This window comes from Symphalangus syndactylus, chromosome X (genome assembly GCF_028878055.3).
Source record: "Symphalangus syndactylus isolate Jambi chromosome X, NHGRI_mSymSyn1-v2.1_pri, whole genome shotgun sequence".
Taxonomy (NCBI): Eukaryota; Metazoa; Chordata; class Mammalia; order Primates; family Hylobatidae; genus Symphalangus; species Symphalangus syndactylus.
The window spans coordinates 105,892,799-106,036,977 of record NC_072447.2 but is presented as its reverse complement, the minus strand read 5'-3'; the positions used below and the strand labels follow the sequence as shown (position 1 = coordinate 106,036,977).

Here is a 144,179-nt window from a genome sequence, read left to right as displayed (position 1 = left end):
CCAACATCCATTCATGTTAAAAACCCTCAATAAACAAGGTATTTAAGGAACATACCTCAAAATAATTAGAGCCATCTATGACAAACCTATAGCCAATATCATACTTAATGGACAAAAGCTGGAAGCATTCCCCTTGAAAACTGGCACAAGACCAGAATGCCCTCTCTCGCCACTCCTATTCAACATAGTATCGAAAGCCCTGGCCAGAGAAACCAGGCAAGGGAAAGAAATAAAGGGCATACAAATAGGAAGAGAGGAAGTCAAACTATCCCTGTTTGTAGATGTCATGATTCTATATCTAGAAAACCCCATAGCTTCAGCCCAAAATCTCCTTGATCTGATAAACAACTTCAGCAAAATTTTAGGATACAAAATCAATGTGCAAAAATCAATAGCATTCGTATACACCAATAGCAGTCAAGCCAACAGCCAAATCAGGAATGAACTCCCATTCATAATTGCCATGAAAAGAATGAAATACCCAGGAATACAGCTAACTAGGGAGGTAAAAGATCTCTACAAGGAGAATGGAGAACTACAAACCACTGCTCAAAGAAATCAGAGATGACACAAACAAGTGGAAAACATTCCATGCTCATAAATAGGAAAAATCAATATTGTTAAAATGGCCATACTGCCCAAAGCAATTTATAGATTCAATGCCATCCCCATCAAGCTACCAATGACTTTCTTCACAGAATTGGAAAAAACTACTTTAAAGTTCATATGGAACCAAAAAAGAGCCTGCATCGCCAAGTCAATCCTAAGCCAAAAGAACAAAGCTGGAGGCATCACACTACCTGACTTCAAACTATACTACAAGGCTACAGTAACCAAAACAGCATGGTTCTGGTACAAAAACAGACACATAGACCAATGGAACAGAATAGAGAACCCATAAATAAGACCACACACCTACAATCATCTGATCTTTGACAAACCTGACAAGCAATGAAGAAAGGATTCCCTATCTGATAAGTGATGTTGGAATAACTGGCTAGCCATATGCAGAAGATTGAAACTGGATCCCTTCTTTACATCATATACAAAAGTTAATGCAAGATGCATTAAAGACTTAAATGTAAGACTAAAAACTACTAAAAACCCTGAAATACAACCTAGGCAATACCATTCAGGACATAGGCACGGGCAAAGATTTCATGACAAAGATGCCAAAAGCAATGACAACAAAAGCAAAAATTGACAAATGGGATCTAATTAAACTAAAGAGCTTCTGCACAGGAAAAGAAACTATCAACAGAGTAAACAGACAACCTACAGAATGGGAGAAAATTTTTGCAATCTATCGATCTGACAAAGTTCTAATAAACGGAGGCTACAAGGAACTTAAATTTACAATAACAACAAAATAACCCTGTAAAAAGTGGGCAAAGGACATGAACAGATACTTCTTAAAAGAAGGCATACATGAAGACAAGTATATGAAAAAAACTTCAACATCACTGATCATTAGAGAAATGCAAATTAAAACCACCATGAGATGCCATCTCACACCAGTCAGAATGGCTATTATTAAAAAGTCAAAAAATAACAGATACTAGCAATGCTGTGGAGAAAAACGAACACTTATACACTGTTGGTGGGAGTGTAAATTAGTTCAGCCACTGTGGAAAAGAGTGTGGTGATTTCTCAAAGACCTGAAGATAGAAATACCACCAATTCTGTTACTGTGTATATACCCAAAGGAATATAAATCATTATATTATAAAGACACATGCATGCAATAGTTTATTGCAGCACTATTCACAATAGCAAAGACATGGAGTCAGTCTAAATGCCCATCAATGGTAAACTGAATAAAGAAAATGTGGTATAACCAAATACCGCATGTTCTCACTTATAAGTGGAGCTAAATTATGAGAACCCATGGACACATGGGGGAACAACATACTGGGGACATTCGGAGGGTGGAGTGTCAGAAGAAGGAGAGGATCAGGAAAAATAACTAACTGGTTTTGGGATTAATACCTGGGTGATGAAATAATCTATACAACAAACCCCCATAACACAAGTTTACCTATGTAACAAATCTGTACTTGCACACCTAAACTTAAAATAAAAGTTACAAAAAGAAAGATAAATGAAAGATGAGTTAATGAAACCAATCCTCCTGATCTTCTAGGGAAGCTAGACAAAACATGTTTTTTAAAGGTTTTCTGAAGGCATTGGAGGACTAACAAGATAGTGAAGAATAACTGGTTCAGAATAGGAGTGAGTGGGGCAAGTTGAGCCTAATGTCAGGGCCACCTTTCCCAATAGAGCATATGCAGTTGTTAAGGGGACCGTTGAGAGGCTATACAGAAGTTTACATAGCCTCTAGAGGCTAGGGAAGTGGAGATTGGAATTGAAATCTTGCCAAGAAGTGTGCCTGGTGAACTTCAATGTCCCTGGGTTGTGACACTGAAAGAGCTGCACCTCAGAGTCAGGGTGAACCAAAGGTAGACAGACTCTCACAAGTACTTCAGTTCAACTTTGAATAATTTCAATCATGGAACATACTTCCAAAGTGCTAATGCTCCTACATGCCTAGCAGACACAAATACAAATCCTCTTTAGAGAGAGATAATATCAGCCTCAAATTATTTCTGAAGTTTTGCAAAATACAGTATCTAGCACACACCAAGTGCAAAAGAAGATAAGACAAAATTAACAAAAGTCATCAGAAATGACAGACCATAGAAAAAGAACCACTGGGGCCTCAGATATTAGACTTATCCAACATAGAGTTAAAATAAATATACTTACTCTGCCTAAGGAAATAAAACACAATATCAAGAATTTCTGCAGATAATGAAAACTATAAATAACATAAAATGAAAATGCTAGAACTGAAAAAATAGAATAATCTAAATTAATAACTAAATGAATGGATTTAACAGCAGAGTATACATAGATGAAGAGAAAAGTATTGAACAGGAAGGTAGATTAGAAGAAACTATCCAGAATGAATCACAGAATTACAAAAGGATGAAAGTTTAAGAGAATACAGAGAGAAGGTTTAAGAAATATGTGTTTTTGAACTTCAGGAAGACTTGAGAGAATGAATCAGGCAGATATAATACCTAAAGAAATAATGGTTGAGAACTTCCTGAACTGTCTAAAACATAAAGTCACAGATTGAAGAAACCCTTCAAACCTCAATCAAGATACATTTTTTAAATCACACTTACGCACATTATAGAAAAACTGCTAAAAAACAAAAACAAAGAGTGTATGTTAAAATCAGCCATAAAACAAAAACCTCAGATTACATTCCAAAGAGCAACAATTGGACTTCTCTTCTTTGAGAGATGACTTCTCAAACAAGAAAAAATGGAATCCATACAATGGAAGGATATCTTTAAAGAGGTGAAAGAAAATTACTGCCAACTTAGATTTATATGCTCATAGGCAATATCAACAGTGAATATAAAATAAAGACATTCTAAGGTAAAAAGCAAAAACAAAAAATTATCACTAGCAAACTCATGAAAGAAGAAATACTAAAGGTTGTTCTTCAGGCAGAATAAAAATTTATCTTCCTAGAAAATAGGAAGAAAAGAAGTGCAAAGGAAAGGTAAATATTTATGCAGATGTAAACAATTTTTGACTATATAAAACAATAATAAATTTAGATAAAACAGACATTAAATCAACAGCAGTCAAAAAGGACCAAAAAGGGCATTACATAATGATAGAGGGTTCAATTCAACAAGAAGACTTAACTATCCTAAATATATGCACATCCAACACTGACACACCCAGATTCATAAAACAAGTAATTCTAGACCAACAAAAAGACAGGCTGTCACACAATAATAGGAGAGACTTCAATACTCCACTGGCAGTGTTAGGCAGATCAAGACAGAAAACTAACAATGAAATCTTGGACTGAAATTTGACACTTGACCAAGTATATTTGATAGACATCCACAGAATACTCCACCCAACAATCACCAGATATACATTCTTCTCATCTGCATACAGAACATACTCTAAGATGTACCACCTGCTCCACCATAAAGCAAGTGTTAACAAATTCAAAAAAATAAAAATCATACCAACTGTACTCTCAGAACACATTGAAATAAAAATAGAAATCAATACTAGAAGATCTCTCAAAACCACACAATTACATGGAAAGTAAACAACTTGCTCCTGAATGATTTTTGGGTAAACAAGAAAATTAAGGCAGAAATCTAAAGTTTATTTAAAATTAATAAAAACAGAGACACAACATACCAAAATCTTGGGAATATAGCAAAAGCAGTGTTAAGAGAAAAGTGTATAACACTAAATATCTACATCAAAAAGCCAGAAACAATATCAAATTAATATTCTAACATCCCTCCTAGAGGAACTAGAAGAACAAGAACAAACCAACCCCAGAGCTAGCAGAGAAAATAAATAACTAAAATCCGAGCAGAACTGAATGAAATTGAGATCCAAAAATCCATACAAAATATCAATGAAATCAAAAGTTTTTTGAAAGGATAAACAAGATTGATAGACTGCTAGCTACATTAACAGAGAAAAAAGAGAAGAACTAAATAAGCACAATCAGAAATGACATTACAACCAATCCTACCAAAAAAACAAAAAGTCCTCAGAGACTATTATGAAAACGTCTATGCACACAAACTAGAAAATCTAGAGGAAATTGATACATTTCTGGAAACACAACCTATCAAGTTTGAACCAGGAAGAAATTGAAACCCTGAACATATCAATAATGAGTTCTGAAATTGAATCAGTCATTAAAAAAAAAAAACTACTGCCAAAAAAGTCCTGGACCAGATGGATTCACAGCCATATTCTATCAGATGTACAAGGAAGAGCTAGTATCAATCCCACTAAAACTATTCCTGAAAATCAAGGAGGAGGACTCTTCCATAACTCATTCTACAAAGCCAGTATCATCCTGGTACCAAAAGCTGGCAAAGACAGAATGAAAAAAGAAAATGACACACTAATATCCCTGATGAACATAGATGCAAAAATCCTCAGCAAAATACTAGCAAACTGAATCTAGTAACACATCAAAAAGAAAATTAACCAGGATCAAGTAGACTCAATTCCTGGGGTATAAGGTTTGTTCAACATACACAAATCAATAAATGTGATTCACCACATAAAGAGATTAAAAACAAAAACCATATGATCATCTCAGTAGATGTGGGAAAAGCTTTTAGTAAAATCCAACATCAATTTATGATACAAGCCCTCAACAAACTAGGCATCAAAGGAACATACCTCAAAATAATAAAGGCCATTTATGACAAACCCACAGCCAACATAATATTGAATAGGCAAAAGTTGAAAGCACTCACCTTGAGAACTCGAACAAGACAAGATGTCCACTCTCACCATTCCTATTTAACGTAGTACTAGAAGTTCTAGAAGAACAATCAGGCAAGGAAAAGAAATAGAAGACATCCAAATAGGAAAAAAAAGAAGTGAAACTCTTCACTAATGATATGATTCTATACCTAGAGCACTCTAAAGACTCTGCCAAGAAACTCCTAGAACTGAAAAAATGATGTCAGTAAAGTTTCAGCATATAAAAGCAATGTATGAAATACCATTTGACCCAGCCATCCCATTACTGGGTATATACCCAAAGGATTATACATCATGCTGCTATAAAGATACATGCACACGTATGTTTATTGCGGCACTATTCACAATAGCAAAGGCTTGGAACCAACCCAAATGTCCAAACAATGATAGACTGGATTAAGAAAATGTGGCACATATACACCATGGAATACTATGCAGCCATAAAAAATGATGAGTTCATGTGCTTTGTAGGGACATGGATGAAGCTGGAAACCATCATTCTGAGCAAACTATCACAAGGACAAAAAACCAAACACCGCATGTTCTCACTCATAGGTGGGAATTGAACAATGAGAACACATGGACACAGGAAGGGGAACATCACACACCGGGGCCTGTTGTGGGGTGGGGGGAGGGGGGAGGGATAGCATTAGAAGATACACCTAATATTAAATGACGAGTTAATGGTGCAGCACACCAACATGGCACATGTATACATATGTAACAAACCTGCAAGCTGTGCACATGTACCCTAAAACTTGAAGTATAATAAAAAATGAAAATAAATAAATAAATAAAAAAGGACATGATAAGAAACTATATTTTTTAAAAACCACAAAAAAATCAGTAACATTTCTATACAACAACATTCGAGCTAAGAACCAAAGCAAGAATGCATTACAATTTTCAATAGCCACAAAAAATAAAATACCTAGGGATACATCTAATCAAGGAGATGAAAGATCTCTACAAGGAGAACCACAAAAGACTATCAAAGGAAATCAGAAATGACACAAACAAATGAGGAAACATTCCACACTCATGAATTGAAACAATCAATATCGTTAAAATGGTCATACTGCCTAAAACAATCTATAAATTCAATGGTATTCCTAGGAAACTATGTCATTTTATCACAGAATTTAAAAAAAAACTATTCTAAATTTCATATAGAACCAGAAAAGAGGCCAAATAGCCAAAAGCAATTCTAAGCAAAAAGAATAAAGCCAGAGGTATCACATTACCTAACTTCAAACTATACTGTGATGCTACAGTAAGCAAACAGCATGGTATTGGTACACAAATAGACACATAGACTAATGGGACAGAATAGAGAACCCAGAAACAAAGCCGCACACCTACAGTCATCTGATCTTTGACAAAGTCAACAAAAGTAAGCAATGGAGAAAGGACTCCCTTTTCTATAAATAATGTTGAGATAGCTGGCTAGCCATATGCAGAAGAATGAAATTTGATCGCTACCTATTACAAAATAAAAAATTAACTCAAGACGGATTATGGACTTAAATGTAAGGCCTCCAACTATATATAAACATCCTAGGAGAAAATCTAAGAAATGCCCTTCTTGACATCAACCTTGGCAAAGAATTCATGGCTAAGTCCTCAAAAGCAATTACACCAAAAACAAAACTTGACAAGGAGGACCTAATTAAACTAAGGAGCTTCTTTACAGCGAGAAAAACTATCAACAGAATAAACAGACAATCTTCAGATTGGGAGAAAATATTTGCAAACTATGCTTCTGACAAAGGTCTAATATCCAGAATCTATAAGGAATTTAAATCATTAAGCAAAAAAAAAAAATTTAAAAAGTGGACAAAGGACATGTACAGACACTTCTCAAAAGAAGACATGCAAGTAGCCAGTAAACATATGAAAAATGTTCATCATCACTAATCATCAAAGAAATGTAAATTAAAACTACAATGAGATACCATCTCACATCCACCAGTCAGGATGGCTATTATTAAAAAGTAAAAAATAACAGATGTTGGCAGGGCTGTGGAGAAAAGGGAGTGCTTATATGCTGTTGATGGGATTGTAAATTAGTTCAGCCATTCTAGAAAGCAGTTCGGAGATTTCACAAAGAACTGAAGATAGAACTACCATTCAACCCAGCAATCCCAATCTTTTAGGTAAATACCCAAAAGAAAATAAATCATCCTACCAAAAAGACACATGCATTCATATGTTCATCACAGCACTATTCACAACAGCAAAGACAAGGAATCAACCCAGGTGCCCATTAACAGTGAATTGGATAAATAAAATGTGGCATGTATACACCATAGAATACTACACAGCCATGAAAAAGAATGAAATAATATTCTTTGCAGTAACATGGTTGCAGCTGGAGGCCATTATCCTAAGCAAACTAACACAGAACCAGAAAACCAAATACCACATGTTTTTACTTATAAGTGGTAGCTAATCTTTGGGTACACATGAACATAAAGATGGAAACAATAAACTCCACAGACTAAAAGAGGGGAGAAGTAGGGAGAGGGGAAGGGTTGAAAAACTATCTATTGGGTACTATACTCACTACTTGGGTGACAAGTTCAATCATATCCCAAACTTGAGCATCACACAATATACCTTTATAACAAACCTGCACATGTACCCCAAAATCTAAATTAAAACTTGAAAAACAAGTTTTATATAGAATTTTTTGCTTACTATGCAGCCTAATAACATTTTCTTTTTTCTTTTTTCTTTTTTCTTTTCGTTTGTTTTCTTTTTTGAGATACAGTCTCGTTCTGTCGCCCAGGCTGGAGTACAGTGGCATGATCTCGGCTCACTGCAACCCCCGCCTCCCGGGTTCCAGTGATTCTCCTGCCTCAGCCTCCCGAGTAGCTGAGACTACAGGCGTGTGCCACGATGCCGGGCTAATTTTTGTATATTTTAGTAAAGATGGGGTTTCACCATATTGGCCAGGCTTGTCTCAAACTCCTGACCTCGTGATCCGCCCACCTCGGCCTCCAAAGTGCTGGGATTACAGGCATGAGCCACTGCGCCCGGCAACATTTTCTTTTTAGCTTCTGAATTTTGTGTTTTGCCTGTAAAAACTCCTCCCAATCCAAAGTTATTTTTTTTAATGTTTTCTTCTTAAGCAGCAAAGCTAAAATAAATAAATAAGTAAATAAATAAATAACAACAAAAAGGAAAATCTACTTTCTACAGAAAATAGGCCTATAACAAAAAAAGAGATTGAATCAGTAATAATATTTTTAAAAAGACACCCTAATAAATGTCATCAGGCTGGCAGAATAAGCTTTTTCTATCCAACTATCCAAATGTGAAAATATTTTCACAAGCAATAAGGAAACCAGGTGAGAGATTATAGCACCTTGGTGTAGCACTGAAATAAAAAATGCACTAAAGTGGGTAGGAAGGATAGTTTTCAATTATTCATGCCACCTGTTTCCTAACCCCCAGGTAGCACAGCATGGAGACAGATACTCTTCATTTGGGCCTCAACACTGGGTCTTCTCTAGTAAAACTCAGCACCAGGCAGTCACCCACAGCCCATCTCCAGGCTTGCCTGACAGATTTGGTCTTTAGGCTGCCCCACCACCAGGCTAAACACAGTAGCCCTAGACTTTGGACCAGCCCCAGCTCCAGTTCAGCCTCAGAAGCCCTGGGCTTTGGGGCTGGCCCAGCGCAAAGCCAGCCCCCACAGACTCAGTCTCCATTCCTTCCCTAGGGCCATGCAAGCCCGAATGGCCCTATGTCCCAGGCTACCCCCAGCACTGGGCTGGCCCCCACGGTTCCAGGCTTCAGGCCCACCCCAGCCATCAGGCCAGCCCCTGCAGTCTTAGCCATCAAGCCAAACTTTCTGTGCTTCAGGATCCAGGGCAGCCCAGAACCAGATTGGCCCACATAGCCCAATTCAGGCATGCCCAAGACCAAGTCAGCACCCCTGGCCTCAGACAGTAGGCTGACGCTGGGAGACACACGCTCCAGACCTGCCAATGCCAGACCCTGTGACTACACCCCAGTAGACCCTGGTACCAGTTTGGTCCCATCAGACTAATAATCCAAGACCACTCCTGAAGACCAGCCCCAGTGGACCCAGGACTTAGGCTCACCTCTGCAGAAGCAGGCTCCAGAACTGCCAGAGCATGAGGTGAGCCTCTCTGAACCCAAGCTTCAGGCTGCATGGATACAGGTTTCTTGCCCACCACAAAGGACACAATCAACAAGTCAAGCCAGTGGATCCAGGCTCCAGACTCAACCCCATGGGTTCACGCAGGCCAGCCTGCCTAATGACTCCAGCAGCAAGTCTGCTTAGAATCTCTGAACAGGCAGACTGGTGAAGAGCTTTACCAGACAAAGCCAGTCTCCAAAGACTGGAATGACTCCCTATTTCTTTAAATGCACAGACACCAACACATGGTCATAAGGATCAAGAACAATCTTGACACCAAGAAAAAGCACTAGTAACTGAACCTAAAGAAATAGGAGTTTATGAACTGCCTGACAAAGAACTCAAAATAATTGTTTTAAGGAAGCTCAGTATTTCAAGAAATTACAAAGAAACAATTCAACAAATTCAGGAAAACACTAAACAACCAAAACAATAAATTTAACAAAGAGAACGAAATTATTTAAAAAAAAACCAGATTCTGGAGCTGGAAAAATACAATGAATGAAATGAAAAATGCAATGGTGAGCATTAACACAGGAATTGATTAAGGAAAACAATAAATCTGTGAACTTGAAGACAAGTTATTTGAAAATATACAGTCATAAGAGAAATAATCTCTTTAAATGATAAGAAATGAAGAAACCTTACAGGATTTATGAAACAGCATTGAAAAGATCATTCATGACCTTTGGGATTTATCCCAAGGTTGAAAAGATGATTTAACATACACCAATCAATCAATGTAATACACCACATTAACAAAATGAAGGACAGAAACCACATATCATCTCAATACGTGCAGAAAAATCATTTGACAAAACTTTGCATTCTTCCATGATAAAAGCTCTCAACAAATTAGGTATAGAAGGAATTACTTCAACATAACAAAGGTCACATATGACAAGCCCACAGCTAACATACTGAAGGATAAAAGTTGAAAGTTTGTCCTCTAAGATCGTGAACAACTCAAGCATGCCCACCCCAATATCTTTTTGACATAGTACTGGAAATCCTAGCCAGAGCAATTAGGTTACAGAAAGAAAGTTGATGTTGTAGTCTGGAGGCAGAACTCACTCTTCCTTGGAGGACCTCCGTTTATTTTCTCTTAAGGCCTTCAATTGATTGAATGAGGTCCAGCCACATTATGGAGAATCTCCTTTACTCAGCGTCTACTGATTTAAATTTTAAGCTCATCTAAAATTTAACTTCACAGCCAGGCACAGTGGCTCACGCCTGTAATCCTAGCACTTTGGGAGGCTGAGGCAGGTGGATCACTTGAGGTCAGGAGTTCGAGACGAGCCTGGCCAACATGGCAAAACCTCGTTTCTACCAAAAATACAAAAATTAGCCAGGCCTGGTGGCACACACTTGTAGTCCCAGCTACTCTGGAGGCTGAGGTAGGAGAATCATTTGAATCTGGGAGGCAGAGTTGCAGGGAGCCGAGATCACACCACTGTGCTGCAGCCTGGGTGACAATGAGACTCTGTCTCAAAAAAAAATTAAAATAAAAAAATACAATACAATACAACTTCACAGCAATATCCAGACAGGTATTTGACCAACTATATAGGTACCATGGACTAGCCAGATTGACACATAAAAGGAACCATCACACCACCCACCTTGTTTAATGATCCCAGCATAGATACGATAATATTGGGAGCTTTCCAGTTAAGATCAGTAATAAGGAAAGAATGGCCACTGTCGTCACTTTTATTCATCACCATACTGGAGATGTTAAACTGTGCAATAAGAGAAGAAAAAGAAATGAAAGGTATATGAATTGGGAAGGGAAGAAAATAAAATTGCAGGCCAATCTCTCTTATGACTATGGATACAAAAATTTCAAACAAAATAAGAGCAAATAAAATCATAGATAATATATGATGATCAAGTTGAGTTTTTGTATAAAGGCAAGATTGGATTAACATTTGAAAATCAATCAATGTAATTTGCCACATTAGCATAATAGAGGAAAGAACAAATATAATAATCTCAAGAAATGCAGAAAAGGTATGTGATAAAACTCAGTCTCCACTATGATTTAAAATTCTTAGCAAACCAGGAATAAAAGAGAGCTTCCTTGATATGATAAGCAATACAAAAACACTTATCATAGCTAATGTTGAAATACTGGGAGCTTTCCAGTTAAGATCAGTAATAAGGAAAGAATGGCCACTGTCATCACTTTTATTCATCACCGTACTGGAGATGTTAAACTGTGCAATAAGAGAAGAAAAAGAAATGAAAGGTATATGAATTGGGAAGGGAAGAAAATCATAATTCATGCACAAAGTGATTGCATATATAGAAAATCCAAAATAATCTATAAACTATTAAAATTAACAAATTACTTAAATGAGGTCATTTAATGCAATGTCAATATATATTTTTAAATTTTAATTTTTAATTTTTATTATGATTATTTGTTTTGGAGAGACAAAGTCTTGTTATGTTGCCCAGGCTGGTCTCAAACTCCTGGGCTCAAGCAATCCTCTAGCCTCAGCTTTCTAAACTGCTGGGAGGATAAGGCACTGGTGTCAGCCACTCTGCCCAGCCTGTTGTTTATTTATTTATTATATATTTATTTATATATATATATGAGTGTGTGTATATATATGTTGTGTGTGTGTGTGTGTATGTATATATATTAAGTTCTGGGGTACATGTGCAGACCATGTAGTTTTGTTGCATAGGTATACATGTGCCATAGTGCTTTGCTGCACCCATCAACCCGTGACCTACATTAGGTATTTCTCCTAATGCTATCCCTCCCCTAGCTCCCCAACCCCGACAGGCCCTGGTGTGTGATGTTCCCCTCCCTGGGTCCATGTGTTCTAATTGTTCAATTCCCACTTATGAGTGAGAACATGCGGTGTTTGGTTTTTGTTTCTTGTGTTAGTTTACTGAGAATGATGGTTCCTAGCTTCATTTTAGCACGAAGGGGTGTTGAATTTTGTCAAAGGCCTTTTCTGCATCTATTGAGATAATCATGTGGTTTTTGTCATTGGTTCTGTTTATGTGATGGATTACATTTATTGATTTGCATTTGTTGAACCAGGCTTGCATCCCAGGGATGAAGCCAACTTGATCGTGGTGGATAAGCTTTTTGATGTGCTGCTGGATTTGGTTTGCCAGTACTTTATTGAGGATTTTTGCATCAATGTTGATCAGGGATATTGGCCTGAAATTTTCTTTTTTTGTTTTGTCTTTGCCAGGCTTTGGTACCAGCATTATGCTGGCCTCATAAAATGAGTTAGGGAGGACTCCCTATTTTTCTATTGTTTGAAATAGTTTCAGAAGGAATGGTATCAGCTCCTCTTCGTACCTCTGATACAATTCGGGTGTAAATCCCTCTGGTCCTGTACTTTTTTTGGTTGGTAGGCTATTAATTACCACCAGAATTTCAGAACTTGTTATTGGTCTATTCAGGGAATTGACGTCTTTCTGGTTTAGTCTTGGGAGGGTGTATGTGTCCAGGAATTTATCCACTTCTTCTAGATTTTCTAGTTTATTTGCATAGAGGTGTTTATAGTATTCTTTGATGGTAGTTTGTATTTCTGTGGGATCAGTGGTGATGTCCCCTATATCATTTTTTATTGATTCTTCTCTCTTTTCTTCTTTATTAGTCTGACTAGTGGTCTATTTTGTTGATCTTTTCAAAAATCCAGCTCCTGGATTCATTGATTTTTTAAAGGGTTTTTCGTGTCTCTATCTCCTTCGGTTCTGTTTTGATCTTAGTTATTTCTTGTCTTCTGCTAGCTTTTGAATTTGTTTGCTCTTGCTTCTCTAGTTCTTTTAATTTCAATGTTAGGGTGTCAGTTTTAGATCTTTCCTGCTTTCTCTTGTGGGCATTTAGTGCTATAAATTTCCCTCTACACACTGCTTTAAATGTGTCCCAGAGATTGGGACACGTTGTGTCTTTGCTCTCATTGGTTTCAAAGAACATCTTTATTTCTGCCTTCATTTCGTTATTTACCCAGTAGTCATTCAGGAGCAGGTTGTTCAGTCTCCATGTAGTCGTGCAGTTTTTTGTGAGTTTCTTAATCCTGAGTTCTAATTTGCTTGCAGTGTGGTCTGGGAGACTGTTTGTTTTGATTTCCTTTCTTTTGCATTTGCTGAGGAGTGTTTTACTTCCAATTATGTGGTCAATTTTAGAATAAGTGTGATGAGGTGCTGGGAATAATGTATAGTCTGTTGATTTGGGGTGGAGAGTTCTGTAGATGTCTATTAGGTCTGCTTGGTCCAGAGCTGAGTTCAAGTCCTGAATATCCTAGTTAATTTTCTGTCTTGTTGGTCTGTCTAATATTGAGAGTGGGGTGTTAAAGTCTCCCACTATTATTGTGTGGGAGTCTAAGTCTCTTTGTAGGTCTCTAAGAACTTGCTTTCTGAATCTGGGTGCTCCTGTATTGAGTGCATATATATTTTAGACAGTTAGCTCTTCTTGTTGAATTGATCCTTTTACCATCATGTAATGCCCTTTTTCTCTCTTTCGATCTTTGTTTGTTTAAAGTCTGCTTTATCAGAGATTAGGATTGCAAGTCCTGCTTTTTTTTTCTTTCCATTTGCTTGGTAAATATTCCTCCATCCCTTTATTTTGAGCCTATGTGTGCCTTTGCACATGAGATAGGTCTGCTGAATACAGCACACTGATGGTTCTTGACTCTTTATCCAATTTGCCAGTCTGTGTCTTTTAATTGAGGCATTTAGCCTGTTTACATTTAAGTTTAATATTGTTATGTATGAATTTGATCCTGTCATTATGATGCTAGCTGGTTATTTTGCCCATTAGTTGATGCAATTTCTTCATAATGTAAATGGTCTTTACAATTTGGTATGTTTTTGCAGTGGCTGGTACTGGTTGCTCCTTTCCACGTTTAGTGCTTCCTTCAGGAGCTCTTGTAAGGCAGGCTTGGTGGTGAGAAAATCTCTCAGCATTTGCTTGTCTGTAAAGAATTTTATTTATCCTTTGCTTATGAAGCTTGGTTTGGCTGGATATGAAATTCTGGGTTGAAAATTCTTTTCTTTAAGAATGTTGAATATTGGCCCCCACTCTCTTCTGGCTTGTAGGGTTTCTGCAGAGAGATCCACTGTTAGTCTGATGGGCTTCCCTTTGTAGGTAACCTGGCCTTTCTCTCTGGCTGCCCTTAACATTTTTTCCTTCATTTCAACCTTGGTGAATCTGACAATTATGTGTCTTGGAGTTGCTCTTCTCAAGGAGTATCTTTATGGTGTTCTCTGTATTTCCTGAATTTGAATGTTGGCCTGTCGCTAGGTTGGGGAAGTTCCCCCAGATAATATCCTGAAGTATGTTTCCCAACTTGGTTCCATTTTCCCCGTCACTTTCAGGTACACCACCAATCAAACGCAGATTTGATCTTTTCACATAGTCCCATATTTCTTAGAGGCTTTGTTCGTTCCTTTTTATTCTCTTTTCTCTAATCTTGTCTTCTCACTTTATTTCATTAAGTTGATCTTCAATTTCTGATATCCTTTCCACTTGATTGATTCAGCTATTGGTACTTGTGTATACTTCACGAAGTTCTTGTGCTGTGTTTTTCAGCTCCATCAGGTCATTAATGTTCTTCTCTAAACTGTTTATTCTAGTTAGCAATTCATCTAACCTTTTTTCAAGGTTCTTAGCTTCCTTGCATTGGGTTAGAACATGCTCCTTTAGCTCGGAGGAGTTTGTTATTACCCACATTCTGAAGCCTACTTCTGTCAATTCATCAAACTCATTCTCCGTCCAGTTTTGTTCCCTTGCTGGCAAGGAGTTGTGATCCTTTGGAGGAAAAGAGGCGTTCTTGTTTTTGGAATTTTCAGCCTTTTTGCGCTGGTTTCTCCCCATTTTTGTGGATTTATCTACCTTTGGTCTTTGATGTTTGTGACCTATGGATGGGGTCTCTGAGTGGATGTGTTATTCCTTTCTGTTTGTTAGTTTTCCTTCTAACAATCAGGTCCCTCTGCTGCAGGTCTGCTGAAGTTTGCTGGAGGTCCACTGTAGACCCTGTTTGCCTGGGTATCACCAGCGGAGGCTGCAGAACAGCAAATTTTGCTGCCTGTTCTTTCCTCTGGAAGCTTCATCCCAGAGGGGCACCTGCCAGATGTCAGCCAGAGCTCTCCTGTATGAGGTCTGTCGGCCCCTACTGGGAGGTGTCTCCCAGTCAGGATACACGGAGGTCAGGGACCCACTTGAGGAAGCAGTCTTACTCTTAGCAGAGCTCTCGAACGCTGTGCTGCAAGGTCCACTGCTCTCTTTAGAGCTGTCAGACAGGGACGTTTAAGTCTGCTGAAGCTGCACCTACAGCTGCCCCTTCCCCCAGGTGCTCTGTCCCGGGCAGATGGGTTTTTTATCTATAAGTCCCTGACTGGGGCTGCTGCCTTTTATTTCAGAGATGCCCTGCCCAAAGAGGAGATATCTGTCAGTCTGGCCACAGCGGCCTTGCTGAGCTGCAGTGGGCTCCGCCAAGTTTGAACTTCCTGGCGGCTTTGTTTACACTTTGAGGGTAAAATCGTCTACTCAAGCCTCAGCAATGGCTGACGCCCCTCCCCCCACCAAGCTCAAGCAACCCAGGTCGATCTCAGACTGCTGCTGTGCTGGCAGCAAGAATTTCCAGCCAGTGGATCTTAGTTTGCTGGGCTCTATGGGGGTGGGACCCAACGAGCCAGACCATTTGGCTCCCTGGCTTCAGCCCCCTTTCCAGGGGAGTGGACAGTTCTGACTTGCTGGTGTTCCAGGTGCCACTGGGGTATGGAAAAAAAAAAACTCCTGCAGCTAGTTTGGTGTCTGCCCAAATGGCCGCCCAGTTTTGTGCTTGAAACCCAGGGCCCTGGTGGGGTAGGCACTGGAGGAAACCTCTTGGTCTGTGGGTTGCAAAGACCATGAGAAAGGCACAGTATCTGGGCCGGAGTGCACGGTTCCTCAGGCACAGTCCCTCACAGCTTCCCTTGGGTAAGGGAGAAAATTCCTTGACCCCTTGTGCTTCCCACGTGAGGCAACGCCCCACCCTGCTTCAGCTCGCCTTCCATGGGCTGCACCCACTGTCCAACCAGTCCCAGTGAGATGAACCGGGTACCTCAGTTGGAAATACAGAAATCACCCGCCTTCTGCATCGATCTTGCTGGAAGCTGCAGACCAGAACTGTTCCTATTCTGCCATCTTGCCAGCAATCCCTCATGTCAATCTATTTTTTAAAATCAGTTGTAGTCCTATATACCAGTAGCAAACAATAGGAAAATGAACTTTTAAAATCCAGGCCATTTAGAATAGCATTGAGAAGCCACAAAATCTTAAGAATTATCCTAACAAAGTATGTGCAAGTCTGAATCTGAAAACTACAATACATTATTGAAATAAATTAAAGAACAAAAAAAGAGTAGTAAACTATATTAATGGAATGAGAAACACAATATTGTAAATGTGAAATATGTTAATTCTCACCAAATTGGTCTGTAGATTCAGTGCAGTTCCAGATAAAATCCCAAGAGTGTGTGTGTGTGTGTGTCTGTGTAATTTGACAAGCTTATTTTTTAAATCTATATATAAATGTAGAAATACCAAGAATAACCAAAATAATGTTGGAAAATAACAATAAAGAGGATTTATATTAGCAAATATCAAGTTTTACAATAAAGCTACAGTAATTGTGACAAGGTACAAGAACACCAGTGCAAGGATAAAAAAAATAGACCAATTGAAAGAATAGAAAGTCCCAAGATAGATTCATACATATATAGCAACATAACTTATTACAAAGGTGACACTGTAGTGTAGTGGAGGAAAGAATGGTCTTCTTGAGAAATGGTGCTGGGTCGATTGGATATCCATATGTGGGGAAATTGAATCTTGACCCTTACCTCACATCACACACAAAAATAAATTCTAGGTGAATTATAAATCTAAATGTGAAAGGCAAAATTATAAAGCTTCTAGAAGATAACGTAGATAATCTTCATGACGTTATAGTAGGAGAAAGTTTCTCTAAAAGAATAAAATAAAATGAAGGAAAATATTGATAAATTTCTCTTTATCAAAAGACACCATTACATAGTGAAAAATGAAGCCATAAAACCATAATATCAAAACTTCATGATGAGAAAGATACTTGATGATGATACCTTAATCCCACCAATGAATGTACATGAAAAATTGTAAATATGATAACAAATATAATCCAGAAGTATGGCAAAAAAATACAAATTAATCAATTGCTACAATGAGAATTAAATCATCTAATTCCAATGTCCTTCTTACACTTGTTTAATTTTTTTTTTTTTTTGAAACGAGGTCTCACTCTGTTGCCCAGGCTGAAGTGCAGTGGTGCCATCATAGCAGCCCTGACCTCCCAAGTCTCAGGTGATCCTCCCACCTCAGTTTTTGTGGAGCTTTTTTGGTAGAGATGAGGTTTCACCATGTTCCCCAGGCTGGTCTCAAACTCCTGGGCTCAAGCAATTTACCTGCCTCAGACTCCCAAAGTACTGGGATTACAGGTGTGAGCCACCGTGCCCAGCCTCACTTATTTCATTTTATCCCTTGTGTTATTTTCTCTATTTGTACTCAATATCTTTTTTAAAGTTATATTTATATCTTACCCACTTTGTCAGGTGGAATGTCACTTTCTCTTGCAAGTGCCTGCAAAGATGTCTTGATTAGTATTGCTCATGTCTCTAAGATCTAATAGCATGTTTTGTGTTTCTGGGATGTCTCATCCTTTGGTTGCAAGGCACAGATAATATGTAACTTGAAGAACAAGATTAGCCAGCAGACTGAAAAATGCTCAAACACACTGATTAGCTCATTCATTGTCATGTACCCAGAGACAGAAGATATTATGAGTACTTTAATTGCTGACTCAGAATTTTTTTGGTCCAGACCACCTTTTACAAATTGCAAAACTGAAGAATTTTAATAGCCCAAAGTATATTGTAGCCTACTCAATAGTGTTTTAGGGTCTTTCATAATGGACTCGTGACACAATTAGTATCACAACCTTTCCTAACTTATGTGCCATCCTAGACTCACTTGGCCCCATTCCCTATCCTGAGCCCCGATCAACTTCCTTATTTCCTGACCAGAGGAAGCAGCAATGATTCATGCTGTTTCTACATTCTTAGAGCCTAGGCCACTGCCACTGCCACTGCCACTGGTGTTCCAGCCACAGCTTGAAGTCACCTAACATAGTGTCACCTAACAAGGAGAGAATATTACAGCTGCAAACTAGACAGACTAGACGCATAGAAATACAGGGGAATTAATGTCCCATGGAGCTAACTTTGATCAATGGAAATCTGGCTACTCAAAAGAGCTGACAGAAAAAATCTTTTTTATTTCTCCCGCTTAGATAGAATGTTCTTAGATGCAGTAATTTTGTATGTACTTACTGAAGACATCACATGAGGTAAAATAATCAGCTGTGTTTTTGTTGACAAATTATGTCCAGATGGGTAACTCACCCCCTCGTATCTGCTTTCTATCTTTCCTTGCCTCACTTCCCTTTTCCCCTCACTTGTATTGCACATCCCAGCAGTGTCACCAGGTAAACTTTTCCCCCAGGCTCTGTTTTCTAGTCCTGAGCTAAGAAACCACCTAAGCCATTAATTCTATTTTTAATAAAAAAAGCTCTGCAGTATAGGACTTCACCAATAGTAGCTAGTAGCTCTGTGCACCATGCCTCCAAACTAGCAACTATAAAAATAAAGATCCTATTTATAGAAAAGAATAATACTTTGTAAATAACTAAAGACTAATAGAATATAATATGTCTTCCAAGAAGTATGCTATCTATCTGGGAAAAGATAAGTGTTGAGAATAGATGTCTACTTGTAATATACATGATTGTGTATAATAGAAAAAAATTTTAAACAAAATGTTAAAGTGTGTGTATAAAATGCTTGAAGGGAATATGAGTCTATTTTTATAACCTAGAGGTTCCTCAGCATGACCAAAAACCTAGAAGCCATAAAGGGAAAATATGTAAGATTTGATCACAAGTAGGTAATCACCTATAAAGGAAAAAACATGAGCAAAGCTAAATGAATTAGAGAATCACAAGGTTCTCCAACTTTGACGGCAACCTCTAGTTAAGTTGGTTAAGTTTCCTGAGCATTAAATAAATAAATAAATGATAATGTGGTTTCTGATGTAGATTGATCTTAGGGAGAGAATGTTCTGAGCAGCAAACACTAAGGATCTGGTCTGCTTGATAATTATATTTTTTTACAGTAACGTAAATTATCATTCTGAATTTTTTTATTATTTTTATTTTCAAAAGGGAATTCCACTCCATTTGACAGTATGTTATGTCCTCTGCAAACTTAGAAATCCTCAATAAATGAAGAGGCTTTATGCCAAAACTAAGATGCTAGTATCACACCTACTCTTTCACTTTTTAAAATATTGATGGTCAACAGGGCCAGAGACTGACACTTAGCCCATTCTTAATGGTGAAGTGAATTACATTTTCATGACCCTATCAGGATAAAAGTACTCCTCTGATAAGGCTTTCTTCACTCCTTCCTCCCTTCTCCCTCCTGTCCTGTCTATCCCCAAACACACACATTGCCCAAGCCCTTAGTACAATGCCTGAGAGGGCCCCAATGGAGAGGTTAAAGCATGAAGCTATGCTACTCTGATAAGCAAATACTCCCTTTCCTGCTAATACCACAGCCTTAGGGCAGAGCAGACCAAGGCCCCCAGGATGGTGGTGAGACAGCTCTGGCTTAAAGGCACGGAATGAAACCCCCTTTGCAAAAATTATAACTGAGAAAATTATGACAGTGAAAGAGATCTGATCTAATCAACTCCATCTTGTTTCTAACCTCCAAACTGTCCTTGTTTATTCCTGGGTATAAGCTGAACTAACTTTGGGAGGAATTTAGTTTATAGCTTAACTTTGAAATAAAGATAATAACAGTCCTTTCCAAAAACAAACCCCCTTTCTTTATTTCAGGAAAGGGCTGAGGACCAGACTGCCTTTGTAGGACAAAGAAATTAGCCACAAGATTAGAAATTATGACTTAGGGCCAGGTGTGGTGGCTCACACATGTAATCCCAGCACTTTGGGAGGCTAAGGCAGGTGATCACGTGAGGTCAACAGTTCCAGACCAGCCTGGCCAACATGGCAAAACCCCATCTCTACTAAAAATACAAAATTTAGCTGGGCATGATTGCATGCGTCTGTAGTCCCAGCTACTCGGGAAACTGAGGAAGGAGAATTGCTTGAACCCGGGAGGCGGAGGTTACCGTGAGCCGAGATCACGCCATTGCACTCCAGCCTGGGTAACAGAGCAAGACACCGTCTAAAAGTATATATATATATATATATGGCTTAGGAGTCATGCAGCTAGAGGCCACAGGATTCTAAACCTCCCCAATTGTTCCTACAGATGACATCACTATTGTAAAACCTAGGATTGGTGCTCCAGATATTTTTCAAACCCTGCACTCAGTGGATCAGCTGACACCACCCAGATCAATAAACTGGCTCATCTGGTCTTGTGGCCCCCACCCAGGAACTGACTCAGCACAAGAGAACAGCTTTGACTCCAGTGATTTCATCTCCAACCCGACCGATCAACACTCCCCACTCCTTGACCTCTTATCCACCAACTTATCTTTTAAAAAACCCAGTCTCTGAATTTGGAGGGAGATTGATTTAAGTAATAACTCTGTCTCTGGAGTGGCATGGCTGGCCTCGTGTCAATTAAACTCTCTTTACTGCAATGCCATGGATTCATTTTATTTGTACAGCCAGCAGGAAGAACTTGTCAGGTAGTTGCAGGAAGAGCCATGGCTTAAAGAGAGAAACCAGAGAAAACCTTCATCCTAGGATGCAATGCAAAATTAATGTAAAAAGCTAGGATTGAAAATAGTATGAATCATTATTTAAAAAACCATTTTCAAGGGAACTTAGCAGAGAAGTTAATGACGACAGCCATAAACATAAATTTTGCCCGAACCACATCAATTTGTTAAACATACACTTGGAATGTCTTCTGAAACAAGACAAGTAAAATGTGAATTAAAGAAAAAACGCATTTCCTGAGCCTTGAAATATTATGTATATTGGTTGACAATTTATAACAAGACAAACCTTGAAATATTATGTATATTGGTTGACAATTTATAACAAGACAAACCTTGAAATATTATGTATATTGGTTGACAATTTATAACTGGACAAATCTCTCCTTTTTTTTTTTTTTTTTGAGACAGGGTCTTACTCTGTTGCCCAAGCTGGAGTGCAGTGGCATGATCACAGCCCAATGCAGGCTCAACCTTCCCAGGCACAAGTGATCCTCCCACCTCAGTCTCCCGGGGTGCTGGGACTACAGGCACATGCCAACACGCCCAGCTAATTTTTGTATTTTTTGTAGAGAGGGGGATTTCACCATGTTCCCCAGACTGGTCTTGACTCCTGGGCTCAAGCGATCTTCCCGTCTCAGACTCCCAAGGTGCTGGGATTACAAGCTTGAGCCACCAAGCCCTGCCAAAAACTTGACTTTTGTAAAATCACCTTTAATCACATTTTAACTGGGATAGAGTCACTTATAGTCCTAAAACTGTTAAATGAGAACAAAACCAAAATAGCAGGACATCCTCTGAGTTTCTAGTTTCCTTGGTTTCCCAGAAGCTGCCATCCTCTCTAAAGTAGAGGACACTGCCTCCTCCCTACCCCAATGGGCTGCCACAATTAGCCACAATCCTAGAACTCTGCCCTTCCCAAAAGGATTGAGAGTGACAGCCTCCCATGTGAAAACATTGGGACATCAACATGTGACCTGGCTGCCTATACCAGGCAGTCACACATCTATCTCATACCACCTTTCCCAGATTCTGGGTTATTCAGTCTAAGTAAGACCAAATGCAGGACATTAAAAATTCATGCAGTGCACATGTGGCCATGCCAAGCTAAGACTAGTTCCTTCTCGGTCTCTGTTCTGTTCAACGAAGGTTCCAAAAATTCCTGGCATCCAGTCACACCCAGGGTCACCTTATGACCAGAGCAACAACAGTTGTTATTCTGAATTGAATGCCCACTGGTACATGGCATGGTGTCATGGGAATTGAAGGGTCAGAGAAGCCCAGAAAGGCTAACACCAATGACCTCCCAGAAGGAGGAAATAAAGACAAGTAGGAGGGAGGAAGTGGAAAAAAGAATGAGAAGGAACAAGGGAAAGGGGAAAGGAGCAGATGGATGCTAGTCAGGCCTGTACCTGCCTCACTGGGGTTTTTTACTGCTCAAGTTAGCCTCATTTTCACTCCAGGTGTAAAAGTCACTCCGCATCTCAAGTTCAATGTATCAGTACAGAAATTATTATTTGCCCCATACCCAAACTGCTCATCCTGTCACACAGAAGCAGCAATATAAATAGTAGTTTATCTGTTCCTCATCCGAGTCTCACCTATTGGCAATTCCTGAGACTTTGCTCTTTCCTCTACATTTTGCTGTGTGGGTATCTATAAAGTTATGGGCTCAACAAGAAGAATCTCATATCCTTCTTCGTCTTCATCAAGAGGTGGTTTTCTGTTGAGTACCTAAAGAGGCATTATACAGGTGTTTGTCTCCATACAAAGTGATTTTAAAGCACCCAATTACTCACGTTTGGAAGGCCATTAGCCCTGCATTTTTTTTTTTTTTTTTTTTTTTTTTGAGACGGGTTCTCGCTCTTTCGCCCAGCCCGGAGTGCAGTGGCGCAATCTCGGCTCACTGCAAGCTCCGCCTCCCGGGTTCACGCCATTCTCCTGCCTCAGCCTCTCTGAGTAGCTGGGACTACAGGCACCCGCCACTGCGCCCGGCTAATTTTTTGTATTTTTAGTAGAGACGGGGTTTCACCGTGTTAACCAGGATGGTCTCGATCTCCTGACCTCGTGATCCGCCCGCCTCGGCCTCCCAAAGTGCTGGGATTACAGGTGTGAGCCACCGCGCCCGACCTAGCCCTGCATTTTACTAACTGAGTGATCTTGGAAATTTTACCTAACTGCTCCAAGTCTTATTTCTTCTGCAATAAAGGTATAATAGTACTTATTTGACAGGACTGTTGAAGGAATTGAGTGGAGAGAAAAATTATGTGAAGCGCCAAGCAGTGTCTGATAAATATTAGGTGCGACCCACCTCTTTTCTTCTATAATATGCATGTCTTTGACATAAGTGCGTTGCTTATAAAACTTGAGTAATATTATTCTAAAAAGGAGAAAACTCCACAAAGGCCCCTATCATTGTTTGAAATTATTTTTATTGTGATGTTACTTAAAAATTTACATACCTAAAACCAAAAACAAATGCTTCGAGAATTTTATGCACACATTTTAATGTTTTATTTAAAAATGTTTATATTATACACAACCATGTATATTACAAGTAGACATCTATTGTCAACACTTATCTTTTCCAGACAGATAGCATAGTTTTTGGAAGAAATTTTATATTCTATTAATCTTTGTTTATTTACAGCTTTCATACAAAGTATAAAACAAAGCAACCTCACAAATTAAAAATAAGCCAAGCTATAAAGCCAAAGAAATGTAAATAACATATAATTTCATGAGATTGATAATGTTGCTTTGGCAGCCCTAAATCACAATCTGTAACATGAACATGGTACTGATGACAACACGAACTCTCTTAATTTAAACATTCCTTCAGTAGGGAGAGCCCGATGATACAATCTCAACCCTCTGCCAGTTTCCTTACTCAAACTCCTGCAAAATCTCTGTAAGTACAAACTTATGCATTATAGAGCAAATACATCTGTTTCATATTAAGTACATCTTTACATTTTTCTCATTGACTAGAAAAAGATTTCATTAATCTATGATGCCTCTGATTAATAAATACATAATTTTTTATTTTAATTTTATGTATTATTTATTTATTTATTTATTTATTTTTGAGATGGACTCTTGCTCTGTCACCTAGGCTGGAGTACAGTAGCATGATCTCAGCTCACCACAACCTCCATCTCCCAGGTTGAAGCAATTCTCCTGCCTCAGCCTCCCAAGTAGCTGGGATTACAGGCGCATGCCACCACACCCAGCTAATTTTTGTATTTTTAGTAGAGACAGGGTTTCATCACGTTGGCCAGACTGGTCTCGAACTCCTGACCTCAGGTGATCTGCCCGCCTTTGCCTCCCAAAGTGCTGGGATTACAGGCGTGAGCCACTGTGCCTGGCCTACTTTTCCTTCTTAGTGGTATACAAAATAATTATGTAGGCCGGGTGCAGTGGCTCATGCCTGTAATCTCAGCACTTTGGGAGGCCGAGGTGGGCAGATCACCTCAGGTCAGGAGTTCAAGACCAGCCTGGCCAACGTGGTGAAATCCCATCTCTATTAAAAATACAAAAATTAGCTGGGCGTGGTGGCGGGTGCCTGTAATCCCAGCTACTCAGGAGGCTAAGGCAGGAGAATTGCTTGAACCCAGGAGGCAGAGGTTGCAGTGAGCCGAGATCGTGCCATTGCACTCCCGCCTGGGCAACAAGAGCAAAACGCTGTCTCAAAAATTAAATTAATTAATAAATTAAATTAAAATTAAGAAAAATACTTGTAATTAAACTATGACACAATGCTAAGGTGTCATCAATTGTAAGTGCATCATGATTTTGGAGATACTAAATAAGTCTATCTTATGATCAATGAATACAATAGTGCTGCTTAATACCATGACATTATTTAACATAAACCCAAAATTTGGCTCCAAAATCACTGGGTAACACATTAAAATACAGAATATATTTATAATGAATTTCTTTAAATTATCAGTGACTTGAAAACAACATTTAAAAGACATTTCAAGGGAACTTGTGAGACCTAAAAACATGTACATGCATTCCTGGTATTCCACCAATACTACTTTGAGAAACATTGACTTAAGCTTCATGTCTAAACCACAGTAACATCACTGAGACATCAGAAATGTTGTAGAAATTGACAAGATCACAACAAGGAAGCATTCTCAATTCTTAAAAGAGAACAAAGACCCTACTCCTAAGAAAAATTATTTTAACAGTTTATTTATCAAATGCCACTTGTGTATGGTAGAATGACACCTTAGAAAAAAAGGTAAACCAAAAATTTTCAACTCTGTCTTTTTGGAAACTAAGGGTGTTCACTTTCAGTAATTAACTGCTATGTTCCAACACTATTTTAGCATTTTACATACATTACCCCAATGTGACATTATCCACATCTTCACAATACATCTATCATTTTAATGCATCTCCCTTTTTGGTGTAAATATTTTCCACTCAGTATGTGTTCCAAAAATATCCATATAAACTCTGCCCATTCTATCATCTCCTTAATTTCCAACCTTACCTGAATTCAACATTTTTCTTTCCCAACAATTACACAACTCAGCATCTGTTATAGATAACAAAACATAGATGAGAAAAAAGGAATAAATATTAAATTAATACATTATCATTTTACCAATAAATAACTACTTTTCTCATTTGGGTATATAGCCTTTCAGAAGTTTCAGTGCATATAAAGCTTGGTACTTCTCAAAAATGGGATATACTGTGTTTATAGTCATGTAACCACCTTTTCCATTTAAGATTATATGCTGCATTTTTTCCATGTAAATAAATGTAGATGTCAATCAATATTTTCAATGGCTGCAGAATATTTAAATATGCATATATATCTTAATTTTATGAGTAAAAAGTAGATAAAATCACCCGTAGAGAACTAATAACATTCTAGGAGTATGCAGCAGAGTTTATGCAGAGATAATTTAGGTATGTTTTCTTCATAAAAAGTGTGGCATGTGATTTTACAGCCTACTTTTCCCACTGAAGATTATATGCTGATGTTCTCTCTTATTTGTGGGAGCTAAAAATTCAAACAATTGAACTCATAAGACAATAGAATGATGGTTACCAGAGGCTGGGAAGGGTAGTGGAGGACTGAGGGGAAGTGGGAATGCTTAATGGGTACAATAAATGGTTAGACTACAGAATGGGAGAAAATTTTTGCAACCTACTCATCTGACAATGGTCTAATATCCAAAATCTACAAGGAACTTACACAAATTTACAAGAAAAAAAACAAAGCACACCATCAAAAAGTGGGTAAAGTATATGAACAGACACTTCTCAAAAGGAGATATTTATGTGGCCAACAAACATGAAAAAAAGCTCAACATCACTGATCATTAGAGAAATGCAAATCAAAACCACAATGAGATACCACCTCACGCCAGTCAGAATGGCTGTTGTTAAAAAGTCAAGAAACAATAGATTCTGGCGAGGCTGTGGAGAAATAGGAACACTTTTACACTGTTGGTGATAATGTAAATTAGTTCAACCATTGTGGAACACAGTGTGGTGATTCCTCAAGGATTTAGAACCAGAAATACCTGGCAGGGCACGGTGGCTCACGCTTGTAATCCCAGCACTTTGGGAGGCCGAGGCGGGCGAATCACGAGGTCAGGAGATCAAGACCACGGTGAAACCCCGTCTCTACTAAAAAATATAAAAAATTAGCCGGGCGTGGTGGCGGGCGCCTGTAGTCCCAACTACTCGGAGAGGCTGAGGCAGGAGAATGGCGTGAACCCGGGAGGCGGAGCTTGCAGTGAGCTGAGATCGCGCCACTGAACTCCAGCCTGGGCGACAGAGCAAGACACTGTCTCAAAAAAAAAAAAAAAAAAAAAAATAGAACCAGAAATACCTTTTGACCCAGCAATCCTGTTACTGGGTATATACCCAAATGATTATAAATCATTCTACTATAAGGACACATGCATGCGTATGTTTATTGCAGCACTATTTACAATAGCAAAGACATGGAACCAATCCAAATGCCCATCAATGATAGACTGGATAAAGAAAATGTGGTACCTATACACCATGGAATACTGTGCAGCCATAAAAAGTGATGAGATCATGTCATTTGCAGGGACATGGATGAAGTTGGAATCCATCATCCTCAGCAAACTAACACAGGAACAAAAAACCAAACACCGTATGTTCTCACTCATAAGTGGGAGTTGAACAGTGAGAACAAATGAGAACAGAGAGGGGAACAACACATGCCAGGGCCTGTTGGGGGGTAGGGGGTGAGGAGAAGGAACCTAGATGACGGGTTAATAGGTGCAGCAAATCACCATGGCACACGTACACCTATGTAACAAACCTGCATGTTCTGCATATGTATCCCGGAACTTAAAGTAAAATAAAAATTAAAAATAAATAAATAAATAAAACTAAATAGTTAGAAATAATGAATAAGATGTAGTATTTGATAGCACAACAGGGTGACTATAGTCAATAATAATTTAATTGTACATTGTAAAAAAGCTAAAAGAGTATAACTGGATTGTTTGTAACACAAAGGATAAATGCTTGAGGTGATTGATACCCCATTAACCCTGATGTGATGATTACACATGGCATGCCTGTATCAGAATATCTTATGTAACTCATAAATATATACACCTATTATGTACCCACAAAAATTAAAAATTAATTTTTTAAAAAAAACTATATGCTGAATTTCTAATGTAGGTAAATGAAGATGTCCACCAACATTTTCAATAGCTGCATAATATTTAAACGTGTAGACATACATTAATTTATTTAGCTAACTGCCTATCTTGAGATACTTGGGTCATTTACAACTTTTCACCCTTCAAAACAGTTTGAAGATGCATAGCTTCCTACAAGCCAATTATGTGATTATTTCCTAAAGATACATTTCTATAAGTGGAATTACAGGGTTAAAGGATGTGCATATATTCCAATGGACCTTGTACCAGTGTATACTCCCACCAGCAGTTTGAGAGTTCTCCTCCCCCGACACGCTCACCCTCACTATGGGGTGGGAGAGAGGTAGATCTTCTATGTGTATCCCAACAACACTCTCTATGGTTCCATAAAGGCCCCACCTTAACCAACCTTATAAAGGAAATCTGATACAAGCACTAAAACTTATGCTTTCTTATTATTTCAAAGTTGTAACTGTTTACTTACATGGATACCAGAACTGGCTAAGAGGACATTTTTCTGTCAAATGTCCCAGGACCCAAAATAAAATTGGTCCTCTTTGTATGTCTCCAGAATACATCTCAGCACTTTTTGGCTCAAAAGATCTCTCATTTCCATCCTCTCTTTACCATTCCCAAGGCCACCAGAAAAATTTCACACCTTTATTATCTCATGCCTGGACTAACTTGTGGTAGCTTCCTGTTTTTCCAATCTCCAGTCACCACTCCTATCCCCACCCCAGCTTGGACTCCTGCTGCACATAAATCTACCATACTGTTTTCCTTTCATTTTGTCATTCCTCTGGTCACAAAAGGCCTTGATGTCTCCCAGGGGTGGATGCAATAATATTCAGACACCCCAGTTTAGCAGTTAGGGGTGCTCCACGAACAGGACTCACCTCTACTGCCTGACTCTCTCTCGTCACTACCCTCCCTACACTTTCCATTCCAGCAGGCCAGCACTTCTCTCTGGAGAAGGATTCCCATCTCCATGCCTTTCTTCTCATCCCTCCTCCCATCTTGAGTGCCCTTCTGACTTTTTGTATCCTATCCTTCAAACCCAGCTTACTTAAGAGTTCTCTGAAAAACTTTCCTTGAGCACTGTGGCCTGCAGCTGTTTCTGCTGCCTCTAAGCGCTGATGGTCTCCCGGTTTCGTTAATATCTCTTTGTTTTAGTTTCCATGTATCTTACCTTTCCAAACAGATCATAAACGCAAGGACAAGGACAATGTCTTTTTTTTCTGCTGCTTAAAACACAACTTTATTGATGAAACACAAGTCTTAGAATAACAAATATAAACTAATATAAAAGTGTAGCTTATTCATGATGTATAACTAATTCATTGTCAGTTTAGGTAGAGGAAAGATTAAAAAATCTCAATCTAGGTAATAAGATCAAATCAATCAATTCTTTCTGTGTACAAATACTAATATTCCACTTGGCATCCTTAAAATGGTCCATCCTAAACCCAACCGTTACAACCAACATCAGTCACTGTTATGATATATGATAATCATTATTCCAAAATAGCAGCTGCAAAGATCTCTTTACCATATATGCACAATGAAAAACAAAGAATTTACAAATCACATCGTACCAACTGCAAATACCTCAATATTGTTTGGGACAGACTCCAAATTAGAGTTTGGTTAATACTTTCAGGACTTTTACTTTCACCACCAGATCATTGTGATTTGCTAGTGCTTTGATTTTCTTAACACAAACTCCAGACTCTTTGAATAAGAAAAAAAGTGAACTTCTGCTGAATTCTTTCCTGGATGATGCAAGCCCTTCATTTTTTATGTTGTCATTTATATTCTCAAATAGGGTAAGGATATTAAGAAGAATCTCTCTATCCCATTCTTTATTAAAGAGGGAAATCAATTCTGATGGTACTTTACAACTGACCAGCTCTCTTGTCATGGCTGGATTTTCAGTAAAGTTTATAATTAGTTTCATAATCTGTATCTTGGTGAAGTGATTTCCCAGGAATAACAAAGCAAAAAAGTCTGGAAAAGAATAGGAAAGCAAATGTTGGTAATGATTAGTCACAGTCATGTTGGTTAACAGTCTTAGCCCAGCCATCTGCACAGCTGAGTCCAAGCGACAGACCATGGTGTCATCACACACTTGACTGATGTACGTCTTAATCTTGCCCTGATTTTCTGCGTTCACACTCAAGTTATTAAGGGCATTGTAAGTCTTTTCCCTAATTATGGGGTCTTTCGTTTTTATCAGTTTTGCAATAATTGGGACACCACCCAATTCACGTATGGCATTCTGGTTAAATGAATATGCTGCATTGTTACCCAGAGTGACCAAGGCTACTTCTTGAATAAAAGGATCGTTTGTTCGCTCCAGGATGTTGAGGACCTTTTGGAGGTCGGGAGCACTCAGAATATCATCAATTTTATAAGGAAAGTTGAACTTGCCTCTGCGGACAGGCCATGTTGTAGCTGGAGCCCTGGTGCTCTTACTTCGGGCCTTTCCCTTGGATTTTCCACTTGCCCTGCCCCTGGCCCTAGATCCACTCCTGGTGGGATGGCAGCCTCCACCCCTGCCTCCTGGGCAGGGTAAACTCGGTGCAAGGGTCCTGTTCCCAGAGATGGTACCCACCCTAGCCCCTTTGCCTGCCTTTGCACTTGCCTGTTCCTTCAGCGTGTTGAAAAGGGCCTTGGCCTTGGCCTCTAGGCCACCTCCGCTGTGGGATCCTGAATGGGCCTTCTCTTTTACACCCGAACAATCCTCGAGTCCCAAACTCACCTCAGGCTTGACCTTTGAATCACCCTGAAGTTTGGCCCCAGACCCTGCCCCAAGGTTAGTTTTAGCTCCTTTCACAGTCTCAACCCCAATCTCTGAGGTGTCCGTAGACTCCTCGTCTTCATCCCAGATTTTCTCATTCTCGTCTCTTCCCCAAGCCAGTCTGTATACACAGTAGCAGGCACCAGCCCCGATAACCACACCAGCGGCCACGCAGCCAGCTTCCCGAGTGCGGCCCATGGTATAGCTGGGACAAATCTCTTAACCCGAGCACAAAACAGGCTCGCTCTGGCCCAGAGAAGCGCGCACACGTCGCAGGCGGAGTCTGCAGCTACTGCTGGCCGGCTCTGAGGCAGCTTGACCTAGGAATAAAGGATGCATTTCAGATTTCAGGCTCCTCCTCCTTTTGTGTCTTTGCACGCAAACAGACTGAAACAACGACAAAACAAACAAACATACAAAAATACAGAGATACTGGCAGAGACTCAGGGCTTAATATCTAGATCACTGATTCCTTTCTTCCAGCCGGAAGCTAAGTTTGGAAATTTTCCCCGCTTCAAGACTCTCCAACCTCACGTTCCACCACCCCACCCCAGAACGTTAAAGTTCCCTGCCACCCCTGCCCTTCCAGATGTCCTGTGAACAGTGGCGCCCTCACATGCACCCACAGAGGTCCAGGCAGTTTTTTTTCCTTCTCTTTCTTGCTTCCAAGTGCACTGCTTCGTGCAAACCTGCAGACAAGGGCGCGGGGAGAGGGGTACTGAGAGCTCGGGGGACATATAGCTCTCACCCGGGACGGGACACACATCCCTCTTCTGAATTCCTAGCCCTTTACAGCTGCCTTGCCCAGTGTTTCCCGCCTTCGGTTACCCTCCTCTCCTCACAGAGCTGCGGCTTTGGAATTCATTATCTCCCTCCCTCTTCCTCCTTCGATGATTCCTCTAACCCTCCATTCCACCTCCACCCCTACTCCCATCATTGGCATCCTCCGAAGATGTCGCCACACATTTTCATCGTTAACATTTTCCTTGTAACAAAATGAAGTGAGAATATCTAAAAGCGGTACTGGCGTGAAATGCGTAAAGGTCTCCAACTCTGCCCTTGCCTCCGCCAACTCCTCCATCTCAAAGGTACCAGGACACCCCCACCCACCCCCACGTGTCGTTATACCAACTACCTCTGCTCTGGAGCAATTTCTTACCTCCCTCACCTTGGTTTCCGCTTCCACTAAACCTCCAAGACTGACAAACTTCAGAAGTGAGTGCTTGGTCGACGGACCAACACCAAGGACACTGTACCCCAAACAGTAATTTGGAGTAACGTCCTCCCAACCCCTGGACTCTCTTGACGCCCACCCCTTCTCAGCTACTTTCTCCCCTGTCTTGTACCTGCAGAGCAATTTCTTTTGCAAGCTCCGAAATGGTGTAGATAAGAAGGAAGGAGGGGGACATGGAAGGGGTCCACGGGCCTACTCGAGTTGCAGTCGCCACCATGCTCCATCCCCAAATAATGCCATCACCCTTATTATGACCTACTTGGTTCTTGAAAACTTTGCGTTTCTTCCTGCTCCAAGGGTTGGACTGGCCTCCGGCCCCTAGATCTGCAGACACAGGCAACAGGGCAGAAACTGATGGCTCAGCGGACAGAAAAGCACTTCGGGGAGTCCCAATATCCACTTTTCCTAATTCAGGGTCCTGGCTGTCAATGGATTTTACCTTTTTGTTTCTCACCCTACCCTCACTTCTCTGGACTCCGCTGACACCAGCCCTCTCGCTTGGTAGTGTGCCACCACCCCGGTCCCCGCCCCCGGCCCTCACTCGCTCCGGCAGCCCCAGCGGTCGGCCATTTTCCCAGCAAAACCACACCCCTTTCAAACCACTGGAAGCAGGGCGGGGCCAGGGGGGATGTGGAAAATCCGAGGAGAAAAACAAAACCAACCGATCTCTTCTATCCCTCTCCCCAACGCACCCTACCCGCAATGACAAGCACTTTTCCTGCAGGCACTGTTACATCCTCTTTTACTGAAGAAAAATAAATGGCAGGAAGATTGCTTGAGAGTCGGTAAAGGGCCCAAGTTAAGGCAAGGACCTCAGTCATCCCAGTCCTTCTGGGCGCCGCGGGACAGCCCCAGCTTTACACTGACCTGCAGGGATTCCAAGCAGACTATTCCTTTGTTCCCAAATGGCACAGCGTCCTACTGAAAGAAAAGGGGTATGACTGTCAGACAGACGCACAGCCCCAAGATTCTGGCTTGGTAGATGGACCAGCACACAGGACATGAATCCGAATATCTGCCCTCCCTGATTCAAGGCCCTGGATGTTAAAGGTCCCACGACGCCCGAGTCTGGGGTCGCCCCTGGAATCTGGCCCCAAGGTCCACCATTTTCGTTCTAGAAAGGGCCAGGGATACTGCAAGGGTTTGGAGAAAGCGAACTGTGCTCCCCCTTCGGCCTCCACCTTTCACTGCCCGCGCCACAGGGATCCCCTGGCAACGCCCATCCACACACAAACCTGCTGGGATCCAGGCAGTAATCTCGTCCTCCTTCCCCCAGGCCACAGGCCCTCTCGCCCTCTGGGTGATAGGGAGAGTGCAACCGGACCAAACGAAGACTAGAATTAGAAGAACGTCTGCACGCGTCGGCTCCAGCTCACGTGAGGGCCACGTCAACCGTGAGATCAGGACCCCAATTACCACTCCCATCAGCAGCGCCGCAGAAGCCGGCCCTCCCCTTCCTTCCCTGACACATCAGGTCCTGCCACTCATTTTCCTCTTTGCCAACCCCGGAGACCAGAAGTAGCTTCTCTTTGTGGTTGAAATTTGCCTTTCTTTGGTTTACAGAAAGAGGCTGTATCTGCTCCCGTGTCCGTTGGCCTTTTCTTCCTCTTCGAGGAATAATTTTTTATCTTCTCTAGTCCCAGTCCAACTGTCTCTCTCTATACCTCCCCCATCACCAGTCATGAATGTCCAATTTCTTCTGCCCCCCTGTAAAATGTGGAGCAAGATGTTAGAAAAGGAGATAGATCGTGGGAGTGTCTTATTTAAACTTTTCTGCTCATTTGTTTTTAAATCAGTAACGCATTACTTTTATATTAAGAAAATAAAATGATGCTATTTTCCTTTGAGTGGAGAGTTTAAACGGGAGAGAAAACCCAAAAGGCCTCATTAATTTCGTTATTTTATTTGTAACAGAAGGAAAATATTTCTACTGGTTACAGCCAATTAGTAGCTTTTAAAACAAAATAACTCATTTTGAAATTGAAAAGTGGGCTGAGGTGGGTGGATTGCTGGAGCCCAGGAGTTTAAGGCTGCAGTGAGCTATGATCTCACCACTGCACTCCAGCCTGGGTGACAGAGAGCAAGCCTCTCTCTCTTAAAAAAAAATGGATTTTTTTAACATGATCTATGAATTACTCCACAAAGAGACGACCAGTTGTCTAATCTTGGCCATTTTACACAAATAATTCCTTACTTTTTCTATTTTTGAATCAACTTGCAATTTGATAGGTTAAAGCAACACAACCCTGTCTTATTTAATTAAAGAAAAGCATGTATTTAACGTCCCAAAGTCTTGGCCGACTGTTACATGAACCTCTTGTGATTTGATGGCTACTCTGATCACCTGCCTCTGAATTGAATTCCAGTCTACCAAGGCTGAGGCACCTGAGGGTGTGAGGGATGCAGAGATGTTCTAATCCTCCCTGCCCTGTCAAGAGCAGAAGAAGGTGCTGCCCTCCCACCCTTCCACATTCCATAGCCTCTCATCCCCTGTATTCAGGCACCGATCTATTGTTCACTCCAAAAATACATATAGATAAGTGACCAAGGTGGTAAATGCCATGTTTACTCAGGTGACCAATCAGAGTAAATACCTTTGGCTCCTTCCCTTCCCTCCCCAAATTCCCACAGAGGTAACAGCAATGCATTGAAGGGCTTACTGTTCCTACCTACCCCTCTGCCCTTATTCATGGTGCCTGAGTGAGCATTGCTCCTAATACTGTGTGCTGCCACCACCTGACCTGAGAGGTGCAGCCCGCTGGGCTTCTTGCCTCTGGTTTCCTTAAAAAGAGAACCTAATCTTGTTGCAGAGTTACTGCCTGCCAGTCCATATCCACCTTGGTGCCCGCTCAGCCAAATGAATGCCCAAGGAACAATCCCCACGGATTAACCCAGAGTAGGCATTCTGACACGGACAACCTTGTGGACCACCTGCAATTGGGTGCATACGTATATTCATTTTTGTGGAGAAAGGAGCCATAGCTTTCATCAGATTCTCACAGGCATGTATGACTTTTAAAAAATAACTAAGAACTATTAATACTTTCCTGAAAAAAAAAAAAGCTATATATCCCCTCAATAGAAAATCTACTCCTCCCCAGCACTGTGGGAGGCTGAAGCTGGTGGATCACTTGAGGTCAGGAGTTCGAGACCAGCCTGGCCAGCATGGTAAAACCCCATTTTTATTAAAAGTACAAAAATTAGCCGGGAATGGTGGCACGCACCTGTAGTCCCAGCTACTTGGGAGGCTGAGGCAGGAGAATTGCCTGAACCCAGGAGGCAGAGGTTGCAGTGAGTTGAGATTGTGCCATTGCACTCCAGCCTGGGCAACAGAGCAAGACTCCATCTCAAAAAAAAAAAAGAAAAAGAAAAAGAAAGAAAGTCTATTCCTCTCCCCTCTTCTCTGTCTCTAGTTATATACTTATTTTTCTAAGTGCAGAAATCTGTAGAGTAGAATGCAAAACTGCCCCGCAATGCCTATTCTACCACCAAGCACTTTCAATGATATCGACCTTTCTTCCTGCAAATATACAGTATATGTATGTGGATGTGTCAAGTTCCGAGTTGAACAATATACAAAACAAAAAAATTGACATTTACTGCAGTACTTGCAATAAATCTGCACTTTAATTGGAGAATTTATATCTTTAAAAATGGAGTCTTTCTATCCATGCCAACTTTAGAGATTTTCAATAAATGTTATGTTTCTTTATACTCATTTCTTATTATGTTTGTGTTTTGTTTATATGAATGACATTCCCATTATGATTACACATTCTACCTGGTTATTGTTTGTCTCAGGTAAAGTAATTAATTATGATATATTTATCTTTAGTGACCATTCTTATTATTTCTAATAGTTTTTTCATTGATACTTTTGGTTTTTCTAGGTATGCATGCATAATATCTGCAAATGATGATTTTTCATTTCTTCTTTTCCAGTATTTATATTCCTTATTCTTTTATTTTCTGCATGTATTCCATTGACCAGAACCTCCAGAAGTAGTTTGAATGATAATGGTGATTGAGGGCCTCCGGATCTTATTCTTGAAGAAAATGGGAGTGCCCTTAGTATTTCATTGTTTAGTGCAACCTGACATTTGCTGTTTGTTTTTCATGTGTTCTTCTTCATCTGTGTATGGATGATTTGGGGGATGACTAAAGGTACACTTTTATAACCTTTATATAAGACTGAGGAAAATTAAATTGTCCACATCATAATACTGGGAAGGAGAGGAAATAGGGAGAGAAGCCGCAAGTGCTGAGCTTATGGGGAATGTATTGGTGAGCAAAAACAACACAGACTCTTCTCTTACGGTGGAAATAAGACCTTAATAAAATGAGCGCACACACAAACACACTCTGAGAACAATACTGTAAAGGAAAAAACCTCTGTTAATATAGTTTTTTAAAAAGTGGCATAGTCTGAGGATCAGGGAAAGTTTCCTTGCTGGGGCAGAGAGAGTAAAGTTTTCAGTTGAGATGAAGGAAAGCACGTGGTAACTAGGAAAAGAGGGGAACAGAAAATAAAAAATCTCAATTTCCCCACCCCTCTGATAACTACTGTGATAACCAATCTACTTCAATCCTAGGATAAATCCTATGAAAACCACTGTTAATTTTTCAGGTGACTCTTTCCAGGTTTTGTTGTAGTTTCATATATATCACCAAAAAATATATGTAGATACATTATGTGTGTGTACACATATATCTTTCTAAAATAATTTGGGATTATACTATGCATATTATTCTGCATAACTATTTTTTCACCTGATATATCGCGTGAATCTTTTTAGCAGACACACTAATATTCTGTAGCGTGGATTTACCAGAATTTCACCAATCTTTTACTGATTGATACTTAGCCTCTTCCTAATCTTTATCTATTACAAAAATGCCGCAGTGAAGACTTTTGTGTACATATATTTTGGCAACTATGATATTATTTCCTCAAGATAAATTCCTAGAAGTAAAATAATTGTGTCAAATTGGATGTTCATTTTAAATTTTACCCATGCTGTCAACTTTCACCTCTTAAATTTATATATATAGATAGATCGATCGATAGATACATATATATGCATTCTATGTTGTGCAACAAATAATTAATTTATTTAATTATAGGTGAGATTAAACACCTTCTCAGACGTTTGTTAAGCATCTGTATTTATCTTTCTGTGTACTGTCTTTCCTCATTTTTTTACTAAGTTGTTCATCTGTTTCTTACTAATACATAAGAACTTTCTGCAAATTAAGCAAATGAGTCTTTTGACTTCAATAAGTCTTATAAATATTTTCCCGATTTATAATTTTTGGACTTCTACTATATAGAATTTTTTATCTTTACAGTACAAAATTTACTAACTTTTTTTCTTTATTTTATTATACTTTAAGTTCTAGGGTACATGTGCACAATGTGCAGGTTTGTTACATATGTATACATGCGCCATGTTGGTGTGCTGCACCCATTAACTCGTTATTTACATTAGGTACATCTCCTAATGCTATCCCTCCCCCCTCCCCGCACCCGACGACAAGCCCTGGTGTGTGATGTTCCCTTTCCAGTGTCCAGGTGTTCTCATTGTTCAATTCCCACCTATGAGTGAGAACATGCGGTGTTTGGTTTTCTGTCCTTGCGATAGTTTGCTGAGAATGATGGTTTCCAGCTTCACCCATGTCCCTACAAAGGACATGAACTCATCATTTTTATGGCTGCATAGTATTCCGTGGTATATATGTGCCACATTTTCTTAATCCAGTCTATCATTGATGCACATTTGGGTTGGTTCCAAGTCTTTGCTATTGGGAATAGTGCCACAATAAACATACGTGTGCATGTGTCTTTATAGCAGCATAATTTATAATCCTTTGGGTATATACCCAGTAATGGGATGGCTGGGTCAAATGGTATTTCTAGTTCTGGATCCCTGAGGAATCGCCACACTGACTTCCACAATGGTTGAACTAGTTTACAGTCCCACCAACAGTGTAAAAGTGTTCCTATTTCTCCACATCCTCTCCAGCACTTGTTGTTTCCTGACTTTTTAATGATCGCCATTCTAACTGGTGTGAGATGATATCTCATTGTGGTTTTGATTTGCATTTCTCTGATGGCCAGTGATGATGAGCATTTTTTCATGGGTCTGTTGGCTGCATAAATATCGTCTTTTGAGAAGTGTCTGTTCATATCCTTTGCTCACTATTTGATTGGGTTGTTTGGTTTTTTCTTGTAAATTTGTTTAAGTTCCTTGCAGATTCTGGATATTAGCCCTTTGTCAGACGAGTAGGTTGCAAAAATTTTCTCCCATTCTATAGGTTGCCTGTTCACTCTGATGGTAGTTTCTTTTCCTGTGCAGAAGCTCTTTAGTTTAATTAGATCCCATTTGTCAATTTTGGCTTTTGTTGCCATTGCTTTTGGCATTTTAGACATGAAGTCCTTGCCCATGCCTATGTCCTGAATGGTATTTCCTAGGTTTTCTTCTAGGGTTTTTATGGTTTTAAGTCTAACATTTAAGTTTTTAATCCATCTTGAATTAATTTTTGTATAAGATGTAAGGAAGGGATCCAGTTTCAGCTTTCTACATATGGCTAGCCAGTTTTCCCAGCACCATTTATTAAATAGGGAATCCTTTCCCCATTTCTTTTTTTTTTTTTTTTTTTTTTTTTTGAGACGGAGTCTCGCTCTGTCACCCAGGCACCCAGGTTGGAGTGCAGTGGCGCGATCTCGGCTCACTGCAAGCTCCGCCTCCCGGGTTCACGCCATTCTCCTGCCTCAGCCCCTCCTAGTAGCTGGGACTACAGGCGCCCACCACCACGCCCGGCTAATTTTTTGTAATTTTAGTAGAGACGGGGTTTCACCGTGGTCTCGATCTCCTGACCTCCCAAAGTGCTGGGATTACAAACGTGAGCCACCGCGCCCGGCCTCCCATTTCTTTTTTTGTCAGGTTTGTCAAAGATCAGATGGTTGTAGATGTGTGGTATTATCTCTGAGGGCTCTGTTCTGTTCCATTGGCCTATATCTCTGTTGTGGTACCAGTACCATGCTGTTTTGGTTACTGTAGCCTTGTAGTACAGTTTGAAGTCAGGTAGCGTGATGCCTCTAGCTTTGTTCTTTTTGATTAGGATTGTCTTGGCAATACGGGCTCTTTTTTGGTTCCATATTAACTTTAAAGTATTTTTTTCCAGTTCTGTGAAGAAAGTCATTGGTAGCTTGGTGGGGATGGCATTGAATCTGTAAGTTACTTTGGGCAGTATGGCCATTTTCAGGATATTGATTCCTCCTATCCATGAGCTTGGAATGTACTTCCATTTGTTTGTGACCTCTTTTATCTCGTTGAGCAGTGGTCTGTCGTTCTCCTTGAAGAGGTCCTTCACAGCCCTTGTAAGTTGGATTCCTAGGTATTTTATCCTCTTTGAAGCAATTGTGAATGGGAGTTCACTCACTCATGATTTGGCTGTCTGTTATTGGTGTATAGGAATGCTTATGATTTTTGCACATTGATTTTGTATGCTGAGACTTTGCTGAAGTTGCTTATCAGCTTAAGGAGATTTTGGGCTGATATGATGGGGTTTTCTAAATATACAATCATGTCATCTGCAAACAGGGACAATTTGACTTCCTCTTTTCCTAATCAAATATCCTTTATATCTTTCTCCTGCTTGATTACCCTGGCCTTAATTTCCAACACTATGTTGAATAGGAGTGGTGAGAGAGGACATCCCTGTCTTGTGCCAGTTTTCAAAGGGAATGCTTCCAGTTTTTGCCCATTCAGTATGAAATTGGCTGTGGGTTTATCGTAAGTAGCTCTTATTATTTTGAGATATGTCCCATCAATACCTAGTTTATTGAGAGTTTTTAGCATGAAGGGATGTTGAATTTTATCGAAGGCCTTTTCTGCATCTATTAAGATAATCATGTGGTTTTTATCTTTGGTTCTGTTTATATGCTGGATTACATTTATTGATTTGCATATGTTGAACCAGGCTTGCATCCCAGGGATGAAGCCCACTTGATCATGGTGGATAAGCTTTTTGATGTGTTGCTGGATTCGGTTTGCCAGTATTTTATTGAGGATTTTTGCATCAATGTTCATCAAGGATATTGGTCTAAAATTCTCTTTTTTTGTTGTGTCTCTGCCAGGCTTTGGTATCAGGACGATGCCGGCCTCATAAACCAGTTAGGGAGGATTCCATCTTTTTCTGTTGATTGGAGTAGTTTCAGAAGGAATGGTACCAGCTCCTCTTCATAGCTCTGGTAGAATTCAGCTGTGTATCCATCTGGTCCTGGACTTTTCTTGGTTGGTAGGCTATTAATTATTGCCTCAATTTCAGAACCTGTTATTGGTCTATTCAGGGATTCAACTTCTTCCTGGTTTAGTCTTGGGAGGGTGTATGTGTCGAGGAATTTATCCATTTCTTCCAGATTTTCTAGTTTATTTGCGTAGAGGTGTTTATAGTATTCTCTGATGGTAGTTTGTATTTCTGTGGGATCAGTGGTGATATCCCCTTTATCATTTTTTATTGCATCTATTTGATCCTTCTCTCTTTTCTTCTTTATTAATCTTGCTAGCAGCCTATCAATTTTGTTGATCTTTTCGAAAATCCACCTCCTGGATTCATTGATTTTTTTGAAGTGTTTTTTGTGTCTCTATTTCCTTCAATTCTGCTCTGATCTTAGTTATTTCTTGCCTTCTGCTAGCTTTTGAATTTGTTTGCTCTTGCTTCTCTAGTTCTTTAATTGTGATGTTAGGGTGTCGATTTTAGATCTTTCCTGCTTTCTCTTGTGGGCATTTAGTGCTATAAATTTCCCTCTACACACTGCTTAAATGTGTCCCAGAGATTCTGGTATGTTGTGTCTTTGTTCTCACTGGTTTCAAAGAACATCTTTATTTCTGCCTTCATTTCGTTATGTACCCAGTAGTCATTCAGGAGCAGGTTGTTCAGTTTCCATGTAGTTGAGCGGTTTTGAGTGAGTTTCTTAATCCTGAGTTCTAGTTTGATTGCACTGTGGTCTGAGAGACATTGTGTTGTGATTTGTTCTTTTACATTTGCTGAGGAGTGCTTTACTTCCAACTACGTGGTCAATTTTGGAATAAGTGCGATGTGGTGCTGAGAAGAATGTATATTATGTTGATTTGGGATGGAGAGTTCTGTAGATGTCTATTAGGTCTGCTTGGTGCAGAGCTGAATTCAAGTCCTGGATATCCTTGTTAACCTTCTGTCTCATTGATCTATTTAATGTTGACAGTGGGGTGTTAAAATCTCCCATTATTATTGTGTGGGAGTCTAAGGCCTCTTTGTAGGTCTCTACGGACTTGCTTTATGAATCTGGGTGCTCCTGTATTGGGTGCATATATATTTAGGATAGTTAGCTCTTCTTGTTGAATTGATCCCTTCACCATTATGTAATGGCCTTCTTTGTCTTTTGATATTTGTTGGCTTAAAGTCTGTTTTATCAGAGACTAGGATTGCAACCCCTGCTTTTTCTGTTTTCCATTTGCTTGGTAGATCTTCATCCGTCCCTTTATTTTCAGCCTATGTGTGTCTCTGCACGTGCGATGGGTCTCCTGAATACAGCACACTGATGGTTCTTGACTCTATCCAATTTGCCAGTCTGTGTCTTTTAATTGGGGCATTTAGCCCATTTACATTTAAGGTTAATATTGTTATGTGTGAATTTGATCCCATCATTATGATGTTAGCTGGTTAGTTTGCTCATTAGTTGATGCAGTTCCTTCCTAGCATCAATGGTCTTTACAATTTGGCATGTTTTTGCAGTGGCTGGTGCCAGTTTTTCCTTTCTGTTTAGTGCTTCCTTCAGGAGCTCTTGTAAGGCAGGCCTGGTGGTGACAGAATCTCTCAGCATTTGCTTGTCTGTAAAGGATTTTATTTCTCCTTCACTTACGAAGCTTAGTTTGGCTGGATATGAAATGTGGGGTTGAAAATTCTTTTCTTAAGAATGTTGAATATTGGCCCCCACTGTCTTCTGGCTTGTAGAGTTTCTGCTGAGAGATCCCCTGTTAGTCTGATGAGCTTCCCTTTGTGGGTAACCCGACCTTTCTCTCTGGCTGCCCTTAACATTTTTTCCTTCATTTCAACCTTGGTGAATCTGACAATTACGTGTCTTGGGGTTGCTCTTCTTGAGGAGTATCTTCGTGGTGTTCTCTGCATTTCCTGAATTTGAATGTTGGCCTGCCTTGCTAGTTTGGGGAAATTCTCCTGGATAATATCCTGAAGAGTGTTTTTGAACTTGGTTCCATTCTCCCATCAATCAAACATAGATTTGGTCTTTTCACATAGTCCCATATTTCTTTGAGGCTTTTTTCATTTCTTTTTACTCTTTTTTCTCTGAACTTCTCTTCTTGCTTCATTTCATTCATTTGATCTTCAATCACTGATACCCTTTCTTCCACTTGATTGAATCGGCTACTGAAGCTTGTACATACATCATGTAGTTCTCGTGACATGGCTTTCAGCTCCATTAGGTCACCTAAGATCTTCTCTATGCCCTTTATTCTAGTTAGCCATTCATTTAATCTTTTTTCAAGGTTTTTAGCTTCCTTGCAATGGATTTGAACATCCTCCTTTAGCTCGGAGAAGTTTGTTATTACCAATCTTCTGAAGCCCACTTTTGTCAACTCGTCAAAGTCATTCTCCATCCTGCTTCGTTCCATTGCTGGTGAGGAGCTGCAATCCTTTGGAGGAGAAGAGGCACTCTGGTTTTTAGAATTTTCAGCTTTTCTGCTCTGGTTTCTCCCCATCTTTGCGGTTTTCTCTACCTTTGGTCTTTGATGATGGTGACCTACATTTGGGGTTTTGGTGTGGATGTCCTTTTTGTTGATATTGGTGCTATTCCTGTTTGTTAGTTTTCCTTCTAACTGTCAGGACCCTTAGCTGCAGGTCTGTTGGAGTTTGCTGGAGGTCCACTCCAGACCCTGTTTGCCTGAGTATCCCCAGCAGAGGCTGCAGAACAGCAAATATTGCAGAACAGCAAATGTTGTTGCCTGATCCTTCCTCTGGAAGTTTTGTCTCAGATAGGCATCTGGCTGTATGAGGTGTCAGTCGGCCTCTACTGGGAGATGTCTCCCAGTTAGGCTACATGGGGGTCAGGGACCCACTTGAGGAGGCAATCTGTCCATTCTCAGAGTTCAAACTACATGCTAGGAGAACCATGGTGCTCTTCAAAGCTGTCAGACAGGGATGTTTAAGTCTGCAGAAGTTTCTGCTGCCTTTTGTTCCACTATGCCCTGCCCCCAGAGGTGGAGTCTACAGAGTCAGGCAGGCCTTGTTGAGCTGTGGTGGGCTCCACCCAGTTCAAGCTTCCTGGCTGCTTTGTTTACCTACTCAAGCCTCAGCAATGGCAGACGCCCCTCCCCCAGTCTAGTTGATCTTGGACTGCTGCACTAGCAGTGAGCAAGGCTCCATGGGCATGGGACCTGCCAAGCCAGGTGTGAGATATAATCTCCTGGTGTGCCATTTGCTAAGACCATTGGAAAAGTGCAGTATTAGGGCAGGAGTGTCCCGATTTTCCAGGTACCATCTGTCATTGCTTCCCTTGGCTAGGAAAGGGAAATCCCCTGACCCCTTGCACTTCCCAGGTGAGGCGATGCCCTGCCCTGCTTCAGCTCACCCTCCATGGGCTGCACCCACTGTCCAACCACTCCCAGTGAGTTAAACCAGGTACCTCAGTTGGAAATGCAGAAATCACCCACCTTCTGCATCGATCACACTGGAAGCTGTAGACCGGAGCTGTTCCTATTCGGCCATCTTGGAACCATCAGTCCAAAATTTTTTTCTTTACTTTTCATTTTCAGCAGTTTAATAAGATGTGCCTAGAGGTGGTTTTCTTTGAGATTATCCCATTTGGAATGCATGAAACTTCTTGAATTTATAAATTTATGTCTTTCAACAAATCTGGAAAATTTTGACAATTATTTCCTCAAATATATTTTCTATTCCAAAATGGGCAATCCAAGAGGACCAGGAGCTGCCACCCCTTCCTAGAACTATCTCACAGAGCAGGGGCATCACTCAGATAAAAGCAGGTCCCTGGCTCCAGCTCTGGTGCAGTGGTTCAGGGATTCTTCCCAGGAGGAAAGGCAGGACATAAGGATAAAGGACTCTGCAGCTCTGCTTGAGGGTACTGACTTAACTTGGAAAAGGTAAAAAAAAAAAAAAAAAAAGCTATGCCTGCAGGCATTTTTGAAAACAGTGAAGATCTTGGTGGACAATAATTTATATTTATACATTGTATGAACATCAACACAAATTTATATATGTTGATTTATAAAGTCAAGTAAGTAGGAGAAAAAACAGAGTTATTACAAAATTCATTTATATTGTCTTGTATTTACCTGTGTAGTTGTTGTTGCATGTGTTGTAATTTTTTGTCGAAAGCTGGACATGTTAGATAATATATTATAGAAACCCCGAATACTGAACCACCTGACCACACCCTGGAGATTGTTGTTGTTTGCTTGGTCATGGGTTTGTTTGTTGGCTTGGCTGAACTAATTCTGTGAAGTCTATTTCCCCCACCATGTGCAACTCTGGTGTCCTTGCTCAGATTTTTCTTTATTTTTATCTTTTAGCCTGGCTACTTAGGTTTTGACCCTAGGTTGGCATAAGCTATTTATTGGTTAAAGGTTGTGCTTAAGCACCCTTTAGCAAATTAGATTTTTATCCTTTGCCATTGGATATGAGGATGGCTTGGAGATGGCTCTCATAGTTCAGTGAATTTACATATTTCCTTGTCCCCCCTCCACCACCTTATTCAGCTACTAGTACCTTGGAGGATCCTTCTGTGATTGCTCCTTCAAGGGCATAGCCTTGGTCATACACACATTCTTCTAGACTTCCAGGGATGATACTGATTTTATTTTTCATCCTGGGTTTCTAGGATTTGCCCCCGGGTCAGAGTAGCCTATGGTTCAGTCAGTGTTTGCTCAGAAGTTGTGTTTAAGTCCCTGTGCCACTGGTGCTTTTGCCCTATGTTTATAGGTCTGTGTATGGCTTGAGGAATTCTTTCAAGCCTGCTCCATCCTTCTCTGATTTCTCCTAAGTGAATGTAGCTTCATATATGTACATAGCCTTCCTAACTCCCCAAATTGTATGTGATCCCAGAAGGGTTGTTATTGATGGTCTCCTTCCCTGGCTGTTCTGCCAATACATGCAACAACAATGACATAGGTAAATATAAAAGACAATATAAATGAATTTTGTTATAATTCTGTCTTTTCTCCTATCTAACTTACAAGACTTTATAAAGCTATATGCATAAATCTGTGTTGATGTTCATACAATGTATAAAAATGTAATTTGTATGACAATAACAATGCAAAGGAGTAAGGAGGTTATGAAGTTATTAAGAGAAAAGATTTGAAATTAAGTTGACATTGATATGAACTTGATTTGTATGTTAAGATATTAATTGTAACCCCAAGGGCAACCTCTAAGAAAATAAATTCTAAAATATAGTAAATGGAATGGCAAAGGAATGAAAATGGTACACTAGGAAACTCCTATTTAACACAAAAGAAGCAGTAATAGAAGAATAGAGGAACAAAAAAGATATGAGACATATAGAAAACAAATAGTAAAATGGCATATGTGAATCCCAACCTATAAGTAATTGCATTAATATAAATGGATTAAACACTCTAATGTAAAGGCAGAGATTCACAGAATTAATTTAAAACGTGTGATCCAACCACATGGTGTCTATAAGAGACACACTTCAGATTCGAAGACACAAACAAGTTGAAAGTAGGACAGAAAAAGATATACCATGCAAACAGTTGCCAAAAGGGACCTGGAGGGCTTTACTAATACCAGAAAAATTATACCTTAAGACAAGCATTTTTATTAGAGGCAAAGAAGGATAATTTAAAATGATGAAAAGTTCGAAAAGATATAACAATTATAAACATATATGTACTTCATGACAAATCCCCAAAATACATAAAGCAAAAGTAGACAGAATTGGAAAAATAGACAATTCAATAATAATAATCGAAGAATTCAATACTCCACTTCTAACAATGGATAGAACAATTAGATAAAAGATCAACAAGGAAATATAAGACTTCAACACCACTTTAAATCAACAAGAAGTGGCAGACATCTATAGAACACTTCACTAAACAATAGAAAAATACATATTCTTCTCAAGGACACATGGAACATTCTTCAGGATAAAACACACATTAGATTTTAAGAGTCTCAATAAATTTAAAAGGATTGAAATATATGAAGAATGTTCTTTGACCATAATGAAATTAAATTAAGAATCAACAACAAAAAATAGGGGTAGATGCACACATATGTGCAAATTAAACACATGCCTATGTCACCAATGAGACAAACAAAATAAGTTAGAAAATATTTTCAACTGAATGAAAACAAAGATACAACATACCAAAACTTATGAGGTGCAGCTGAAACAGTGCTTACAGAGAAAAGTATAGCTATAAATACCAAAAGGTCTCAAATCAAGAACCTAACCTAAAGATACTGTGAAAAGAAGAGAAAAATAAACTTAAATCAAGCAGAAAGAAGTATTAGAGAGGAGATAAATGAAACAGAAGAAAAATAATAGAGAAAACCAATAGAACCAAAGTCTGGCTCTTTAAAAAGATCAACAAAATTGACAGACCTTAGGCTAGATTGACCAAGAAAAAGAGAGAGATCCCAAATTACTAGGATAAAGAATGAAACAGGGAAATTACTACCAGTGTTACAAAATGAAGTGTTATAAGGAATACTATGAAAAATTGTATGCCAACAAATTAGATATCATAGATGAAATTGGACAAATACCTAAAACTGAAAATTACCAAAACTGACTAAAGAAGAAATGCAAAATAAAAATTGACCAATTTAGTAAAGAGATTTAGGCTGGGCACAGTGGCTCACGCCTGTAATCCAAGCACTTTGAGAGGCTGAGATGGGCAGATCACCTGAGGTCAGCAGTTTGAGACTAGCCTGGCCAATATGGTGAAACCCTGTCTCTACTAAAAATATGAGAATTAGCCAGGCATGGTGGCAGGCATCTGTAATCCCAGCTACTCGGGAGGCTGAGGCAGGAGGATTGCTTCAACCCGGGAGGTGGAGATTGTGGTGAGCCGAGACTTCATCATTGCACTCCAATCAGCCTGGGCAACAAAAGTGAAACTCCGTCTCAAAAAAAAAAAAAAAAAAAAAAAAAGATAATTTAATTAGTAATAATTTTTTTTTTAAAAAACCTCATAAAGAAAATTCCAGGACCAAATGGCTTCACTGGTAAATGCTACCAAATGTTTAAAGAAAAATTAATATGAGTATTTCACAAATTCTTCCAAAAAATTAAAGAGAACACTTCAAAACTCATCCTATAAGGCCAGTATTACCCAGATACCAAAATCAGATAAAGGCATCACAGGAAAGGAAAACCACTCTAACCAATATAACTTATAAATACAGACGAAAACATTCTCAACACAATACTTGCACACATAAAAATAATTATACATCACAACCAAGAAGGATTTACCCCAGGAATGTAAAGTCAGGTTAACATCTGAAAATCAATCAATGTAATAGGCCAGATTTAAAACGTAAAGGAGAAATAACACATGATCATTTCAATAGACACAGAAAAAGCATCTGACAAAATTTAACACTCCTCATAATAAAAAATGCTTGATAAACTAGGAAGGGAAGAGAACTTCCTCCATTTGATAAAAGATGTCTATGAAAAACCCACAGATAACATATTCAATGGTGAAAATCAGGAACAAGACAAGTATGTCTGCTCTTACCACTTTTATTCACCATTTTAGTGGAGGTCCTAGCCAGGGTAATTGGGTAAGAAAAAGAAATAAAATGCATCCTGATTGGAAAGGAAAAAATATGATGTCTATTTGCAGATAACATAACCTTGTATATGAACAGTTTTAAAGAAAGGTTTCAGGATGCAAGATTAATTAATATACAAAAATCAGTTATAATTCTATACACTAGCAATCAAAAAATAAAATTAGGAAAATAATTATGTTTAAAATAGCATCATGCATATATCTGATAAGGGTTAATCTCCAAAATATATAAGTAACTTCTACAACTCAATAGAAGAAAATCAAACAACTTATTTTAAAATAAGCAAACGACTTGAATGGACATTTCTTCAAAAAAGACATACAAATGGCCAACAGGTATATAAAAAAAATGCTCAACATCACTAATCATTAGGGAAATGCAAATCAAAACCACAATGAGATATCGCTTCACACCTGTTAGAATGTCTATTATCAAAAAAAAAAAAAGATAACCAGTGTTGAGGATGCGGAGAAACTGGAACCCTTGCACACTGTTGATGGGAATGTAAAGTGGTGCAGCCATTATGAAAATCAGTATGGAGGTTCCTCAAAAAACTAAAATAGAACTACCATATGATCCAGCAATTCTACTTCTGTATATATATCTAAAAGTATTGAAATCAGAATCTTAGAGAGATATCTGCAGTCTCATGTTTATTGCAGCATTATTCACAGTAGTCAAGATAGAAAACAACCTAAATGTCCACCAGAAGATGAATGGAGAAAGAAAATGCGGAATATGCATACAATGGAGTGTTATTCGGTCTTTAAAAAGAAAGAAATTCTGCCCTTGTGCCTATGTGACAATATGGATGAAACTGAAAGACATGCTAAATGAAATAAGCCAGTCACAGAAGGGCAAATACTGTAGGATTCCACTTATATGAGGTATCTAAAAGAGTTAAACTCAGAAACAGAGAGTAGAATGGTGGTTGCTAGGAGCTGGGTGTAAGGGGAAATGGGGAGTTGCTGTTCAATGAATATAAAATTTTAGTGATACAAGATAAACAAGTTTTGGAGATTTGCTATAAAACATTGTACTTATAGTTAACAAAACTGAAAATTATAGCTGATACATCATGGATGTGGCTTATACAAGGAAAATGATGTGAAACTCTAACCAGAAGATTTATACTCAAAGTTAAGTTGTTGGTTCTATATCAAAGGCAGCCAAGTGAAAGAGAATTTGTGTATTTTAAGTTAAAATGCCTAATAAGTATTTTATTATTTTCTCCAATGTCTCAATTATTTTTCAATTAACCGATGAGCTACCAGTCCAAATTTCATTGGATAATAGGGCTTCTGCTGTATTTCTAATAATTTTAATTTATATATTTCAATGCTATGCTGTTTGATAAACAGTTTCTTGTATATTCTTGGTGGATCACACCATTTATAAATATAAAATAAAATAGATATAAAATATATAGATATAAAATAAGATAGTTATTTTAAGCTCTGATAAGCTCTGATATTCAAAGCTTACCAGCTAAGCTTTGAATTTAACTTACCTGATATTAATCTTAGCAATTCTGATTTTTTAACTCACATTTACCTGGGTTTTTTAAATCTTTTTATTTTCAATCTTTGTGTGTTTGTTTTTGATGTGTATCTTGAAAAGATTATATTATTGGCTTTTTAGTCCAATCTGGATATCTTTGTATTTTAATAAGGGAATTTAACCATCCATGTTAATTGTGACTACTTCTTTTTGGTTTTATTCCTGCCATCTTATATTTATGCTTTCTATTAATCATGATTCCTTATTGCTCCTTTTAGTTTTTCTTTTCTGACAAATTTTTCCCTTGAAAATTCTACATTTTAATGCTAGTCTACTATTGGCTACAAGTGAAAATTTTACCAAACGTATATAAATGTATTTTCTACTAATGTCACCATTTAACTATTATCTATAACTGCACTCAATCTCAAGTAAGATATGACTTTAATATGCTTTCAATTATATCTTAACTCCACTTCCAAATGTGTTCACATTACTTTGAACTTCAGTTTTATTTCTCTATTTTTTACTCTGTTATTATAAATTTTAGGAATTCTTTACAAACAATTGCATTAAACTTTACAGAATATTACTACTACAAATGATTAATTGATTGTGTACAGACTTCTAGGTTCGTGATCTTTTTCCTTCAGAATTTTAGAGACATTCCTCCATTACATTCTAACATAAACTTTTTTGGGTAAAAAAATCCAATTACATTTTAATTTTCTCTTTAAAAATTACCTTTTTTCTCCCTCTGGAAGCATGTAGGATTTTATATGTTTTATGTGATTGAGATGTATCTAACTATTCTTATGTGTGCTCTGAAATTTTTCTTACTCAGCATTTGGTGGGGCATTTAGATCTAGAAGACCCAGACTTTCAGGAAATTTCTTTCTATTATTTCTTTGTTTTTTTTACAAACCTTGAGTAGATATTAGATCTACTGGATTTAATTTCTATGTCACTCAATCTTTCTTTTATAATTTCCATCTCTTTTTAATTTAGGAAGAATTCCATGATTAAATCTCCCAAATAACAAATTCCACCTTCAGTCATATCCATTAGGTTCTTCTGTACTTCTGATGAGGTGTTTGTTTTTTGTTTCACATTTTTGATACTGTCTTAAAAGGTCTGTTACTTTTCAACTATGTCAGTGTACTTCAAAATACAAAAGTAAATGTAATAATCAGGCCAAGTATGGTGGCTCACCCTTGCAGTCCAGCACTTTGGGAGGCAGAAGTTCATGGATCGCTTGAGCCCAGGAGTTTGAGGCCAGCCTGAGCAACATGGCAAAACTCCATCTCTACAAAAACTGCAAAAAAAGAATTAGCCCAGCATAGTGGCATGCACCTGTAGTCCCAGCTACTCAGGAGGCTGAGGCAGGAGAATCACTTGAGACCAAGAGGTCAAGGCTGCAGTGAGCAGTGATCGCACCACTGCACTCCATCCCAGGTGACACAGTGAGACTCTATCTCAATAAGAAAAAGAAAAAGAAAGTAATAACTATTGTTGGTACAATTATTCTAAATCTAAATAGATAATTTCCACAGCAATATTATTTATTTAGCCCGTATTTTCCTTTCAAATATATGTAAAATTTCTAAATCAGAATACAACTCACTGAACAGAAGCCTCATTGTTTAAACCTCAACATTCAGTAAAATAAACACTACATATTAGGTTGCCTTTGAATATGAATCACTCATTTAGGTAAAGATATAATTTCTAACTTGTGTTAAAAGTGAAAGAAAATTGGCCAGGCGCGGTGGCTCAAGCCTGTAATCCCAGCACTTTGGGAGGTCGAGGCGGGCGGATCACAAGGTCAGGAGATCGAGACCATCCTGGCTAACACGGTGAAACCCCGTCTCTACTAAAAATACAAAAAATTAGCCCGGCGTGTTGGCGGGCGCCTGTAGTCCCAGCTACTTGGGAGGCTGAGGCAGGAGAATGGCGTGAACCTGGGAGGCGGAGCTTGCAGTGAGCCGAGATCATGCCACTGCACTCCAGCCTGGGGGACAGAGCGAGACTCCGTCACAAAAAAAAAAAAGAAAAAAAAAAGTGAAAGAAAATTAAGCGAAGAAATAATTTTTTATGTGAAGCCTTGACCAAAACCAATTAGTCAAATACAAGATTACTGCCACGGTTATCAACTATCCAGGCTGGTGGCATGAGCAGTAAAAAGAATTTATCAAGACAGTTGTAGGTAAATAAAGCTAAATTTATTAGAGAAAGTGTGAAAATACGCTGCAAGAAAGCAACAAGCAAATCAGGAGGAGAGGAGCTGACTGCAAAAGGACAAAGGCTTGCTGGCGATTTTTTAGGATGGTGCTTGTGCCGGAGAGGGCTGCATGCAGTACTGATAATGCCAAGGTTGCAGTGAGCTAACTTGCATTTTTCTATCAGACGAAGGTTTGGTAATAGCTGCACATAAGAAGATTGTGAGTTATCTGCGCAGGAGGGGTATGTGTCCTGGACCATGAAGAAAGACAGACTTATAGATTATCTGCTTTCTCTTCTTGCTTTCTCCTGCTCCCGCCAGCCTGACTCCTTTTCCTTTATTAGGACTCCAAAATTACCGTATTATAATACAACTGAAACTCTAATAACACGACATATTTGTTAGAGATTTGGATGCAGATATAACTAAGTTGAGGAATTGAATGTTCTTTAGCTAGGGGGTAATAAGAGAAAAAGACATTTTGTGGATCAGGCCCCAATTTTTATTATTTTATTGATAACAATGTCTTACTTTGTTTATTGAAGAGTGTTTCTTCCAATTAAGATACACTTACAATTTTATAATGTTAGTGGGGAGAAAAGAGGGGCCCACATTTTAGAAATCCGCTGTTTGTAAAGTTATTAATTAGACATGGAATGACTTCATTTTCTGCTCTGATGACAACCAAATGTTTTTTCAAGTATTGACTTGCCAATTTATCCTTGACAAGTGATTCAGAAAGATAAATGAGCTTTCTGATTTTGCAAATAAGAATATGGATATATTTTTTTCTGAGAAACTATGTCCCATCATCTGGCCCATACTTCTAATTTAAAATATAACTGTTATTTCAACAAACAGCATTAATTTAAAATTTTAAACTTAAATCATCCTTAGTGCACTGTTCTAATTCTCTGTACTTTTTATTTTTATATTATTTCTATAAAGAATCTTAAATGTGAATTCTGTGGTTTTAGAATTAGTTCTCTAATCTGATTAGATTTAAAGATACTAGTAACTCTGTTTCCAGTGGTAAAGAGAACACAGATAGTCAATGGCATGATGAGGCAGTAGAAATACACAAAACACGGCCGTGCACAGTGGCTCACGCCTGTAATCCCAACACTCTGGGAGGCTAAGGCGGGAGAATCACTTGAGGCCAGGAGTTCAAGACCAAATTGGCCAACATAGCAAAACCCCATCTCTACTAAAAATACCAAAAAAATTAGCTGGGTGTGGTGTCAGCTGGCTGTAATCCCAGCTGCTCAGGAAGCTGAGGCACGAGAATCGCTTGAACCTAGGAGGCGGAGGTTGCAGTGAGCCAAGATTGCACCACTACACTCCACCCTGGGCAACAGAGTGAGACTTTGTCAAAGAAAGAAAGAGAGAAAGAGAGAAATAGGGAAAGAGAGAGAGAGAAAGAGAGAGAGAGAAAGAGAGAGAGAGAAAGAGAAAGAGAGAGAGAGGGCAGGAGGGAGGGAGGGAGGGAGGGAGGAAGGAAGGAAGGAAGGAAGGAAGGAAGGAAGGAAGGAAGGAAGGAAGGAAAAGAAAGAAAGAGAGAGAGAGAGACGAAAGAAAGAAAGAAAGAGAAAGAAAGAAAAGAAAGAAAGAAAGAAAAGAAAGAAAGAAGAAAGAAAGAAAGAAGAAAGAAAGAAAGAAAGAAAGAAAGAAAGAAAGAAAGAAAGAAAGAAAGAAAGAAAGAAAAAGGAAGGAAGGAAGGAAGGAAGGAAGGAAGGAAGGAAGGAAGGAAGGAAGAAAGGAAGAAAGGAAGGAAGGAGAAAAGAAAAAAGAAAAGAAAAGAAAAGAAATACACAAAATATCATCACTGGATACTCCTAATCACATACTTGGAAGAGTCAAGGTTCTAAGTAACCAAACATGTATTTTATACCTGAGAACATTGTCAAACTACCAAGTAAGATGAGATTAGTTGGTTGCCGTTAATCGTACTGGATAAAGTTGCAGAAGAAAGGGATGAGCTCAGGGCTTCAAATTCCCAACACAAGTACTGTATAAATGTCTGCAAGTGGCTGAATTCTATCTCTGCAAGTGGCTGAATTACAATGTAAATTGAATTCCCAACTCTCGGGGTGTCTGATGTTAAAGTGAGAGCATTGATTAGGAGGGAATTGGATTCTGAAAGTTTAAATGAGGACATATGGGTAGATCCTGATGAAGCTGGGGACCTTCGTTAAGGAATTTAAACCTCTAAATTCAACTGAGTCTTCTTTGCCAGTAAAGACAGCCTTTCCATCCCTGTCTAAGGAGATTAACCCTGCCAGCATTAAAGACCAAAACTGAGTCCTCCATATGGAAACATTCCCCAGGGAAATTAACTAGCTACCTGGAGGCAGGTTGATTACGTTGGACCGCTACCATCATGGAAGGGGCATCATTTTTTTCTTATTGGAACAGACACTCTGGATATGGATTTGCCTTCCCTTGTTGCAATGCTTCTGCCAAAACTGTCATCCATGGATGTACAGAATACTTTATTCACCATTATGGTATTCCACACGGCATTGCTTCTCATAAGAAACTTACTTCACAGCAAGTGAAGTGCAACAATAGGTGCATGGTCATGGAATTACTGGTATTAAACCATGTTCCCTACTATCCTGAAGCAGCTGGCTTAACAGAATGGCCTTTTGAAGACTCAGTTACAGCATGAGGTAGGTAGCGATTTCTTACAGGCAACTCTATATAGGAGTAATGTTCTCCAGGAAGTTGTATGTGATCTACATCAGCAATCCAATATATGGTGCTATTTTTTTCATAGCCAGGTTTCATAGGCCCAGGAATCAAGGGGTGGAAATGGAAGTGGCATCACTCTCTATCACCCCTAGTGTTCCACTACCAAAATTTTTGCTTCCTGCCTCCATGATCTTATGCTCTGCTAGTCTGAAGATCTTAGTTCCAAAGGGAGAAATGCTTCCAGTAGGAAACTCAACAATGATTCCACTGAAGTTAAGACTGCCACCAGGCCACTTTAGGCTTTTCATGCCTGTGAATAAACAGGCAATGAACAGATTTGCTGTACTAGCTGGGTTTATTGGTCTTGATCAACAAGGGGGAAATGTGAGTCTATTCCACAATGGAAGTAAGGAACAGTTTGTCTGGAATATAGGATATCCCTTAGGGCTTAGTGCTACCATGCACTAGTATCCCTTAGTACTAATACTAGTACTAATATCCACCCGTATTAGTACTAGTACTAATACTAGTACTAATATCCAGTGGTATTAGTACTAGTACTAATACTAGTACTAATATCCACTAGTACTAGTACTAGTATTCCTTACTGTTTCCATGCCCTGTGATTAAAGTCAATGGAAAGCTACAATAACTCAATTCAAGCAGGACTAATAAAGACCGAAACTCTTCAGGAATGAAGGTGTAGGTCACCTGACCTAGCAAAGAACCATGACTAGCTGGAGTACTTGCTGAGGGCAGAGGGAATATGGAATGGATAGTGAAAGAAGCTAGTTATAAAAACCAGCTATGACCACATAACCAATTGCAGAAATGAGGACTGTAATTGTCATGTGTATTTTTTCCTTATTTCATTATGATTATGTTTGTGTGTGTGTGTATATAGCAAATATATTTGTGTGTGTATATAGCAAATATCTTATTCCCTTTTCATATAATGAAATATGTATTAGCTTTACATCATATCATTTAAGTTACAGGATATCAAGGAAAAGTGTAAACATTGCCCAAGGACTTTGCGTCCTCTTCTGGGGAAAAGGTGCATTTTCAGTTGAACACAGGATATCTGTATCATGATAAGTGGAGGTATCGCTTTGTTATTGACTATATTTAGAGATTACGTATGGTTTAAGGAGACGTGTATGGGTGCCAAGGTGACAAAGGGTAGACTGTGATGGTTAATACTATGTGTAAAGTTGTCAAGGTTGTGATGTCCAGTTGTTTGTTTAAAAATTAGTCTAGATGTTGCTGTGAAGGCATTTTGTAGATGTGATTAACATTTATAATCTATTGACACAATGGATTGTTTTTCATTGTCTGGATGGGTCTCATCAAATCAGCTGAAGACCTTAAGAGCAAAACTTGAGGCTTCCTGGAGAAGCAGGAATTCTGCCCCAAGACATAGAAATCCTACTTGACTTTCTAGCCTGCAACATGCCCTACGGATTTCAGAATCAAGATCACAACATCAACTCTTACCTAACTTTTCAGCCTGCCAGCTTGCCCTAAAAATTTCAGGCTTGAAAATTTCACCCTTCAGTTCCCATCATGTGAGCCAACTCCTGAAGAATGAATCTCTCTCTCTCTCTCTCTCTCTCTATATATATATATATATATATATACACATATATTCCCCTATTGGTTCTATTTCTCTAGAGAGTCCTAATACAGAATACAACATATGCATTTATCTCAAGTCCATCTTGAAATCTCATTAAAATAATCAGAAATATAAACAGAAATGGAGAAGAAATAACAGTTCATGGAATATATTAACTAAATTTTGGAAGATCAGTGGATAAACATTGAATGACCTAGAAAAACAGGAAAAGCTGAAACTCCAATCTCCCGTTAATGATGATGATGAGTTAGGAGTATGTGATTCACTCCACAGAGCAATACGGAAGCTCAGGAATTTGAGGCACCAGTTAACTGCTGAAGGGTCCTCATTGGACTAAGAACAAAAGGATTAGTTGAAATTTTTGTTTTCTTTTTTTCTTGAGATAGAGTCTTGCTCTGTCACCCAGGCCGGAGTGCAGTGGCGTAATCACAGCTCACTGCAACCTCTGCCTCCCGGGTTCAAGCCAGTCTCCTGCCTCAGCCTGGGATTACAGGCGCCTGCCACCACACCAGCCTAATTTTTGTATTTTTAGTAGAGACGAGGTTTCGTCATGCTGGCCAGGCTGGTCTCGAACTCCTGACCTCAAGTGATCAATCCACCTCAGCCTCCCAAAGTGCTGGGATTACAGACATGAGCGGCCGTGCCCAGCCCATTAGTTGAAATTTTTAATAAGGGGCAGTTAGACCCCAAGATCTTCTCCTCCAGCCCCTATACTAGGTGAGTTCTCTCAGAAAACAGATGGTTTACTTTCTGGAGAAGTTAAACCAGAAAAGGTCTGAACTTATCAGTGCAGCTGAAGGTGGGTATAACAAGTTGTACTAAAAATAAAAGGAATAATTAAGTGAGAGTTTGCATATTGAAAGGCGAGACATTCTCCCCACTCAAGGTCCTTTCCCTTGCTCAGCCTCCTGAGCACTGTCAACTGTGCTTATACGCCCAAGGAAGGAGATTGGAGGATTCCTCTCCCTGTAAACTAATTAGCCTAATAAAAAGTACCTACAGGGGTTGAGGTGGGAGGGTCACTTGAGTCCAAGATTTCAAAGTTACAGCAAATTACAATCACACCACTACACTCCAGTGTGGGCAACAGAATGCTCAGAAAAAAAAAAAAAGTATCTATGAAAACTGGCATTTGTGTGTGCCGCAATGATATAACTGGATCCCTCCTAACCCTACGGAGGAGCCCATTCTTAAAGATAAATATATGTTTGTTAGAGGACTAACATTGTTTTGGTGAGACCAAGACAAACAGCCATAAAAAGGAAGCCGAGAGTAAAATAGACAATACATGAAACAGAAGAAAGCCATAAAAATCTATAATATCCATAAATAGATAAGAATATATAATATCCATGAGACGTGCAGAATTCTATTTTAAAAGAAACAATCAGAGGTCAGGAAAAGCTCTATGTATCAATAGAAGATCAAAAGAGCAGGGGAAAAAAACCCCAAATGTAGAACACAATAAGAAAGAGATTTTTTAAAATAGGAAAAAGATAATAAAATTATCATATGGGAGGTAAAACATAGAAATAATACAAGTTCCATAACGAAAGAACAGAAAAATGGTAAGAAGAAACAATCAAAGTGCTAATACAAGAAATCAAAAAATCATTAAAGATCTAATGCAAAATATGTGTCACCAGATTGAAACAGCCCATTAAGTTCCTACCAAAATGAATAAAAATAGACTTACTTAAAATCATGATTTTTCTTTTCATAGCAACTTGCAAGATTAAAAAATCATATTATTGATAAGTTTCAAAATATTAAGGATGAAAAGAAGAACCTAAACATTTTCAGAGAGGAAAAAAATGTCATGTATAATGGACAAGAAATAGAAGAGCATTAGGCTTCTCAAACCACACACAACTAAATGATTTCAGGATAATTTCAAAATTCTAAGGCATGAACTCCCAATAAAATATTTGGGGATGAACTTAGCATTAGACTTTATTTCTTCCTAAAAATCCCATTAAAATTACAGTAAAGATATTTAAAGGTACAATAATAAAAAGAAAAGGATAGGAGACAACAGTAACACAATTTTAGAAGCTGGAGTACAGATGGGCACATTGCAATCAACTTATTAGATTTGAGATAGCTGCATCCTATCCCTAAAGTAGAGAAAGGTGAGAAGTAATCTAATTTACATCACAGAACCCCCAACCTCAGACAATAGTATTCTCTAATAAGCAAGGGTGAAAATAAGACCAAAAATAGGAGGCTTGGTTAAATGTTTCGAAAACAGACCCTCACCCTTCCACTCCAAGTACCTCAGTGACTATCCCTCCCCGGCCCTGGCAGAAGACTGGAGATTATTGATTGAAGCAATGTTTGTCATTGGAGTGACTGGAAATAATCAAAATATTCATTGGAAGAGAGCTTTCTAAATAAAATTGGTACATTCACACAAAGGGAGATTATGCAGCTGTAAAATGCGAGTAAATTATGTACTCATGTGGAAAGACTTCCATGATATATTAAGTAAAACAAGCAAATAACCTAAAAAAAGCAAAGTGCAGGACAGCAAGTGTGTGAATATATGCGTATATATATTCTATATTTTATCTTTTATAAAAGGGGTAAAATAAGAATATTTACATTTATGTTTCCTTACATATGCAAGATGAAATCCTGGAAGTATGAAAAAGAAACTAATAACAATAGTTATCTGTTTTCGGAAAAGGAGAACTGAGTAGAGGAAGAATGTTGGTTGGAGGAAGGTTTTTCACTGCATTTTTTATTATTAATTTGAACCATGTGAATGTATTACCTAGTGAAAAAGTAAATATATAAAAAAGAACTGGAATAACATCTGACTTCTCAACAACAACGCTGGAAGCTAAAATACAATGAAACAATGTCCTCAAAATTCTTAGAGAATTTCCAATTCAAAATTCCACCTCCAGCCAAGCTATCAATCAAGTGTTGGAGTAGAAAAATGACATTTTCAAGATAACCTGTCAATGTAGTAGGAAAACAGGAGGGGACAGTAACAGAAAAGCACAGGGGAAAAGATGGCAAGGTTAGTTAAAATAGAAAAGTGCTCAGTGCCTCATACCTGTAATCCCAGCACTTTGGGGGGCCAAGGCAGGTGGATCACTTGAGAACAGGAGTTCAAGGCCATCCTGGGCAATGTGGCAAAACCATCTACAAAAAAATACAAAAAGAGGAAGAAATGATATTTCACAAATTTGTATCATCTGTCATGATGTGATTCTTGAATATATTAAATCTTTTTCCTTTGAATACTGTATGCTGTTTGCTTACTTAAAATTTTTTTATTAAAAAAAAAGAAAAATGACTTTCAAACCTGAAAGATCTCAAAAGTGTGCTTTGCATATACACTTTCTCAGGAAGCTACTGGAAGATATGTTCTGTTCTGCCAAAAGAGAGCATAAACCAAGAAAGAGGGAGATATGAGATCCAGGAAACAGTGAATCTAACACAATAGTGAGCAAGGAAAGTCACCATGATTATTGTGAAAAGAGATCCCAAAATAAAAGTTGTGTTGCACACCTAGAGTGCAACCAGTCTAGTTTAAAGCAGGTCCAAAGATTCCCAAGAGAAACTTTGTCCAGAAAATGAAATTGTTGGAATACCTAATTTATTTAAACATAATGGAAGAATATTTACATAATTGGGAGTGTATTTTGGAAATAAATTGGTGATAAATACATAGAAAAAGAGAGGGGGGAAGAAATTAAATCTAGAGAAAACAAAAAGTTGTGCAAGACAGGAAAAATAATCCTAATGTACTATGTAACTCAACTGTCAATGACAAGTACATAGTCAACATAATACTGTCAATATAACTAAAATAAGAATAAAGCAATTGAGAGGGCAGGGTATAAGAAATGTAGAAATGTATGATTACAATAAGCAGGGGTGAGTATAAAAGAAGAGCTAAACTCATCTCCCATAGTGGGAAGTCAGTGACTTAAAACTCAAAAATCAAGAAACAATATAAGTATGTTATTTTGACATAGGTAGATAATACCAAAATAACACATTAAAAGAGTTGAAATTTATTGCTTCTGGGTGTGGAAAATAGTGTTGAGATACAAGGATATTGCTGTTTATCATAGTAAGCTGTTATATACTGAATCATGTCCCCCAAAATTTATATATTGAAGCCCTAAACCCTTAATGTGACTGTATTCAGAGATAGAGCCTTTAAGGAGGTAATTATGGTTAAATTGGGTACTAAGAATAGAGCCCTAATCTGATAGGATTGGTGTCCTTATAAGAAGAGACAACAAAGATCTCTATCTTCACACCCACACAGAGAAAAGGCCATGTGAAGACACAACAAGAAGGTGGCCATATACAAGCCAGGAAGAGAGGCTACACCAGAAGCTAACGCTGATTGCGTCTTGATCTTGGAATTCTAGCCCGCATAACTATGAGAAAATAAATTTTTGTTGTTTAATCCACCCGACCTGTGGAATTTTGTTATGGAAGCTCAAGCAGACTAATATATTAGCCTTGTATGATTATACTCATGCATTGCTTAACAATAAAGATATGTTCTGAGAAATGCATTGTTCAGTGATACAGTCATTGTGTGAACATTATAGAGTATATTCACACAAACCCAGATGATATAGCCTACTACATACCTGGGCTATATGGTATAAACTATTGCTCCTAGGCTATAGACCTGAACAGCATGTTACTGTCCTGAATACTGTTGGCAATTGTTACACAATGGTATTTACATATCTAAACATTTAAACATAGAAAAGGTAATGTGTTGTGCTGCGACATCACAATGGCTACGACATCACTAGCTGATAGGAATTTTTTAGCTTCATTATAATCTTATGGGACCACCATCGTATACGCTGTCCATCATTGATGTTGTTATGCAGTGCATGACTGTATTGGATTTTTTAAACTATGTGCATATACAGCTTTGATTTGAAAAGTAAATTTTTAAAATTCTGAGGGAAATGACCTAAACCTAGAATTTTATATCCAATAATTATCAGTCAAGTGTAAGGGTAGAATACAGGCATTTTCAGACAGGCAAAATCTCAAGGTATTTATATACTATACACTCTTTCTCATAAACCTAAATTTACTTTGTCAAAATGAGGTCATAAATCAAGAAAGATTAAGCCATGGGATGTAGGGAAAGCAAGATCCAACATGTAAAAGAGACTAAGAAAATTCCACTATGATGACAAGGGAGTTTCTAGGACAATAGCTGTACATTAGGCCTGAAGAGTAATCTTCCAAAATGGAGCAGGAATACAGAAGGATCCATGAATTCTCGGGAAAAAATTTATACAATGAACAACAATAATATATAATAGATGCCAATGACTATGTACCAATTATGACTCTGAGTGCTTAATCTTTTAATCCTCATAGAAATCTTATGAGATATGCCATTTCCCATTTTAAATATGGGAAAAGTGAGACAGAGAGTGGAAGAGATTTGTTCAAGATCATGTAGCTATTACACAACAAACTCAGGATTTGAAGCCAGGCTGTCTAGTGGCAGAGTCCATGCACTTATCTGCCTCTCCTTCTAATGTCTCAATTGTGAAAAATCCTTACATAGACATAATGTAAACACTGAATATTGATTTAACATAATATAGTGATACAACAACAACAATATATTGGGAGAATATGGGAGAAGTATGGTTGTGTATAGGATGGGAGGTATAAGACAACTGAATCCTTCCACTGTAGGAAGTCCTAGCTGATACATAAAATTTAAAAATCAAGAAATAAAATGGTTAATAAAAAATATAAAGGCAATATCAGAAGAAATAGTTAAGAGAATTGTTAAGTAATCTGGAATTAAAAGTAATTTTAAAAATAAATTGAAATTAATTTGGAAGCAGAAATCTGGGGTGGGGAAGGGTGAAGGAAGGTTCTGTAGGATTTCTGTAATTGTTATGGTACCTTATAACTATGAAAATTACATTTTAAAAACTAGGTTCTGAAATTGAACATAGGGTACTCCAATTCTGTGTAAAGAACTGGAAGCTTGAGAACCATTACGGACTGAATGGTTGTGTCCCCGCAAAATTCACATGTTAAAGCCCTAACTTCCAATGTGGCTGTATTTGGAAATAGGACCTCTAAGGAAGTAATTAAGGTTAAATGAAATCATAAGGGTGGGGTTCTGATTTTGTAAGATTAGTATCCTTATAAGAAGAGACATCAGAAAGTGTCTCTCTCTCTTTCTCTCTCTCTCTCAATGCACCAAGGAAAGGCCACATGAGGACACAGTGAGAAAGCAGCCATTGACAAGCCGTGAAAAAAGCCCTTACCAGAAACTTTTGGCATTTTGATCTTGGACTTCTTAGCCTCCAGCAAATAAGTTTCTGCTGTTTGTGAGCCACCCAGTCTGTGGTATTTTGTTGTAACGGCCCAAGTAGACTAATAGAAGAATATTATGCTAAGTCACAAAAGGACAAATCATATATAGTTCCACTAAAATGAGGCACCTTGAGTAGTTAAATTCATAGAAATAGAAAGTAGAATAGTGCTTTTCAGGGGCTGGGAGAGCAGTGGGGGGAGTTACTGTTTAATGGGTAAACATTTCAGTTTGGGAGATGAAAACAGTTCTGGGCGGGGCATGGTGGCTCTCGCCTGTAATCCCAGCACTTTGGGAGGCCAAGGTGGGTGGATCACCTGAGGTCAGGAGTTCGAGACCAGCCTGACCAATATGGTGAAACCCCGTCTCTATGAAAAATACAAAAAATTAGCCGGGAGTGATGGCACGCGCCTGTAATCCCAGCTACTTGGGAGGCTGAGGCAGGAGAATCGCTTGAACCCGGGAGGCAGGGGTTGCAGTGAGCCATGATCGTGCCATTGCACTTCAGCCTGGGCAATAAGAGTGAAAATCCGTCTCAAAAAATAAAAGAAAAGGAAACAGTTCTGGAGATGAATGGTGGTAATGGCTGCACAACAATGTGAATGCATTTAATGTCACTGAACTGTACGCCAAAAAATGGTGAAGATGGTAAATGTTATGTATCTTTTACCACAATTTTTTAAAGAAAAAAGAAGGACGTACAAGGACATGCATGATAACACTGATGGAAGGCTGTACTCTTGGTTTCAATTCTGCACTATTCTCTGCCAAAGCCCCACATGTACTAGGCTTCCTTAGTGTTCTGTACTCAGTTTTTCCATCTGTACTCCTCACTGAGGCTACCTGACTTACTCTTCTGTTATCATCCGTAATATGTATACTCAGCCCAGACATTTATTCTGAGCTCTAGACCCATACCTCTCAAATAAATACTGAGCTTCTCCACTTGGAAGTCCCACAGTGTCTTAGTTTGTTGTGTGTTACTATAAGAGAATGCCTAAGACTTAGACATTTATAAAGAAACGTTTTATTTAACTCAGTTTTGAGGGCTGGGAAGTTCAAGACTGGGCAGTCACATCTGACAACTTCTTTTGAGGGCATCAAAACATGGCAAAAAAACAAAAGGGGAAACAGGTACATGCAAAAGACACCAAGCACAAGAGGCAGACTCACTTTATAACAACCAACCTTCTCACAGTAACTAATCCACTCCCATGAGCACAAGAACTCTCTCACTCCAAAGAGACTGCATTCATACCCTCATCAGGACAGATTCCTCATGACACAAACACCTCTTAAGGGTACCACCTCCCAACACTGTCACATTGGGAACCCATCCTCAACATGAGTTTGGATGGGGATAAACCATATTCAAATCATAGTACATAAGCACTTCAAATTCGAAGAGTTCAAATCAGGATTAATCCTCTCCCTCTCCCAAATCTTCTCCTTTAAGTCTGAAAAATAAAAGGGGAAGAGAAATGTTAATATCCCTCCCCATTCATTCCTCACTCCAGATTATATTCTTTCCCCTACACTAAACTGTCTCAAGGACCAATCAGTTCATATGATTTTCAGAAATGGACCTTTTTGCCCAAGAAGAAGGATTGCATTTTCACCTTTGAAAAGTGGTGTTATATGATTCCTTATATGTGCATGACCCAGCAAAGCCACTGTACTCAAAATCTTAAACCAACCTCTAAGCCCTGAGTCTACTACTACAACAACACTAGAGTAAGAATCTGGGGACCCGGGGCCAGAGTCAGACCCAGAACTGACTATAAGACTACCTATCTCTCCAAAACATTTAGAAATATTGTCCACTGCTACCCTAGCCTCATAACTAGGCAGGAGGGCTCTTAGAACTGAGCCAGAAGGCCCCCCTAAGTCCCATGTTTTGAAGGGTCTTGGGTCTAGAATCTCTCTCTCCTTCTCTCTCTCTCTCTCTCTCTCTCTCTCACACACACACACACACACACACACACACAAACTTATTAAAGAACACTTGGGTAGGAAGAATCAATATCGTGAAAATGGCCATACTGCCCAAGGTAATTTATAGATTCAACGCCATCCCCATCAAGCTACCAATGACTTTCTTCACAGAATTGGGAAAAACTACTTTAAAGTTCATATGGAACCAAAAAAGAGCCCGCATTGCCAAGTCAGTCCTAAGCCAAAAGAACAAAGCTGGAGGAATCACGCTACCTGACTTCAAACTATACTACAAGGCTACAGTAACCAAAACAGTATGGTACTGGTACCAAAACAGAGATATAGACCAATGGAACACAACAGAGCCCTCAGAAATGATGCCACATATCTACAACCATCTGATCTTTGACAAACCTGACAAAAACAAGAAATGGGGAAAGGATTCCCTATTTAATAAATGGTGCTGGGAAAACTGGCTAGCCATATGTAGAAAGCTGCAACTGGATCCCTTCCTTACACCTTATACAAAAATTGATTCAAGATGGATTAAAGGCTTAAATGTTAGACCTAAAACCATAAAAACCCTAGAAGAAAACCTAGGCAATACCATTCAGGACATAGGCATGGGCAAGGACTTCATGTCTAAAACACCAAAAGCAAAGGCAACAAAAGCCAAAATTGACAAATGGGATCTAATTAAACTAAAGAGCTTCTGCACAGCAAAAGAAACCACCATCAGAGTGAACAGGCAACCTACAGAATGGGAGAATAGTTTTGCAATCTACTTATCTGACAAAGGGCTAATATCCAGAATCTACGATGAACTCAAACAAATTTAAAAGAAAAAAACAAACAGCCCCATCAAAAAGTGAGCAAAGGACATGAACAGACACTTTTCAAAAGAAAACATTTATGCAGCCAAAAGACCCATGAAGAAATGCTCATCATCACTGGCCATCAGAGAAATGCAAATCAAAACCACAGTGAGATACCATCTCACACCAGTCAGAATGGCCATCATTAAAAAATCAGGAAACAACAGGTGCTGGAGAGGATGTGGAGAAATAGGAACACTTTTATACTGTTGGTGGGACTGTAAACTAGTTCAACCATTGTGGAAGTCAGTGTGGCGATTCCTCAGGGATCTGGAACTAGAAATACCATTTGACCCAGCCATCCCATTACTGGGTATATACCCAAAGGACTATAAATCATGCTGCTATAAAGACACATGCACATGTATGTTTATTGTGGCACTATTCCCAATAGCAAAGACTTGGAACCAACCCAAATGTGCATCAATGATAGACTGGATTAAGAAAATGTGGCACATATACACCATGGAATACTATGCAGCCATAAAAAATGATGAGTACATGTCCTTTGTAGGGACATGGATGAAACCGGAAACCATCATTCTCAGTAAAGTATCGCAAGGAGAAAAAACCAAACACTGCATGTTCTCACTCATAGGTGGGAATTGAACAATGAGAACTCATGGACACAGGAAGGGGAACATCACACTCCAGGGACTGTTGTGGGGTTGGGGGAGGGGGGAGGGACAGCATTAGGAGATATACCTAATGCTAAATGACGAGTTAATGGGTGCAGCAAACCAACACGGCACATGGATACATATGTAACAAACCTGCACATTGTGCACATGTACCCTAAAACCTAAAGTATAATAAAAAAAAAAAAAAAGAAAAAAAAGACACATGCACACGTATGTTTATTGCAGCACTATTCACAATAGCAAAGACTTGGAACCAACCCAAATGTCCAACAACAATAGACTGGATTAAGAAAATGTGGCACATACACACCATGGAATACTATGCAGCCATAAAAAATGATGAGTTCATGTGCTTTGTAGGGACATGGATGAAGCTGGAAACCATCATTCTCAGCAAACTATCGCAAGGACAAAAAACCAAACACCGCATGTTGTCACTCATAGGTGGGAATTGAACAATGAGAACACATGGACACCGGAAGGGGAACATCACACAGCAGGGCCTGTTGTGGGGTGGGGGGAGGGGGGAAGGATAGCATTAGGAGATATACCTAATATTAAATGACGAGTTAATGGCTGCAGCACACCAACATGGCACATGTATACACATGTAACTAACCTGCACGTTGTGCACATGTACCCTAAAACTTAAAGTATAATAAAAAAAGAGAAAAAAAAATTCCAAGGCAATAAATTAAGCAAATTGTCCTAAAGAAGAAGAAAAAATAAAAAATTAAAAAATAAAGAACATTTGAATGCCTGTGTCACATGGGATCTGGTGAAAGGCCATAGCTGTAGGTAAGGAAAGGTACTAGTGCAACAGTGGTGGCTATCACAGAGGATCTGCTCTACCTGATTGTGCAACTGCTTATGCCCTCCAGTCCTGCTTGTGCTTGATCCCATATATAAAACTTCCATCTTGGCTGGACACAGTGGCTCATGCCTCTAATCCCAGCACTTTGGGAGGCCAAGGCAGGAAAGGCCCTCGAGCCCAGGAGTTTGAGACCAGCCTGAGCAACATAGTGGAGCCCAAGCTCTACAAAAAAATTAAAAGATTAGCGAGGTATGGTGGTGTATGCCTGTATTCCTACTACTCAGGAGGCTGAGGTGGGAGGATCACTTGAGCCAGGAGGTCAAGGCTGCAGTGAGCCATGATTGTGCCACTGCACTCCAGCCTTGGTGACAGAGCGGGACCCTGTCTCAAAAAAAGAAACAAAAAAGAAACTTCCATCTCATTGCTGGGGTTACTCAACCTTATACCTTGGTGGATCTGACAGAACTCAGCTCATGAAGCAGTTCTGGCTGCATGGCCACTAGATGTTCTATAGTCAGGCATTTCATCTCTACCAGGATGCAGTAGCATGTCAGGAGCTGTTCTTAAAAGGTATATAATTTTCCATTCATATGACATGGCTTTGCTCCACAATCCTAGCTAAGTTGTGATTTCCCCATAGGGGCTTCCCATAGGGCCTTTCCCATAGGGGCTTCCAAAAACTCCACATGGCATCTTTTTCCAACACAGATACCTCTAATACTGAGATAGGACATCAGCAGGACTTGTTTTCCCAGAACTGGTAATGGCCCTGCTCATCAAAAACAGGATGCAGTAAAGACACCAGGAGATGATGAAAAAAGCAACCTCTGGTTGTCCTCAGTGCTCATTATTAAAGACACTTCAACCAGTGCCATGACAGTTTACAAATGCCATGGCAATGTGCCATGGCAATGACCTAGAAGTTGCCTTATGTGGTTCCAGGAACTTTCCACTCCTTTTCTAGCAAATTCCAAAAACCTATTCCTTCATTAGCATATAATTATGAGTGGGTATAAATATAGCTAGCCAGCAGAACTGCTGCTCCTGCTCCCTCTGCTGCTCCAGAATGCTACTGTTGCTATATATTGCTGCTGCTGCTGCTGCTGCTGCTGCTGCTGCCGCTGCTCCTGGCTGCTTTGCCTGTGGAGCAGCAACTTTGCTGTACACTGCTACTCAAGGCTCCTCTGCCTATGAGACAGCCTTGGTCTGTCTATGGAGCAGCCATTTTGCTATACACTGTTGCTCTAATAAACTTGCCTTCTTTTACCATCAGCTTGCTCTTGAATTCTTTCCTGAGTGAAGCCAAGAACCCCCCCGGGCTAAGCCCCAGTTTTGGAGTTCACCTGAATCAGTACCATAAGGACTGTCTCTTGTATGCATCAAGTGGCAGAACTGCCTAAAACTGCATCCTGGACCTGCTATAGGGCCTTGTTCTGCTATAGTTCACCTCAAAGCTGGCACTTTTTGTGCCACCCAGTATATGGGGTGAAACAGTAATTCCAGGTGTGAAATGTGATATTTCCAGAACCCAAAGAGGCCTACCAGGCAGTGCACTTCCAGAAAATTCTCTGTGAAGAAGGTAAAAAAATACCTTAATTTGTCCTTCCCTTTGAGAGGATATTCTAGCATTCCCCAGGCCATTCAACCCCTAAAAGTTATACTTAATGTGGCCAACCTCCTGGATCTTTGTAGGGTTCATCACCCATTCTCCATAGTGCGTGTGCCTTACTAAGGCCTCCAATGTGCTAGCCCCTTCCTACTTATTTTGGTCCAATTAGAATGATGTCGCAGACATTGTGGACTAGTACTATATTCTGAAGGATGTTCGAATGGTCCAGACCTCTTCAGAGTATATTGTGACAGAGGACATGAGAGTTAGTAGAGCACTGAGGAAAAACTGTGTATGCATACTGTTATCCATTCAGTGTGAATATGAACTTTCCATTATGATACAGACAGGGAAAAAACACATTTTCTAAATCAATAGCTGAAAACTAGGTACTTAAGGCCATGCTTTCTGCTGTAGCAAAGATATCATATCTGGTATGCCATTGCAAATGTCTTACTACTTGGCTGAGTTTTCAGTAGTCTAGTGTCATCTAGGCTCTGTCCACATTTTGCAGGGGATTAAACTGGTGAATTAAACGAAGATATGATGGAGACCACACCTCTTCATTCTCTAGGTCTTCAAAGGCAGCAATAATTTCTGCCATCCTCCACTCCACAGATGCCATATGTTTTCATTTACTATCTTGGCCAGGGAAGGTGAGGGCAGTTTCATAAGCTTCCACTTGGCCTTCTCATCTACAAATAGCTCTGACTCCACAGGCCAAAGAACTACTATAGGGCTTGTACCAACTAACCAACTATGTCTATTCTAATTATACATTCAGAGATCAAAAACATAACCACTGAGTGGGTCTGTGAACTCAGTGGGCCCACTATGAACCCTACCTAGGCCAGGATCCCCCTTAATACTTGGCTCCCATGTGCCCCCATTCTAATAGGGGGGCCAATTAGGGCACTTTAGGTCTCTGGGTGTCAATATCAACTCAGAACCAGTGTCCATCTGTTCTCAAAATGTTTGAGTATTTCTCTTTCCTTGGTAGACAGTTACCTGAGTAAATGGAAGGACTACAGAAATCATTACTACACATGCGTTGTAGGGTCCTTCTTCCTGGGCACTCAGCCTTTCCTTCAAACCATGTGTTGTGGATCAAAACCTGACTTGAGACTAGAAGCTGGATAAGTAATTATGACTTTTTATTGAGGCAACCTCCCTCAAACCTGTGAACACCTTTCATTTCTTTTGATTGTATAGAGTGCAGATTGTTGGCTGCCTATTTCCCCCCAGGACATTATGTTGTATTGACTGTCCATGTCCTATTAACTGTCTCTTAACCATCTACCCACTAGGGGTACTGTGTTCTATTAACCATCTCCATAGCTCTCTTCAGGTCAGGCCTCCCCACCTGCCACTCTGACCCTGCAGTGCATTGTGGTATTTACATCCACCTGACTTCTGACAGTTAAGTGCAGCCATCTTGCCTCTATTGTTTCAGAGACATCATCATTTCTATCAGTGATCCTTGTTCCATAAGATCCTTTCCTACTCTGAGCCCTGGCATGCAGAAGAGATCCACTACTGAACTTCTCAGTGATGCTGATGTCCCTCTCACCAGAATATTTCTTGTAGCTTTGGTAAATGGTTTGTCCTTTGGATCCTCCTGTAAAATATAATCTTCTAGAGGGTTTTCTGGCCTTACATAATAGGTTTATTATATAATTATCACCTCTCTGAGTCTTTGATCCCTTTTTCCACCATCTTCTATGGCAACTCTGGCATTTACACCTCACTTAATGTAGGCCATGGCTTTTTCCATACTTTGAGGAGCCATTGTAGTAATGAGTTTGTGTCATTTCCTGTGGTTTTCTCCAGGGTATTAAATCCTGTATTCTTGGAAAGCACTTTCAAATTGACTAATCCTCTCATATTCAAGTTTATATTCCAGCCCTCCTGATCAAGCTCCTCAGAATTTGATGCCATACTTACTCCCTCAGCACCTTCTAGTACATGCTGGCTAGGTTATGTCCTGAAACTCTTTGTTGGTGTATTCTCTTTCTTTCCTTATTACACCCAGCACATCACCAGCTAGATTATGCTGTGGCTTAACCCTAGTTATAGGCCCAGTGGCCAGGATAGGAGGTGAGGGCAGATTCTGAGGGAAACCCGGGTTATCTTACAGGGGAAAGGATTCCATATATTGAAGCAAGATGGAGTGCCAGCCCTTAATAGGGAGGAGTAGGACACTTCTCAAGGGGCTCAGGGGAATCTGGGGATATAAGATTTTTAGGGACATCAATCCAGATGTCCCCCATCCCAAGTGTCAGAGTCCCATTCCTTCTTAACCATGGCACTGAACTCGGCATAGAAGACTTGTCTTGGTTAGAATTTTAACTTTCTTTGAAGCTTGCTTTTAACAAATCCTGAGTCTACTCCTCAGATTTCTCCACCTTCTACCTGGAAAAGATGAGAGCCTCTTTATATGTTATGAATAAAGCCCTCTGACTTTCAAACATAGCTTTCAATTGTTGATTAATTTAATTCAGCTTTTTGTTATTCTTTTCTAGAGCTCAATCCGCTTAGCAACAGCCACCCAATTTTCTGGCCTTCCTTATATTTAATATATCCCATATTTCTCAAAGGTCTGATACATGGCACCAGTTAATGTGTCCCCTTTTACCAGTATGCCACCCCAGTTAACCACCATTGAAAGTTTTAACAATTCCTCTGCTACCTTGTTCCAGAGGCCTTATCTACTCCACCTACCACCAATGATGGAGTCTTCATTGACAGCTGGGTAGCAGGTGATTCATCTCCAAAATTTCATCACAGTGTTTGCTTTCTCGAACCACTTCTTGTACCAACTGTTGCAGGTTGGCTTCCCAGGAAGCAGACCCAGAGATAGAGTTCAGCATGAAGGGTTTTTACTAGGGAATGCTCTTGGGATCAACACCTGTGGAAGGGAAAAGAAGGAAGCAGGATTGGACAGAGGGAGGAGTTAAGCTGTCCCAATTTGGGGCAAGGAGGCCATATCCATCAGTAATTGGATGTGAAATACCCCCAGGTAGGGGGTGTAACCTTGCGGGAGGTGGCTTTCTTCAGCTGAGGAAATTCCTGAAGAGGGCTGACAGCTGAGGACTATCTACTTGCCGCACTCCTGACAATTAAAATAATAAGCTTTTCATTCCTGAAGGGGGATCAGGGCAGCAGATGGTAGAATCCACTACAAGTGTGATGTCATTTTTTTACAGTACAGTAAGTTGGTGGCCATCAAATGCTAGTATTGAGAATGGTTTTATTTTTAAAATACCTAATATGATTTAAATTTTAAAACACTTATTGCTTTACAAATAATATTTACTTTAAATTTTAAGTTATACTTTCCAAATATGTAGACATAAATACGTGAGCCTCCATTTATACTTTTGCTCCAGGTCCCTCAAATACTATTGACCAGGCCTGCCTGGTATGAATCCATCCTCTTCCTTGTTGGTAAATTATGCATAAAATTCCACTTATTATATAAATATCATAAATAGAGATGAGTAAAAAACAAATGAGGCCAGGCATGGTGGCTCACGCCTGTAATCCCAGCACGTTGGGAGGCCGAGGCGGGCAGATCACCTGAGGTCAGGGGTTCAAGACCAGTCTGGCCAACATGGTGAAACCCCGTCTCTACTAAAAATACAAAAAAAATAGCCAGGTGTGGTGGCAGGCGCCTGTAATCCCAGCTACTCGGGAGGCTGAGGCAGGAGAACCGCTTGAACCCAGGAGGCAGAGGTTGCAGTGAGCCCAGACCATGCCATTGCACTCCAGCCTGGGCAACAGGGTAAGACTCCGTCTTAAAAAAAAAAGAAAGAGAAAAGACAACAAATGAAATCACTCATCAGTCTACCCACAGAAAACTATTAATATTCTCAGAGTATGTAGCAAGATAATTTAGATATATACTTTTTCTTCATTAAATGTATGGCATGTGCTTTTACAGCCTATTTTTCCCACTTAAGATTATATGCTGAATTTTTAATGTAAGCACATGTAGATGTCCATCAACATTTTCAATAGTGGCATAATATTTAAATGTGTAGACATACATCAATTTGCTTAGCCGACTACCTATCTTGAGATACTTGGGTCATTTACAACTTTTCACCCTTCAAAACAGTTTGAAGATGCACAGCTTCCTACAAGCCAATTATGTGATTATTTCCTAAAGATACATTTCTACAAGTGGAATTACAGGGTTAAAGGATGTGCATATATTCCAATGGACCTTGTACCAGTGTATACTCCCACCAGCAGTTTGAGAGTTCTCCTCCCCCGACACGCTCACCCTCACTATGGGGTGGGAGAGAGGTAGATCTTCTATGTGTATCCCAACAACACTCTCTATGGTTCCATAAAGGCCCCACCTTAACCAACCTTATAAAGGAAATCTGATACAAGCACTAAAACTTCTTTCCTCTAGTATACTTTCTTATTATTTCAAAGTTGTAACTGTTTACTTACATGGATACCAGAATTGGCCAAGAGGACATTTTTCTGTCAAATGCCCCAAGGACCCTAAAATAAAATTGGTCCTCTCTGTATGTCTCCAGAATACATCTCAGCACTTATTGGTTCAAAGGGCCTCTCACGTCCATCATCTCCTTACCATTCCCATGGCCTCCAGTAAAATTTCACACCTTTATTATCTCATGCCTGGACTAACTTGTGGTAGCTTCCTGTTTTTCCAATCTCCAGTCACCACTCCTATCCCCGCCCCAGCTTGGACTCCTGCTGCACATAAATCTACCATATCGTTTTCCTTTCATCTTGTCATTCCTCTGGTCACAAAAGGCCTTGATGTCTCCCAGGGGTGGATGCAGTAATATTCAGACACCCCAATTTAGCAGTTAGGGGTGCTCCATGAACAGGACTCACCTCTACTGCCTCTCTCTCTCTCTCTCGTCACTACCCTCCCTACATTTTGCACTCCAAGCAGGCCAGCATTTCTCTCTGGAGAAGGATTCCCATCTCCATGCCTTTTTTCCCATCACTCCTTCCATCTTGAGTGCCCTTCTGATTCTTTTGTATCCTTGAAGCCCAGCTTACCTAAGGGTCCCCCTCCTTTGTAAAACTTTCCTTGAGCACTGTTGCCTGCAGCAGTTTCTGCCACCTCTAAACACTGATAGGAGGCATCTGGCCATGATTGGAAGCTCCCAGTTTTACTACTATCTTTTTGTTTCCATATATCTTGCCTTTCCAAACAGATCATAAACTCAAGGACAAGGACAATGACTTTTTTCTGCTGCTTAAAACACACAACTTTATTGATGACATAAAAATAAAGTCTTAAATGTATAAACATAAGTCCACACAAAGGACCAAAGATTACCTTACTTATGAAGAATCCATTCAGTTTCTGCTCATGAAGCATACTAAAAATATCTCAATCCAGACAAGATAAAAATCAACACATGTATTTTTCGTACAAGCTTGAATTCATTTGGTGTTCATAAAATGGTCCAGCTATAGACCATCATAAGTAACATCAGTTTCAAAGTTATAATGCAATTTACAATGTGCATTACCTCCAGAGTGCAAAACCAAAATATTACTCAAATTTGTTTGGGAATATACAGCCAATCAGAGTTTACTTATTAATAGCTCAACTCTCTCTTTCACCTCAGGGTCATTGCATTCTGCTGCTAAGGCTCGAAGTTTCTTGGCACATGCTTTAGGTCGTTGGAATAGGAAATAAAGGGAATTTTTACTGAATTTGTCCTGGGTAAATGCTTTTGCTCTTCTTTTAAAATGGTAATTTATATTTTCAAATAGTGAAAGAGCATTAAGAATATTCTCCTTTGTCTCTTTCTTGCTAAAAATGTTAATCAGTGATGTCGGTGCATTGGCAATGAGCAAGTCTTTTGTCATAGATGGATTTTTAGAGAAATTCAAAAGCATTCCCAAAACATGGTCTTTAGTTTCTCCACTTCCCACCGTTAACAAACGAAGAAATTCTGAAATATAATTTGTAACCATATGCTGATATTCACTGGTAATAGTCAGATGCCTTATCAACCTTAGTCCAGCCAACTGCACATTTGAATTCAAGGGATAGGTGACGGTGTCTTCACATACTTGGTTTAAGTAAGTTTTAACCTTCCTATGGTTTTCAGCAGCCACTGAGATATTATTCAGTGCATTTAAAGCCTTCTGCCTAACACTGGGGTAGGGATTATTCAGCAAGCTTTCGATAACTGAAATTCCACCTACATTACGAACAACTTCATGAGAATAAGGATAATCAGCACTGTTATATAAAGCATTATTGGCTATTTCATGAACAGAAGGATCTTCAGTCATCTCAATCATGCAAATGAGTTTTTCAAGATCTCGTGGATCCATATTAGCTTCATGTTTACAGCGGCAAGACCAGGGCCGAGTTTTATCCCCAGTCCTGGTTTGCTTTCTGGACTCATCTTCAACTGGGAAGCTGGCCTCACTTTGGTGTGCAAACTTAGTTTCCGACCAGATCATGGCTCCATCCCATGACCCCATTCCTGCCCCAGGGACCATGGACGGATATGTGCCTCTTGACTCAGATGACTTTTTGGCTTTAGCCTTAGGTGCAGATTTGTCCTCACTTGCGTTTTCATTACCAGCACAGAACCAAGACCCTATATCAACTCCACCAGCAGCCTCAAACTTATCCTTGATGCTGGCGTTATCCCCAGCTCCAGACTCAAAATTGGCATCTTTCCCACTCTTAGATCTGAACGTATTACTGTTCTCACTCTCAGCCCAAAACAAAGACCTTAAACTGATCTCCTCAATATCAGGGCTGGACTCTCTACTTAGCTCATCCTCTCCCAAATCCCTAGCCAAGGTCCAGGACTCTACACCAGCCTCTTCCCCAGCCCCAAGCCTAGACTCTACAGTGGTTGCATCTCCATCCCAGAACCAAACCCCAGCCCCAGCCTCAGCCCCAGCCCCAGCCCCAGCCCCAGCCCCAGCCCCAGCCTCAGCCCCAGCCCCAGCCTCAGCCTCAGCCCTAGCCCCAGCCTCAGCCCCAGCCCCAGCCTCAGCCTCAGCCCTAGCCCCAGCCTCAGCCTCAGCCTCAGCCTCAGCCTCAGCCCCAGCCTCAGCCTCAGCCCCAGCCCCAGCCCTAGCCTCAGTCTCAGCCCCAGCCCTAGCCTCAGTCTCAGCCCCAGCCCTAGCCTCAGCCCCAGCCCTAGCCCCAGCCTCAGTCCCAGCCCCAGCCTCAGGCCCAGCCCCGGTCCCAGCCCCAGCCTCAGGCCCAGCCCCAGTCCCAGCCCCAGCCTCAGCCCCAGCCCTAGCCCCAGCCTCAGCCTCAGCCTCAGCCTCAGCCCTAGCCTCAGCCCCAGCCCTAGCTCCAGCCTCAGTCCCAGCCCCAGCCTCAGCCCCAGCCTCAGCCTCAGCCCCAGCCTCACCCCCAGCCCCACCCTCACCCCCAGCCCTAGCCCCAGCCTCAGTCCCAGCCCCAGCCTCAGCCCCAGCCCTAGCCCCAGCCTCAGCCCCAGCCTCAGCCTCAGCCTCAGCCCCAGCCTCAGCCCCAGCCTCAGCCCCAGCCCTAGCCCCAGCCTCAGCCTCAGCCCCAGCCTCAGCCCCAGCCTCAGCCCCTACACAGGAGCCCATATAAGCCACCTCCTCAGATCTAATCCAGGAGCCACTACTAGCCTTGTTCTCAGCCTCAATCCTAGAACAAATGATGGCCTCTTCCCCAGCCCCTGATCTGGATGTAGTAGTGGCCTCATCTTTATCATCAGGCCTGGACACAATATCAGCTTTTTCCTCTGTCCAGCACCAAGACCCTATAACGGCCTCAGCCCCAGGCCCAAACCAGAATCCTTCGTTGGCCTCCACCTCAAAACTGACCTGGAACCTTCCACTGGCCTGGTCCTCAGATCTAGCCCAGGATCCTCCAGTGGCCTGGTCCTCAGATCCCATCCTAGACCCTCCAATGGCCTCATTCCCAGGCCTAGACCCAGCCCAGGATTCTCCACTGGCTTGGCTCCCAACACCAGCCCAGGAGCCTCCTCCACAAGCCTGATCCTCAAATTCAGGCTTGGAACAGTCACCAGCCTGATCCCCAGGCCCAATCCAGGACCTTCCACTGGACTGATTCCCAGTGCCAGCCCAGGACCCACCACTGGACTGGTCTGCAGGCCCCGGCCTAGCTCCCCCAAGGACCTGGCCACCAGCCACACCCCAGGAACCTATTCCACTGGACTGATCCTCAGACCCTGGCCTGGAGCCTCCACCAGTCTGGTCCCCAGCACCAGGCCAGAACCCTCCTCCAATGGCCTGATCCTCAAATCCAGGTTTGGAACAACCACCAGCCTGATCCACAGCCCCAGCCCCAGTCCAGCAGCTTCCACTGACCTGACTCCCAGTGCTATCCCAGGACCCAGAACTGGACTGGTTCGTGGGCCCTGGCCTAGACCCTCCAACATCCTGGCCACTAGCCCCACCCCAAGACCCTCCATTCGTCTGACTCCCAGGGCAAACACAGAACCATCCACTGGCCTGGTCCCCAGTGCCAGCCCAGGAATCTCCATTAGACTGGTCCCTAAGCCCCAGCCTAGAATCTCCAACAACCTGGTCCCTGGCATCAGCCCAGGACCCTCTGCCACTGGCCTGATCCTCAAATATAGGCTTTGGCCCAACACTAGCCGGATGCCCAGCCCCAGTCCAGGACCCTCCATTGGCCTGGTCCACAATCCCAACTAAGAATCCTCCACTGATTTGGTCCCCAGAGTTAGCCCATGACCTTCCACTGGACTGGTCTTCAGGCCCCACCTTGGACCCTCCACCAGCCTGGCCACCAGTCCCAGCCCAAGACCCTTCTTCAGTGGTCTGATTTTCAAATCTAGGCTTGGACCCACCACCAGACTGATCAAGTGTCCCAGCCCAGGCCCCACCACTGGACTGATCTACATGGCCCAGCCTAGACCCTCCACTGGCTTGGTCTGCAGTGTCAGCCCAAGACCTTCCACTGGACTGGTCCTCAGGCCCCAACATTGACCCTCCACTAGCCTGGCCACCAGCCCCAGCCCAGGACCCTTCTCCACTGGCTTGATCCTCAAATCTAGGCTTGGACCCACCACCAGATTGATCACTAGTCCCAGCCCAGGACCCTCCACCGGCCTGATCCACAACCCCAGCCCAGTATGAAACACTACTCATATTCCCAGCCCCAGCTCCAGCCCAAGATCCTCCACTGGCTTGGTTCTCAGCCCCAGTCCAGGACCCTCCAATGGCCTCTTGCCCAACCCAGGACACCCCACTGGCCTGTCCCCCAGGCCAGGACCCATCACTGGCCTGACCCGCAGCCCAAAGGTCTCCAATGGCCTGATCCCCAGTGAGAGCCCAAGACCCCGCACTGGCCTGGTTCTCAGCCCCAGTCCAGGCTCCTCCACTGGCCTTGTCCCCAGCCCAGGTCCCCTCACTAGTCTGACCCCCAGCCCAGAGCCCTCCACTGGCCTGCTCCCCAGCTCTAGCCCAAGTCCCAATACCAACCACATTCTCAGCCCTGGCCCCAGCCCAGGACTTAACACTGGTCTCATCACAAGCCACAGCCCAAGACCGAATAATCCCAGCCTTATCACTAGCCCCACTCCAAGACCCAATACTGGCTTCATTCTCATCATCAGCCCAGGACACGCTATTTTCCCAGTCTCCATCCATGGTCTGAAACCTAAATTTGATCCACCGCTCAGCAGCAATCCAATCTTCAACACCAATCCCATTCCAGTAGTAGTCATGGATGTTAGGCTGAGTCTTTCTGCAGGCTTGAGTGCCTGACCCACCCTCACTCTCAGAAGTGGGCATGGCCTCAGTCTCAGGCTTTGCATAGACCTCATCTTCTGCTGTGGCTTCTGCCCCAGAACTGGGCATAGCCTTGTCCCTTGCCCCAGGCAAGGTCTCACCCTGGGAACCGGCCACAATCTGAGGCTGGGCAGAGTGCCTTGTACCTGCCCCAGTCCCTGCTTTAGGCACAGCATTGGTATTGCCCTTGACCTTATTCCTGGCACCAAGCAAGGTCTCATTCTGGGAATTAGCAACAGCTTGGGGCTGGGCAGAGCCCACTGTATCTGCCCCAGCCTCTGCCTTAGGCACAGCATTGGAATTGCCCCTGACCTTATTTTTGGCCCCAGGCAAGACCTCACCCCGAGAACTGGCCACAACCTGGACCTGGACAGAGCCCATTATGCCTGCCCCAGCCTCTGCCTTAGAAATAGCATTGGAATTGCCCTTGACCTTATTCCTGGCACCAGGCAAGGTCTCACGCTGGGAGTTGGCCACAACCTGAGGCTGGGCACAGCCCATTGTGTCTTCTCTGGCCCCTGCCTTAGACACAACATTGGGATTGCCCTTGACCTTATTCTTGGCACCAGGCAAGACTTCACCCTGGGAATTGGCCACAGCCTGGGGCTGGGCAGAGCCCCTTATATCCATCCCAGCCCCTGCCTTAGACACAGCATTCCAATTTCCCCTGACCTTATTCTTGGCACCAGGCAAGGTCTCACAATGGGAATTAGCCACAGCCTGGGGCTGGACAGAGCCTGTTGCACCCATCCCAGCTTCTGCCTTAGACAGAACATTAAGATTGGCCTTGACCTTATTTTTGGCACCAGGCAAGACCTCACCCTGAGAATTGGCCACAGCCTGGGGCTGGGCAGAGTCTGTTGTATATGGCCCAACCCCTGAATTAGACACAGTAGTGGGATTGCCTCTGACCTTATTCTTGGCACCAGGCAAGACCTCACCCTGGGAATTGGCCACAATCTGGGGCTGGACAGAGCCTGTTGTATCTGTCCCAGCCCCTGCCTTAGACACAGCATTGGAATTACCTTTGACCTTATTCTTAGAATCAAGCAAGGCCTCACCCTTGGAACTGGCCACAATCTGAAGCTGGGCAGTGCCCACTGCACCTGCCCCAACTTCTGCCTTAAGCACAACATTGGGATTACCCTTAACTTTATTCTTGGTACCAAGCAAGGCCTCACCCTGGAAACTGACCACTGCCTCAGGCTGGGCAGAGTCTGTTGTACCTTCTCCAGCCCCCACCTTAAGCACAGCATGGGGATTGCCCTTGACTTTATTCTTGGCACCAGGCAAGACCTCACCCTGGGGATTGGCCACAACCAGGGGCTGACCACAGGCCCTCTGATCTGCCTTAGTCCCGGCTTTAGAAGTGGCATTAGGATTGCCCCTACTATCAACCCTGGAATCAAGCAAGGCCTCAGCTGGGGTCTTGACCCCAGCCTGAGGTTGTGTACAGGTTTTCATGTCCATCCCAGCCCCTGTCTTACACTTGGCTTTGGCTTTGCCCCTAGCCTTACCTCTAGTATTAGGTAAGGCTTCACCCTGGCTCTGGGCCATACCTTGAGCCTTCATATCTACCCCAGCTCCTTCCTTAGGCATGGTATTGACATTGCCCTTGACCTTAATTCTGCCATCAGACAAGGTATCAGCCTGAACACTGGCCACAAGCTGAGGCTGTGTACAGGACAACATGTCTGTCCCATCCCCCACCTTAGCCATAACATTGGGATTGCCTCTGCTCTTATCCCTGGCATCAGGCAAGGCCTCAACCTGGGAATTGGCCCTCAAGTTTGCCCTGGCCCCTGCTTTAGTCATGGCATTGGGATTGCCTCTGTTCTTAACCTTGGCATCAGACATGGCCTCAGCATGAGTACTGGCAACAGCTTGAGGCTGAGCAGCAGCTCTCATGTCAGCTCCAGTTATTGCCTTAGATATGACATTGGTATTTCCCCTACCATCAACCCTGGCACCAGACGTCACCTCAGCCTGTTTCTTGGCCACAGTCTGAGGTTGTATACAAGCTCTCACATCTGCCCCTGTCCCCACCCTACACATGGCATTGGTGTTACCCCCGGCATCAACCTTTGCCCCAGGAATGGCCTCGGTCTGGGTTTTGGCAACAATTTGAGGCTGAGCATAAGCCCTCGCGTCTGCCCCAGACTCTGCCCTAGACATGGTTTTACAATTCCCCATGTCCTCAACCCCAGTACCAGGCATGTCATCACCCTGGATCTTGGCCACAGCCTGAGACTGTGCACAGGACTTCATGTCCACTCCAGCCACCTCCCTGGACATGCCATTGGGATTTCCCCTAGCATCAACTGTGGCACCAGGCCTGGCCTCAGACTGAGTCTTAGCCACACTCACAGTCTCTTCCAGAGCTCTTGTCTTGGTTTCATCCACAATTCCAGTCTTGTTCGTGGCCCCCATCTTGGCCACTTCCCTGGGTACTGCCAAGGTCTCACTCTGTGTAACCATTACTCTGTTAATCTCTGTCTCTTTTTCAGCCAATATATGAGTTTCAGCTTTGGTCTGGGTCATTGCTTCTCTCTTGGCCTCTGTCTTGGCAACCACTGCCCAAGCTTTAGCCTTGGTCTGCGTCACTGCTTCTTTCTTAACTATTTTGCCAGCCTCAGCATCAGTTTGGGTCACTGCTTCTTTCATGGCCACTTCCCTGGCTTTGGCCTTGACCTCAGTCAGAGTCACTGCCTCTGTCATGACCAGTGTTCCAGCCACCACTTTGGACTCAGATTGAATCTCTGGCTCTGCCCCAACCATTGCCTTGGCCTGAGAGTTGGCTCTGTGTATGGCTATAGCAGTGGCCTTGGTCTCTACTTCAGCCCCAGGCCCACTTCTTGCTCCAATTTCTGCTCCAATCTTGGCTTGGGGTTTAGTCTTAATCTCTGCTTCACTTATGGCCAAGGTCTGGCTCTGTACCCCAACCACAGTCTCCATCTTAACTGTGGATCCATTTCTGGCAAGTGTCCTCACACTCTGGGCTCTTCCCTTGGTAAATTTGTAAATGTAGTAGCAGGTGCCAGCCCAGATCACCAGTCCTGCAGTCACCCAGCCCACTTCCTGAATGCGGCCCATGTAATCACCCCTGCTGAAAGCACGAACAAGGTATGGTAGAGCACACTCGGGCTGGGGTAAAGAGAGTGGTAGTTGTGGGTGTAGGCCTGTGAGGGTGCTGGTCTTCAGCCACTCAAAGGCCACTACAGCTGCCTCCGGAGGTGGACCTAGAAGTGGAAGAAGGAAATGGACTAAAATTTCTCTTCTGATTTTGTTGCATCATACAGATAGATACACAAAGGAACAGAAAAGGGTAGAACCATGTGCTTGGTGGAAGAGAGGATGATTAGCAGCCTCTCCATTCCTCTTATTTCATCCTCTCTCCACCTTCCCCAGTACCCAGTAATTTTCATCCAAGATACTTCTATACACATTTCCATACACCAAATGAACAGTGGAAAGGATGGTAGGAGGTCTGACGATAAATGGGAGCAACTAAGAAGCCCCAGACTTTGATTTCTACTGGACCTACTCTGGTCACCTGTCTACAGGGCCCCACCCTCATACCAACCTGTAATGATCCGAGACAGTTCCTTCCTCTCCTCTTGCTTCTCTTGGCAATACACCCTAAAGTAGATATATAAATTCATGAGATCTCTGGACCTAGAGACAGACAGACAGACGGAGGGACAGATGGGAGTAGAGAGTTTGTTCTTGATGGGACAGGCATATTATTAGCAAACTACCTTTCTACGCTTCTCAGTCCACCCCACTCCCCAAGACACTGTCACAGTCTTTTCCCTGTACCAGAATTAAGGTGAGGGTATGGAGTAAATGACAGGGATGGTGGGAAACGTGGCTGGAAAAGGAGAGACTGAGGATCCTCGTCCTCCAGACTGGTTACTGGTCCTTACTGGATGCACACTGGTCTCCATCAACCCACTCTAGAGGTCCACCCAGGCAGTCCCCACACTCTTACCAGTCTATACTGATCAGGAGCAATCTCCTCTTTGTTTCTTTGCTTCCAGTGATCTTAAGCCCTGCAGCAGACATGCAGGCAGATCTATGGACAAGTAAACAAAGAGTAGGTAATGGAAACCGAGTCCCTGGTAGAACAGACAAGCACCCTGATCCCTGACCCCAATGTCTGCCTCGCCAGAGCCCAGGTTCAATATACTAATGTGTACCATCTCATGGTCCCCCCATCAAGTCTTCCCCCAGTCATACTCCAGCCCACCCTTACCCCCATATTCCTATCATTTCCTGCACTGAAATCCATAGGAGGCATGGCAGCACTGTGGCAATCCAGCACTCCACTGAAACCCTCTTAAATCTCACCCACCTCCTATGCCCACCCTCTCTTGTCATCTCCAGAGACTACCCCCGCTTCACACCAACCTCCATGCTTCTAGACTGGTCTCCTCCTCTTTCCCTTGCTTCCAATGGTAAACAGCCCTACTGCAGGCCTATGGGAAGACCTTGGAACAGATGGAGAAAAAGAAGAGAGTGGATGTTAAGTACTTGTGACACTTACCATCTAAGACATAGGTCCCTGTACCTGCCTGCCTGGATTTAAAGACCCATTTGCTGGCAGAAAAAAAAAAAAAAAAAAAGCCTGGGGCTTCCCCAGCACTGAAATGGGAAGGATGGAAAAGGCAGGCAGGAAAAGTAAAAGGCAACAGACAGAGGCACATTATTTTATTTTATTTTATTTTTTATTTATTTTGAGACAGGGTCCCACTCTGTCACCCAGGCTGGAGTGCAGTGGCACGATCATGGCTCACTGCAGTCTCGACCTCCCAGGCTCAAAAGGTCATCCCACCTCAGACTCCCGAGTAGCAGGAACTACAGACTGTGCCAACATGCCCAGCTAATTTTTAAATTATATGTAGAGACGAAGTCTCGCTATGTTGCCCAGGCTGGTCTTGAACACCTGAGCTCAAGTGATCCTCTTGCTTGGGCCTCTCAAAGTGCTGGGATTACAGGCAAGAGCCACTGGGCCCGACAAGGCAAATTATTTTAAAACCACCTGTAGGGTTCTAGGGATTTCCCCAAAAGCCCACCATTTCCTTCACCAAGATGGTCAGGTAGGTAGAGGGATCTGGAAAACTGAAGGATGGCAGGACAGATGGGAGCCCCCAGATCCCATACTCTAGAACCACAACCTACTGCTGTCCACGTCCCTTTCAACCTATCTCTAGGAGTCTCCAGCAGAAGAGAAAAGCTATAGGGGAAGCCCTTTGCTTCTACAAAATCACTATCCTTCCCCGCCAAAGGCTATCTAAAAAAAAAAGTAATATTCTTTAATACAATTTATCTTTTTCTCAATATTACCTGAAATGCAAATAAAAGCATCTGTAGAAAAGTTTGCTGTCTTTATTGGTCTTCAACATACAATTTAAAAGTCCTAAGCTTGGTAAGTAAAATGCAGTTTAGGGAAAGTCCCCAAGTTAGCCCCACCCCACATCCCAATCAGACAGCCGCACCTAAGTTCCTGTCATAGAATTTATATAGAACTCCAATGGTTTAGATAGTGCCTGTACTCACACTAACCTCCTTGATCCAGTGCAGTTTTCTCCTCTCCTTCCTTTCTTGTCGCCGCAAACAGTGCCACACCGAACTACTGTCCGACAGACAGGAGAGAGTAAAACCACTTAGTGTTGGTCTAGAGCCCAGGACATAGATCCCAATACTCGCCTTTCTGGGTTCAGGAACCTGGTTATCAAACGTCCCTCCCCACAGTCTGAGACACTACCCTTACCAACCCCACCGTCCAGTCTCTAAGGCCCACCATTTTCTCTGCAAACGCCACCGTGGCGCATCCTTTCCACTAAATTGAGCACGAAGCGAGCGGGCATGTGTGGCCAGTGATTAGTGCGATGGGCATCTCAATCTCTGTATTTCCCTCTGGCGGAGACAATCTCCCCACAAATCAAAGCCCACGGTTCGCCTACACAGATGTAGGCGGGGGCAAGGGGGCTAGAGAGAATCAGAGGCAACGGCTCCTCGTACTTGAGGCAGCATAGACCACCGCCCCCTCAAGCCCCGTAACCGCTGCCGGGGTCAGTGAGCTTCTGCCGGCCTGGCCAGGGCGCGCGAGCCCCGGGGCCCTTACCTGCTCCGCTTTCCCCGGGCCCGATGCCAGCCCGCCGAGCGCAGGGCAGCGGGGAGCTGGTAGCCAGATGCGAGTGACGACTGCACCGAAGGCTGCGTAGCTCTGCAGCTCCGGGTCACGTGAGGACCGCGCGTCACCGCCGAGCTCGCCCTCCTCCCCACCACCCCCTACCACCCACCAAGGGCCGGCGGCCAGTCACCAGGAACTCCCCCCTCCTCCACTCCGCACGCACAGACATCCCCCTTCTCTGGTCTGTGCTCGGTGCCCCAGTGCGCACGCCGTTGTCACTCATCTCCGTCCTCTCCAATCTGAGGGCCCGCAAGTGGCATCATCGCCTTGTGGTTGGAGTTTACCCATCTTCAGTTACAGGGGAGGGTCTGCATCCCCCTACCCACTCCCGGCCCTTGGCTGTGGCCTTCTATGTTTCTTCTTTGAGTAATCATTTCTTTCTCTCTTAGGCTATGAGACCAGCACTCCCCACCCGCCCCCTACACGACCTGCCCTCTCTAAGTACAATGCTTGCACCAAATGGGCTGTGGAAGGGGGTATCAGGAAGGAAAGCAGAAGGTGCAAGTAGAGCTTTAATTTTCTTTTTTGTGTTCCTTTTTTTTCTTTTAATATGACATTCTTTTCTAATTTTGTAATCAGAAAATACAGTATAGCCATTTTCATTTGACACAAAAAATATTCAGGGTGTAAAAATAACAAAAGACTCATTCTTTGGTTTACATTATTTTGTGCCACAATTTAAAATGTCTTCTAGTTACTGTAAACTATTTTACAGTTTTCAAAACTGACTAGTAATTCTTGACATTTTAAATACAAAATTGTCCTAAACAAAACCAGCACGTTTTCAATATGATCTATAAGTTAATCTTTGGAAAAACCTTTCGTTTTCTAATCTTGACAATTTTACACACAGGATTTGTAACTTTTGAGGTTTTGGCTGAACTCAGCGTCTTTTTTCAGGTGTCTAAGACCTTCTTCAGAGAAGACTCCTAGAGGATATATTTAAGATCCAACTCCTGATGAGCCTAGTGCTTTACTAGTGACTTACCAAATTAACCTGCTTTACTAGTGACTTCCCAAATTAACCTGTTTTCCATTCAAGGGGCTTTATTTGGATTTTACATAAGTGTGTAATCAGATCAGCCTCACCACACCCATGGAACGACCAACTGCTAGAGCTTGGATGGAAAGGAGGCTTAACAGGTGGAATTTTCATCCATCATAACACTTGAGATCTCGCCAGTGTCTGCCATTCATGTTCTACACATTACCCTAGCAGTGGCGAGTGTTCAATATTTTCCAGTGGAGATAGTGGTGAGGGTCTGTGGATGACTGTGAATCACTGCAACACACCTGATGTCCGTGTCATTTTTTTTCCCTCACAAGTGGAAGGGCAATGTACAGGATCCCAAGCAATGGCCAAGAAAAAGAAGTTTTTTCATGTCCTGCCTTGTGTTACAACTTCACTGCACCTCCCATACAAGCCCCTCAGAATAATCCCAAAACTCAGGGACCAAATATTCAGAAGTTAGTCCCCATGCATCCACCTGTCCCCACTGAGGAGTCATACTCCAAATATAGACCCTCCAAGCAGCCTCTTTCTTAGAACATTGAAATATGACACCCCAGAGGGAGGGGCTCCACTGTGAGGGGCCCCTGTGTGGAGGAGGCCCTTTCAGGAGCCAAGAAAGGAAGTCCTAGTGTCTTACAATCTTACTAATGGCTTTTCAGAACTCAATTGCCAGTGACAAACTTACTTTCTCCACCAAAGGAAAATATTGATAAATTAATTGCATAAAAATTTTTAAACTTTGGTAAAGTAAGAAAAAAAACCATAAACATTGACTGTCAAAAGGCTGACTTGTAATAATCTAAAAGCTCTTACAGATCATTAGTAAAATGATAAACAACCCAATAGAAAATATGCCAAAAGACATGAACATATTTGTTCACAGAAAAGAAATACAGATTACTAATAAACATATGAAAAGATGCTCAAAGAAATGCAAATCAAAGCAACTATGCCTTACCATGTTTCAAGCATGATTTTCTCAAAGTTTAGAAACTTGATAACATTGTTGACTGGTTTGTCAGGAAATGGACACTCCTCCACTCTGTTGGAGGCAGATATTGATGCAACCTTTTTATATAGGGCAATTTGGCAAACTCTATTAAATGATAACTATAATATTTCACAAATTCTTTGACCCAATAATTCTATTCTTTGGAATTTAGCCAACCTATATACCTACACAGTTTCACAAAGATATATATACTAGAATTTTTTTTTTTTTGCAGTGCTTGTAAGATTTAAAAAAACTGACGCAGCCAGGTGCAGTGGCTCACACCTGTAATCCCAGCACTTTGGGAGGCCAAAGCAGGTGGATCACGAGGTCAGGAGTTCAAGACCAGCCTGGCCAAAATGGTGAAACCCCATCTCTACTAAAAATACAAAAATTAGCCAGGCACAGTGGCAGGTGCTTATAACCCCAGCTACTCGGAAGGCTGAGTCAGGAGAATCGCTTGAATCCAGGAGATGGAGGTTGCAGTGAGCCGAGATCACGCCACTGCACTCCAGCCTGGGTGACAGAGTGAGACTCTGTCAAAAAATAAATAAATAAATAAATAAACCTGACGCAACATAAAATGGCTATTGATAGGGGAGAGATTAAATAACTCATGTTATATTTACACAATGTGGCTGATGGAGTTAGGTCTGCGTATTCCAGTGGAAAGATAATTGGGGTGTTTTATTATTTGCTGTTTATTTTACATACAAATTCCACAAGAGTACAATTCTAGTATAAAATTCAAACCCAAGGCCAAGTGTGATGGCTTACGCCTATAATCCCAATACTTTGGGAGTCTGAGGCAAGAGCATTACTTGAGGCCAAGAGTTTGAGACCACCCTACATAGGTTTCCCGACATAGGGAAACCCTGTCTATTAAAAAAAAAAAATAGCTGGGCTTGGTGGTGCATGCCTGTGGTCCTAGCTACTTGGGAGGCTACTTGGCAAGAGGATTGTTTGAGCTCAGGAATTCAAGGTTACAGTGAACTATGATTGCACCACTGCTCTCCAGACCGGCAATGGCATGAAACCCTGTCTCTGAAAAGAAAAGAAAAGAAAATTCAAACCCAGAAAAAGCACTAGTACCACTTTAACTCCCCTGTCCTCACCCAAATCACAGTTACCTCTCCATTTTAAGTTTGGTGTGTTAACCTTTTGTATACATGATATACACATACATGTCTTATTAAAATATATAAATGAGATCTTTTTATATATGGAGTCTTGCTCTTTTACTCAGGCTGGAGTGCAGTGGTGCGATCTTGGCTCACTGCAACCTCCACCTCTCAGGTTCAAGCGATTCTCATGCCTCAGCCTCCCTAGTAGCTGGGATTACAGGTGCGCACCACCATGCCCAGCTGATGTTTGTATTTTTAATACAGACTGGGTTTCACCATGTTGGCCAGGCTGGTCTCGAACTCCTGGCCTCAAGTGATCCAACCACCTGGGCCTCTCAAAGTGCTGGGATTACAGGTGTGAGCCACCACGCCTGGCCAGGATCATAATTAACATACTGTTTTGCAACTTGCTTTTTTTTTATTTAAAATTATGTCTCAAAGAGCTCTACATACCAGTACATTTAAAGCTGCTTCATTCTTTTTAACTGCTGCATATTATGAGTTCTGGGTCTGGAGCTAATAAAGCAAGGTTACAACGAACAATCTGGCACATACAGCTTTGCCAACAGGTAGAAGAATTTCTTTAGGATATTCTACTATAAATATAATTATTTGCTTAAATGTATGAGATTTTATACATTTGATATTGCCAAAAGAAGGATGTGGGATTTTATATAGTTAATGGATATACCACCAAACTGTCCTCCGAAAAGGCTTGCCCAATCTATACCCCCATCAAACATAAGACAGGATCTATTTCCCCACACCCTCATGCACACTGTGTACAAATGTTTCTCAACTTATAATGGGGTCATGTCCAAATAAACTCATAGGTTGAAAGTACCATAAATCTAAAATGCATTTAATACATCCAACCTACCAAACATCATAGCCTAGCCTACCTTAAAAATGCTCGGAACACTCACACTAGCTGATAGTTCGGCAAAATCATCTAATGCAAAGCCTATTTTATAATAAAGTGTTGAATATCTCACATAATTTATTGAATACTATATTGAAAGAAAAGCAGGATGGTTGTATGAGTACTTGAAGTACAGATTTTACTGAATGTGTATTGCTTTTGCACCATCAATTAAAGTAAAAAAATCATAGGTTGAATTGTCATAAATTGGGGACCGTCTGTATTAGTAATTATTGCCAATATAAGAGTCAACAAAAGATTGTCCTTTTTTCGTTTTGTTTTGAGATAGGTTCTCACTCTGTAGCCCAGGCTGGAGTGCAGTGATGTAATCACAGCTCACTGCAGCCTCGACCTTCCTGAGCTCAGGTGATCCTCCCACCTCAGCTTCCCCAGTAGCTGGGACTACAGGCGCGTGCCACCACGCCCAGCTAATTTTTGTACTTTTGATATAGGCGGATTTTTGCCATGTTGCCCAGGTTGTTTTCAAACTCCTGAGCTCAAGCAATCCACCCGCCTTGGCCTCCCAAAATGCTGGGATCACACAGGTGTGAGCTACTGCACCTGGCCAAGATTGTCCTTTTAATTCACATTTTCCTAACTATTTATTATCTTGAGCATAATTTCACATGCTTAACATCCATTTGCATTTCTTCTCTGAGTATTAGTTAACATCCTTTGAGTATTTTCCTCTTCAGCTGTATTTTTTTCACTGGTTTGTAGTTCTTTACACATTTCTGTATATTAGTTATTTTTCTATTACATAGGTTGTACATATATTTTCTCAATCTATCTCTAACATCTTAATTTTATGGTATTTTTGATACTCAGAATTTTTACTTTTTTAGACAGGGTTTCACTGTGTCGCCCAGGTTGGACTGCAGTGGCGTGATCATAGCTCACTGCAGCCTTGAGCCCCTGGGCTTAAGCGATCTTCCTGCCTCAGTCTCCTGAGTAGCTAGGACTACAAATGCGTGGCACCACGCCCAGCTAATTTTTATTTTTTGTAGAGACAGGGTCTCACTATATTCCCCAGGCTGGTCTCAAACTCCTGGTCTCAAAAGATCCTCCCACCCAGACCTCCCAAAGTGCTGGGATTACAGGCATGGGCCAGGGCTATAATCCCAGCACTTTGGATTCTGGAGCCATGGCACCTAACTCCAGAATTTTTACATTATGATGTGGTCAAAACATTAACTTTTTCTTGTATGGCTTCTGGGCCACTGCACATATATATGTGTGTGTGTGTGTGTGTCTCCAAATCCTAGCACCATTCATATAATAGTCCATTATTCCCCAATAAATTTAAAGAGCTAACTTAACCATATGTTAAATTCTCATTTATACTCAGATCTGTTTCATCGATTGACTTTTCTGTTTCACTGATAATATATAGATATATAGTTATAAACTGCCTCAATATCACACTTTTACATGGTGTCGTTTTGTAGCAAGTTTTGGTGTCGGGGAAGACAAATCCTTCATTGCCCTGCTTTTTCCAACTATTTTTGGATATCCTTGGGCATTTCAAGTGAAGTTCCAAGTTTCATTTTTAAAAAATCTTGTTGGACTTTTCATTAGGATTGCATCCAATTTATAGATTAAGCTGGTGTAGTGGGTCATGCCTGTAATCCCAGCACTTTAGGAGGTCACGGCAGGTGGATCACTTGAGGTCAGGAGTTCAAGACCAGCCTGGCCAACATGGTGAAACCTCGTCTTTACTAAAAATACAAAAATTAGCCAGGAGTGGTGGCGCACACCTGTAGTCCAAGCTACTCGGGAGGCTGAGGCATGAAAATCACTTGAACCCTGGAGGTGGAGGTTGCAGTTAGCCCAGACTGTGCCACTGCACTCCAGCCTGGGCAACAGACTAAGACTCCGCCTCAAAAAAAAAAAAAAAAGAATTTATAGATCAACTTAAGGAATAATTAAAATCTTAGTAATAAACTATTTTCACCCAGGGTAATGTAGTATTTTTAAAATTTATTCACATCCTCTTTTGTGCTCTTCAGGAAAATTGTCATTTTTCGTGTGTGTGTGTGTGTGTGTGTGTGTGGTTTTCTTTATAGATTTTATACATTTCTTATTAGCTGTATTCCCCAATATTTCATAGTTTTGGTTAATATTGTGAATGTGGCTTTTTGTACAATATATTCTCTCTACATTTTTTAGAAAAATGATTTCACTATTTTTATAAAAATGATGCATGCTCATTATAAAGAAGCAATGCAATGCAATAAAGTACACAGAATAAGATAAAATATCATCTCAGATTCTAGCACTGTGAAATAACAAACTTTCAAATGACAATCAAACTTCCCAGGACATGTTATGCTCTTTAGATCTAAACATTTTATTCTTTCTTAAGAATATATATATATGTGTGTGTATGTATATACATATATAGTACATATAGTTATTTCCTTTAATTTCTTCTTTTTCATTTCCCGTCAATGTAATTATCTGAAGCCCTTCCTCTGTCCATAATTCAACTTTAAGCCACATGTTTCTATTTCACTCTATTTATAATTTATTCTATAATGTTGTTTTGTGCTAATGGGTTCTTTAGTTTGCAATCTTCCTTTTTGCCTAATTCTGCTGTTTTCACATCTCATCTTTGTATTCTTGTTTTATTAAGTTCATATTCTTATTAAGTTGTTCTATAGCTTAAAGTACTTGGAAATTTCCTTCTGTTCTTTGTGGTATGCTTTTTTCTTGTTTAGATTCTTTGTCTTGTGCTTGCTGTATCTTATATGGCTTCTGAGGAATGGAAGAGCCTGGTTACACTGCACCACAATGCCCAGTTCTGGAATCTCCTGTTTCTTTACTCGGCTGAGATATTTTGAAGTTTACGTCATTGGAATGTGCCCCTTTCTTTGGTTGCTGATGATCATCTCCACTCTTCTGCTGTTTTGTTTTTTCTGCATTTTGTTAAATATTAGGAGAGATCCAGTGAAATGGTATCTTCCCTCTATTCTAACATAGAAGCTTCTTATCCATTTTCCATTTGTGTATTGCTGGTGCAAAGCAAAGCTACAATTTCTGAATGTTGACCTTGTATCAGGCCACCCTAATTAATTTGTATTATTAGTTATAAAAGTTTGTCAGTTGATTTTCTCTGATTTTCTCAAAAGACATTTATATTGTCTGTTAATGACAGTTTAATATTTTTCCTTTCTGATATTTTATACTATTCTTGTTATCTTTTCATCTTATTATACGTAACAAGAAGTCCAGAGTAATGTTGAATAGTAAAGGTGATAACAGATATCCTTATAGTCAGAGTCTAGCTCCTGAATATAACAGGAATGCTTTTAATGTTTCATCATTAAGTACAATATTTCTATGCATCTCCTACACAAATCCTTTGCCAAGTTAAGGAAACTTCTATTCCTAGAATGCCAGGAGTTGTTATCAGGAATGGATGTTTAATTTCAACAAAAAATTTTATGGTTCCTATTGAGATAATCATATTTTAATGATTTTAATATAGTAGATTACAATAAAAATGTTTAAATATCGGACCACCTTTGAATTCTTGCAATAAACCTCACACAGTAGTGACAATTTTTTTTAATAAACTGCTGGATTTCAATTTGCTAATACCTGGTTTTACATTTTTGTAGATGAGATCAATTTATAGTTTTCTTTTTCTGTGTACCATCCTTTTTCAGTTTTTGGTATTATAATATAATTATACTAGCCTTATGAAATGCGTTAGAAAGTTTTCTGTGTTCTGGAATTAGTTTATATAACAAGAGAATTTTTCCATTCCTTAAAGGCTTGGGGAAGAACTTTTCTAAAAATAATAGTCTGAGCACGGTAATTGTCTTTCTTTCCTTTTGTCGTTTGTTTTTAAGCAGTAAGATTTTTTTTTTTTTTTTTTTTTTTTTTGAGACGGAGTCTCGCCCTGTCACCCAGGCTGGAGTACAGTGGCATGATTTTGGCTCACTGCAACCTCCGTTCAAGTGAATTTCATGCCTCGGCTACCCGAGTAGCTGGGACTACAGGTGCGTGCCACCATGTCGGGCTAATTTTTGTATTTTTAGTAGAGACGAGGTTTCACCATGTTGGCCAGGCTGGCCTCAAACTCTTGACCTCAAGTGATCCACCTGCCTCGGCCTCCCAAAGTGCTGGGATTACAGGCGTGAGCCACCATGCCCGGCCTGAAGTAAAATTTTTATCTCTTTATTGTTCTATTCAAGTTTTCTACTTCTTGAGCCAGTTTTGATTAGTTGTATTTTCTTAATATACGATCCATTTTGTCTGAAATTTCTATTTGAGTGTTATAAAATTCTGACTTGTATTTTCTTATATTTTTCCTATTGCCTTTTATATCCATAATTATAATTCCCAATGTTGTTTATTGTCTCTTTTTCCTTTGATCAGAATTGCCAAAAAAATTTTCTCAAATAACTTCAGTTTGCATCAGTCAATTGTATTGTGATTTTGTATTGTGATTTTTTTCTTCTTGTCTTTTCTTTCTTATCTTTATTTTTCCTTCTATTTCCTTAAGATTCAATTTACTGTTCTTTTTCTATATTCTTGAGCTAAATGTCTAGTTCATTTATCTTAAATCTTCCTTATTTTCAAATATGTATGTGAGTGTATAAATGACCCTCTTTAATAACTCTAACTTCATCCCAGGTTTCACATCTGGTGGGTTTATTTCCATTCTCATCTACATAATTTGAAGTCATGATTTTTATTTCCTCTTTAACCCAAGAGTCATTTAGAAGAGTCTTTTTGTTTTTTCTTAAATTTTGGATTCAGTGTGGGGACTGCATTAATGCCTAATTTTATTTCATTACATTGTGTCACCTTCTCTTCAAGGTATTTCTTAATTGTACAATTAAAAATATCCCTGCAGCTTCTATGGCATCATTGAGTTTGACTTTCTTTCCTTTTTTAAATTTTTTTTATTTTTAATTTTGTGGGTACATAGTAGATGTATATATTTATGGGGTACATGAAATGTTTTGATACAGGTATGCAATGTGAAATCATTACAGGACTTATCACTTATTCATTTACTTATGTATTATTTGATTCCTCTATCTAGGATGTAAGCTCCTTGGGAACTGAAACATTGCTTCTTATTTGCTACCACATTTCCAGTACCTGAAACAGGGCCTGGAACATAGTAAGCACTCAATAAATATTTGCTAAATAAATAAATTAATTATGAATAATAAATATGACCCCTATGAGTACTCTTTCTACTTTTTTAAAAAAGAAATTGGTGGGATTTAACTGTTGAATAAGCACGTTCCAATACCTGGGCACTTTTTAAAACCAAGTGCATTTGAAAAGAATGTTATTTTCTGTTGTGTAGAAAGTTGTTTATATTAGAGAGATTAGTTAAAGCTCATCGATTGTGAAATTTAAATCCTCTATCTTTTTGCTAATCTATGGATTATTGAAAAAGGTGTGCTAAGCCTCCCAACTATGATTGTAGATGTAACAATGTTTCCATATATATATATATCATATTTTGCATTGCATATTTTGAAGCTATAGTTAACTACATAAAAGATTGTGTTATATTTTCTAGGTAATAGAACCATACTTAATAATAAGCATCCTTCTGTGTCCTTTAGTCCTTTCAGTCTGAAATTCTACTCTGTCTTATATTGATAATGCAGCTTCTGCTTTCTTTTTATTAGTTTTTGCCTGGTTTATCTTTTTCCATCTTCTTATTTAATACAGTATAGAGGTATATTTTTATTTTTAACACAATCTGAGAGTCACTGTCTCTTTTTAAGTGAATGCAACCAATTCACATTGTTATTACAATATATTTGGATTTATTTATGCCATTTGTTTTTGCATTTTCTGTTTACCATGCTTTTTTGTTCCTTCCCCACACCCCCTCCCCCCCGCCCACCGCCGGCTTTGTGTAAGTCAATTTATTTTACCTATAGTGGTTTGGAGGTTATGCATTCTATATTTATTACACTCCCCACAACTTTTGTCAGCCCTGATAGCTTTTTTCTTTTGCAGATACCTAAAAAGAAGTCCTTTTATTTATTAATTTAGACAGGATCTTGCTTGTTGCCTAGGCTGGAGTGCAATGGTGCAATCACAGTTCACTGCAGCCTCCACCTCCCGGGGCTCAAGGATCCTCCCACCTCAGCCTCCTGAGTAGCTGGGACTACAGGCATGCGCCACCACAGACAGCTAATTTTTTTATTATTATTTTTCGTAGAGATGAGGTTTCACTATGCTGCACGGGCTGGTCTTGAACTCCTGAGCTCAAGATATCCTCCTGCCTGGGCCACCCAAAGTTCTCGGATTACAGGCATGAGCCACCGTGCCTGGCCCTACCAAGCAGTCCTAATTTCTATTCTCCATTCTCTCTAAATCTGATAGCCTGTTCCATAAAACCTGTTTCAGAGGGACAAATGCCTCTTCCATGTTCCTAGCATACTAGAAGTAGAAGCCAAAGCCATAGGTTTCTAGCATAAAAAATGGGGGAATAGCTTCATGACCTTGGGGAAGGCAAAGATGCCTTAGAGCATAAAAAGCATTAATAATAAAAGAGAAAATTGATAAATTGGGCTTTATCAAAATTTATATGTTTTGTTCATCCATAGACATTATTAACAAAATGTATAGGTAATGTACAGGCTTGGAAAAATACACGTATAGTACATGTAGCTGACAAAGGACTTACATCCAGAATATATAAAGAACTCCTACAAATCAACAATAAAAAGAAAAATCCATTGTAAAAGGGGGCACAAACTTGAATGGACACTTCACAATGGTAGATATCTAGTCCTCAACATCTTCAGTAATCAGAGAAATGCAAATAGAAAACACAATGACATTCCACCACACTTCTACTAGAATGGCTGAAATCAAAAGACTAATGGCACCAAATGTTGGTGAGAACATGGAGAAACCAGAATACTAATACATTATCATCAGGGGTGTAAAATGGTACAGCCACTTTGGAGAAATCTTTCTCAGGTTCTTATAAAGTTTAACATTCGCTTACCGTACAACCCAACAAGTTCACTTCTGAGTATTATTTAGCCAAGAAAAATGAAAACACGCCTACACAAAGACTTGTACATGAATGTTTATATCAGCTTTATTCATAATAGCTAAAACTCAGAAAACAATAAGACAATGGATAAATTGTTGTACCTATATACAGTAGAATACTATTCAGCAATAAAAAGTATTAAAGTACTGATATATGCAACAACATGAATAAATCTCAAAAACAGTATGCTGGCCCAGCACGGTGGCTCACACCTATAATCCCAGCACTTTGGGAGACTGAGGCAGGTAGATTGCTTGAGCTCAGGAGTTTGAGACCAGCCTGGCCAACGTGGCGATATCCCGTCTCTACTATTAATAAAATTACAAAAATTAGCCAGGTGTGGTGGCGCACACCTATAATCCCAGCTAATTGGGAGGCTGAGGCATAAGAACCACTTGAACCCAGGGGGTGAAGGTTGCAGTGAGCCCAGATTGTGCCACTGCACTCCAGCCTGGGTGACAGGGTGAGACTCTGTCTCAAAAAGGAGAAGTTAAAAAAAAAAAAAGCCAGTATGCTGAGTGAACAGAGCCAGACACAAAAGAGTATTGCAGGATTCCATTACGTGAAACGTAAAAACAAATGAAACTAATCCGTGGTGATAAAAATCAGAAAGTGGTGTTCAGGGAAATAGACGGGAATCTGACACTGGGCAGGCAAGCCCCAAAATTGAGGCTTAGCCCAGGAGGGTTCTTGGCTTCTCCCAGAAAAGAATTCAAGGGCCAGCAGGTGACATTAGACAGCAACTTTTATTGATGCGGCAGTGTACAGCAGCAGCAGAGGTACTGCTCCTTGCGGAACAGGGCTAACCCATAGGCAGTGTGCCCAGAGTAGCAGCTCTGGGGCAGTTCTGCAGCCATACCTATATCCACTTTTAATTATATGCAAATTAAGGGACAGGTTATTCAGAAATTTCTAGAAAAGGGGTGGTAACTTCCAGGTGTTGCCATGGCCATGGTAAATTGACATGGTGCACTGGTGGGCATGTCTTATGGAAAGCTGCTTCAGCCCAGTCCCTATTTTGGCTAGTCCTCAATTTGGTCTGGTGTCTGAGCTCCACTCCTGGAGTAGAGTCCCACCTCCTACCTCAAATTGACTAGAAACAGGCACAAAGGACCTTTCGGGATGATGAAAACATTCTACATCTTGTTTTGTGTGGTGGTAACATGGGATTATACAATTGTTAGAATTCTTCAAATTGAACATTTAAGATGTGTGTGATATATTGTATATAAATCATACTTCAATATACCTTAATTCCCTCTCCAGAGAAAGCCACTTTATTAGTTTGGTGTGTATCATGCCAGACCTTTTTCTATGAGTTTCATGCATATATATGTACCTATAGAAATATTGTTAGAGGGTATCAAATGGTACATATGTTTCACAACTTGATATTTTCATTCTACAATATATCTTGGGGCTCTTTTCTTGTCAATAAATGTTGATCCTTTTAACTGTTGTATTGTATTCCATAGTGTGGCTATAGTATGCTTTATTTAGCCATTCCTCTACTGATGGACATTTAGGTTTTCTTTCATTTTAAGCAATAAAAAACTGCAAAAATTATCTTTGCAAATTTTGACAACTGGATAACTGATAAGTGGTATAACAATGTTGCAGATTACATTTCTGTTAAGTAGTGAGGTTGTGCCTCTGTTCACGTGTTTATTGGTTACTTGTAGCTCTGTAAATTGCCTGTTCACATGCTTTGCCTGTTTTCCTGGCACAAAAGATATTATCTTTATCTTACTGATTTTGCAGAAGGGCTGTATTTAGTATAGATAGTACTTGTTTCTCTGTTTTATATGTTGCAAATATTTCCTCCTAGTCTGTAGCTTATTTTAATCTTGTTTATGTTGTCTTTCTACATACTGAAGTTTTTCCATTTTGATGTAGTTAAATGCATCAGTCTTTTTATTTATGGCTTTTTTCTTCCCCAACTGAAGCCTATGAAAAATACTCTCCTAGATCGAGAACATCTTGGCTAACACGGTGAAACCCTGTCTCTACTAAAAATACAAAAAATTAGCCAGGTGTGGTGGCGGACACCTGTAGTCCCAGCTACTCGAGAGGCTGAGGCAGGAGAATGGCGTGAACCCCAGAGGTTGAGCTTGCAGTGAGCCGAGATCGCACCACTGCACTCCAGCCTGGGCGACAGAGCGAGACTCTGTATCAAAAAAAAAGAAAAGAAAAATACTCTCCTAAGGACAGGCATGGTGCCTCACACCTGTAATCCCAGCACTTTGGGAGGCCAAGGCGGGTGGGTCGTTTGGGACTAGTTCGAGACTAGCCTGGGCAACATGGTGAAACCTCGTCTCCACAAAAAAATACAAAAATTAGCCAGGCATGGTGGTGCGTGCCTATAGTCCCAGCTACTTGAGAGGCTGAGGCTGGAGGATCACTTGGACCCAGGAAGGCCAAGGCTACAGTGAGCCATGATCACACCACTGCACTCCAGCCTGGGCGACAGAATGATACCCTGTCTCAAAAAAAAAAGGAAGAAAAGAAAAGAAAAGAAAAATACTTCCCTATACTGCTGTAGTACTGTTCTAAGTTCTAAAAATCTATTTGGAACTTAATAAGTGGCATAAGATAGGACTCTGATTTTTTTTTCATATGGATACCCAGATTCCCAGGAGCATCTGTTGAAGAGATCCTTTCCCCTATTAGAACTTAAAATGCAAACTTTACCATACACTTAACTAAATGCCATATACTTTACCCATATATGCCTGTATGAGAATATATAGGTTAAACACAAGGATCATATTGTACATACTATTCCGTATTATGTTCTTCCTCAAATTAATTATAAATTTAGCACTATCCAATCAAACCAATTCATCTTAACTAACACCCAAAGTAACAGTTTGAACTGGAACATAATTTCTTGTATTTTCTAAATCTGTTGGACTCAACAAAACAATGACTAAGTGGAGCAACGGTTTCATTAGAGGAGAAGAATTAGGCAGTTACCTGCCTTTCCAGCAGAAACCACGTTTTCGGTAACCAAAAAGCCCAGTTAATGAGGGAAAGTGCTTCCTTCTAGATTAGGAGAATGTTAACTAATACACATAGAAAAATGATAGAATTCAAAAATTATCATTTTATGACACTGTCCCCCACCACCATGAAATAATTGATTCAGAAAAGGATCATGCATGGATGGATGCTTGTATCATCAGGTGCTATAGCCATGAGGGAAAAACATAACTTTACAAAAAAGGAATTATATCATCATCACCAGCTTAACCCAGTTTGATTTGTTTGGTTGGGTTTTTTTTCTAGCTTCTTGAGATGGATGCTTTGATGGTTTCTTTCCAGCCTTTTTAAAATTCATAGGTTTTGGCTGGGTGTGATGGCTCATGCCTGTAATCCCAGCATTTTGGGAGGCCAAGGTGGGCAGATCACTTGAAGCCAGGAGTTTGAGACCATCCTGACCAACATGGTGAAACCCCATCTCTACTTAAAATACAAAAAATTAGCCGGGCATGGTGGCGCACGCCTGTAATCCCAGCTACTCAGGTGGCTGAGGCACAAGAATCACGTGAACCCAAGAGGTGAAGGTTGCAGTGAGCCGAGATCACACCACAGCACTCCAGTCTGGACAACAGAGCGAGACCCTGTCTCAAAAGAAAAATCATAGGCTTTTAAAAATCAATTGTATTTTTTAACTATATTCTTAATATTCGTGTATTTCTCTATATATAATTTTACCTAAATTTTTAAAAAGACAAAAATAAAAAGGATTCAACATGGAATAAGACAAGGCCACTACTATCTCATTTGTTGCCTTTGCATAAATGAGACAAAAGAGATTCTTCTAGGAAGATGCCACCCAGTTGGCACATGGCTTTGTGCAAATTAGCAAAAGAGATTAATTACAAATTAGCAAAAGGGATCACTTTAATCAGGTTTACTGGTGTATAATTTACACATAGTAAAGTTTGCTCTTCTAGGGTATAAAGTTCTATGAGTTCTGGCAAGTGCATGTAGTCATGTAACTACCACCATGATCAAGATACAGAATATTTTCATCACCCCACCAAGTGCCTTTGTACCATATAGTCAACCCTCTCTCTTCAGCCTCAGCACCCCTAAAAAACCACTGATCTGATTTCTGTCCTATAATTTTTGCTTTTCTCGGAATGTCATATAAATGAAACAAGACTTTTTATGTCTGAGATTCATTTAACATAGTGCTTTCGAGCTTCATTCATGTTGTTGCTTGTATTAATTGCTTGGTCCTTCTTATTGCTAAGTAGTATGCCATTGTATAGTACAATTTATTTATTCACTCACCAGGTGATGGACACTTGGGTTGTTTCTAGGTTAGGCCAATTACCAAGAAAGCTGCTATAAATATTTGCATGCAAGTCTTTGTGTGGACCTATGTTTTTATTTCTATTGGGTAAATACTGAGGAGTGGGATTGTTGAGTCACATGGGAAGTGTGTGTTTAACTCTATACAAAACTCTTTTCCAAAGTGGCTATACCATTTTACATTCCCACTAGAATCATATGAGAGTTCCAGTTGCTCCAATTCTGACATGCACTTGGTTTTGTCATTTTTAAAGCCACTCTAACAGATGCAGATATTCTAATCTTTTACCTGTATTTTTTAAATTCAGTTGTTGTTTTCTTAATATTGAATTGTGAGAGTTCTTTATATATTCTGGATAAAGTCCTTTATTAGCTTTGTTAAGTTACAAATATTTCATCCCTGTCTATAGTTCAGCTTTTCATTTTCTTAACAGCATCTTAGAAAGGGCAGTAGTCTTTATTTGGGTACATCCAGTTTATTTATTCACCATTTATGGTTTGTCCTATTTGTGTCCTACCAAAAAAAGTTTGCCAAACACAAGATCACAAATATTTTCTATTATATTTTCTTCTAGACATTTTATAATTTTAATAATTTTAATAATTGTTAATAATTTTAAAGTTGTAGCTTAATTTTGCAATAGCTAAAGGATATACGCTGTGTTATTTCAACCTTTGCTGTTTGTTGAGACTTACTTTATGCCTTTCATGTAGTGAAATTTTGTAGATGTTCCTTGTACCTAAAAATAAACTATATTCTGCAGTTTTAGAGTCCAGGGTTCTACATTTGTCAGTTAAGAATACTTGTGCAATTCAAATATTTGATATTCTTACTTATTTGTCTTATTTTACCAATACTGAGAAAAGTTTATACAATGAAACACCATGTGGCAATAATAATGAACAAACTACTGCCGCATGTAACCAAATGGATGAATCTCACAAACATAATGTTGAGTTATATTATTAAAAGCTGTATTATTAGATGCATGCAAATTTAGAATTATTTGATCTTCCTGCTGAATTGACTCTTTTATCATTATGAAATGTCCCTTTTTGCCTTTATTACCACTTCTTGCTTTAAAGTCTACTTTATCTGATATTAATACAACTACATCAGCTTTTTTGTTAATATTTGCATGGCATATCTTTTTCCATCTTTTAACTTTTAGCCTTCTGTGGCTTCATATTAAAAATGGATCTTTTATAGGCAATATATAGTTATTTTTTAATACATTCTGACAAGTTTTGTGTTTTAACTGGAATGTTTAGGCTGCTTACCTATAATATATATTTATAGATGGTATATTTGGTATATTGGGGCTTAAATCTACCATCTTACTATTTGCTTTGTATTTGTTCTTCCTGTTTTACATTGTTTTTTCTCTTTTCTCTTGCCCTCTTTTGAAATGCATAATGGTTTTTTATAATTCCATTTTCCCCATTATCTTGTTAATTATAGATTCTATTACTATTCATGTAGTGGTTACATTAGAATAAAAAATACATCCTAGACATTACTCAAGCCTAGTATAAATTTTACCACATTGTCTGACTATAGCACACTCCTAAATAAGTATTAGATCCTTTGCTTGCATTCCGCACTCCATCTGTGATTCCAAAGCCTGTGAGATTTTCTATATATATTACTGCCTTGGAGACCAAGTGATGTTGGTCATACACCTTGGCCCTTTAGCACAAAGAAAGGGATTTTATCTCCATCAAGAGAGATACATAAACTGGTACCCATATGTATGCATCATTTCATAATATATGTGTACCATTCCAAACAAATGTAACACAGCCATATCCTGAGCTCTAGAAATCTAGAAATCCATCATCTAAAAGGAGTAGATGATGTAAAATTGGAGTTGTGCGTATTGGAGTCAGAGTAAGATGGAACCTGGAAACGTTTTCACCCTCTCTTGACCTATCTTCATTTATTTTATAGGTATAACTTGACATTCTTGAACCTACCACTTGATGTTAGCAAATCCTAGAAAGGGATGGGCTGTTCTAGTTGTGGTATTGTGGGTGTTCATTCCCATTCTCTCTGTTTTAATATATTTTCTAAATGTTCTACAATGAACACATTTTATTTATTTATTTACTTATTTGAGATGGAGTTTCGCTCTTTTTGCCCAAGCTAGAATGCAATGGCGCTATCTCGGCTTGCTGCAACTTCCACCTCCCAGGTTCAAGTGATTCTCCTGCCCGAGGCTCCCAAGTAGCTGGTATTACAGGTACCCGCCACCACGCCTGGCTAATTTTTTCTGTATTTTTCATCGAGACGGGGCTTCACCATGTTGGCAAAGCTGGTCTCAAACTCCTGACCTCAGGTGATCCACCCGCCTCTGCCTCCCAAACTGCTGGGATTACAGGCGTGAGCCACCGCACCCAGCCTGAACACATATTATTTAAATCTTAGAAAAAATAGGCTGGGTGCGGTGGCTCACGCCTATAATCCCAGCACTTTGGAAGGCCGAGGCAGGTGGATCGCTCGAGCTCAGGAGTTGGAGACCAGCCAGGGCAACATGGCGAAACCTTACCTCTACCAAAAATACCAAAAAAAATTAGCCAGGCATGGTGGTGCACACCTGTGGTCCCAGCTACTTGGGAGGCTGAGGTGGGAGGATCCATCACGTGAGCCTGGGAGGCGGAGGTTGCAGTGAAGCAAGATCACACCACTGCACTTCAGCCTAGGTGACAGAGTGAGACCTCCTCTCAATAAATAAATAAATAAATAAAATAATAAAATTAACACTACACATAGTAGGCACTTAATTGTAGCGAGCACTTTATCCATTCCTCTTTGTTATAGAGCAAAATAATACTGTTCGTTATCACTACCAAGCTACCACTGGGTCTCTTACTTCTATAACCCCAGTGTCTTTCCCGAAGACAAGACTGGTTCTCACTTTCCCTGAGGTTCAGTTTCCACTTCTTTAAAATGAGGATAACAATCCCTCCTCAAAGGATTGATCTAAATATTTAACGTTATCATGTGTGGGCAGGGGCCAAAGTCTATGCAAATTGACCCCTAACCTAATGGAGAGGCACACAAAAAATACAAGAGTCCCTTGAAAGAGCAGCCGTGGTACAGTTTGCCAAGAGCACTTGCAAGAGAGTGCTGGAAATGTAGTCTGGACCCATGGGGTGAGGAGCCTTGCATGCCAGCTGGGAAAGAGTGCATAGTTCTCTTGGGTGGGTACTGGATTGCCTCTGAGGGTGTTTGTGTGACAGCATTAGAGCTAACTTCAGGGAAACCATTCTGAGCAGCTGTATGTAAAGTGGCCTGATTCGGGAAGTCATTATAGGCGTATGGTGTTTGAGGACTTGAACCACCTCCTCTCTCCAGGGAGTGCTCTACAGTGTGGACACAGGCAACCTTGATGGAGAAAGAGAGACAGAATGGAGACAGATGCCACCTGGTGATTAGAATCAGAGTTGCAATTATGAAAGTCAGGACAGAGGGCTTTGCAAGGAAAGAAGGCAAGGAGGGAAAGGCTTGGACTTATTGGCACCAGCCAGATCTTTCTGGAATGACCACCCACTGGCAGCAACCCTCTGAATATAGGACTTTCTGTGGTCTCTAAGCCCTAAAACTAGACATCCACTTCTAGCCTGAGCTGAAGGGAAAGCTGCGTGTGTGAGTGTGTGATTATTTGGAGTGAAGAAGTTTGAGACATAGCAATACACACATAAGTAGATACATCACCAAATCAGTTGCTTTAATCTGCTCTTTTCCCAAGAAACCAGTATATTGTACACATATTTCCAAAAATCTAATTTTTTAGATCTAATTTTTTTCAATTGGGGTTATATATTTTTGCTCTTTACAAATTTTTATCTTTTTTTTTTTTGAGACAGAGTCTCACTCTGTCGTCAGGCTGGAGTGCAGTGGTGCAATCTCGGCTCACTGCAACCTCGAACTCCCTGGTTCAAACGATTCTCCTGCTTCAGCCTCCGGAGTAGCTGGGATTACAGGCACGCATCACCACGCCCAGCTAATTTTTGTATTTTTAGTTGAAACAGAGTTTCACCATGTTGGCCAGGATGGTCTCCATCTCCTGACCTTGTGATCTGCCCGCTTCAGCCTCCCAAAGTACTGGAATTATAGGCGTGAGCCACTGCGCCGGCCTACAAATTTTTATCTTAATAAATGTTCCTGATTACAAAATTTCAAACAAGCCAAAAAGGTGTATGTATAAATTAAATTTATCCTGTCTATTTCATCTGCCTGACTCTCACTCCCTGACCCAAAGATTTTCACTGAAAGTAGGTGCATGTTCTCCAGATGTTTATGTACATGTAATTTACTACTGTATAGCTACATATAAAAAAAATATTTACATAAAATATATAAAATACACATATTCTTCAAAACTGTAGTCATACATATTCTTCTGCAATTTTCCTATTTCACTTAATATGATATCTCTGATTTTAACTGACATTTCATTAGCAATGTTTACTGACATAAATATTGCTCTTTCAGTGAATTTTTTTTTGACATCATTGACCCACTGTTGGTCAGTAAGTCTGCCTAACATATCACAAATATAAGCCCCATTAGTTTGCAAATATTCTCTCTACTTTTCACATAACTTTTACCTTTTTCTGCAATACACAGTTTTAAATTTTTCAATAATGTTAATTAAAATTATACAGCTTTATAAATTTAAAATTATTACAAAATAAAGTTTAGTTTTAAAAATAAATAATAAATCACACCCATTAGGATGGCTAATATTTAAAAAAAAAGAGAGAGAGAGAGAAAATAGTAAGTGTTGGTGAGGATGTGGAGAAATTGGAACTCTTGTGTATTGCTTGTAGGAATATAAAATGGTGCAGCCACTGTGGAAAATAGTATGGCAGTTCCTCAAAATATTAGGCATAGAATTACCATATGATCCAGAAATTCCACTTCTGGGTATATAGCCAAAGGAAATGAAACAGAGATTTGAACATATATTTGCACACTCATGCTGACAGCAGCATTACTCACAATAGCCAAAAGGTAGAAACCACCAAATGTCCATGAATGGATGAATGGATAAACAAAAGATAGTATATCCATACAATGGAATATTATTCAGCCTTAAAAAGGAAGGAAAGTCTGTTACATGCTGACTTTGAAAACATTATGCTAAGTGAAAGAAGCGAGACACAAAAGGGCAAAAGCTGTATGATTCCACTTATATGAGCTACCCAGAGTAGTCAAATTTATACAGACAGAGAAAAGGATGGTGGTTGCCAGAGTCTGAGGAAACAGAGAATAGGAAGTTATCATTTAATGGGTATAGAGTTTTATTCAAAATGAAGAGTTCTGGAGATGGACAGTGGTGATGGTTGCACAACAATGTGAGAGTACTTAATGCCACTGAGCTGTACACTTTAAAATGATTAAAACGGCCGGGCGCGGTGGCTCACTCCTGTAATCCCAGCACTTTGGGAGGCTGAGGCGGGTGGATCACGAGGTCAGGAGATCGAGACCATCCTGGCTAACACAGTGAAACCCCGTCTCTACTAAAAATACAAAAAAAAAAAAAAAAATATATATATATATATATATATATAATGATTAAAATGGTAAATATTGTTATACGGTACAAATAAATAAATAAAACAGTTCATTATAACAGAAATTGAGCAATACCCTGGAGAGCATCAAGTGCCAGCACCCAGGGAAATCAGAGCATTCAGAGCCCTGGAGGCTTCAAACAGAAAAGCTTTAGAGTAATTTCAGTTTTCACTATTTAAGCTTCTCCTAACTACCAGCCCACACTCAAGGATAGGGATTATGCAAGTGCATGAACACTAGGAGGCATGGCTCATTGAGATCACCATCTTAGAGGCTGCTTACTTCATTTGTCCATCTCTTTATATTGGCTACTGGGAAGGCTTCCTATATCATAAGAATTAGCCACATATATTAATAGTTTGCAAATATTTGCTGTCATCATTTTAGACAAACTTTACTGATTTTTTTGCCATATGCTGTGTTTTAAATTTTTCAGTAATAATATAATTTAAAAGTAATACAGTTCACTATTTTAAAAAATTAAGCCATACCCCGCCCAGCATCAGTTACCCAGACAGATTGGAGTACTTAGAACCCTGGTGGATTCCAGACACCATGGGGAAAGCTTTAGAGTAATTCCAGGTTTCACTACTAAGCAAGCATTTATAAGACAGTTTCCCTGATTTACTTAACATCTCCTAACTTCCTATACCCTGATCTGAATTACGGATTTAATAATAAGTAACTTGAATAGCTAAGATCAAGGGAGATCCCAGGAGCCTGGAGCTTAATCCCTCACCCACCAGGCTCCCCAGGGTAAGAGATGTGATGAAATCACCAATGACCACACGAGCTGTTCTAAGGACAAGTGACTGGTTCCCTTACACTTTAGGAGAATGATATAGTGTCACCCCCTGCCTGAGTGAATGGCCCAGGTCATGGGCCTAGGTACACTGCAAACACTGACCCCTTTGCTTTGACTCCAGGCCATGTACTTCCACCAATCCGCTCAGCTCAATGCAATTCTCTATGTACCTTGTAAAGAATAAATGCTGTTTTATTTGTTTGTCTATTAGCCAGACCAGTAGTTCTCAGACTGTGGTCCCTAGAGCAGTAGCATCAGCATTACCTGGGAACTTCTTAGAAATGCGTATCTTTGGGTCTCACCCAGATGGTCTGAATCAGAAACTCTAGGGGCAGGGCCCAGCAATTAGTGTTTATACACCTACAGATGATGCATGCTGAACTTTGAGAGCCTCTGCTCCACTCCATAAATGACTGATAGAGTTTTATATGTTATCACCTCTTGTGAGCCTCAGTCTCCTCAGTGGAGGTGACAGATCCCCCTGCTTTACCACAGTGGTGTGAGCAAAAAAATGGGAAAACCTGTGCAGATAGTATCTGGTGATACTTCTGCATCGTAAGAGTAATTACCTTCTGGGGCTGAGAAAAAAATAGAAAATCCCTATGCCATTTCTTTTTTTAAAAATTGTGTTTTCTTGTCCTCCTTATTTTACCTTTTACTTGACTCTTAAGAGAGAACATAAGGAGAAAATCAACAAAGAATGTCTGGCACATAAAAGGACTTCACCAAATGTTAGCCCTGGCCTACCCTGCTTTCTTTCTCACATAAAGAGAAGACTTTGATATAAACTGCATAGAGCTATTATAGCTATTATAGCTACATAGCTATTATAGATAGCATCTGGAAATGTAAGCAAGAAATGAAATATACAGGTAGGCCAGCTTCGTGAAGGCCCACAGGCACCCAGGCACCTAGGCACCTGCCCTCCCCACTGCAGCCATTGCCAAGATTTATAAGAAGAAAGTCAATTCAGCTAAAGAGTTGCTAAATAAAGAGCCCAAGAGAAGATCTGAAGGTAGTAGTTCAAACCCGCTCCTGCAGAAGTTAAAATTAAATCATAAACAAAAGGCAAAGTAAAAGGATAAACCTTCAGTAAAAAGTACAAATATAAGGGAAAGGAAGGGCAAAAGGGAAACTCACTGGAGTGGCTAAACAAGACACTAAAGACGGCAAGAAAGGGAAAACATAAAAGGTGAATCCAGCCTCTGATGCAGCAGGATGGAAACAAGCCAAGTCTGAATAGCATACTTATACCCAGTATTATCAGGGGTCCCAATACTTCCCTTCTTCTACAATATGGGGGAATGGTTTTTATCAAGGACTTTGAAAATCCAGTTTTTTAGTAGCTCCAGGAACACATTTTTAAAAAGGAAGAGATTCTACCCCATTCCACTTTTATTTTAATTTTATTTTATTTTATTTTATTTTATTTTATTTAGATAAGTATCAATGCTTTATTTAGAAGAGGAAATCATGCACTAGCTGCCTATTTTTCTGTAAAGCTAGAAATTAGTAGGATAGTGAGCCGGGCACGGTGGCTTACGCCTGTAATCCCAGCACTTTGGGAGGCCAAGGCGGGCAGATCACCTGAGGTCAGGAGTTCGAGACCAGCCTGGCCAACATTCTAAAATCCCGTCTCTACTAAAAACACAAAAATTAGCCGAGCGTGGGGGCGGGCGCCTGTAATCACAGCTACTCGGGAGGCTGAGACACGAGAATTGCTTGAACCCGGGAGGCAGAGGTTGCAGTGAGTCAAGATCACGCCATTGCACTCCATCTCAAAAAAAAAAGGTGGGGGGAGGGGGATATTGAATTAAAGGAAGCTTTGACTGTCTTACGTGTCAACTTAACATTCCATAGGTTGGATGCAAGGGTAGTTTTTATTTCCTTTTATATGAAGCATAACGAAATGGTAATTTAGAATCACAATTTTGCAGTTAACATGTCATAAATATTTCAAATGACTTATTTATGATATTTTACTAGTTACCAAGCCAGAAAGCTATCAAAGGCTAGTGGGGTTGTGTCAAAAGCATTCAGGAGCCAACTTGAAAATGATTGCACCAGCAAATTTGAGCATCATTAAAAATAACAACTGCAATGAACTGATGAGTCAAAACACATCAAATATGTTAAAACTCTAAGAATTCATAATAATACCGAAAAAAATCTTTATTGGCCACCTTCGAAGGATGATGCCCCTCACAGTGACCAGTTATTGAGAGAAATTTTCCATTTACAGAAGGTTTTTTAGGCCAGGCACAGTGGCTCATGCCTGTAATCCCAAAACTTTGGGAGGCCGAGGCTGGTAGATCACCTGAGGTCAGGAGTTCGATACCAGCCTGGCCAACGTGGTGAAACCCTGTCTCTACTAAAATACAAAAAATAGCCGGGCATGGTGGTGCACACCTGTAGTCCCAGCTACTCAGGAGGCTGAGGCAGGAGAATCACTTGAACCCAGAAGGCAGAGGTTTCAGTGAGCCAAGATGGTGCCACTGCACTTCAGCCTGGGCAACAGAGTGAGACTCCGTCTAAAAAAAGGGGGTTTTGGGGGGTTTTGTTTGTTTGTTTTTGAGACGCAGTCTCGCTTGGTCACCCAGGCTGGAGTGCAATGGTGCGATCTCGACTCACTGCAGCCTCCACCTCCCAGGTTCAAGTGATTCTCTGACTCGGCCTCCCGAGTAGCTGGGATTACAGGCATGCACCACCACACCCAGCTAACTTTGTATTTTTAGTAGAGATGGGGTTTCGCCATGTTGGCCAGGCTGGTCTCAAACTCCTGGCCTCAGGTGATCTGCCCACCTCTGCCTCCAAAAGTGTTGAGGATACAGGCATGAGCCACTGCACCAAGGCCATTTTTTTTTAACTAATAAATGAAGAAGGAATTACAGAAATTGAATATCACCATCTTACAAATCCCTAAGGAAATAATGAATCTAGGCTATGACCATTGATGGCCACTAACATCACAAAAAAAAAAAAAAGAGCTTCAGTCAGATAGTATGTACCTCTTGAAAGAAATACAAACAACACTTATGAAATATTCCTTCCATAAAATCAACCCTGAATCAGAACAAGCGTCTAGATCTCCCAGTTTACAGAAAAATAGGAAACAAAATAATACGTTAATCAATACCACAGGGATGCAGTCAGTAAATTCCAGAATGTGGAAAATTTTACAGGCTAAATAACCTGTTTTCTTCAACAAAGAAGTTGAAATAATTTTAAAATAAAGCTGGGTGTAGTAGCGTATGCCTGTAATCCCAGCTACTTGGGAGGCTGAGGCAGAAGGATCACTTGAGCCCAGAAGTTCAAGACCAGCCTGGACAACATGGCAAATCCCCACCTCAAAGTAAAATAAAATAATTTTAAAATAAAAATACACAGAGAATCAACAAATTAAGAGAAACTTTTAAAAAGTCAATAAAATACAATATATGGACTTTGAATCCTGTTTTAAACAAATTATAAAGGAAAAATTAGACAATTAAGAAAATTAGAACACTAAATGAAGATTTAATAATTTTAAGGAATATTGTTAATTGTTTGATGAATAGTAATAATACTGAAGTTATGGATGTTTAAGTCCAAACTCTTTAGAAGGATTAAATGAGATTAGTTATGAGTTTATAATTGTTGAAGTTGGTTGGTGAGAATATGGCAATTCATTACCATTCTATTTTTATGTATGTTTGAAAAAGCCCACAATAAAAAGAAGTACATATCTATAGTACTTTAAAATTCAACAATCAAAAAACAACACCATTAAAAATGGGCAAAGGACATGAACGATACTTCTCAAAAGAAGACGCCTATGAGGCCAGCAAATAGATGAAAAAGTGCTCATCATCACTAATCATCAGAGAAATGCAAATGAAAACCACAATAAAATACCATCTCATACCAGTCAAAATGGCTTTTGTTAAAAAGCAAAAAAAAGAAAAACAGGTGTTGATGAGGCTGCAGAGAAAAGGGAACACTTATATACTGTTGGTGGGAATGTAAATTAGTTCAGCCACTATGGAGAACACTTTAAAGATTTCTCAAAGAACTAGAGTTGAATGACCATTTAACTCAGCACCCCATTACTGAGTATATATCCAAAGGAAAATAAATTGTTCTACCAAAAAGACACACACACCCATGTGTTCATTGCAGCACTACTCACAATAGCAGACATGGAATCAACCCAGGTACCCACCCACCAACCGTGGATTGGATAAAGAAAATGTGGTACATATTCACAATGGAATGCTACACAGCCATTAAAAAAGAATGAGATCATGTTCTTTGCAGGAACACCAATGCAGCTGGAGGCCATAATCCTAAGCAAACTAATGCAGAAACAGAAACCATATGTCTTGTATTTTGACTTATAAGTGGGAGCTAAACATTGGGTGCACATGGACATAAAGATGAAAACAATAGACACTGGGGACTACTAGACGGGAGGCTGGAGGGGGGCGAGGGTTGAAAAACTACCTATCAAGTACTATGCTCACAATCTGGGTGGTGAGATGATTTATACACCAAACCTCAGCAACATACAATTACTCATGTGACAAATCTGCACATGTACCCCCTGAACCTAAAATAAAAGTTGAGAAAAAAGCATTTATACTCATATATCTTCTTTTTATACACAAAATCATAATAAACCATGGAGGAGCACTATCTTTTTGTGCTTTTGTTAACATGCACATTGTGATGGTTGTGTAATTCTTAAGTAGATTATAAATTATCTTTAAAAGAGTTTAGTGGTAATAATCTAAAATTGTGTCATTACTTACTACAAATATGCTCTTTGTGGAGTATCTAATAACATGCTTTGCTTAATAACTTGAAAAAAATACAAATAGATTCAATTAATGTCCTTACTAAGATTTAAGCTCATCACAGACATAAATGCAGCATTGGTCTAGTTTGATAGAAATGATTTGGCAAAAGCAATAATGGGATCAGAAAAGAGAGTATAATTAAATGTGTTCTGTAATTAAATGTTTGCCTACTTGGAGACTTAGGACTGTGCACTTCCACTCTAATTCATAACTTACTGCCAAAGCACCATGTTTCCTATTACCTTGGGTCATTTGTACCTGCCATCCTTCTACCTGGAATCCTCTCATTTGTCCTCTACATTTGATGGGCTAACTTCTGCTTATCCTTCAAATCTCTTCTTTCCCATTGCAATGGACTAAATGGGTCCCTCCTTCCCTCAAAAAATCCATATGTTGAAATCCCAATGCCCTGTGTGATAATATTAGGAGGTGGGGACTTTGAGAGGTAATTAGGTAATAAGCATGGAGCCCTCATGAATGGAATTAATGTCCTTATAAAAAGAGGCCAGAAAGCTAGTTTGCCCTCTTTCTACCATGTGAGAGTACAGTGAAAAGTTAGCAGTCTGCAACCCTGGGAAGAGGGCCCTCACCAGAGCCCAACCATGCTGGCACCCTGATCTTAGACTCCAGAAAGGTGAGGAATAAACTCTTGTTTACAAGCCATCCAGTCTATAGTACTTTGTTATGACAGCCCGAATTGACAAAGACATTTACTTTGGGAAGGATTCGCTACCTCAGTGGTGTGCTTAGAGTCAGCTTGGCCTGACTTACAAGAGCCAATTATGAACATCTCTTCCCAATTCTTTGTTCAGTGACATCAAGATAGTACCTTGAAATTGGCCATGATGAGCCAGGCGCAGTGGCTCATGCCTGTAATCCCAGCACTTTGGGAGGCCGAGGTGGGCGGATCACGAGGTCAGGAGATCGAGACCATCCTGGCTAACATGGTGAAACCCCGTCTCTACTAAAAAAAAAAAAAAAAAAAAAAAAAAAAAAAAAAAAATACAAAAAAAAATAGCCAGGCGTGATGGCGGGCACCTGTAGTCCCAGCTACTCGGGAGGCTGAGGCAGGAGAATGGTGTGAACCCAGGAGGCGGAGCTTGCAGTGAGCCAAGATCGCACCACTGCACTCCAGCCTGGGCGACAGAGCGAGACTCCATTTCAAAAAAAAATAAAAAATAAAAAATAAAAAGAAATTGGCCATGATGGAAGTATTTACACCATGTAAGTCAACAAACACTACAGATCAGAGCTTTTATTTTTTTCAGAGAACTGATTGTTAAACATTTTCCAACACACCACTGCCCTGCTCCTTCCCCACCCCATCCCAAGTGTGAGTTAAATGGCTCTGCTCTAGGCTCTGATAATGCCCTAAACTTACACCCATCACTATGTTCTGTAGGTTACTTGTCAGTCTTCCCCTCCAGGCTGAAATTTTCTTGAGGGTAATGACGCTATATCTCTAAAATCTTATTCAACATCTGGCTTACAGAGGTATATACGGAAGTTTAAACTTTCTAAAACTCTTCATGGTCCAGGCTCCCTCTCTCTCCTCCCTATCAAGCAGCAGATGCCTATTGTACTTGCCTCTCTGATTCACCCTCTTCTAGGCTGCCATTGCTCATCATCCTCTTATAATTAACATCAAGGGACTGCAATAGCATGCAGATCCAGTAATACCTGGCATAGCAGATTTCCAAATCCACTCATATACAGGAGATAGAAGTGGTACCACAAGCAGAGTTCTGGTGTAGAGGAGAACCCCTGTAAAACAGCTGTGACCAGAAGCCTCAGAGTTCTAGCACAGCTAGCCATCCTTGTCCACGACTACAAATTCTTAGACTGCTGGAAGCACCCCGGGAATTTCAAGAGTATTTAAGTGTTGCTATTCCACAGTCTTGCTACTCAAACTATGATATGAAGACAAGCAGTATCAGCACCACGTGAAAGCCTGTTAGACATGCAGCTTAGGCCCCACCCAGGACCTATTGGATAAGAGCCTGCATTTTAACCACATACCCCAGGTGATATGTTTACACATTTCAGTTTGAGAAGCATGGGTCTATAGAACATCAAATTTACTGAAACTGAGCAATTAGGGGCTTAGAGCCATGGAGTTCAGAGTATTAATGTTAGTGGCCCTTCATAATAACAAATACTATTTTTGTGTCATGAGAATATCATAAAGATTTATATTCATTTTGTCATTGAATCAAAAAAGAACTCTATGACTTAGCAAGCTCAAATCAGTGTAACCCTGAATCTTGAAAGTGCACCATCTCAAAATGAAGCACCATAATAAACACCACAGTTAAAGCCTGGATTTGAGTCCTTCCTGTTCCACTCACTAGTTGAGTGATCCTAAAAAAAACTAAGCTTTCTAACTGTTCATCTCCTCATCTGTAAAACGGTGATAATAGTACTTTATTTTCAGGGTGGTAATGAGAATTAAATAAGAAAACCTATATAAAGTAATCAGTGTGTTGTAATTACTCATTCAATATAAGTTCTCTCCCTCCCTACTACCTCCTTTCTGAAAAAAAAATAATAACAATAATAAAACAAACAGCCCAGCTGGGCGTGGTGGCTCATCCCTATAATCCCAGCACTTTGGGAGGCCGAGGTGGGTAGATCCCTTAAGGTCAGGAGTTCGAGACCAGCCTGGCCAACATAGCGAAACCCCATCTCTACTAAAAATACAAAAATTAGCTGGGTGTGGTGGTGTGCACCTGTAATCCCAGCTACTCGAGAGGCTGAGAGAGGAGAATCACTTGAACTCGGGAGACAGAGACTGTGGTGAGCTGAGACTGCATCACTGCACTCCAGCCTAGGCAACAGAGTGAAACCCTGTCTCAAAATAAACAAACAAACAAAAAAACCAGCCCAACCATGTCATGGAGAACCTCTGGAAATTTAACAGCAAAAAGGAAAATAAATAGTATTTTGTATTTCAGTATTTCTGCATGATATAATGAGTTGTTCTGATGGGACTAGGTGTGAAAATAAAATATAAAAGCAGTTGGAAGCCTCAAGACATTTAAAGACTTGAGAGAGATGTAACTGTGATCTGAGTCATGTAGCACGTATTTATAACTTCTGCTTCTTAGATTACAGATTAACTCTCTTCCTCATTGTTCTTGTTCTGCAAATAACTAGGAAAGATCAGAGACTAGACTTCCCCCTTCCAATCACTGATCTTTGTTATAGACCAACTGCCTCCTTTATTGTCCTGCGTCTAACTCAGATCAGATAACACCCCCAAATAGGTACCTCATGACAGTTATATATTCGGTGTGGAATGTTAAATATACCTTTCCTGAAAGAAAAAGACCACCTTGACCAATTGTATCATTGTAATTATACATTAAGGCTTCCATAGAAAGACACTGAAATTCTGTTAAACTTCCCTGAAACTTATCTATATAAACGATCTTGAACTTCTACTCTTTGGAACACTGACTTGCATTCTTTGAAATCTGTGCTTACTGGGCAGGCTGTCCTCAACCTTTTCACTTGAATAAACTCCCAAACTAGATTGTGATCTTTTTGGTTATTTTAGGTTGACATAGAGTTGAGAGAAAAAACATTACATTCTTTTTAAATGAATTGGTAGGATTTCCTTTCATTCTTTGGACTTTCTAGATCAGTGTCGAGTAAATATTGTATTCATTCATGCTCTCCGGGAAGCACATTTTGGTCTTGTGTCTTCACCTGTCAAAATACATACATGGAGAAGGACAGGGCAAGATGGCTGAATAGAAGTCTCCACTGATCATCTCCCCAACAGGAACACCAAATTTATCAACTATCTACACAAAAAAAGCACCTTCAAAAGAACTAAAAATCAGGTGAGTAGTCATAGTACCTGGTTTTAACTTCATATCCCTGAAAGAGGCACTGAAGAGGGTAGGAAAGACCATCATGAACTACTGATGGCACCTTTCCCCCATCCCCTGGCAGCAGCCACATGACATGGAGAAAAAATTCATGTGCTTTGGAGAAGGAGAATGCAGTGATCATGAGACTTGGCATTGAACTCAGTGATGCCCTGTTATAGCAGAAAGCAAAACCAGGCTGAACTCAGTTTATGCCTGCCCACAGAGGGAGCATTTAGACCATCCCTAGCCAGAGGGAAATTACCCATCCCAGTGGTCAGAACTTGAGTTCTGACAAGCCTTGTCACCACAGGCTAAAGTGTTCTGGGTCTCTAAATAAACTTGAAAGACAGTCTAGGCCAAAAGGACTGCAATTCCTAGGCATGTCCTAGTGCTGAACTGGGCCCAGAGCCAGAAGACTGAGGGTCACATGACCTATTGAGACACAAGCCAGGGAGGCTAAGTGAATGCTTATGCCACCCCACCTCCAACCCCAGGCAGGCAGCTCACAGCTTTAAAGGAGACTCTTCCTTCCGTTTCTGTAGAGGAGAGGGAAGAGTGAAGAAGACTGTCTTGCATCTTGGATACCAGCTCAGACACAGTAGGATAGGGCACTGGGCAGAGTTGTGAGGCCTCTGTTCCAGGCCTTAGCTCCCAAATGACATTTCTATACACACAGTGGGCCAGAAGGGACCCCACTCCCTTAAGGGGAAAGACTCTGTCCTGGCAGGACCCATCATCTGCTGACTGAAGAGCCCTGGATCCCCGAATAACCAGCAGCAATATCCAGAAAGTACACTATGGGCCTTGGGTTCTGAGATGTGCTGGTTTCAGGAGAGACCCAGCACATTCCCAGCTGTGGTGGCTATGGTGAAAAACTGCTTCTGTTTGAGAAAAGCAGAGGGAAAAGTAAAGAGAACTTTCTTTTGCACCTTAGGTATGAGCTTGGTCCTTGGAAGTAGAGCACAAAGTGGGTTCTTGGGGTCCCTGATTCCAGGCCTTGCCTCATGGACAGCATTTCTAGACCTGCCCTGGGCCAGAGGGAAGTTCACTGCCCTGAAGGATGAGTCTCAGGCATGGAAGCACTCACTACAAGCTGACTGAACAGCCCTTGGGCCTTAAGTGAACATTGATGGTAATCTGGAAGTACTTCCCCATGAGCCTGTGGTGGCAGTGACCATGCAGTGAGGCTTATCTGCCTGTGGGAAGGGGAGGGAAGAAAGACACAAGCCTAACTGGCTTTGCCACCTATTGATTGTAGAGCCCTAGGGCTTTGAGCAAACATAGGTGGTAGCCAGGTAGTGGTTATAGAGGGCCTTGGGCAAGACCCAGTGCTGTGCTGGCTTCAGGTCTGACCCAGAAAATTATCAGTGGTGCTGGCCACAGGTGTACTTTTCTCACTTAACCCCCAGCTCCAGGTTGGTCTTCAACTCCTGACCTCGTGATCCGCCTGCCTTGGCCTCCCACCAAAGTGCTGGGATTACAGGCGAGAGCCACCGTGCCTGGCCATTTTTTCTTTTTTTTTTTTTACAGAGTCTTGCTCTGTCACCCAGGCTGGAGTGCGGTGGTGTGATCTTGGCTCACTGCAACCTCCGCCTCCCAGGTTCAAGCAGCTGGGGTGAGGCACAAGAATTGCTTGAACCTGGGAGGCGGAGGTTGCAGTGAGCCAAGATCACACCACTGCACTCCAGCCTGGGTGACAGAGCAAGACTCTGTAAAAAAATAAAGGAAAGAAAAGAAAAGAAAAAACCTGGCCAACATAGTGAAACCCCTTCTCTCCTAAAAATACAAAATTAGCCGGGCATGGTGGCATGTGCCTGTAGTCCCAGCTACTTGAGAGGCTGAGGCAGGAGAATCGCTTGAACCGGGGAGGTGGAGGTTGCAGCGAGCCAAGATCGCTCCACTGCACTCCAGCTTGAGCAACAGAGTGGGGCTTCATCTCAAAAACAAAACAAAACAAAACAAACAAACAAAAAAACCTGCAATGAGATACCATCTTACCCAGTTATATACCCCAGTTAAACTGGCTTTTAACCAAAAGACAGGCAATAACAAATGCTAGCAAGGATGTGGAGAAAAGGGAACCCTTGTACACTGTTGGTGGGAATGTAAATTAGTACAACCACTGTGGAGAATAGTTTGGAGATTCCCTCACAAAAGTAAAAATAGAGCTACTCTGCGATCTAGCAATCCCACTTCTGGGCACATAATCAAAAGAAAGAAAATCAGTATATTGAACATATATCTGTACTCCCATGTTTATTGCAGTACTATTTACAATAGCTAAGATTTGGAAGCAACCTAAGTGTCCATCAACAGATGAGTGGATAAAGAAAATGTGGTACATATACACAATGGAGTACTGTTCAGCCATAAAAAAGAATGAGATCCTGTCTTTTGCAATGACATGGATGGACCTGGAGGTGATTATGTTAAATGAAATAAGCCAGGCACAGAAAAACAAATATTGCATGTTCTCACTTATTTGTGGGAGCTAAAAATTAAAACAATTAAGCTCATGGAGATAGAGTAGAAGGATGGTTACCAGACGCTGGGAAGGATAGTGTGTGGTGGGGAGGAAGCGGGAATGGTTAAGAGGTACAATAAAATAGTTCAAAAGAATGAATAAGACCTAGTATTTGCTAGCACAACAGGGTGACTATAGTCAAAAATAATTTAATTGTACATTTTAATAATAACTAAAAGAGTCTAACTGGACCGTTTGTAACACAAAGGATAAATGCTTGATGTGATGGGTACCCCATTCTCCATGATGTGATTATTACCTATTGCATGCCTGTATCAAAACATCTCATGTAACCCATAAGTATATTCACCTACTATGTATCCACAAAAACTAAGAATTAAAAAAAAAATTAAAACTTGAAAAAACCAGACACAAGCATAACAGACAGGAGGTAGCAGACACTGAATGCTAGGTGGGCAGCCGAGCTCCCAGACAGCCTTTTCCAATTCAGGGCCACCATCATCTAAGCGTCTTCTCTTCACATTTGTTTGTTTCATTATCAGATTGTTGTCTGACCACCTCTTCACCTCCCACTCTGCTCTGTAGACATCAAGAGAAACCTTGTCAGGGTTTAGTCGATGTTCTTACTGTTATTTCCTCACCACTGGATCCTTTGGATTTAGCATAGGCCTGAGCACTAAGTAGGCATGTTTAGAAAATATTTGTTGAATGAATAGGCAATAGGTAGATAAAATTAAGGGGACTGTGGTGATTTAAAAAGATGTCCACAATTATTTGATATTATTCCCTGTAAAAGTGTACACTAATTTCCTTCCCCTTAAGTGTAGGTTGGACTTAGTGACATGCTTCCAACTAATAGAATTTGGCAAAAACAACAGTGTGTGATTAGATCATAAAAGACATCACAGCTTTCTCCTTTATCTCTCTCTCTTTCAGATCATTCCCTCTGGAGGAAGCCAGCAGCCATATCATGAGTACACTCAAGCAGCCCTGTAAAGAGACGACATGGTGAGGAACTGAAGCAGCTCTGTGAGCTGTCTTGGAAGTGGATCCTTTAACCCCAAACCTTCAAATGACTTCAGTTTCAGCCGACCTCTTTTTTTTTTTGAGACGGAGTCTCACTCTGTCACCTAAGCTGGAGTGCAGTGGCGCGATCTTGGCTCACTGCAACCTCTGTCACCCGGGGTTCAAGCGATTCTTCCCCCTCAGCCTCCCGAGTAGCTGGGATTATAGGCGCCTGCCATCACGCCCGGCTAATTTTTGTAGTTTTAGTAGAGATGGGGTTTCACCATCTTGGCCAGGCTGGTCTTGAACTCCTGACCTCATGATCCACCCGCCTCAGCCTCCCAAAGTGCTGGGATTACAGGTGTGAGCCAGCACGACTGGCCTCAGCCGACCTCTTAATTGCAACCTCATGAGAGACCTGAAGCCCAAAACACCCAACTGAACCACTCCTAGATTCCTGACACTCAGAAATATGTGAGGTAATAAAAAATTATTATTTTAAGCAGCTAAGTTTGGGGGTAAGTTGTTATGCAACAGCAGATAACTCATAAGGGACTTTCAAACAAATTGCTCCCTTTAAAGGGCAGATATATATCACTACAGATACTAGTGGAAGCAATGTAGGAAGTTGTCATTCTATGCCCCCTTGTTTTATTCTGCCCACAGTACATACCACATGTCTATGTTTCTTCATGTATTACTCAATCAGCTTTTGTGAAGGCCCTAGCATAGTTTACAGGTAAAATTGAATGAGCAAAATGAACACACTTGCTATATGAGATCATCAAAAAGGGACTAAAAATCTGCTCAAAAAGAACCAAGAGACAAGAAATCAGGGTGGCTGAAGAAATAAAAAGTGGTTTCAAAGAGGAAGTAAAAATATTTTCAGTATATTCTGCAGGGAGTAAAACTGTTTTTCTAATCAACAACAAAAAAAAACTAATATCAATTGAGAAATACTAAATTGGAAACAAATGGAAGAGCCAACATTATATGTAGGAAATTTTCCTATCCAATTCATATAAGCTTCCATAAATTTGAAGATGGTGCTATCAGCAGTAAGGTCTTCTGCAACAGAAGGAAAAAATATAATCACAATCAATAAAGATAACTGTCAATTGGAAATAAACATGTGTTGTGTGCCTACTACGTGCCAAGCAAGGGACTCTGCATGGGGAAAGGTGGCTCACTTTAACTACATCCAACTTTGTAGCTACCACCCAAGTACAGAACTCTCCTCCCCAGGGTAGGCACCACATACCCACCCTCTCCTCTTTTCCCTCCTCACATCCTCCCTCCACAAAATAGATAGGGGTAGGGGAAAGGAATCTGGAAATAGAGCTGGAGGGGCAAATTTATGCCAATGCTACTAACGAGACTTCATAATAATAAACACCATTTATGTAACTTGAATATGTATTCAAGATTTATATTCATTTTGTCATTTAATACCAAAACAACTTTATTCCTCCACCCTTCTCTAATCTCCAGCAATCTGTTTCTTTAACAAAGACAAGGCTGGCAAGACACCCTCCTCAAGACTTGTCTTCTTCTCCTCTAAAAGTGGGTACCAATGCTCTTTCATGGGTTTGATCTGAGGATGTAGTGACATCATGTGTGTGCCAAGGCCAAGCCCTGTGAAAATTCAACCCTAGCATGCTAAAGGATTGTGGAAAAATGAAGGAGTCTTTTGAGGGAGCAGAAAATTGTGCCATTTGTCAAGAGCACAGAGTTCTTGGAAAACAGGACTGAAAATGTGGTCTTGATCCATAGTGGGGGGAGCTTTGACTGCCAGCCCAGTACTCTACAAATAATGTCAGAAAATCCAGGATAGCAAATATACCATTGGCTGGGGTTGGAGATACTTTGGCATGAGAATGCCAAGAATAGTAATATTTCAAATAATAATGATGTAGAAATGTTATCTTTTGTGTCCTTCCTCTTATTTCAAGACCTTACTTATTATGGTTAAAATACATCATGTCTTACTTTCTAAAATTTTAACTCCTAAATTTAATCTCAAATAAAGCTGTGTACATATAAACATCTGCATTTTACCCACAACTTTTTGACAGCAATGTTATTCCAAGAGCTTGGAGGATGGGGAAGGAGACAGCCAGGGCAAGCAGTATGTCCTTCTGTTGGTAGTCATAGTGATTATAGTCAATAATAATTATTGTATATTTGAAATTTGCTAAGAGAGTAGATCTTAAGTGCCTTTACCACACATACACACACAAAATGGCAACTACGTGAGGTGATGAGGTTGTAATTAACTTGATTCTGGTAAATATTTCACACTGTATACATATATCAAATCATCACAGTGTATACCTTGAATATACATAATATTTATTTGTCACTTATACCTTAATAAAGCTGCAGATAACAGAGAAATTATTCTGGCACTTATTGAAATGGTAAGGAAGACTTTATTCAAGACTATTACAAGAGGGGAGAGAGATTGCACTTACTGCAAATTCAGCAAAGATAGCTATAGATGTATTGCCAATGAGAAAAATGAAAAGGTCAGTGGATAGAGAATTAACAAAAGGAGATATCAAGGGTAGGGGGATTCTTGCTAAAATTGTCTAATAGGATTCTTGGTAAAGGGAAGCCAAGGACTTAGACATCGAGGGTGGGGAATAAGAAACTTGATCGGTTATCAAAGGTGATTAGATATAAAAGGTGGGGAGATTCTCCCTAAAATAACTTAGCAGGATTCTTGCCTAGTGGCAAACCAAAGTCATGCCCTGGTTAAGCAGAATGCTCAGATGAGCCCAATTAAAGTTTGGTCAAGGAAGTTGTCCTAGTCTGTATGTTCTGTTATAACAAAATACTTAGATTGGGCTGCTTTGCAGATGCCGCTGACACACAGAGACCTCTGCCACCAGTCACAGTCAAACTCACCATGTTCTTCAACATCGCCACCCATGGTGAGCCCTTGGGCTGCATCTTCTTCTGTTTGTAGACAAAGTTCCAAAGACAGTAGAAAATTTTCATGCTCTGAGCACTGGAGAGAAATAATTTGGTTATAAGGGTTCCTGCTTTCACAGAATTATCCCAGAGTTTATGTGTCCGGGTGGTGACTTCACATGCCATAGTAGCTGATGGCAAGTCCATCTATGGGGAGAAATTTGATGATGAGAACTTCATCCTGAAGCATATAGGTCCTGGCATCTTGTTTATGGAAAATGCTGGACCCAACGCAAATGGTTCCTAGTTTTTCATCTGCGCTGCCAAGATTGAGTGGTTGGATGGCAACCATGTGATCTTTGGCAAGGGGAAAGAAGACATGAATATCATGGAAGCCATGGAGCACTTTGGGAGCAGGAATGGCAAGACTGACAAGAACTATTGCTGACTGTAGATAACTCTAATAAATGTGACTTGTGTTTTAACCACCAGATCATTCCTTCTGTAGCTCGGGAGAGCACTCCACCTCATTTGCTCACAGTATCCTATAATCTTGGTACTCCCACTGCAGTTTTTTGGATTCCATATTTTCCTTATTCCTTCCATGTCTAGCTGTATTGCAGTTAAGTTTATGATTATGAAATAAAAACTAAATAACAAAAATACTTAGACTGCATAATTTATAAAGAATAAAGACTTATTTCTCATAGTTCTGGAGGCTGTGAAGTCCGAAATCATGGTGCTGGTAGGATTGGTGTCTGATGAGGGCCGCCCTCTGCTTCCAAGATGGCACCTTGTTGCTGCATCGTCCAGAGAGGAGGAGCACTGTGTCTTCACATGATGGAAGGAACAGAAGGGAAGTGCTCCCTTCAACCTTGAGCCTTGTTATAAGGGTGCTAATTCCATTTATGAGGGCAGAGCCCTCATGACTTAAAGATGTGGCCTCCCAAAGGCTGCACCTTTTAATACTGTTTAATTGGGGATTATATTTCTTTTTTTTTTTTTTTTGAGACGGAGTCTCACTCTGTCGCCCAGGCTGAAGTGCAGAGGCATGATCTCGGCTCACTGCAAGCTCCACCTCCCAGGTACATGCCATTCTCCTGCCTCAGCCTCCCAAGTAGCTAGGACTACAGGTGCCTGCCACCACGCTCTTCTAATTTTTTGTATTTTAATAGAGACGGGGTTTCACCGTGTTAGCCAGGATGGTCTCGATCTCCTGACCTCGTGATCCGCCCGCCTCAGCCTCCCAAAGTGCTGGGATTACAGGCATGAGCCACCGCACCCGGCCAATTGGGGATTATATTTCAAAACAAATTTTGGAGGGGTCACCATCATCCAAACCATAACAGTGTCTTTGCCAGGGGATAGTGGCCTGGAGACAGGATGATAGAGGTGGAGAGAGGTCTGGGAAGCCTTTACAGGGGTGGAAAACTGGGGGCAAGTATGGGTTGCTGTCTCTGATGGACCCTCCCAACAGGTAGACCTGCCTTTTGGTCAAGGTTGAGGCAAACCCTGCGTATTCTTAAAACATATCTCTTCTATCCTTGAGTTTCAGGAGCTTTACACAGCAGCTAAAGTCCCCCATGGTCAGGACCAAGGATGTTGGGTTTGGGTGTGCTCATGGATAAAAAAGGTGTATAAGAAAAGAGGAGGACATGTCTTGGGTATGGCTGAGAGTCTGACTCCCAGGGAGTCATTCATTTGCTGAATCCACCACGGTCTTTTCCAGTGGAGTCTTGTGCTGTATTAATCTGGTGACCCCTTGGACATGCCTGCTTTGCACTGACAAGGCTGAGTGTGGGAGCAAGTTGTGAAAAGGATCTTATAACACTCCCAGCCTGGTATCAGGCACAGCAAGCAGATTTTATTCCATCAGCAGCTGTTTCACAATAGCTCTCGAGGCCTATCTTGGAGAATTCTTCATTTTTCTGCTGACAATGCTAGGAATCCTCCCTGATGGGAAAAGAGCTTTATTGGTAAACACATTTGCAATGCATTTTCATATCACTTTGCTGGGTGAAGCAGAGAAGATATACCATGCTTACACATAGGATTGTTTCTGTTTTGGTTACCTCTTTTAGGGTTGGATGAAAAAATGCAGGAATAAATGAATGGGTGGATAACGGAATCCATGTATCCATCAGTCAGTAATTCCCTACAGCAGAACCACCCTGAGTACTTGTTAAAACACAACTTATTGGGCTTTACCCCTAGAGTTTCTGATTTAGTCTGGGATGCAGGGAGTTGGGAGAAGAGCAAAGAATTTGCATCTCTAACAAGGTCCAAGTACTGCTGATGTTCCTGGTCCAGGAACAATATGCTGAGAACCACTAGTACAAGCCATCAGTAAAGACCCTCTTAGGCCACGATTATTGTGGCTGCAGACTTTCTGACTGATCTTGCCAACTAGTTCACACACATAATTGAAAATGACTCAGTGTTTGGGGGGTTGTGGGTGGCCTGCCTACTCCACCTCCCAGCAAACTCTCCTGGATAGTAGTGTTAGATTTGAGAGTTAGACCACTGGTGGTGTGTGTGTGTGTGTGCGTGTGTGTGTGTGTATGTATATTAACATATGTGTGCATGTGTGTGTACACGCATGCACACATCTGTGCTGCTCTACTGACAGGTACTGCTGTCCTTAGGCACACCTCTAGTGCTGACCACTGACCTTCTCCAGGCTCTCTCCTCTTTGCCTTTCATGGAATCAGGGCTTTTTCAAGGTGAAGGAGATGGTAGGTTGGCTGCTTTGCTGAGCCATTCAACAAGCAGACCATCATGGTGAAGTAAGAGGATCGTGGGTTTGGAGCCAGGTACTCCTGGGATTTGCATGGAAATTCTGCCTCTTAGCAGTTATATGAACTTCTAAGACTTTCAGGGCCTGTCTGAGGCTCAGCATCATTATCAGTAAAGCTGGGATTATGTCTCTACCTCACAATATTGTTGAGAGCATTAAATTAGAAACCGTGGAGGAAGCACTTTACAGTGTCAGGCACATAGCAGGCATTCAAAAAATGTTAGTCCCAGGGGTGGAGCCAAGATGGCCAAATAGGAACAGCTCCAGTCTAGAGCTCCCAGCGTGAGCGACGCAGAAGACAGGTGATTTCTGCATTTCCAACTGAGGTACCGGGTTCATCTCACTGAGGAGTGTCAGAAAGTGGGTGCAGGACAGTGGGTGAAGCGCACCGAGCATGAGCCAAAGCAGGGCAAGGCATCGCCTCACCTGGGAAGCACAAGGGGTCAGGGAATACCCTTTTCTAGTCAAAGAAAGGGGTGACAGATGGCACCTGGAAAATCAGGTCACTACCACCCTAATACTGTGCTTTTCCAATGGTCTTAACAAATGGCACACCAGGAGATTATAACCCGTGCCTGGTTCGGAGGGTCCTACGCCCATGGAGCCTCGCTCATTGCTAGCACAGCAGTGAGATCAAACTGCAAGGTGGCAACAATGCTGGGGGAGGGGCACCCACCATTGCCGAGGCTTGAGAAGGTAAACAAAGTGGCCAGGAAGCTTGAACTAGGTGGAGCCCACAGCAGCTCAAGGAGGCCTGCCTGCCTCTGTAGACTCCACCTCTGGGGGCAGGACATAGCCAAACAAAAGGCAGCCAAAACCTCTGCAGACTTAAATGTCCCTGTCTGACAGCTTTGAAGAGAGTAGTGGTTCTCCCAGCACGCAGCTGGAGATCTGAGAACTGACAGACTGCCTCCTCAAGTGGGTCCCTGACCCCCAAGTAGCCTAACTGGGAGGCACCCTCCAGTAGGGGCAGACTGACACCTCACATGGCCGGGTACTCCTCTGAGACAAAACTTCCAGAGGAATGATCAGGCAGCAGCATTTGCTGCTCACCAATATCCACTGTTCTGCAGCCTCTGCTGCTGATATCCAGGCAAATAGGGTCTGGAGTGGACCTCCAGCAAACTCCAACAGACCTGCAGCTGAGGGTCCTGACTGTTAGAAGGAAAACTAACAAACAGAAAGGACACCCACACCAAAACCCCATCTGTACGTCACCATCATCAAAGACCAAAGGTAGATAAAACCACAAAGATGGGGAAAAAACAAAACAGAAAAACTGGAAACTCTAAAAATCAGAGCGCCTCTCCTCCTCCAAAGGAATACACCTCCTCACCAGCAACGGAACAAAGCTGGATGGAGAATGACTTTGACGAGTTGAGAGAAGAAGGCTTCAGACGATCAAACTTCTCCGAGCTAAAGGAGCAAGATCAAACCCATGGCAAAGAAGTTAAAAACCTTGAGAAAAAGTAGACAAATGGCTAACTAGAATAACCGATGCAGAGAAGTCTTTAAAGGACCTGAGGGAGCTGAAAACCATGGCACGAGAACTACGTGACGAATGCACAAGCCTCAGTAGCCGATTCAATCAACTGGAAGAAAGGGTATCAGTGATGGAAGATCAAATGAATGAAATGAAGTGAGAAGAGAAGTTTAGAAAAAAAAGAATACAAAGAAATGAACAAAGCCTCCAAGAAATATGGGACTATGTGAAAAGACCAAATCTACGTCTGATTGGTGTACATGAAAGTGACGGGGAGAATGGAACCAAGTTGGAAAACACTCTGCAGGATATTATCCAGGAGAACTTCCCCAATCTAGCAAGGCAGGCCAACATTCAAATTCAGGAAATACAGAGAATGCCACAAAGATACTCCTCAAGAAGAGCAACTCCAAGACACATAATTGTCAGATTCACCAAAGTTGAAATGAAGGAAAAAATGTTAAGGGCAGCCAGAGAGAAAGGTCGGGTTACCCACAAAGGGAAGCCCATCAGATTAACGGTGGATCTCTTGGCAGAAACTCTACAAGCCAGAAGACAGTGGGGGCCAATATTCAACATTCTTAAAGAAAAGAATCTTCAACCCAGAATTTCATATCCAGCCAAATTAAGCTTCATAAGTGAAGGAGAAATAAAATACTTTACAGACAAGCAAATGCTGAGAGATTTTGTCACCACCAGGCCTGCCCTCAAAGAGCTCCTGAAGGAAGCACTAAACATGGAAAGGAACAACCCGTACCAGCCACTGCAAAAACATGCCAAATTGTAAAGACTATCGAGGCTAGGAAGAAACTGCATCAACTAACGAGCAAAATAACCAACTAACATCATAATGACAGGATCAAATTCACACATAACAATATTAAACTTAAATGTAAATGGGCTAAATGCTCCAATTAAAAGACACAGACTGGCAAATTGGATAAAGAGTGAACACCCATCAGTGTGCTGTATTCAGGAAACCCACCTCACATGCAGAGACACACATAGACTCAAAATAAAGGGATGGAGGAAGATCTACCAAGCAAATGGAAAACAAAAAAAGCAGGGGTTGCAATCCTAGTCTCTGATAAAACAGACTTTAAACCATCAAAGATCAAAAGAGACAAAGAAGGCCACTGCATAATGGTAAAGGGATCAATTCAACAAAAAGAGCTAACTATCCTAAATACATATGCACCCAATACAGGAGCACCCGGATTCATAAAGCAAGTCCTTAGAGACCTACAAAGAGACTTAGACTCCCACACAATAATAATGGGAGACTTTAACACCCCACTGTCAACATTAGACAGATCAATGAGACAGAAAGTTAACAAGGATATCCAGGAATTGAACTCAGCTCTACACCAAGCGGACCTAACAGACATCTACAGAACCCTCCACCCCAAATCAACAGAATATACATTCTTTTCAGCACCACACCACACCTATTCCAAAATTGACCACATAGTTGGAAGTAAAGCTCTCCTCAGCAAATGTAAAAGAATAGAAATTATAACAAACTGTCTCTCAGATCACAGTGCAAACAAACTAGAACTCAGGATTAAAAAACTCACTCAAAACCGCTCAACTACTTGGAAACTGAACAACCTGCTCCTGAATGACTACTGGGTACATAACGAAATGAAGGCAGAAATAAAGATGTTCTTTGAAACCAACGAGAACAAAGATACAACATACCAGAATCTCTGGGACACATTTAAAGCAGTGTGTAGAGGGAAATTTATAGCACTAAATGCCCACAAGAGAAAGCAGGAAAGATCAAAAATTGACACCCTAACATCACAATTAAAAGAACTAGAAAAGCAAGAGCAAACACATTCAAAAGCTAGCAGAAGGCAAGAAATAACTAAGATCTGAGCAGAACTGAAGGAAATAGAGACATAAAAAACCCTTCAAAAAATCAATGAATCCAGGAGCTGGTTTTTTGAAAAGATCAACAAAATTGATAGACCACTAGCAAGACTAATAAAGAAGAAAAGAGAGAAGAAACAAATAGATGCAATAAAAAATGATAAAGGGGATATCACCACTGATCCTACAGAAATACAAACTACCATCAGAGAATACTATAAACACCTCTATGCAAATAAACTAGAAAATCTAGAAGAAATGGATAAATTCCTCGACACATACACCCTCCCAAGACTAAACTAGGAAGAAGTTGAATCTCTGAATAGACCAATAACAGGCTCTGAAATTGAGGCAATAATTAATAGCTTACCAACCAAAAAAGGTCCAGGACCAGATTGATTCACAGCCGAATTCTACCAGAGGTACAAGGAGGAGCTGGTACCATTCCTTCTGAAACTATTCCAATCAATAGAAAAAGAGGGAATCCTCCCTAACTCATTTTATGAGGCCAGCATCATCCTGATACCAGAGCCTGGCAGAGACACAACAAAAAAAGAGAATTTCAGACCAATATCCCTGATGAACATTGATGCAAAAATCCTCAATAAAATACTGGCAAACCGAACCCAGCAGCACATCAAAAAGCTTATCCACCATGATCAAGTGGGCTTCATCCCTGGGATGCAAGGCTGGTTAAACATACCCAAATCAATAAACGTAATCCAGCATATAAACAGAACCGAAGACAAAAACCACATGATTATCTCAATAGAGGCAGAAAAGGCCTTTGACAAAATTCAACAACGCTTCATGCTAAAAACTCTCAATAAATTAGGTATTGATGGGATGTATCTCAAAATAATAAGAGCTATCTATGACAAACCCACAGCCAATATCATCCTGAATGGGTAAAAACTGGAAGCATTCCCTTTGAAAACTGGCACAAGACAGGGATGCCCTCTCTCACCACTCTTATTCAACATAGTGTTGGAAGTTCTGGCCAGGGCAATCAGGCAGAAGAAGGAAATAAAGGGTATTCAATTAGGAAAAGAGGAAGTCAAATTGTCCCTGTTTGCAGATGACATGATTGTATATCTAGAAAACCCCATTGTCTCAGCCCAAAATCTCCTTAAGCTGATAGGCAACTGCAGCAAAGTCTCAGGATACAAAATCAATGTGCAAAAATCACAAGCATTCTTATACACCAATAACAGACAAACAGAGAGCCAAATCATGAGTGAACTCCCATTCACAATTGCTTCAAAGAGAATAAAATACCTAGGAATCCAACTTACAAGGGATGTGAAGGACCTCTTCAAGGAGAACTACAAACCACTGCTCAATGAAATAAAAGAGGATACAAACAAATGGAAGAACATTCCATGCTCATGGGTTGGAAGAATCAATATCGTGAAAATGGCCATACTGCCCAAGGTAATTTATAGATTCAACGCCATCCCCATCAAGCTACCAATGACTTTCTTCACAGAATTGGAAAAAACTACTTTAAAGTTCATATGGAACCAAAAAAGAGCCCGCATCGCCAAGTCAATCATAAGCCAAAAGAACAAAGCTGGAGGCATCATGCTACCTGACTTCAAACTATACTACAAGGCTACAGTAACCAAAACAGCATGGTACTGGTACCACAACAGAGACATAGATCAATGGAACAGAACAGAGCCCTCAGAAATAATGCTGCATATCTACAACCATCTGATCTTTGACAAACCTGACAAAAACAAGAAATGGGGAAAGGATTCCCTATTTAATAAATGGTGCTGGGAAAACTGGCTAGCCATATGTAGAAAGCTGAAACTGGATCCCTTCCTTACACCTTATACAAAAATTAATTCAAGATGGATTAAAGACTTACATGTTAGACCTAAAACCATTAAAATCCTACAAGAAAACCTACGCAATACCATTCAGGACATAGGCGTGGGCAAGGACTTCATGTCTAAAACACCAAAAGCAATGGCAACGAAAGCCAAAAGTGGCAAATGGGATCTAATTAAACTAAAGAGCTTCTGCACAGCAAAAGAAACTACCATCAGAGTGAACAGGCAACCTACAGAATGGGAGAAAATTTTTGCAATCTAGTCACCTGACAAAGGGCTAATATCCAGAATCTACAATGAACTCAAACAAATTTACAAGAAAAAATCAAACGACCCCATCAAAAAGTGGGCAAAGGATATAAATGGACACTTCTCAAAAGAAGACATTTATGCAGCCAAAAGACACATGAAAAAATGCTCATCATCACTGGCCATCAGAGAAATGCAAATCAAAACCACAATGAGATACCATCTCACACCAGTTAGAATGGCCATCATTAAAAAGTCAGGAAACAACAGGTGCTGGAGAGGATGTGGAGAAATAGGAACACTTTTACACTGTTGGTGGGACTGTAAACTAGTTCAACCATTGTGGAAATCGGTGTGGCGATTCCTCAAGGATCTAGAAGTAGAAATACCATTTGACCCAGCAATCCCATTACTGGGTATATACCCAAAGGATTATAAATCATGCTGCTATAAAGACACATGCACATGTATGTTTATTGCAGCACTATTCACAATAGCAAAGACTTGGATCCAACCCAAATGTCCAACAATGATAGACCGGATTAAGAAAATGTAGCACATATGTACCATGGAATACTATGCAACCATAAAAAATGATGAGTTCATGTCCTTTGTAGGGACGTGGATGAAGCTGGAAACCATCATTCTCAGCAAACTATCACAAGTCAAAAAAACAAACACCACATGTTCTCACTCATAGGTGGGAATTGAACAATGAGAACACATGGACACAGGAAGGGGAACATCACACACCGGGGCCTGCTGTGGGGTTGGGGGAGGAGGGAGGGATAGCATTAGGAGATATACCTAAGGTTAAATGACGAGTTAATGGGTGCAGCACACCAACATGGCACATGTATACATATGTAACTAACCTGCACGTTGTGCACATGTACCCTAAAACTTAAAGTATAATAAAAAATAAATAAATAAATTGAATAGAATAAAAAAAAATATTAGTCCCTTCCCACCCTATACTCATTTTGATGTCTTTTAAGAATACTCTGACCATGGCCGGGCGCGGTGGCTCATGCCTATAATTCTAGCACTTTGGGAGGCTGAGGCAGGCGGATCACGAGGTCAGGAGTTCAAGACCAGCCTGGCCAACAGGGGGAAACCCTGTCTCTACTAAAACTACAAAAAATTAGCCAGGCATGGTGGCGCATGCCCCTAATCCCAGCTACTCGGGAGGCTGAGGCAGGAGAATCGCTTGTGAGGTGGAGGTTGCAATGAGCAGAGATCATGCCACTGTACTCCAGCCTGGACGACAGTATGAGACTCCATATCAAAAAAAAAAAAAAGAATACTTTAACCAGGCACAGTGGCTCACACCTGTAATCCCAACAATTTGAGAGGCCAAGGTGGGCAGATCACTTGAGCTCAGCAGTTCAAGATCAGCGTTGGCAACATAGTGAGAACCACGTCTCTACTAAAAATACAAAAAACAGCCAGGCATGGTGGCACGTGCTTGTGGTCCCAGCTACTTGGGAGGCTGAGGTGGGAGGATTGCTTGAGCCCAGGGGACAGAGGTTGCAGTGAGCCAAGATCAAGGCACTGCACTCCAGCCTGGGCGACAGAGCCAGACTCCATCTCAGAAAAAAAAAAAAAAAAAAGTGGATAACCACCCAAGATATCTTCTTTTTAAAAATAAAAATAAAAAAGAATGCTCTAAGGCAAAATGTTTTCTGAGGTGGTTTCAAAGCCCATAGGCCCACCGTGGTCTCTGCCCCAATAGTCCAGATGTGCATAAAGCAAGCGGGTTTTGCAGGAGAATAATTTTTTTTACATCATGATTAATCACCACTTCTAAGCCCTGTCCTGTTTTCTGTACTCAATTGATACTTCTCCACACTATGTCATTTATCAGGGAATAGTAATAATGACTGACATTTATGGAGCACATTCTACGTGCCAAGCACTGGGATTCATTTATAGACATTTTCTCATTTAATCACCACAACAACCCAATGACTTGGTATACCTCTGATCCACATGGATCAGATGAGGAAACAGATGTGACAGATGAGGAAACTCAGACTCAGAGAAATTAAGTACTTTTCCCAAAAATGTTTTTATGAAGACCTTCCTATTGCACAACACTGTCCTAAGTACGTGTGTGTGTGTGTGTGTGTGTGTATGCTTTTTTTTTTTTTTTTTTTTTTTTTGAGACAGAGTCTCACTCTGTTGCCAGGCTGGAGTGCAGGGGCAGGATCTCGGCTCACTGCAACCTCCGCCTCCCAGATTCAAGCGATTCTCCTGCCTCAGCCTCCCGAGTAGCTGGGACTACAGGCGAGCGCCACCACACCTGGCTAATTTCTGTATTTCCAGTAGAGACGGGGTTTCACCATATTGGTCAGGCTAGACTTGAACTCCTGACCTCGTGATCTGCCTGCCTCAGCCTCCCAAAGTGCTGGGATTACAGGCATGAGCCACTGCACCCAGCCCTATATGGTAAATGTTTTAGAAGGCTGGTGTCTCGGAGGATGTGATTCACCCTATCCAGCAAAGCAGAACTCCCTCACATGAAACCACTATTAAGTGTTAGAGAACACGGGACTCATCTTCGCTTCAGTCCATTCCAGAGGCAGGACATATAGGGTCAAGAGTGGTCATAGAGGGCTTCAAGGCTAAGGTGTCATTCAGTGAACCTGCCTACAGTCATAAGAGGGAGAATATGCAAACATTGAAACAGATGTTTATGGGAATTTTTAAATGAAAACAGGAAAATGCATATGTTATAATGTCAATTTTTAAAAGAGTAATTCAAGATTATATATTCAAGATTTGTTGAAAAACTGGAGGAAAATATGCCAGAATGTCAACAGTAATTTCCTCTGGCTCATTTGTTTTCGTATATATCTTTTTGTACTTCCATAAATTTCTAAAGAAAACATTGTTACTACATAATCAGCAAAACATACACTATTAGCAAAACTAGAAAAGAAAACAATCACTATATATGCCTTTAAGAAACATGGTGCAGGCTGGGCGTGGTGGCTCACGCCTGTAATCCCAGCACTTTGGGAGGCTGACGCGGGCGGATCACGAGGTCAGGAGATCAAGACCATCCTGGCTAACACAATGAAACCCCGTCCCTACTAAAAATACAAAAAATCAGCTAGGCGTGGTGGCGGGCGCCTGTAGTCCCAGCTACTCGGAGGCTGAGGCAGAAGAATAGTGTGAACCCAGGAGGTGGAGCTTGCAGGGAGCCGAGATTGTGCCACTGCACTCCAGCCTGGGTGACAGAGCGAGACTCTGTCTCAAAAAAAAAAAAAGAAACGTGGTGCATAAACTTTTGTAATACCAAATGTGGGGCAATTTTTTAACTGCTTATCAGTGAATTAGGAAACTCTGTGAACTTCTGGGAAGGAAGTGTAGCATACAATAGAGCCAAAAAATGATGCTCAAGATGGAATGCAGAAAACATGTATTGAGAGCCACCTCTGTGCAAGGCGCAGTTAATCTTTAATCCACACCTAAGTCATAGTGATATGTGTCTGTTCTTGTTTTTGTTTGCCTTATCCTGGGGAGTGAGACCCAACTCTTTCACTCCCCCAGGTATACTATGTATCTTCACAGCCCCTCTGAAATGGCAAAGAGTTCCAGTTTGAAGTCTGACCTTCCCAAGTGAACAAGCTGTTCTTACAGCTTGGGAAGAAATAAACATGTGCCAAAAGTAGGTTTTGTATACAGAGACAAGTATGACCATCTAAGACCCAGGAGTGCAGGGAATGGAGGGCAGAAGCTGAAAGGGGAACATCTGAGCCTTAGACCCTTCGGAGTCCACCTTCAGAGAAGCCTTCCAAGATGCTGCTGCCTAGAGCTGAGAACTAGGAATCCTCCTGGCAGTTAATGAACTTCCCAGGATCCCATGAATTGGATACAATCCATATTCTGTAAATATTTATTTTCTTCCTTCTGAGACTCTATCCTCACTTCCTACCCTGACCTCAAAGCTGCTTGCTAGTAACACAGGTCCCTAGCAGGGCCATGCCTCATTTGTGGAAGATAAATAGTTCTACTCTAGCATCAACAACAACCCCTCACACAATGTCTAGCAAACAGTCAATGCTCAACAAATATCTGTTGAATGAATGAACAAATGGATAGATGGATAGACAGAGGTTTGGTTAAAGCCTTATCTGGAGATTATGGGCCGTCAGTGTTTGGTTTGCTTCTGTGGTTAAGCCGAGTTATTTTTGTTTCAAGAAGATAGTTGGTTAACAGAGACTGCAATGGGGCTAAGACAGAGAAAGGCTAGACTATTTGTCACATGCTCTTTAAATCTGAAGCAAAAAGAAATAAAATCAATGGATGGGGATAAGGGATATTGCTTCTGTCACATATTAGCTGAGTGGTGGTCTAGAAACTGGTTCTCTTTTCCAAAATCAAGTTTTCTCATTCTCCAAAATCCAATAGTGTTTATTACCTCAGAGTTGATTAGACCTCCTTAAAAACAACTAGCCCTATGTTTGACACAGAGCAATCATTCAACAAATATCAGTGTTCTTTCCACCGAAACTTCCCTACAGAAGATAACTTTGATATCAACTAAATAGCACAGCTAGCTAAAAAGCTCTCAAAAATGAGTCAGTAAGGAGAGAAATAAATAGGCATCTGTGTTATGGTTGACATTCACTGTTATTTCTATGTAGTAGGAATGAGTCATCTGGTAGAGTCTGGGGTAGGAAGAAAAACCATAGCCCTATTTTTATTTACTCAGATGTCTGTAATGTCTTATTACGTCTGCTCAAGGAAACATATAGAACATTTGTCAGTGCCAGACCTATCACCATACAAGATATAAGATCTTGGTGAAGTCAAGATGCCTCTCCTGCCTTCACCTCTATAACAGGATAGCAACAACTAGCTGTCTCAAACCAACCATCCAGGAATGTTGTGGAAGCCAATAAAAAAGCCTTCTCCATTCTTATATGGTAAGAAACATGTTATGTGAGCCCAAGGACAGATTTAAAAGTCATATTGCAAGTATAAGTCCTCCCCCTAGTTGTTATACTAGTAACAATAAAAAGAGTTATTTAATGTCTAATGGAGCAGGGCTAGATGTCATCCAAGAGTCAAAAGTCACAAGTTCACAATCTTGGGAAATAAGAAAGCCATCCGAAATTAAGTGGCCTCTCAGTGGCAGGCAGTGCTTTACCAATATTATCTCATTTAATTCTTAAGACAATTGGCTGGGCGCGGTGGCTTACGCCTGTAATCCCAACACTTTGGGAGGCCGAGGTGGGCAGATCACCTGAGGTCAGGAGTTTGAGACCAACCTGGCCAACATGGTGAACTCCCTTCTCTCTTTTTTTTTTTTTTTCCAGATGGAGTTTCGCTGTTGTCGCCCAGGCTGGAGTACAATGGCGCAATCTCGGCTCACTGCAAGCTCCGCCTCCCGGGTTCACACCATTCTCCTGCCTCAGCCTCCCGAGTAGCTGGGACTACAGGCGCCCGCCACCATGCCTGGCTAATTTTTGTATTTTTAGTAGAGACGGGGTTTCACTGTGTTACCCACGAAGGTCTCAATCTCCTGACCTCGTGATCCACCCGCCTTGGCCTCCCAAAGTGCTGGGATTACAGGCGTGAGCCACCGCGCCCGGCCTGGTGAACCCCCTTCTCTACTAAAAATACAAAAATTAGCCAGGCATGGTGGCGCATGCCTGTAGTCCCAGCTACTTGGGAGGCTGAGGTTGGAGAATCACTTGAACCCGGGAGACTGAGGTTGCAGTGAGCCAAGATCACGTCATTGCACTCCAGCCTGGACAACAAGAGTGAAACTCCATCTCAAAAAAAAAAAAAAGACAATCTAGGAGGGAGGCATTATTATACCCATGCTCTGGATGAGAAAACTGAGGATCATAGAAGATAAGTCATTGTATCAGGATCAAATAGCTAACAAGTGGTGCAGCAGGGATTCAAAGGCAAGTCTGTCTGACTCCTATGACGCCAGCTGTTAAAGAAATACCACAACAGAGCTGGGCACAGTGGCTCATGCCTGTAATCCCAGCAATTTGGGAGGCTGAGGCAGGAGGATTCCTTGAGCCCAGGGGTTCGAGACCAGTCTGGGCAACATAGGGAGACCCCCATCTCTACAAATAACTTAAAAAATTAGCCAGGCATGGTGGCACATGCCACTTGGGAGGCTGAGACAGGAGGATTGCCTGAGCCCGAAAGGTTGAGGCTGCAGTGAGCTGTGATCACACCACTGCACGCCAGCCTGGGTGACAAAGGCTCTGTCTCAAAAAAAAAAAAAAAAGGAAAAGAAATACCAAAACAGAAGTGAAGGCCCAAAGATACGTATCTAATTCAAGTACAAGGGAAAAGGAAGAAATGTTTACTCCTAAGAGCTATTCTTTAACCACAGACACAGACTTCTTCGATCCTACTTTCCTGAATAAACTGTACATTTGAAGGGATGTGAACATTTAATTGGCAGGGTTAAGTGTAGAGTCAGCATGAGTGCCTGATGTGGCATCAACTCTCTCTCAAATGGATACAAAAAGTAGAGAACAGAGAGAGATGGAGAGAAAAAGAAATATAGGAAAGGGTCAAAGGAAAGGGAAAGGAGACTGACAAAAGGAGCTAAACTTTGTCTTAACCTTTTTATTGAGATACAACATTCACAGAGTAACATGCATAAATCTCAAATACACAGCTTAATGAAATTGATATATGTATATACTGGTGTAACTAGACCAAGATATAAAACATCCCCATCACCTCATAAGATTCCTTCATGCCCCTTCCTAGTTAATCCTCACCTCCTGAGGTAACCACTGATCTGAGTACTGAAAATGTATATTAATTTGCATTTCCTATACTATATAAATGTAATAATACAGTATATACTCTCTTTTTTAATGACATCTTTCACCCAGCCTAATTATTTTGAGATTTGTCCATGTTGGTGCATATATGAAGGGTTTATTCCTTTTTATTGCTAAGTAGTATTCCCTTGTATGGATATACCAAAGTTTATCTACTCACTTGTTTATGCACATTTGTCTGTTTCCAGTTTGGGGCAATTATAAATAAAATTGGTAAGAACACTAGTGTACACGTCTTCATATACACATAAGCTTTAATTTCTCTTGAAATGAAATTCCTAGGAATGGAGTTGTTGAATTATAGAATGCTATACTTTGGATATAGTTTGTCCTCACCAAAACTCATGTTGAAATTTGATCCCTAATGTGGCATGTTGGGAGGTGGGGCCTAATGGAAGGTGTTTGGGTCATGGGAGCAGACACCTCATGATTGGCTTGGTGCCATTCTCACGGTGGTGAGTGAGATCTCCCTCTTTCAAAACTGGATTCATTCCCTTAGGAATAAATTAGTTCCCACAAGACTAGGATTTTATAAAGCCAGGATGCCCGTTGGGTTTTGCCTCTTCACATGTGTTCACTTCCCCTTTGACCTTCTCTGCCATGTTATGATATGTCAAGAAAGCTCTCAGCCAGGAACAGTGGCTCATGCCTGTAATCCCAGCACTTTAGGAGGCCAAGGCAGGCAGATCACCTGTGGTCAGGAGTTCAAGACCAGCCTGGCCAACATGGTGTAACCCCATCTCTACTAAAACGACAAAAAAAATTAGCCAGACATGGTGGCGCGCACCTGTAGTCCCAGCTACTTGGGAGGCTGAGGCAGGACAATTGCTTGAACCTGGGAGGTGGAGGTTGCAGTGAGCCAAGATTGCACCATTGCATTCCAGCCTGGGCAACAGAGCAAGACTCTGTCTTGAAAAAAAAAAGAGAGAGAGAGAAAGCTCTCACCAGAAGCTGAGGCCATGCCCTTGAACTTCCCAGCCTGCAAAACTAAATAAACCTCTAAATAAACCTCTTTTCTTTATAAATTACACAGTCTCAGATATTCTGTTATAGTAACACAAAATAAACTAAGACACAAAGTAAACATGTTTAGCTATAGTAGATTTTAAAAACACTGAGTCTTAGACCTCTATTCCCTTCCTAGCCTGGCTTTTTTATTTTAGAGATGTTAACTTTATTTTTCCCCACAAAATGAAAATTATATGTACTCTCTATAGAAAATTGGAAAATACAACAAACTAGAAGGAAAGGAAATCAAAACTCTTGTAACATAGGGTTCAAATAAGTGCTCTCCTTTCTGAGATTTGGCATTGACTCAAGAATGCAGCTAGAGAGTTTCTGGAAAAGTCACTGGACGGACCGTCAAGCATAAAACCAACTTACAAATCCACGGAGATGATCTCTGTGAAAGAGTCAGAGTCTAATATACTGAAAGGCTTGGTTTGAACAGAGCCTCTACTCAGGCCCAGAAAGGCAAACAACTCCATGTTCACTGCCAGCCTTCCTAAACATTCTTACTACATAGCCCAGTGGGCAAAGAAACACAAAGCACAGTTTATTCCTATTCTGGCAACTGAGCTTGTGCCTACTGAAGAAAAAAAATACTTAGATCACATTTTAACATGTACTACACCCATACAATGGAATACAATGTAGTCCTTAAATGTGATTATACAGATCTATGTTTATCAATGAAAAAGTATGATCAGGACCTATTTTTAGGATATATTTTAGAGTGATGGTTAAGATCATGGGCTTTGGAGTCAGACTACCTGGCTCCAAACCTAGCTCTTTGTCCTTAAACAAATGACACAACTTCGCTGTACCTCCATTTTACCATCTGTGACAAGGGGGTGATAATAATAATACCTACCTCATAGAGCTGCTTTGGGGATTAAATAAAACACCAGAACACTTAGAGAAGCACTTAGAAAAAAATAAAGCTTGGCTCATAGTAAATTTACCATCAACAACCAGAAGTGAGCCATCAACATTTCTCAGCAGTCCTTCTATTTTTCTCTGGTCAACCTACAACATGCTCTCACCCTTACAACTCATTGAACCTTCTCCATTCTCTTCAGCCTTCCAACTCCTCCTCCTTATTATCTCTACATGCAGATGACCACACCCTCATTTATAGAAAAAATAATGGGGTTGGGGGAGCCTTCAGAAGGAAGTTGTCTCTCATCTTCCTAACACCAAACATAAACCAACTATACCTGCACACTTCCTACCAGCAGTTAGTTCCTCAATTAAGACAGAGATGCTCTTGCCTTCTAGTGAACACTAATTCCTCCACCTATGCTTTCGATTCCAGATGCTCCTCTTTCTTAGCAAATGTACACTATGATTTATCCCATCTCTCTGCTGTATTTGTAATCACTCACTCCCTACAGACCCTTAATTGTAAACTTTACACATCCACAAAATTTCTCCATTAAAAAAAGTCCTCGGCTGGGTGCAGTAGCTCAAGACTGTAATCCCATGTGTCTCTATAAATCATGCTGCTATAAAGACACATGGGATTACAAGCGTGAGCCACCAAACCCAGGGCAAAAGATACTCTCATCACCTCAGAGATTCTAAGGGTTTTAAAAGCTGTAATTCGTGAAAATGAGGATGAAGACTACCATGGTTTGAATGTCTGTCTTCTCCAAAACTCATGTTAAAATTTAATTGCCCTATGGGCATGGTGACTCACGCCTGTAATCCCAGCACTTTGGGGGGCCGAGGCAGGTGGATCGCCTGAGGTCAGGAGTTCAAGACCAGCCTGGCCAACATGGTGAAACATTGTCTCTAGTAAAAATACAAAAATTAGCTGGGCATGATGATGGGCGCCTGTAATCCCAGCTACTCAGGAGGCTGAGGCAGGAGAATCGCTTGAGCCCAGGAGGTGGAGGTTGCAGTGAGCCAAGATTGTACCACTGCACTCCAGTCTGGGCAACACAGTGAGACTCCGTCTCAAAAAAACATATATAAATAAAATAAAAATGAAAAATTTAATTGCCATTGTAATGAAACCACCTTTGCAAAATTATAACTGAGGAAATAATGACAGTGAAAGAAATCAGACCTAACCGACTCCACCTTGCTTCTAACCTTTAAGCTGTCCTTGTTCATTCCTGGGCATAGGTCAAACTAACTTTGGGACGGAATTCAGTTTGTGGTTTGATTCTGAAACAAAATTGATCATAGGCCTTTCCCCAAGAAAAGACCCCCTTCTTTCCTGGGTACTAGTCTGCCTGTGCAGGACTAACAAATTACCTACAAGATTAGAAATTACAGTTTAGGGGTCACGCAGCCTGTGGCTCCAAGAGTCTGAACCTCCCCCAAATTGCTCCTGGGAATAACATCACTATTGTGAAACCTAAGATCAGTGCCTGAGATACTTTTCGGACCCTGCACTTGATGGAGCAGCTGACACCACCCAGACCTGTAATCTGGCTCAACCAGTTCTGCCATCTCACCCAGAACACAAAACTGCAAGAAAGAGTCACTTCGACCCCCTATGATTCCATCTCCAACCTGACTGATCAGCACTCTGTACTTCCCAAGCCCCTACCCGCCAAGTTATCTTTAAAAACTCTGATCCCAGCCAGGCACGGTGGCTCACGCCTGTAATCCCAGCACTTTGGGAGGCTGAGGTGGGTGGATCACCTGAGGTCAGGAGTTCGAGACCAGCCTGGCCAACATGGTGAAACCCCATCTCTACTAAAACATATAAAAATTAGCCTAGCATAGTGGCGGGCACCTGTAATCCCAGCTACTTGGGAGGCTGAGGCAGGAGAATCGCTTGAACCTGGGAGGCAGAGGTTGCAGTGAGCCGAAATCACATCATTACACTCCAGCCTGGGCAACAGAGCAAGACTCTGTCTCAAATAATAATAATAATAACTGATCCCCCAAATAATCTGGAAGACTGATTTAATAACAAAACTCTGGTCTCCCGCACAGCCGGCTGTGTGTGAGTTACTCTTTCTTCATTGCAACTCTCCTGTCTTGATAAATCGGCTCTGTCTAGGCAGCAGGCAAGGTGAACCCATTGGGCGGTTACAGTAACAGTATTAAGAGGTGAGACTTTTAAGAGTTGATTAAGCCATGAGGGCTCTACCCTCACAGGTGGGATTAATGCCATTATAAAAGGGCAAGATCAGTCTCCTCTTGCTCTATCTCTTGGCCCTTCTTTCTGTCTTCTGCCATGTCAGGATCTAGCCTTCCTCCCCTCTGGAGGACACAGTGTGTGCAAGGACCATCTTGGAAAAAGAGAATGGCCTCACCAGACACCAAACCTGCCCACACCTTAACCTTAGACTTCCTAGCTTCCAGAACTGTAAGGCAATAAATTTCTGTTTATAAATTACCCACTCTGGGGTATTGTTATAGCAGCACAAAACAAACTAAAATAAAGACTAAAAGTGTACTTCACAATATCACACTCCCTTCCTCCCAATTCCAATCCATTGCCAAGTCCTTCAGATTTTACCTCCTAAGAAACCCTAAAATATACCAATCCCCTCCATGTAAACCATGGCTACTGTAGTGCAAGCTACTATTACCTCTACTCTAGATTGTTGAAATGGCTCCTAATGAAACTCTCCATACATTCTGACTCCTTCCCAATCCTTTATCCACACTGTAGCCAGGGCAATATTTTCTTTTTCTTTTTTTTTTTGAGACAGAGTTTTGCTCTTGTTGCCCAGGCTGGTGTGCAATGGCATGATCTCGGCTCACCACAACCTCCGCCTCCCTGGTTCAAGCGATTCTCCTGCCTCACCCTCCCGAGTAGCTGGGATTACAGGCATGTGCCACCAGTCCCGGCTAACTTTTTGTATTTTTAGTAGAGACGGGGTTTCACCATGTTGGCCAGGCTGGTCTCGAACGCCCAACCTCAGGTGATCCACCCACCTCAGCCTCCCAAAGTGCTGGGATTACAGGCGTGAGCCACTGTGCCCAGCCCCCAGGGCAATATTTTCAAAGACAAATCTGATTCGTTCTCCCCATCCCACAGGGCTTCCAATGGCTCTTAGGATATAGACTGAATGGCTTAAGATGGCTTGTAAGGCCCTGCATGCCCTGACCCACCACACTGCTGTCCCAACTGCCTGCTGAACTCCAGCCACTTTCATTCAGTCTCTTTTACTCACCATGCCATCTCTGAACACATAGCCTCAAACCAGCTCCTCCAACTCTCACCTCCAATCTAATTAGCCACTATTCTTCCTTTAACTCTCAGCTCAATAATTGCTTCTTTGAAGCAATTCCTGACCACCTTGACTAGTCGAATTTTATAGGCTCTCATTGCACCATGTACCCTCTTTTTCATGATACTTGTCCTCATTGCAATTACACACTTGTATGGCTATTTGCTTGCTACTTGGCTCCCCACTGTCCTATGAGCTCCTTGAGGACAGGAACTTAATAGGTGTTTTTCCTCAAATTTCCTCAGCACCCAGTACAATGCCTGGCAATAAATTGGTGGTCTTTTTTTTTTTTTTTTTTGAGACGGAGGCCCACTCTGTCACTCAAGGAGTGCAGTGGCACAATCTTGGCTCATTGCAACCTCCGCCTCCTGTATTCAAGTGATTCTCCTGCCTCAGCCTCCCAAGTAGCTGGGATTACAGGCGCACACCACCATGCCCAGCTAATTTTTGTATTTTTAGTAGAGACGGGGGTTTCACCATGTTGGCCAGGCTGGTCTTGAACTCCTGACCTGATCCACCCACCTCAGCCTCCCAGAGTGCTGGGATTACAGGCGTGAGCCACTGCATCCAGCCAATTGGTGGTCTTTTTAAAAAGAATTGTACGCTGGCAGGTCAGGCTAATATATACTACTAGAAGCACTGTCTGAGAGTGCCTTCTGCCAATGGGAAACAGAGCCAGACACTAGTCAAAAGCAGTAAAGACATATTTTGAGTACTGTTATAATAGGGGAAAAGAGACTTTAGTATAGAACTAAGCTCAATCCAAAGACAACTAGGACAAGTGTGGATTCACAGTCAGGCGGCAGAGTGAGGGAGCCAGTAGAAAGAAAATCCCTAAGGGGAGAGAGACATCAAGGGTAGGGGGATTCTTGCTTAAGGCAGGACAAGGTGATCAGGTATCAAGGGTGGGGGAATTACTTAGCAGAACTCTTGCTAAAACTGGGCTAGGCAGGCCGAGGACAGAGCCCAAGGACAAGGTGTAGTTGAAAAGAAGGCTCAGAGGAGCCTGTCCAAAGTTTGCTCAAAGAGACAGTCTTTGTTACTTCCTCAGGCCAGTGTATGTTTCTTTATCTTTATGTCTTACTTTGCTGCTAGTCTCCCCACAAAATAGATCATATTCCCACTACTCTTTACTTATTATTCCATAAGCATTTTAAGAGCTTCTTTGAGTTATAATTTATATTTCATAAAGTTCTCCCCCTTTTCAAGTGAAAATTCAATAGTTTTTAGTAATTTATAGAGTTGTGCGAACTATCACCACAATCTAAGTTGGGACATTTTCGTTATCTCTAAAAGATGCTCCATGCCCATTTGCAGCCACTCCCAATTCCCACTCCATAGCTGCTTTTGAAAGCCATCATATTTGCCTAAGGATGAAAGGTACAGCCTCACTGGAAAAGCAAAAATCAAAACTACCACGCGTGAAATAATTTGAGAACCACCAAGCACTAATTGTGCATTTCTGATTATTTGCTCAAAAACATTTAAAGACAAGTCAATGTGAACTAAGGAGTGGGAGGAGGTTTCAAGGAAAAGGTAGAACATTTTAAGGTTTTTCTGCAGAGGAAAAAGCGAGCAAAAAAAAAAAAAAAGGAAAAGGAATTTAAGTTGAAAAATACTCCAACAAACGAACCAACATGTTTTCAGAACTTTTTGAAGTTCCAGTATGGTGCTGTCATGGTTGGTGAGCTGTCTGTCCTTGATCCAGTAGGCAATGCGAGTTTCTAGAACAGAAGGATAAGGATTTATCACAAGCCATAAAAGTTGAAGCAACACTCAACTGAAAATAAACATGTATTGAGCGCCTACGGTGTGTCAAGTAAGGGGGTCTGCGTAGGAAAAAAAAAAATGGCTCCTCGCAGCTCCCCTTGCCCCGGCCAGGTGGCTGCGTGCCTCCTTCCGCCTACTCCCTGGACTGCCATGGGGCTGAGAACGCCCCTGGCGCGAGAAGCTGGACTCCCCCGGGGACCAGCCCGAGATCACTCGGAGCCGGGGCGCCCAGCACAGGCCAGACGCAAGGAGGACCGAGCTGGGGCCGGCCCTTCCTTCCCTTCTCCTGTCGCACGCCTAGGCCTGTACCCGGTCCCACCTGCCGCCCTCCCGCTCCTCCCAGTGGGACCGAAAAGAGCCCGAAGGGCCTGGGAGGGCGGGTGAGGTTCCCAGGCCTTTCCAGATGCCCTGCGGTGTTTGGCAAAGCGATTGTCTTCCCTCTTGGAGCTCCGCGGACACCCGACCCCTCTTCCTCTCCCTCGCCACCTTCCGTCATTCGCCACGCTGGCCACTTCCCCTCTGCTGCCTCCCGCTGAAGCCCCAGCCCGGCCGCGGCCGCCATTTCCCGGCAGCCTCTTCCCTGTCCCTTTCCCTGAAAGGAAATGTACTGGGGCGGGGCGGGGCGCTGTGTGAGGGTCTCGAGAAAGCCGCCAGGGAGAAGGAGGGATGGATTCTTTCCAAACTCTCTCCGCTCTCCCGAAGCCCCCTACCTCACCCTTTCTCCCCGAATTCTTGTGGGCTTGGAAGCGAGAGAGGAGGAGCTGGTCCCAGCGCTAGTCACCGCCACCCTCACCCCACAGATCCTGGGGCACGGGTACTCGTACACCACCCCTTAAGGATCCCAGCCATGTCCTCTTTCCTTCGCCAGAGCTCATTTCCTCCTCCCCTCCAGCTTCCTGCCCTTTCCCCAAGACAAAGTTGATGTTTGCCTTCCCTGAGATTCAATTTCCTCATCTCTAAAGTGGGATGACACTTAAAGACATCTTGTATATGTGAAACATGCCCTGTGCAAAAGAGGGGGAGCAGGAAGAGGGATAGAGGGAGAAAAGGGACC

General features: G+C 41.0%; 2 protein-coding genes across 12 annotated transcripts; both read right to left on the bottom strand.

Moving 5' to 3' along the window:
- Nucleotides 1–29,227: 29,227 nt before the first annotated feature.
- Nucleotides 29,228–35,487, bottom strand: ARMCX1 (armadillo repeat containing X-linked 1). Of its 4 annotated transcripts, none has more exons than XM_063635090.1 (4): nucleotides 33,267–35,487; nucleotides 32,899–32,949; nucleotides 32,144–32,355; nucleotides 29,228–31,117 (listed from the first exon to the last, which is right to left on the bottom strand). In XM_063635090.1, the coding sequence occupies exons 1-4, from the start codon at nucleotides 33,454–33,456 to the stop codon at nucleotides 30,830–30,832; spliced, it is 741 nt and encodes a 246-aa protein (XP_063491160.1). In that variant the 5' UTR covers nucleotides 33,457–35,487; the 3' UTR covers nucleotides 29,228–30,829. The 4 variants fall into 4 exon arrangements, with proteins under 4 accessions (XP_063491160.1, XP_055125335.1, XP_055125333.1 ...); XM_055269360.2 differs by having other exon boundaries at nucleotides 32,899–32,952; nucleotides 33,267–34,774; XM_055269358.2 differs by having other exon boundaries at nucleotides 32,291–32,355; nucleotides 32,899–32,952; nucleotides 33,267–34,774.
- A 37,902-nt stretch (nucleotides 35,488–73,389) lies between these two features.
- ARMCX4 (armadillo repeat containing X-linked 4) lies at nucleotides 73,390–143,962 on the bottom strand. 8 transcript variants are annotated; one of them, XM_063635076.1, is made up of 8 exons: nucleotides 143,612–143,781; nucleotides 142,989–143,079; nucleotides 83,512–83,581; nucleotides 82,357–82,436; nucleotides 81,938–82,021; nucleotides 81,530–81,621; nucleotides 75,736–81,185; nucleotides 73,390–75,183 (listed from the first exon to the last, which is right to left on the bottom strand). In XM_063635076.1, exons 5-8 carry the CDS (start codon nucleotides 82,009–82,011, stop codon nucleotides 73,741–73,743), a joined length of 7,059 nt encoding a protein of 2,352 aa, XP_063491146.1. In that variant the 5' UTR covers nucleotides 82,012–82,021; nucleotides 82,357–82,436; nucleotides 83,512–83,581; nucleotides 142,989–143,079; nucleotides 143,612–143,781; the 3' UTR covers nucleotides 73,390–73,740. The 8 variants fall into 8 exon arrangements, with proteins under 8 accessions (XP_063491146.1, XP_063491142.1, XP_063491143.1 ...); XM_063635072.1 differs by lacking the exon at nucleotides 143,612–143,781 and adding an exon at nucleotides 143,841–143,962 and having other exon boundaries at nucleotides 73,390–81,185; XM_063635073.1 differs by having other exon boundaries at nucleotides 73,390–81,185; nucleotides 143,165–143,783.
- Between the last annotated feature and the right edge of the window lie 217 nt (nucleotides 143,963–144,179).

What these genes read in the sequence shown, in the direction of transcription:
- ARMCX1 (XM_055269360.2), bottom strand. Translation starts at nt 30,995, where the DNA reads ATGGGCCGCACTCGGGAAGCTGGCTGCGTGGCCGCTGGTGTGGTTATC.
- ARMCX4 (XM_063635072.1), bottom strand. Translation starts at nt 82,011, where the DNA reads ATGTCTGCTGCAGGGCTTAAGATCACTGGAAGCAAAGAAACAAAGAGG. An exon ending in CTCCTGATCAGTATAGACTG is followed by an intron (nt 81,622 to 81,937) that starts GTAAGAGTGTGG and finishes GTCTGTCTCTAG; the next exon opens with GTCCAGAGATCTCATGAATT. An exon ending in ACTGTCTCGGATCATTACAG is followed by an intron (nt 81,186 to 81,529) that starts GTTGGTATGAGG and finishes TTCCACTTCTAG; the next exon opens with GTCCACCTCCGGAGGCAGCT.